The sequence below is a fragment of the Acipenser ruthenus genome, chromosome 5 (assembly GCF_902713425.1).
Source record: "Acipenser ruthenus chromosome 5, fAciRut3.2 maternal haplotype, whole genome shotgun sequence".
In the NCBI taxonomy this organism is placed as follows: domain Eukaryota; kingdom Metazoa; phylum Chordata; class Actinopteri; order Acipenseriformes; family Acipenseridae; genus Acipenser; species Acipenser ruthenus.
This window is the reverse complement of record NC_081193.1, coordinates 64,625,303-64,769,481: the sequence shown is the minus strand read 5'-3', so window position 1 is coordinate 64,769,481 and position 144,179 is coordinate 64,625,303. Positions and strand designations below refer to the sequence as shown.

Sequence of the window (144,179 nt, the reverse complement as noted above, 5' to 3'; positions counted from 1 at the left end):
AAAATGCAGAAAATCAGACAGGGGGCAAATACTTTTTCACGGCACTGTATACTAATGTTAAGATACGGTAAATAATATTAATGATATTAAACTGTTAATGAATACTTGTTTCAGTTTTTTGTTAGACTTTATCATTTTATATAATTCACACTCAGAATTCCAGTCTACTTCAAACATAACATATGAACTTTTTCTAAAATGACCATGCCCGAGTAGTCCTATTGAAAAATGCTGTAATGCCCGACTATAAGTGGGTTCCAACAGATCGGCGGTGAGAATAACCAGGCAGAAATAAATACATAAATAAATAATAATAACAAAAAAAATTCCTCTTTGATACAATGCCACTTTGCCCCCCCCCCCTCCACCCCCATTAGTTTTTATTTTGTGTTACAGTAGATATTTTTAACAAAATACCATATACAGTAAATATTTTAAACACCCATATTTGTAATATTTTGTAAAAAGGAGATTCTGACACATCTTTCTCATCCACGGCAATAACAAAATGATGATCTGTATTAGAAATTAACACCAAAATTTCTATATTAAAACCTGAGTAAAACCTATTTTCCTGATGTGATTTCACACAAATCAGTACCAAATAAATCATATAAGTCCCATAATTATCATCCTAATGAATTAATTATATTTTAATCAATTTTCTGAATGATAAATTACTTTTTAGTGATTTAGTAAGGCTTTTAGTACACTATATTCAAAAGAATACTGTTTTTATAACAGTTAACAAAGGTGGTTCTACCAAGTATTGACTCAGGGGTGTGAATACTTATCTAACCAAGACATTTCAGTTTTTTATACGATATATATATATATATATATCTATCTATATATATTGTATAGCACGGTGTGCATACTAATGAGCTACTTCACACTGAATAAATCACTACGCACCACTGCATTCTAAATTCCATGGCAAGCTGCCATTTTATTACCACAGCCAAAGCTGTCAATTAATCGCAGTTAACTTCTGCGATTAACTCAAAAACCTAATAACGCGATATTTTTTTTAATGCGTGTTAATCATAGTCCTCTGTTGTGATCCTATTAACTTCCCGTACTTCATTTGTTCCTTTGTTCTGCAGCAATACCGATGAAAAGCACCAGATGTGCAGGATTTTTGAATGGGTTTATTAAAAAAAGGTTATTTAAAAAAAAAAAAAACTTCCCAATGGTCCTTTTGACAAAAAAGACAGGTACCTATACTGACATGTTGAATTTCACACGAAAGTAAAGCGAATGTGTTTATGTATTAGTTACATTTGTCTATTGGATTTTGTCATAATTATTTTGTTTACCTATATAGTGCTTAAGTGCATATCTTTTTTTTTTAAAGCATGATATTGTACTGTTGAGGAGTATGTTTGCAAGAAGAAGTCTCAGTAATTCGTGTGTTAATAAACCATGTTTCTGTAATCCGTGCGGCCTGTTGAGTGGATATATGCGCACTTTATTACAGTAGGCTTCTTTTAAAACATAGTGTATTGTACTGTACCGGTACTAGATCAGAATACGCAGCAGTGATCTTCGTGGAGTTCGTCAACTCATGGACACTGCCACTGCTTTGGAAACCAGTAACAAGTAATCAGAAAACAGACTTAACCCTAGCCTGGCAGTCTGAGTGAGAAAGCGGTTACAAATTAAAAACTCAACGCAAGATCAGTGACTTTTTTCAAACAAGCTCCCTCCGCCTTTGAACAACGGATATACTATACAGGTAGTTATGTAATGTAACTTTTTTGGCTGTAGGCACAGGGATATTTTGTTAGGCATACTAAATTGTGTTTTTCACTTATTCTGGCACACTTCGGTCCGTATCAGCACAAATTATCGGATGTCTGCTGTGTTTTCATGAGATACAAGCAAAATCCAGTTGGCATGTATAAAGTGAATTGGGAAAAAAAAGTTTTTTGACAATGCAGACATTTGTGATCAAAAGTATATTGAGCATTGTATACCTTGTATTCTGTATCGCTATTGAAACAAATATATTTAAAGTGGTAAAAAAAACATCCAAGCTAAGCAAAAATCTTTCTATGCATCCTAATGTAATAAAGAGCAACATGGAAAAGAGCTGGGATGGCCTTTCTTGGGAGGTTTTTACTTCATAATGAACTCTTTCTAAACAAAACGTTTATTTAAAGGGGGATTTGTCATTTTCCAAAACATCTCTTTAATTAAAGTTGTATTGTTGTTTAAAAATGCGATTAAAAGTGTGATTAATCTAGATTAATTTTTTTAATTGCACGATTAATCAAGATTAATTGTTTTAATCGTTTGACACCCATAATATATATATAAGTTTAAATAAATGAAAAAATTGTATTTCAGTAATTGCAGTTAGAACCACTCAGAATCATGGCAAAAATCATATAAGATAAGGGGATAGTTAAGAAAAATAAAATTGAATTGGGGATGAAACCAGGAGTCTATGAAGTGGTGGGCTCAAGATCTTTACTCTGTTCATTCATGCTCTCTAAATATTGTTTTATTAATTCTGATTTATGCATTTTGGTTATGTCTAATTTATGTAAGATTGTTTTTTTTTGTTCTGCTTTGAATTACTAATGTAAATATATAATGTTTTACACAAATAGCATTTTGGTTAGCATCAGAGTATATCATCAAAGACAAAAAAGGGATGATGGTCTGTGACAGGAAGGACCCTGTTGCTGGTTCTTGCACGGACGTGTGCAGCAGTCTGTGTCTGACTCATTATTATTCAGTGACGACCCACGCACGTAACACTTCCCCCAGTTACATGTTCACAAAGAGAGACAGCTGTGGCCCGAGTAGCTGATGACAGACAGAGGGAAAGTTTAGAGTGGCTTGTCAAGTCTGAAATATTAATGACTGAATAGATTAAGCTCCCGAGAGACACCTTACAGCTCCTTACATGCCCTAGTAAAGTGGTCAGGCAGTGTAAGTCAAGTAGAAAAATGTTTCGTTTAGCTGTTAACATACGAATGTGTTTCATAAATTAGAATCTCAAGACATGCTGCATAGAGGACTTCTTGCATCCAAGGGTGGCATTTCTAATATGTACATGATACAGTGCACCAGTGCAGTACTAACCTCTAGATTCATACTGTGTGCATTCTTTGCTTTTAAGAATAGGATGTGAAATTCAGTATTTCTCTTTAAAGAAGGAAAAAAAGCTTTTTAGTTTATAAAAAACAACATTTGAGTTATTTGGCATTATTATTTTGTTCACCAATTTCATTTTCTTTTGTTCACTCATTTCTATTAAAGAGATGTGATTAAAAATTCAAATACACGTTATACACAATAATATGTGTGCCTTTCATATTGGAATATGAAGCCTACTTTAGGCAGATAAGTGCAACCTTTTGTAAAACTAACAGATTTTAATTATGCTTAAAAGAGTTGGCTCAAATTAAGTGGATTTTTCTAAAAGGTTACAATTACTCTAAGTAAAAAAAAAAAAAAATTGTTGTATGCATATGGTACACATCTACCTTTAATTTATTCATAATTTGATTATCTGCTTAATGTGGTTTTTATTACTATCATTAATGTAGGTTTAGATGTAAAACTAAATAATAAAGAACTGAAAGATGATAAATGATAAATAGAGTATACTCTATATTGCCACGAATGAGACCTTCGGGAGCTCGCCGGTAATTTGGTCATGCATATGAATGAAATAAACACAGCACTTATTTGCTTTTATAAATACAATTGATGAAAAGTATGGTTAACCCTAATACACCTGAATTAGAAGAATTGCACACCTGAATCAGGCGCAGAACTCTTAGGGCCCTATTTAGCAAATATGTGCGCAGGCGCTATCACCAGGGCAAAAATAACTAAGTTTGCGAAGTGCTGCGTTAGCGCACAAAAACATGATTTAGAAGTCGGGTCTCATGCGTGGGCTAATGCACATCAAGTAGCGAATCATGCGCCCAGCCAGTCAAAGCATACGAAATAGTACTTACGAAATAAAAAAGTACTTTATAAGCAAAATTAAGTTACATAAATATTTTTTTTTCTGTTTCACTGGGGGAGCGAAAAATTTTGAATCAGGAGTTTTCCTTAAGTTAGGCATGTATAGCTCACCTTTGAACCATGAGCCCTGCCACTGCCTTTATTATAAATGCTTTCCTGTTAAAAAATATACGGACAGTACGCATTTGCGTCTTATACAACAATAACTAAGTCTGCATTTTTTTATTGGTCCGCATGCGTATGTGAACCCCTGTCTAAAAGCCTTTGTCTGACCTGCCTGGTACTTACAGCATCTGCAACCTCCAACACTGGTGCTTCAGATTCAGCATCTGCTTCCTTCAAACCCTGGAATCGTTCCTCTGTACGTTCAACGTCCATTACGGAGAGCTATGTAAAACACAACCAGCCAGGATGATATTGCTAACCTACTGAGGAGTGTACTGTAGTGTTCCACCAAACATCAGAATCACATTTTGAGGATTTAAAATGTTCGCTCAATTACAGTACGAGCACATTTAAAGGTACGTTGATACCTTTGGCAGGGGTCGTGGGGTTGAGCAGCGGTCTCAGTAGCCACCGCTTCAGTGGATACCCGTTGTCCCCTATCAACCAGCCTCTCAGACTGTTATACCGCTGAAACGCAGCTGCCACCTGTGAATTAGCAAGGATAATCAAGTCATGAGCTGAGCAATGATATTTTGCATACACATTTGTGATGTAGTTGTTTGCATCACAGATCACACACTACTTGCACGTTGACAGAATAGGTCCCCTTATGATTTAGGTAGAAGTACCTATTCTGTGTTGGTGCGTGAACTTTAGTGCTAGTGTGCTCTCCGCACGTCTTCTTCCAGGTCAGCCTGAAGCAGTTGGCACATGTCAGTGACTGTTTGTATGTAGAGGCGAAATTGCTGCACACATTGTGTGTCAGACAGGCTCAGAAAAAACAGATGACTTTTAAATATTTGGGGACGTCTCTTCCTCCACTCTTTGTCTGGCAATGTAGAAATTATTATTTATTTATTTATTTATTTATTTAATGTATTTATTTATTAGCAGAAGTCCTTATCCAGGGCGACTTACAGTTGTTACAAAATCACAGTACAAAGTATCACATTATAAAATATCGCATTAATCCAGTGCACACTCCATAGTTCTTTTATTTCTCTTTTTTTCTCTCTACCTTTTTCTTTACCTGCTTCTCTGGTAGTTTCACCGGTATTTATAGTCAACCATGTAATTTGTGCAGTTTAGACCTGGTTTTCACATGTCCACTGAAACGCAAATGCTAACGCTGTTGATGGTTTGCTAAATCGCTACACTTATATTTAAATGAGGACACTCCCCAAGTTCAGCCCATATCAAGCTTTGATGCTAACTTGCCAAGTGGGCACAAAAACACGTCTTGCTAAATCACATATGTGGGCAAAGTCTGTTTGCTCACACGTGTACCCGATCCTGGTGTGTTAACTGTTCGCAAAAGTGTTTTGCGATTGCCTTAGGGGTTTGCGAACGCTGCTGAATAGGGCTGTAACAGGGCAAGGAGCCCTGTACATGGATTTGTTTATTTATTTTTAGAACGGGGTCTTCCTCTCCGCCTCTGTGCAGTTTATTATTTTGTATTTGTTTTGTTGTATTGTTATGATTTATTTTATGTATTTATATGACAGCGAAGTTCCGCTGGTTTTGTTATAGTTTTGTTTTTATTTTAAAACGTGTTCTGGCAGAGGCGAGATTGGTGCTCGTCCTCTGCCAGGAATAATTAAAAACCTTGTGCAGATTATGGCCGAGGGGTAATGAGATAATTGATAGTTAACCCCTCGGCCTCAGTAAATAAAAGCCTGCAGCTCTCTACACTCAGGGTGGGAGTACGGAGGAGGAACGTAGGAGAACGAGCGCAGAACAAGAGCAACCAAAACAAAACTAAACTAAACTTACCGCATAGGGTCCGTGAAGGCGATTGCCCAGCTGGACCGGGTTATTTTGTGTTTGTGATTTGTTTTATTTAAAATATTTTTTTTTGCTCTGTGAGCAAGTGTTTTCTATTTGAATATTTATTTTATTTTTGTATTTAAATAAACGACGCATGCCGCGTCTTTTTGAACTGCAGTACCTTGTGTGTTTTGCTTCCTGACTCTGACCTGACGTCACCACAACGCCATCCCTGTCACAAGGGCCCTTAGTCTTAACACTTCTTGTTTAAAGATATATATTGCTCACCACAGATATACATTTCAAATTAAAGCTGTCAGTATTCTAAAAAAAAAGTAGATTTCATTCCAGCAAGGTCTTTTACTTTGTTCATCTTCAGCAGGGTTAATAAAATAATAAAATACCTAGTTGGAAGTGCAATGGACCAGAAGAGCCAAGGTTACCTACTTCTGTTGTAGACCAAAAAGGAGAAAAGCACTGGCTCTATCATGCTACACTGGAAGAGAGTACTGTTGAGAGTTTAGAAAAATTAATTGGACATAAACGAAAACTGTACCAAAGCTAATAAAATGGATTTCAACCGAAGACTTTCTTAAAACACAATAGAACAGGCGTGTATGACGGCCATTCCTCATAAGGTTTTAGAGGTTATCAATTAAACAATGAACAGATTATTACTTGCATAAAGGTTTTCAATTAAGTAATTAAGGACATAGTTGTAACAGATATGTGGGCTACACTGGCCCTCACTGTGCACCACTGCGATAGAACAGTTAATGTGATCAATATCAACCTCTGAGTTTCTTAGGAAGAGGGTCAGTGTTTTCTAACAAACGTCTTCATCATTAGGGCCTTAAAAGTAAGGCATTAATTTAGACTGAATCAGTGACTTGTAAATACAAATACCTGTAGTCTCTGCACTATGCTAATGTAAATGTACCTATTTTACTGTTTCATAAACTAGAGGCACAAACAACCAAAACAGGTACATTCTTTTGTAATTAATTTATTTTGCCAAATATTATTTATTAAAGGCCCTGACAAATTCAAGAACTCATTCCAGCTCAAGTGCAGCAAATTCTGAGGAGGTGTTTCCACCTTTTATGGATGATACATGAACCACATGGAATGCAGACAAAGTTCCAGGGTTGAGTGCATGCAAAAGATGACCTTTAATCTAACTGTTGTGTGGAGTAGTGGTTAGGGCTCTGGACTCTTGACCGGAGGGTTGTGGGTTCAATCCCCAGTGGGGGACACTGCTGTTGTACCCTTGAGCAAGGTACTTTACCTAGATTGCTCCAGTAAAAACCCAACTGTATAAATGGGTAATTGTATGTAAAAATAATGTATAATGTGATATCTTGTAACAATTGTAAGTCGCCCTGGATAAAATGAGAAAACTGCTAAATTGGATGTTATTTTTTGGTGGGGAAAAATGCATTTTAAAAAGATTATCATTCTTATTCTGTTTGATTTGTTCAGAATGGAAAAACAAGAATATGCATAAACTTACAGCAGTACAGAAGGGTCACTGCTCTGTTGACTAAGGTATGAAACACAACTAAAAGGCCACAGAAGGCAGAAAACAGTGCCTTGTATATGCTGTTCATTCCATGGTTCCTAAAAATAAGCAGTCAAAATATTAGTCACTTTTGTTTGAAGGAAAAGGCTGTAATGGGATATAAGGGATATTTAACACCCTACTTCTAGTCTTTCTGCATTCATAGAACATGAATTGCAGAATATAATTTTGCCTACAAATGACGGCCAGAAATGGAATATTTACTGTAATAAGGAAGTTGTTCCACCTTTACTGGAACGACCATTGGGCATCTTTGTAGAAATAAACTATTGAAGTGCATTAAATCCTATGTAAGCCCACCTGTGAAATATTGCTCATTTTTTCCTACTTTGCATCCCTTTTAATGTGAGCGCCATTGTTAAACAATGCCGGTCCTCAATATGTTGTTTAGTATTATGGGATGTGATACCTATAGCATTATGAGATGTCATACATGTTCAATTATGATATTGCTTAAAGATGGTACTGACATAAAAAATGTACATTTTATTTCAAGTTTAAATATACCACATGGTAGGTAAAACAACTTGCATAGTAAATATTTTATTTCTAGCTGTGGCAGAGCAGGGCTCTGCCCTTGTAAATATTGGCAGGGATGGGGTTAAATTCTCCTCCCTGCCCAGGTTTATTGTGTCAGATGGGAATCATTTAACAATCAATTAGCACCCAGCCACCTGACATAAAAGGAGGCCTCAGCGCCTTAGTAGAGAGGTAGCTGAGGAAATAAGGGTGTTTTTGGAAATTTTGCAATCCAGTGAAGGCAAAGCTCAGCCTAGAAGCCTTATTTTTGTAAGTTTTTACTTTGTGTTTATTGTTTGTGTTTGAGAACCTTTTGTTTGGCCCTCGTGCCTGTTTATTTTGTGTCTTTTATTTATTAAAAGTCTTTTGTTTGAACTGCAGTCTGTCTCTGGGCCTCATCCCTTGTGCCATCCTGTCACACTGCCACTTATAAACCTGTGTCCTTTGAAGAGGGACCAATTATCATGGTGTATGAAGATATGCAATACAGTGTACTGGAGTAAAATGGTCAAATCTGGCCCCATACTGGTTGAAGGGTGTATACAGTATGGTATTAGGTCTGCCATGAAAAAAAAAATTAAACTACTACACCAAGTAGTTGATTTGATCAAAGCAGAAAAATGCACCCTAAGCTGCATCTATCTAAATGGACAAGCCCGTGAAGAATACCCTTTGATTGGAGAGAACAGAAATCAGTTTACTATAATTGAATTTGCAGTGCGACCTATTCACTTGCTATCATTTAAAATATTCATTACTTCATTTGAAGTAACACACAGGGTTTTTTTTATTTCTCCAGCCTGGTGCTGCATAAGGGTTTTCACGTGGGAATTTTATCTCTGGGGATCAGAGGCTACAGCTGTTGAGAAACACAGCATAATTGCAGATGGAGATATTTTGCTTTGGCTGGGGCCTATTATCAAAGGTTTATTCTTTTACTCCAGTCTCCATTTTACTGTTATTTTGTAAAGCAGAAATGTCCATGTCAGTGCTACAAATGTAGAAGTAAACAACGTAAAGAGAGCTCAGATTAAACTAGGTTGGCATTTTTGTTTTATTTTAAAGAAAAGAGTAAATAGAATAAAATGCTGGAATTTAATGCTTTGAGAATAAGGCCCTGTTTTCAGTTGGTTGTGATTGCTGGTTCCAGTAGCAAAATCAGGTCAAACCACCAATGCAACATGAATTATTGCTTGTTATGTATGACCTAAACCTTTGTTTACTTAGGGAATACAGCTGGTACTATAGTAATTTCAACTTGCAATACATTTATGCATATTGTGCCAGTTGATTATTTATATATATATATATATATATATATATATATATATAATGATTATATATATATATATATAGAGAGAGAGAGAGAGAGAGAATATGCCACGGAAGAGGATGGCTGAATAACCAACAAGCCCAGAAAGGATCGAGTGCCTCATGAGTGATTTCCATTACATGAGAGTAGATGTTAAAACTTCATGCTGATTTGAACTCAGCTCTCACCAAGATAAGCACCAACTAAGACGTAGCTTTACAGTAAACTAATGCGATCCATTTGTGTCTCCATCCATTTGCGTTTCCTTCCATATGATGATGTAGATATCCTTCTGCCTGGTGTTGATGGCTGAAGTGTAATGCTGGCTCCAGGGATCAGCTTATTTGGACTCCCTAGCGCATCAGCACACACAACGGCTGCGATGCTGGCTCCGGGGATCAACCACAGTGGATTGAGCTAAGTAGGGTACATCTCTGGGGTCTTCAAGTGAGCACCTTCCATCCTCTGTGTTTCGTCGTCTAGCCCACGACACCTCAAGAGGGCTCGACAGTGATTCTGGCGGCCCAACATCACCCCAAACAGTGAAAGATGTTTAAACTTCAATTAATCATCTGAATTGGGAGAATTACTTTTTTTGGATCAAGCTCTGAATCTGCTTAGCAATGCAGCATCAGTTCTCCCAGTCTACTGTTATCATTTTGTAATGAATGCAAGATAAGATCCAGTAAAGAAAGAAATATGGGGGTTGTGAATATTACAGCATATCCCCATGGGTTGGGACTTCTTTTCAAAAAGGCATGAAAGCCACTAGAATTTTGAAAAAAAAAAAAAGTTAGCCATATTTAAATTTATATTCATAAACCTGATTAACCACATTTGATATAGAATTTTGGAGAAAAAAAAATGGTAGCCATATTTAAATTCGCAATAAAGATTTTGATCTTTTGGGAAATCAAACTGTCACAGACGGTTCTGCCACGTCCCATTTGTGCTAAGTCATTAGATCCTTTTGCATGGAAGGCCTCGGTTGCAAGGATGTGCGGTTCTTTGATGGACCCAGATTCAGTTAAAATGTGTTTGCCCACTGACGATGGGAATGAGAATGTATATTGGGAGCCCAGCTAACAAGATTTAAGTTGTTGCAGGTATTATTCTTTTAAAGGCTGTCACTGCTACTGGAAGCAGGTCTCTCTTTGGGAAACAAACTGAACATTTGTGAAACTGCAGCAAATATTGTAATGACTGTAATGTGTTTTAAAGAATATAAAACCAGTAGAAAATATTATTAGCAGATCTGTGTAAGGCCTGTGTGACGAAGGTCAGGCCGACCTGTTGAAAATTCCAAACCACCCTTATCAGTCAAAAGCATCTTTTTTAATTAGACTCAGAGCCTCAAAACATTCTGATCCAGCGAGAGCTGAATGGCAAACACTATGGAACTGAGTTAATATGCCAAAAGCAATCTAAGTAGGTTTGATTATAGTATGAAAAAGTATTTAAGTAAATAAGAAATTTAATATAATAATTTTAAATATACAGTGAACTGATTTAAGGAAAATAAGTTTGTAACCTTGTTCTTACTTGCTTGTAGTAAAAGCAGTGTTGGAGATGTCTCATTGGTTTTGGCTGATGAAGCGAGGATTTTTTCTGATGGTCAGCAATTTAAAAGCCAAGATCCTCTCTATAATGAGCGATCTCGTTAATATTAACAAACAAAATACCTTTCGGATTACAGAAGGTAGGAGTTTATATTAAAATAAACATTTTTCTATACCAAAAATTAATTAGAAACTGGCAAGAAGAAATGGGAATGAAAAGCATAGTACTGTTTACTGCGTTAAGTTAAAATTTGGTCTAAAATAATGAGTATTAGAAAATGCTTATGGTAATGTCTCATATTAAATCAACACTAAGATTGGCAAAAAGCAGAGGTTGTCTTAAAACTTGCTTCAACTGGATTTTGTATGAACAGAGAAAAGGTCAGACTTAGTTCAGTCACTATAAAACTATTACATTCTAATATGTTAACAGTGGCTTGAATTTAGATGAAAATAACTGGACCCTCCATTGAAAGCTTAAATGACTTCATAACAGATCAATGGATTAAAATAAAATTATTGAAGTATCTGAATTAGAAATATATGTTATAGAGTCATTTAAAGTTAAACTGTTGAAAGAACATAAGCTTATTATAACAGAAGCATGGCTTTGACAATATTGTAAACATATTGTTAAGACACATTTGAGATAATGTTAATTTAATCAATTTAAGAAGTAGTTAAGTTTCTGTTTCCAGCTAACCAAAAAGTATTTTAGACATTACAATATCAATTAAACCAAAGAATATAAATATTTAGTTTATATAAAGGTTGCAAATAAAAACAGAGGAACCATTAGGTTTGAATATTATTATTATTATTATTTATTTCTTAGCAGACGCCCTTATCCAGGGCGACTTACAATCGCAAGCAAATACATTTCAATAAAGTGTAAATTGTATTTAATAACTTTAGTACACAAAAGACATATTGGAAGAAAAATAGTCTCGCCTTTTGCCTGCTTGCAGCAGAACGGTGCTAGACCTGGAAAGTTCTTTTTGGCAGTCAAAGCAAAATTTACTTGTCTTCAGCAGTTTTGAATCCAAGGCCTTTCTATAATGAGCAAAATTAACTCTCTTCATTATATCATTGAAATTAAGTGGCAAGTAAACAGGGTATCTGAAACCTGCTTATCCAGGCAAATTTTTAGAAACAGAGAAAGAGGTCAGACTTAGTTCAGACACTATAAAACTATTACATTCTAATAAGTTAACAGTGGCCTGAATTTAGATGAAAAAAACTGGACATCCACTGAAAGCTTAAATGACTTGATAACATAGGCCCAGGGCAAAACTCTCTACAATTCCTATTAAATATCCTGTTAACACACATCTGTATGTGAAAGTAAACTAATCTGAAAATGTGACATGATATGCTACTCAGAGGGGATATATTGTAGACCCAGGTTAATATAATCACACAAAAAGGGATCCTGTGAACTTTAGTTCATTTAACTTATTAGAGAAAGGAGGGGTTGAAAATGAGAACCATGAGATCATGTTCCAATATTTTGGAAAGGCGTTATATCCAATTAATTTTGAATGTTTTTTATATAACTCCAATTAGTTTTAAAAAGAGCTGACCGGATCCTTCTAGAATATATAATTAATTCAAAGATAAGATTGATGATCAGATTTAACCCTTTGCGGTCCTATGTCGGACCTGGTCCGACATTGCAGTTATTCCTATCCTGTCCATTGTCGGACCCTGTCCGACATCGTCAAAAAAACGCAAAAAACAGGTTTCTAGTCATTATTTCTCCGGAAAAATCCGAGAAAACCATTCAATGGCCGAGTGGGAGCGACAGGAGCCGAGACAAGCCGATAAAAAAAAAAATTAAAAATTTTAAAAAAGGCGTATCTCATGAATAGTCATACTTGCTCCTGGCATCAGGCAGTCATAAGGAAACATGCTGGCTGATACTGCATCACCGCACAGAGACTATCACGGACATTTGCAGAGCTTTTTTGAGATGTTATAGTAATAAAATAATGACTTGGATCGCATTATTGAGGAGTTTGGTGATAAAACGAGTGATCAGGAGATTGATCGGTATGTACGACTATTATTATTATTATTATTATTATTATTATTATTATTATTATTATTATTATTATTATTATTATTAATATTATTATTATTATTATTATTATTATTATTTATTTCTTAGCATATGTGAAAGAGATAGCGAACGAAAGGGAGGGGTGGGGCGGGGCTGGAGATGCCTAGTGAGTGCTTTGTTGATATGCAGGGCCTTTTAAACCCGTTTGACTGTGGAAAAAAAATACTTTTAAACAGCGCGTCTAAAATTAACTGTGCGTGTGAAAATAAATTGGACCTGACGTGCACTTAATAAATGGACTGCAAAGGGTTAATTGGTACCCTGATGTATTCAATGGAGGGAAAATCCTATATAAGCCCAGAGCAAGACCCCATTCACCACCATTGAACTTAATCTTGCAAGCTGATGTGGTCCATGCTCTGAGGGTCTCTGAATAACTGATTGCTGTTTGGTCGTATTTAGAAGTGCCTTTTGAAGACAGTTCTTATTTTTCAATATATCCTACACTACACTTCCATATACTGGAAGGTAAGCATATATTTGAATTTATATCGCATTTATGTTTGATGCATTGCTATAAGGTATAGAAATTATGTTTTAATCTTAAGAGCGTGATATATTGTATGTTGTAGGATTTAGCGGTGGGCACTTTTTGCATTTTATAGCCTGATGCTGTTAAACCTGTAAAAGCACTTGATCGCCCAGATTGCTTATTACTTGGGATTTACGGTGGTCTGCACAACCAACCAACCCAATTTTTAAAGAATTTAATAAACCAAAAGGAGTACTAATACTGCTCTGATACGTTAAAACTTCAAATGAAATGAGTCTGTGTGATTTTCTTGATTATTAAAATGTTGTCTGGACATATAGCATGCCCAGTGCACAAACAAAACCACTTACAATAGTTTGAAACATCTCTGTCCTCCTTAAACGTCTCCCCTGAGTATAAGAGTGGGCTCAGAGCATATATATATAAATAAAAAGAGTATGTGTGAATCTTGACAAAACTCTAGATGAGATTTTGGATGAATCTGAATTGGACATCAACACTAATTCAAGTGATGAAAAAAGTAATCACTGCTACTAGGCATCTTGAACTTACTGAAGCACAGCTTCTGGACATAGAAAAAGGAACAAAAAATACACAAAAGACCATTGCCTGGGCATCAGGTGTTCTATTTGACTGGCTTAAACAAAATCATTAAATATTGTTTTCCAAGTAATTCCTCTACCTGATCTAAATAATTTACTATGGGAGTTTTATGCCACTGTCCGTAGCTCAGAACGGGAGCTATCTCAATCTATGTAACCTTATCCGTTTTTAAACAGTCCAGTAATAAACCGCAAAGTGAATTTGATAAGTGACTGAGTATTTCAAAATACAAACAACATCTTTATTGCCACTGTGAAGTGGTACCGCAAATCTGGCATGGGTACCTCCTGTCACTACCCCCGGATCACCAAGGACAATTGAAAAAAATTAAAAACCTCCCCGGACTGTCACCTGACACTGTCGCAGATCTTATCAGAAATGTTTGGTTTGATGTGCAGCTAAATATGGCCAGATGTGGCAAAGAATGTCTGCGTGATTTAAAAGCAGATTCGTTTGTGCTTTGCCATGATGAAAACTGCCAGGAATATTTCACTTCAAAATTTAATGAACAAACCAAGAATCACAAGAATTATAATGAATCAAGTGAAGAAAAACTTAGAGGTTTCATTTACTCCATCCCTGGAAATCCTCTCTGCCCCATGCTAAGTTTGAACAAATACATTAGTAAAATCCCTGAAGCTGGTGCCCCCAGTTTTTATTTATATCCTAGATGTCAAGAACAGACTCACCTAGATTCTGAAGCAGTGTGGTATTCAAGGGAGTCAATGGGAATAAATTAGGTAAATTAAGTCTCTCCAGGTACGGCGCGCTGGCAAAATGCACAATATTCTATTTTTCCTGTAGGTGGGCATGTGGGATGTGGAGATCACGTGACGTGGGTGGGTTGGGAAGAGTGCAAGTGTGACGAGATAATGAGATGGCGTCGAATGAGCTAAGACAGAAGTCCCAGTGGCGGCTTCGTTGGATAGGCAAGAGAGGCACTGCCGCCTTGAAAATGTAAGCAAAAAATATACTGAGTGATCACATACATTTACTTTTATTTGCATAAATATTACTTATTTTGCACGCAAGATTCTCCATGAATGCGGTTGAGAGCAATATCAGTTGATGGAAAATCTGGCTTGTCTGTGCTGTACTGCTTCCCAGACAGTCGCTGGAGGAGCGGAGGTCAAGGGAGATTTTGCCTACTGTGATTAGCCAATCATATTCCTCCTACTTTCACCTCTTTTTACCGTGTCACACAAGTTAAAAAACACAGCAAAAAGGAGGCAAGAGGCAGGTCTCCTTCTGCTGTCTGCCAGTCATTGTTCGCACTCTGCCTGAACTCCAGCGTGCGTTGATTTGTTTTTCTATACCATGATTACCGAGTTCACACGGATGAAGGTGATATGGGTGCATTTTTTTATTCACTGTTTGTCCATCGGTGAGTCACTATGTTCATTTGAACTAACTAATGAACACTGACATCTCAAGTTCTGAAAACTGCCATGCATGAGATCATCCGAGTAGGCTATTAAATAAGTGACGTCATATTTAATATAAACCACCCTACTAAACAATGATTGCTAGGAAACGTGATTGTCAGTAAATGAAACACAAATATTCAAAAATATCATCCAGAACAAGGCACTGTAACTTTTCATCACTGCCTTCCTATTAATTTACCAAACCAAAGAAGTAACAGTAGCTATTATCTATCGTATCGGTCAAGAGAAATGTAGTACACACACACCAATATGGGCCGAGCAACCCCCCAAGGCCCGCCTCTCAACCACTCAGAGAAAGGGAAAGCCAACACATGTTCCTCCCAGCCTCTCCGTGTCATTGCCATGATTGACAGGCGGATCTTACGAGGCTGCTGCCCTCTTCCTGCAGAGCCATGCATGCACCACACAGTCAGCACAGATCTCCCCTGTTACAGTGTGCCATTATCGACTTGCTCTGTGCCATTTATTGAAATGTTCAATACAAAAGAACCCAGAGTTGCCTTAACAACCACTGCACATTTTTCTTGTGTCCTTTTATTTTCATTTTCGTAGCAGACCCTGCACCTTTTTTGTGGTCTCTGCTTCCCTTGTGTTGGAGGGATAGTCGCAAATGCATGTACTGGGCTACTTTGCGCAGGCATTGTGATGGATCTGGCAGCCACAGACGCCTGCTTTATTACCTTGTACCCAGTACTGTGTTTTGATAGTATTTCATCACAGCACTGCCATTTCAAGCCAAACACCTTCCTGTTTGCAGCTGGCTTACCTGTAAAGTAGCTGCATGCTCTTTTGTTTGTACAGTCACAAAGGTAAGTGATTAGCTTTTCGGGAACAGAAGCCAAAAAGCACTCCAAAGGAGAACGCAAACTCTCAAGTTCCATGGCGTTTTAAATAACCTTAGCATAACAGAGGCAGAAGTATTAAAGGGACAAGGAGCTCTTAAAATAAACAAATCCCCTGGGCCGGATGAGATCCTCCCAATAGTACTCAAAGAAATGAAAGAAGTTATTTACAAACCGCTAACCAAGATCATGCAGCATGACACGGGTTGTACCGACAGACTGGAGAATTGCAAATGTAATACCGATACACAAAAAGGGAGACAAAACTGAATCAGGTAACTACAGACCAATAAGCCTGACTTCTATTATAGGTAAACTTATGGAAACTATAATAAGATCCAAAATGGAAAATTACCTATATGGTAACAGTATCCTGGGAGACAGTCAGCATGGTTTTAGGAAAGGGAGATCATGTCTTACTAAACTGCATGATCGACAATTGATAATTGCAAAGCATATGACATGGTTTATTTATATTTCCAGAAAGCTTTTGACAAGATTAATCCTCAAACTGAACGCAGTAAGGATTCAAGGAAATGCATGCATATGGATTAGGAAGTGGTTAACATGTAGAAAACAGAAAGTACTGATTAGAGGAGAAACCTCAAAATGGAGCGAGGTAACCAGTGGTGTACCACAGAGATCAGTATTAGGTCCTCTGCTATTCCTAATCTACATTAATGATTTAGATTCTGATATAGTAAGCAAACTCGTTAAATTTGCAGACGACACAAAAATAGGAGGAGTGGCAAACACTGTTGCAGCAGCAAAGGTCATTCAGAATGATCTAGACAGCATTCAGAACTGGGCAGACACATGGCAAATGACATTTAATAGAGAAAAGTGTAAAGTACTGCACGCAGGCAATAAAAATGTGCATTACAAATATCATATGGGAGATACTGAAATTGAAGAAGGGATCTATGAAAAAGACCTAGGAGTTTATGTTGAAATGTCTTCATCCAGACAATGGGGAAGCTATAAAAAAGGCCAACAAGATGCTCGGATATATTGTGGAAGTGTTGAATTTAAATCAAGGGAAGTAATGTTAAAACTTTACAATGCATTAGTAAGACCTCACCTAGAATATTGTGTTCAGTTCTGGTCACCTCGTTACAAAAAGGATATTGCTGCTCCAGAAAGAGTGCAAAGAGGAGCAACCAGAATTATCCCGGGTTTCAAAGGCATGTCGTATGCAGACAGGCTAAAAGAATTTAATCTACTCAGTCTTGAACAAAGAAGACTATGCGGCGATCTGATTCAAGCATTCAAAATTCTAAAAGATATTGACAATGTCGACCCAGGGGACTTTTTCGACCTGAAAAAAGAAATAAGGACCAGGGGTCACAAATGGAGATTAGATAAAGGGACATTCAGAACAGAAAATAGGAGGCACTTTTTTACATCGAGAATTGTGAGGGTCTGGAACCAACTCCCCAGTAATGTTGTTGAAGCTGACACCCTGGGATCTTTCAAGAAGCTGCTTGATGAGATTCTGGGATCAATAAGCTACTAACAACAAAACGAGCAAGATGGGCCGAATGGCCTCCTCTCGTTTGTAAACTTTTTTATGTTTTTATGACAGCTCCGGAACTCTGTTAGCTGTCTAGTAAAGTACAAGACAAGACGAGACAATTACAAACAAACAAAACACAACACTCGATTTTGTTTCTGGTTCGGTTATTACAGTTCTTCTCAGTTCTACTCACAATAAACCAATGCGAAGGAACAGATTGCAATTTGGTAAATGAGTGCAACCGCCTCTCCAATCTGCGGCTGCCACGTCGTTTCCCCTCCTGGTCAGTGCGTTATTGCAACTGAGTCTTTCCCCCTTCCTAGCAGGCCGACTTCCCTTGAACCCTGGGAAAGAACTGTCAGGCCAGCCCATCCAGGGAACTTTGTTCTCTCTGCTTAGCACCCTCACAGGTCGGGAGGGAGATTTACAACCAAGAATCATTGTATTTCTGTCACAAGGATATATTTTAGTTTTAACAGAAATCAAACCAATATTCAGAGGTAATATTTTTTGTTAAGAAAAACAACTGCATCACACTCAACTACCGTTCTCTCTCCTCTTCTTGTCACGCCCCATAGCAACCAATACACACTCCTGATTCGCTGGTACAGTACTCCCCTGACCTCCCAACTCCCACCTAATAGGCTCTTGTTAACTGTCAGTAAATGTACTGTATTCAAGCCCGCAAATCACACAAGAGTATAGTGCTGCAGATCAGAGCCTCTCATGGTGCCGTTTCTAAAATGCCTTAAATCATTTAATAAAATATTGCAGCGTTTGTAAAGCATAGTATTATTAATAAAGGTCACCCTCGTATAATCGCCACCCTCGTTTAAGGGCTGCAGTCATTTTGATCAATTTAAAATAAACGCTGCGACACCAAATTGAAGTAATACGGTATATATATATATATATATTGTAAACGATTCACCCACTCTCGGGTTCGTTGCCCCTTTAAGAATCGTGACCCAACACACAGAAATGGATTTTTCTTGCGCGGTTGCGCTATTTTAATAAACTCCAAACAAAAATACAAAAACAAACACCTAGCTCTTTATGAGCACTAACTACACAAACAGGAACTCCCTGACTAACACGGGACAGCTAAGCTGTTTCCCCGTCTTTTCAAAAACCCCGGTTTAACACAGCACTTACGTTAATTCAATGGCTACTTGGAGACAGCACACCTCTCTGCCTCCTTCCACTCAGCAGCCCCGAGCAGACTGCTTGTTCTCCTTTTAAACTCCCGCACCTGGGCTTAATTTCTAATAACGCCCAGGTGCGGAAGACAATTAACAATAAAACAATTAAACAATTAACAAAACAATAAAGCAACACAAACCAACAAAGGAACCTTCTCTCGCAGGGAGGTTTTAACCCCCTCCCTGCTGTTTCTCATAACCCGCTATTTTACATATCCCCCCCCTTGTCTTTCCAAGACACCGGCCATGAGACGGCCACCTCCTCCCCTAAAACATAACCACCCACCCTCAAGTCCACAAATGTCCCTTCTTGCCCTCTTCCACGGGCAGGCTTGAGGGTGGATCGGTCCACGTCCCAGCTCAGCCAGGTAAGGACCGCGCACCGGCGACAAGGGGACCCAACGGTTCAACAGGGGCGACCGGAGCGTAGACCGTGGCACTGGAGGATGCAGCAGTGGGCAGAGATCTTCCCCTGGGGACCGGCGCAGTGATGTCCGATCACCCAGGGGAAGCGAAGCAGCGAACAGGGGGAGCGACAGCGACGTCTGGCAGCAGCCCAGCGACGTCTGGGTGCTCGGGAAGAGCGGAGTAGGGAACCAGGGGAAAAGCTGTGGCCAGTGCTGCACACTCCTGGGCTCAAGGTCCAGCGCAGGAAGGTCCGGGCAGACCGGCCGGGTGTCCTGGAGCAAAGGGTGAGGGACTGGACGCAGCGGTGCTGGACTGGACCGTAGGGGCGGTGGTCGGGGCTGTGGTGGAGGTACGCTCGTCACCTCCTCCCTAGGCTCCGGAAGCGGCAGCTCCTCCCCTCTGGGCTCTGGCAGCGGCAGCTCCTCCCCTCTGGGCTCTGGCAGCGGCAGCTCCTCCCCTCTGGGCTCCGGCAGCGGCAGCTCCTCCCCTCTGGGCTCCGGCAGCGGCAGCTCCTCCCCTCTGGGCTCTGGCAGCGGCAGCTCCTCCCCTCTGGGCTCCGGCAGCGGCAGCTCCTCCCCTCTGGGCTCCGGCAGCGGCAGCTCCTCCCCTCTGGGCTCCGGCAGCGGCAGCTCCTCCCCTCTGGACTCCGGCAGCGGCAGCTCCTCCCCTCTGGGCTCTGGCAGCGGCAGCTCCTCCCCTCTGGGCTCTGGCAGCGGCAGCTCCCACTTTTGTAGCAGCCGCTCCAGTTCCGTTGGCTCCCGCTCTTGTATTCTCAACGGGGCCCCGCCCAGCTCCTGTATCTGCCTCTCCATCTTCTTAACCTGCTCCACCTGAGCAGCGGTGTTTTTATTGAACATCTCAATTAACTCTTTAAAATCCATTTGGGTCTCCAGGGGCGCCCACAATCGCTGCCACCAAATGTAAACGATTCACCCACTCTCGGGTTCGTTGCCCCTTTAAGAATCGTGACCCAACACACAGAAATGGATTTTTCTTGCGCGGTTGCGCTATTTTAATAAACTCCAAACAAAAATACAAAAACAAACACCTAGCTCTTTATGAGCACTAACTACACAAACAGGAACTCCCTGACTAACACGGGACAGCTAAGCTGTTTCCCCGTCTTTTCAAAAACCCCGGTTTAACACAGCACTTACGTTAATTCAATGGCTACTTGGAGACAGCACACCTCTCTGCCTCCTTCCACTCAGCAGCCCCGAGCAGACTGCTTGTTCTCCTTTTAAACTCCCGCACCTGGGCTTAATTTCTAATAACGCCCAGGTGCGGAAGACAATTGACAATAAAACAATTAAACAATTAACAAAACAATAAAGCAACACAAACCAACAAAGGAACCTTCTCTCGCAGGGAGGTTTTAACCCCCTCCCTGCTGTTTCTCATAACCCGCTATTTTACAATATATATATATATATATATATATATTGTATATCCACCCCTCATTATATCGCCCCTCACTATACTTCGGATTATACTTGTTTTTTTTTTAGCCAACGAGGTGTTCACTTGTGGCAGCAATACAAAGCAAAAGTCACAAGGCAGTGACGTCAGCTCCCTAGCAACAAGCCTCCTATGTTGAGAATGGATTCTTTCAATGCAGCAGCTTTGAGGATTTGAGAAAGGAGAGGAAGATTCATGAAATTAATTGGAGACTGAAGTTGACGAGCAGCAATTACCCTCCGCTGTACGGTGAAAAATGAGAAAAAGCGGGTTGCGTAGAGGATTTATACTGGACCCTGACGCCCCCGATAAAACGAGGGACTGGTTGTACAGTATTTGTTAGCCTGTTTGTTTTTCTATGGGTCTCTCGGTATATCGCGGCACCCGATATATAGCCGATTTATATTGGACTCCAACACCTGCGATATATCAAGTGAGTGGTGTATATATATAAAAGAAGAATATTGTAGGTTGTACTTAAAATAAAAACATGTATTGTAAAAGACTGCTTTGGTGGTTCTAGGTGGGCGAGATTATAACTTAATTATTTTCACAATCCTGCCTTTCAAATGCTGTCAGGGTATTTAATACATGTATTTAGCAAAAGTCATAAACGGGCAACCACATAATTTTCAGACACATAGAGTAATTTCAATTTGAAAACCTCAAACCGTCAAAATAACTGCCGTGGCAGTTCTAGTGTTAAACAAACTAGTTAACTAAAAGGAAAAATATCTCTCCAAAAAGCAGTGAAAGTGAAAAAATAATGTAGAGCAGTGTCTTTAATAATAACAAATCTATAAAGTCCCTACTCTTACTAGATAATGGAGAGTCTGTGTTGCGGTTTACAATTTATTTTGTTTTCTTTCACTAACTGTATCAGCGAGTGTTGCGGGCCTGCTCACAGCAGTTACTCACAAACCAGTCCCCACTGGAGTTGAGGCTGTCGGCTTCAATCAGGCCAGGGATCCTACCCGGACAGGAAAAGGGATTTCCGTGCAGTACAGTAGAATTGACGACTGGCCCATTCACAGGTAGGTGATTATTAAGTTTACAAACTGTAACTTGATTTCTAAATATTTCTTCCGTCTTGATAGCCTCTTTGTCCTCCTCATTTGCGGGCAGCAAAGGGTCAGAGGTCTGTTTCACAACTTTCCCTTTCAGACTCCCTAAAGCCCACGTTGTTTCCCTGTGTCTCGATCAAACTCCTCCCCTAACTGTTTCAGCCATTGTCTCATAGTCAGGTTTTAACACTCCCACTAACTTCTGTACAATATTAGAAATGTACATTCTAGAAAGTTGAGAGGAAAATGAGAGGAGGTCCCATAGTTAAGATTGACATTCCTAAATCGCTGTGGCCGGTGTGGATCAGAGCACATACAGCATTCTATGCAGCAATGCTGATAAAGCAGAATTCCTAGCCATGGTCCAAGCAGGTGGGCTACATGTGCATGCTAACAGCTGAAGTTAACCTGTAAGAATGTATTGCACTAAAATGAATTTGTGATTTACATAAACGTATCTACCAAATATAAATTCATGGATTTTCTTGGTATAAATCAGTATTTTCACATGCTTTAGCATGATAAAAAAAAAAAAATATATATATATATATATATATATATAGCTTTTGTAAACCTGAATTTTGTAGTAAAAATCTGCATAACTAATAACGAAAAACATTGCATATGAGACGTGTGTGTGTGAAAAAGGTCTCTCAGAGGACAGCAAGATCTTTCTTAGGGAACGTGGTTGATTAGACCTGCCTATGTATATAGCAAGCTGAATGAACATATGTTAAGAAAATGAAGTTACAATAAATATTTTAAGAGACCTTTTAAATATAAAAATTGATTTAAATACTGCATGAATGACATAGTCAAATAAAGTACTGACAGGTTTTAGCACTAAAAGATTACCTCAGCAAATGTCACACTTCACTTTGTAACACCTGAAAGCACTTCTGAGGTTTGCTAAAAGAGTGGGTAAAGGCTTTTGAAGTGACTGCCGCGGAAATTGAAATAAATGCCACTTATTTAAAGTGTAGCAGGTCCGGTAAAGTCAAAGTATTCAGTATACTTCCATGGTGATACTTTACATTATTTAAACAGTGACTTCACAACTGCCACATTTTCACTTTATATAGGTATCATTGATGATTTTGTCCATATATATGCTAGTTTAAGCAACTTTTGGAAAACTAGGGTGGACACTGTCCCATATGGTCCATAGCAGAACAATGCTGAGCACATCAATTGTTAACTCTACCTACCAAACTACAATTTCCCTTTATTGCTGTTTAGTGATTTCGTTGAAAAAACAGGAAGCTCAAAGGGTTTTTTTTTGCTTGATTTTTTTCACAATTTTTTAAAGCTCAAAACTAATAAAACACATTTGAACCAGAATATTGGAAGTATTCTTTCAGGCCTTCTCAATCTGAACTTTTACTAGCTTTCTCTCAGACACACTAGCTGGCGTCAATAAGATTTAGGAATCCTCTTAATTGTGTTGCAAAAAGGCAATGTGAGCTGTTGTAAAAAAAAATGTTTGCATATTTTACAATGTACTGGCCCACTAATGCCTGTTTTATCATACTCACACTGCTTTCTGGCTAAATATCTCTGAATACAGAATAACATAGTCTTCCACTTAGAACACATTGGGTGAATTTCTACAGGCTACATTTAGGAGGGTTTTTGCTGCTTCTTATTTGTAGCTTCAAAGGTCTAATCCCCACTGGAGCTATCAGCACCATTAAGAGAAAATAAACCTCTTTTGTTGCTGGAACTAGACATTATTAAACCAACAATGTTTTAGTTTTTAGGTTTAGGTTATATTGAGCATTCACTCTCTTTAAAAATCGAATCTATCTATACTAGATTGTAATCATTTCTGTCTAAAGATAATATTGTTGTGCATTTGCTTTGGGAGAACTACATCCACACGACAACAGAGTAATTGAAATGATGAACCAATGTTTATTATCAGACAGGATGGCAAAAATCACAGTACCTTACAGCATGCAGTAACGTGTTGCTCTAGCTCTGGCGCAGAACAGGTGTGTGTCCATGTTCGAACCATAAGCCTACAAGCAATCAACTAACATAAGCATTCTCTATTATACTATCATACTCTTTCCGGTCAATAACTAAACCTGCGATTGGATAACAGTCACGAAAGGCCGGTACCGATTCCAACACAATAACAACCCCGTCAGGTAACAAACCCTATGTAACAATATAACACCGATAAATAAAAAGGTAATCTTTTGCTTTTCTTCTGAGAGAACTGCACGAAAGAATAGATGCATGCACTGTTCAAAGTCAGAAAGTCTCTCGGCAACAAAATCTCATCTTTTCAAAGGGATATATTGCCCCATGCTGCCCCCTGCTGAGCATTTTTTTATTTCTGTTCCTGAAGGCCAGCATGCACTGGTAACTTTTGTTTGTTGAACTCATGTTGATAAACATTGTGCAACACAACTTGGCCAACACAAACATGTTGCCAGTTCTTTGAAGTAAAGAATCGCATGCAATGCAAGTCCAAAATGGGCCATATACCTATGCCCCTCCTTGCTTTTAATTTTTTTTGTGATAATTTTCAGTGATATGAGTCTGTGTCGACATACCAAGCAAAACTATAAATGTCCAAAATAAACATGACAACACTTTACTTCAGACGTTTACCGGTAAATCTCAAGAATAACCAAGTGCCTTGTAAGTCTTCAGGAGTCTAGTTGTGCCAGAAGTGTTACTGCCTGTATTTGTGGCATTTTGTGTCATAACCAAAGTATGATTTTCTGTTGAAAAAAAAAAAAGGTCCTAAATTATTAAATTTGCATTTAACAGAATGTCATTTTTCATTAGACGATTATGTATTTGGAGTACAATATCCTTCAACATCATTCTAAATAATTTTATACATAAATTTACCAGAATGTTGGTTGTTCTACATAAGTGGATCACAGTATTGTTCAGTACCATGTTGAACTAGTATAATTTGCTCAATTGTGCATTACCAAGGCCATAGCCAGCTATGAGGTACCCAAGGCACAGGCCTCAGTTAATCATTATTTATTTAGGCTCTTTTACACGGTGCTTAGCCGCAGTGCAAGGGCAAGTGCCTCTGTGATTTATTTTACTGTAAGGTCATGAGTGACTATTTTGTTAATTAAAAATGTGCATGCATAAATACATAAATTGTTCAAAATGAATGATTATGACCATTTACATGCAGGAATAAATACATTCTTCTATGACAAGCAGATATAAACAGGTGAACAACATTTATATCAGTTACATTTTTTTTCATTGTTAATGCTAATAATGGAATGAAGAACTACTATTTTATATATAAATATTTATTTTGAGAAAATAATCAAGGTGGTGTCCATTATTGCTTATAAAGATCCTGAGAATAAACGTTTATTATTGCATTGCAATTTTACTGTTTGCTTATAAATTGTTAGCGTTATGTAGTTTATTTAGCGGTATTTATTCTGTTGTTCTTGCTCTTTGTAAAATGCTGCTTTGGTAATATAATATTTTGTGTATATGTTTACTGTTTATGTAGATAAATTGATATGCACACAACAGATAGAAAGGCAAAGTCTGGTGAAACAATGTCTTGTAGCGTGCCCAAACATCAATATTTTTCAGCAACACTTTCAAGAAGTATTGCAAGGTCCCTCAGGTCATAGAATAAAAAAATTTAACTTTATTTATTTGAAAACACTAAGCGGAATACATAATAATAAAAAAAAATATTTAACAGTTTTATTTTTTATATAAAAAATATACTAAAAAGTGTTGAAGAAAAAACTAAAGCAGTTTTTTTTAAAAAATGTTTTCTGAAGCACTTAATGTTCTCCAATGTTATGAAAAAAGGACACCAATTCCAAGACGCTACTGTAAAAAATAGATTGTTAGTGAATTTATATAGGAAGAGCCAAAAAAAGTCCTGGGGGAGCATCCCACTGAAAATGCTTGGTCCTTAAAACAGAAGGATCTCTGTGACAAGGAACATGACAGTAAGGAAGCTGCATTGATTAACATGTCCATCAAGACAGTCTTCCAGGTGTTCCTTTATTGGTAATGATATCACAACTCTGTTCACAAACCGGTCACGTGCAATATATTGTGACAAACAACAGATGGCCCAACTCACAGTCACTTTCAACACTGGATGTGTCACACCTGTTCTATCTGGGTCATGGCTTTGTCTTTACCATCATTTTTTGACACAAACTACAAGTACACAGTCCCATGTAAAACAACACTGATTTATAATGGAAGCCAAATTTGGAATCAGACAAACCATCATCAATCATCACAAACATTTTATAAATGTTAAAAAGTAAAATGAGAAATATGAACATCTGGACTTCCTACCTTACATTGCTTGGTATAAGTTGTTCAGCACCCAGTGGCAAATTCAAAGCTCTTTCTGCATGTTTTTTAAGGGGGGCTTTCTCCTAAAACAACAAAAAGACATGTAAATAAGATTAAGGCTCCACAAAAGGAAACCAAATTAGAATGCAAAGGAGTGGAATAATATAACCAGATAAGTGGTCCTACCCACTATTAAGGCCATTCTGGATTTTTTTGGCAAGTGAGTGTATACTTAGAATAGTTTACCCCTGGCAGCATAAAAGACCTTGCAGCTGCATCGCACATAAAGATACAGCAATAGACTTTGGTCTTTAATCCTAGAGGATAAATACAATAGGTTACATAAAGTACTGCTATTCACACTGACCTATTCTCAGTTCAAAATGCATGAATTATAGATTATAGATTGTTACAGCAGTACGCTGTGGTCTCACGCTCACCCCTCTGTTCATGTCCACGTCCATGAACATAAGAACATAAGAAGAACGTAAGAAAGTTTACAAACGAGAGGAGGCCATTCAGCCCATCTTGCTCGTTTGCTTGTTAGTAGCGTATTGATCCCAGAATCTCATCAAGCAGCTTCTTGAAGGATCCCAGGGTGTCAGCTTCATAAAACATTACTGGGGAGTTGGTTCCAGACCCTCACAATTCTCTGTGTAAAAAAGTGCCTCCTATTTTCTGTTCTGAATGCCCCTTTATCTAATCTCCATTTGTGACCCCTGGTCCTTGTTTCTTTTTTCAGGTCAAAAAAGTCCCCTGGGTCGACATTGTCTATACCTTTTAGGATTTTGAATGTTTGAATCAGATCGCCACGTAGTCTTCTTTGTTCAAGACTGAATAGATTCAGTTCTTTTAGCCTGTCTGCATACGACGTGCCTTTTAAACCCTTTAAAAATGAAAATAAATGACTTGTTATCAGTGTTTTAGTTACTTGTCTCTGTTTTTTTCATAGTTTTGTTGTGAACAGTGAACGCGAGCAATTTAAAGAACCAGAGCTACATTTCACAAATAATGAAATATCCTATTGTGGCAAAGTGGTTTGCAGTGCGCAGGTGTAGAGGTGATGCAGTGTTCAGTAATAACAATCCAACAACAATACAATGGTGAAAAACGAAGCGCTATTATTTGCTTAAATAACAATACTGGCTATACACAGTGATGTGTAAAGCCAGTCAAAACCATGGGGTTCAGTCCCGAAATAATAATAACACACACTATACACAGACACAGTCATGAATCCCAACATTGAGTGCTCAATGTGTAGGTGGTGAATTATACAGCAAAAGTGAAACAGTAGTGCAGTGTAGTCCAGGGGTGATGCTGGCTGGCTTAACGACAGCTCCCACATTGTCTTCTGTAATAATAATACTGTAATTGTACAGTACGTTGCTGCTGTCCAATGACTCACACATGGCCAAAGATCTGACTCACTCTGTTTCCAAAGACAAAGAAGGTATCTAGTCTACTTCATAACTGTTACTGAGCTTGTTCATGTACATGTTTCAGTATGAATGCAGACATACACCTATACAAGCTGCTATATTGTAATTTTACATTGTCATTGGAAGGTGAAGAGGCAATTTTAAAACAGTTCCCACCCCCCAGTACTTGGTGGAAATCTATTCTGTATAACTCCCTGTTCACTGCTTTGGTCAATATAATTTTCTCATTTTGCGCATTTTATGTTTTATGTGCTGTGCTATTGTTTGTATGTAGTATTGGTGCCAGGGGTATGGTTTGGTTTATGTATCATGAGGAGGAAAGCTGCCCAGAGGTCGACTCGGACAAAGATGAGGAGGGGGATGAGCCCGAAGTCCAAAAAGGGAAGAAGGCCCGCTGTCTCCACTGCCACCGCTTATGGCCAGAATACCCCACACCCCTGCCAACTAGCCGGCAAGTACGCCACTGGGAAGCCTACCTCCACCTTCTCGAGGACTCGAGTTGGTTCCCTGCCTGCGGGGAGAGTGGGCACTTCCTGACCAACTGTCCCCTCCCAGGAATGGAGGATGAACCACTGCCAGCAGGCCATTTGGATGCCTACCTCTGCCTTCTAGAGGTCTCGAGTTGGTGCCCTGCCTGTGGGGAGTGTGGGCACTTCATGGTCAACTTCCCCGTCCAGGAGGTCAGTATTGCCACTGCCTCCATCACCAGAGGGAGAGGAGTTGCAACTACTTCTACCTCCACCACCAGAAGAGCTGGAGCTACCTCCACCACCAGAGGAAGCGGAGCTGCAGCTGCTTCTACTTGCAACGCTTAGGGCTGCCACGCCTAGGGGTGCTGAGCCTGCATGCCTAGGGCTGTGGAGCCTGCAACGCCTAGGGCTGCCGAGTCTGCATGCCTAGAGCTGTGGAGCCTGCAACGCCTAGGGCGGCCAAGCCTACAATGCCCGGGGATGCCTGTTCATCACCACCTGGGGAGGCCTATTCGCCATCACTCGGGGATGCCTGCACATCGCCTCCCAGAGGGTTGCCTGCACATCACCACCCAGGGATGCCTGCTTGTCATCACCTGAGGCTTTGTTGTGTCCAGCAACAGCTGTTGCGCTGCAGGTGATGAGACCACCTCCACCAGCAGTAGTTTCACTGCCGCAGTACACAGTGCCGCTGCCACTGCTGGAGCGTCCTGCGCTGAGGGCAGTATTACCGCTGCCAGCATCACCATCACCAAGTCACTTAACCTCCTTGTGCACCGTCTTTCGGGTGAAACGTAGTTGTAAGTGACTTTGCTGCTGATGCATAGTTCACATACCCTAGTCTCTGTAAGTCGCCTTGGATAAAGGCGTCTGCTAAATAAACAAATAATAATAATAATAATAATAATAATAATAATAATAATAATAATAATTTGTGCCAATTTTGAGATAGTTTCTACTACTGTCAAGGTCAAATAATGAACAGTGAAGACATTATTGTTTCCAGTTACTGTTATGTTGCCTGTCTGGCCTAAGTTGCATAGCATGATCCCCAACTTACAGAAATATTAGTTATCATAAAGTGATTGTACCTTACAAAATCATTTAAAAAATGTTCCACATTATGCACATGCCTACACTAATCAGATCTAATCAGATTTGTAGTTTTGAAAATAATGCTTTTGCGAACATGTATTTTCATTTTAAATCTTGATATCTGGTACAACGCTAGATTGTTGGTCTTGCTTCTGATAGTCTTGCATTTTCATGGTAATTTCACCAGGAGAGTGAAATTGTCCCTACCCCTTCAGGACCTTCTTCCTGTTAGTACCAAACCAGCTTTGTTCTGAGGTACATGACCTAGGAAGTACATGTGTACTTCCTGGAAGACAAGGCAAGCAAACTGAGGACTTTTTTTTTTTTTTTTTAACTTTGTGTAATACCAGGTACCATGTTTTAAAATCAACATATGTTTGCATTGTCGTTTTTTTTTTTCTTTTTGAGACCTATATAGTAAATAAAGTGCATGATAGGTAGGATTTATGAACATATTTTGTTAGCTACAACCTATTATTACTGCTTATAATCACTTTCTATCATTTTCTGTTTCACTCGTCACATCATTGTGACGTTTTACCGTGTGGCCTCAATAAATCTTTCAGATTCATGACTAATTTACAAGGAAATAGCTGTTACACCATTAAACTAAAACTTGTGTGCAGGTTAGCCATGCAGAACAGAGGAATCGGTTTTTAAAAGGTAACTCCTCCCCTTGTTGTTTTACACAGATTACTGGTCACGTGTTTATGTGTTGCCCAATCACTCACTACTATTCCCCTTTGCTTGGGGTCAGACAGGTTGGAGTCTGGGAGTGATGGCGGCGCTGTATGGGTTGTTTTGAGTTGGGGGGATACAGTATTTTCCGGGGCAATTGGATAATACACGTATAGAGGTTTTTGATTTGGACCCGTTCAGGTTGAAAGGATGAAGCCCCAGAAGAATAAATGGCCTCGGAAAAAATGTGAAAGGAATGTATGAACTTTGCAGTTGTCAAACACAATTATTACAAGGGTAGGAGACGAAGGGGTGAGGGCTATTGTTTTTGTAACTAGATTGGGACTGGAATTAAGGCGTTGTTCTATTAATGTTACTACTCGATTAATTTTGTAGCAGCAGAATTGGAAATTACGCTTAATAACAAAGAGACATAAATCTGAAGCGGCTTTTTTCCTCTAAGAAAATAAACACAGCCTTGTCTCGCGTCAGCACCTGAACTATAGTCTTCTCGAATTCCTGCTTATATGCTTTGTTTCGTGTTTGATTATTATTATTATTATTATTATTATTATTATTATTATTATTATTATAGTCGTAGTATTAATCAAACGTAGGTCGTTTCATCTCACGTGTTTGTTAGGCAGAATTGTTATTTTTTGTTTTCCAAGAATGTGAAATCGACATGCACCACAGAAAAAGTAAGAATGTATATTGTTTATAACTAATTACGGTGACTGCCATGATCACTTGATTGTATTTTGTAATCACATTACCTCTGTGTCATCGTTTTCATATACCAGCCTGAATGGATGTAATTTTGCAAAGAACAAGGACTGAGTGTAAATTGCTAAGTTTTGTTTGCCTTCTGATTAACTGTGATATGGTAATTTGAGGCTGGTAGCGCTATTTTGCATCCACAACTCGGCCCCCTATGGTGAGGCTACAGCCCAGAGATGGCTCACTCGCAAGCCGGTTTCCAAAACGGTGAAAGACGGCTGAGCAGCAATAATAAGGACAGTGCTTGGAATGGGTCCCCCACCTACAGCCCACTGGCTCACTCTGCTTCTGCCTGCTCGAATCCGCTGTGGACTGCGGTATTTGATTACGAAGCCAGCGGGGAAGATGAACTTAGTCTGCGGCGGGGAGATGTGGTCGAGGTGCTTTCAAAGGACGCTGCCATCTCCGGTGATGAAGGCTGGTGGACTGGCAAAATCAACTATCGGGTCGGGATATTCCCCTCTAATTATGTTACCTACAAACCCGCCATATACCACAGACTGCAGCCCTCTAGTAGTGTTGTGGGAGTGGACAATGGTGGCCGGAGCTCTCCGGTAGAGATCAGTTTTAGCGAGCTGACTCTGGAAGAGATCATTGGGGTCGGAGGGTTTGGCAAAGTGTACAGGGGAACCTGGATAGAGCAGGAGGTAGCCGTAAAGGCAGCGCGCTATGACCCCGACGAGGACATCACTGCCACAGCAGCGAGTGTAAAGCAGGAGGCGAAGCTCTTTTCTATGCTGCAACATCCCAATATCATTAAACTCGAAGGGGTTTGCCTTCAGGAACCTAATTTGTGCCTTGTAATGGAATATGCCCAAGGAGGGACCTTGAATCGGGCTTTGGCTGGGCGCAGGATACCACCCCACATCCTGGTTAACTGGGCTGTACAGATAGCCAGGGGCATGCACTACCTACATGAAGAATCAGTTGTGCCCATCATTCACCGGGACCTCAAATCCAGCAATAGTGAGTATTATTGTGATCTATCGCTCCCCAGGTGCCCTTTCTTCCTTTTTTATGATCATTATTGATCTAGATTCAGATGTAATTTTAATGATGCACCTATTCTTCCTTTTCAGTTCAAAATCAATTATATTTACAATGGTTCTGGCCCTATAGCTGAGATTTCCCCAATCCAGAAAGCCTTTTGAATATGTTACCTTTTGTATACTATACTAATACTGTAAAGAAGGGGTACCAATTAAAGTGTCTTTGCACTTGACTTTCGGTAAAAAGAAAATCGGAGACAGTTGACAAGCCACATTGCGATCCATATGAACAAAACAGAAAATGGAGTGTAAAAACATTAAAATTACTTAAAGCTATTTATTCTTAGTTATGTTGGATTTGCTTTGCAGGTTTCAAACACAATATTACAGCAAGGGTTGTGCTTGCTAAGATGCTCTAGAAAAGCAGTAGCAGTGTCAATGTGAGTATCCCCACACTGCCTGATGACTCTTAAAGGGGTAAGGGAGCAGTTCATCCTCATTAACGTCCATTTTTGACACCCAGCTAGATTCTATGTGGGATACAAAACAAGTTTGCTGTGTTGTGGAGATCATTCTAAATGTTTACATTTTTTTTGGACAACTCTAGCAAGCCCCTTCCACAAACACAAAGTCTAATATAAATGTAACTGCTTTTCTATTTTTTACTACTCAGAAAAATGATAAAGGGAACAGCTATGGCCAAAAGTTTTGCATCACCCATATAATTACCTAATTTTGCTTCATAAAGTCGAATGAAATCTGCTGAATAATGTTACGTTAACATATTGAATTACATACCGCTTTGTAGTTTTCCATATACTTAACGAAAAACGGATACATTGAAAAATGTAATATTTAGAAATTGAACATTAAATGATGTCCTGCTATTATGTGCTTCCAGTAGACTCTTGCAAGTTTCACTGCAGTAGACGCAGAATATGAATTGGTTATCAATACTATAATAGTAATATTATCAATGTTACATATTGAATGACTATAGGATTTATAGAGAGTTTAAACTTTTGTTCAGATGTCCCGTTTTTCGTACCCCAGAGGTGGTGACCCTAGTGTTGTGAGCAGGTGTTGTAGACAAACAAAGAAAGTGGAATTAGTCAGAGGCTTTTCAAGTTTGCTTTTGAGAACAAAGGCAGGCAGATCTGTGCTCTCGAGTAGAAGTATTGATGGCGGTAAAGAAATGTTGACCGAGTCCACATTTCTCTTTGATCTCGGGTAAGGGGTTGCTACGTTTTTACCACAATCGGGGTAAGAAGGGCACACTATAATAAAGTAAAGCAATAAACATGATTAATATGTTGCAGATGAAAGAGCCTTTGTAATTAATATATGTTGCTTCGAGCAAGATACCTGGCACTGATCAGCTCAACTCCCCCAAAGCTTCTTTACCTTTTCAGTGTGCAAAGCTGAATACAGGGCCCTCCGATTTGAAACATCATAATATCGGTATGCAGTTCACTTTGTTCAGCTGTGGAGATTGATATTATCAACACTATTTTGCTACCTACTGTCACAAAATAGAATCTGATCATTTCTATTATAACAAACTATTACACCTGCCATAACTGTCAGTAGGGAAACATGGACAGCAAGGATGGCATTGCATTCATGTTTGCAATGGTGTTTAAAAAAACAAACAAACAAAAAAAAACATCTGGAAGGATATATGACTACATTCCTCAGTACAGCAAAAGCCATTTTCTACAGTTGTACATATTCTAGTCATCAGCTTTTAGTGTTCCATACACTGTTGACATCAGTAATTTGTGCAATTACTGGTTCTTGCCTAACGGCTGCATGTAGTCTCTCCCTTTTTTGTCAGTTTTGCTGTCTTGTCCATCATGTTTGAAACTCCTTTTATATATTGTTTATGACAGGGACAGCCCATCCATACAGACCTATCCTATGTGGTTACAGATTTTAAACATCATTCCTTACTATGATATAGTAGGTTGAACTGTATAGTAAAGTCTATCCCTCTTAAGTGTATAACCTATTTTTCACAAATATTTATCCACTTAAACAGAGAATACACTGAAGCGGGTTGGTCTGAATTTTTATTATAAAATATTAATGCACCATAACAGAATTAATTATGCTGTAGTCTTAAGTATTTACTGTTTATTTGAGGCTTCACTTAATTTATGTATTTTACTTAAATACACATAACCATCAGTTTATATTTAAATGTGCAGATGTACAGTAAATGGTAAACAATGCACATTCACAAAATACCCCTTTTTACCTTAAAGAATTACATGGAAATAATTGTTGCTTTAATACTGTATGTGCATTGCAGACAATTTCATACAGGCCTATATATTCATTCTGAAAACTATATTCATTTGTAGTCCTGTCACACAGCTACATGTAAGTTTAGCCTACTTTCACAATTGAATAGAAATGTACACTTAAACAGGCCGGATATACACTTAAGTGGGTTAGACTGTACTATATGGTTAAAGTAGCAGATATGTTTCAGTACATTACTGACTGTTATTATTCACACTCTTATTCACTAACAAAACATTGCAGTCAAGAAATGTTACAAAGCATTATATAGCTGACCAATTACAGTTACTATATATTTTTGCCTGCAGTTCATTTGCATAGTATTCTGCGACAGTAGCCCCCTTTAACCTTAAAGGTCCAGTTTCATAGTTTAAACTTCTTCATTGTGTTGTACATGCATTCCTTTTCAATTATCTTTTTTATTTTTACCGTACCCAGAAAATGTGCTGTGTTTTGCCATTTTCTCGTTTTTCCAGTTTGGAGAGACCCGTCTCATTGTTGGATTACCTGAGCAAACCCTTTGTGCATTTTCCATTTATATCCCAGAAATTAAATTCCAGCCATCAAAGAGCAACTTGGAAAAGCACTGACTTGTTTTCAAAAGACAGAAATCCAGATTTTCCCACTAACCACTATTTCTAAAATGACTTGTAACGATATAATAAAATCATGTTTGTATTAAATATTTGCAAATTATTTATTAAGAGGTGCAATTTCAAGACCCGTGGTCCTGGTGGATGAGAGAAGAAATATAGGCAAAATAAAATATAAAAAGATATAATGTGTCTAGTGTACACATACGCTAGTCAAAACAATACACTGTTTATAAAATACACATTTAATGAGTGAAATGCTGTTCTGTTTTATTTCTTGCTGTCAATATACATAAAGATAAAAAAAAAGAAAAGTTTTAAGAAAACTGATAGGCCATTGAGTTGATTCATCCCAGATGTACTTGATGTCAAGCAGACCGTATCTAAGCAACCTCAGCAGCCAGTGTCTGTAACTTTGCTCGGGGGAACACTCAAGTAAGAATAATAGCTGCATCTGTTGACTTATTGTGGCACACCTGCTACTACCTGATCGGAAAGAATGAATTCTGGGACTGCAGCCAACAATGTTAACATACCACCAAACTCTGGGATAGCAGTTAATAATTACACATACTACCTAAACAACTACCACATTAACACTACTGTATTAAACCAAAGAAAAAAAAAGAATTTTAACAGTAATAATTACAGTACAGGTAGGAACCAATACGAACATGGTAATTTTTGCCCCTAGATATATTGTAAGCAGCATTTGTTCAAATATCTGAACATTTGTCCCAGTATATCGGAGAGGGGGGGGGGGGGGGGGAGATAAAACCAAACAGATACCAAAAGTTATGATGAGACTTACTTGATTCTGATAGCCCTCCGTGGGATAACTGCGGCTTCATACTTGGTCTGGGTGTTCAGATGTCTGTGGTTAGGGCTGTGTTAGAAGGGCGGTTGTATCCTACCACTTTGAGTCTTAGTGAGAATATGTGGAAGGTGCTTTGCTTCTGTGAGCAGGTCGGTTTATTTTTATTAAGGTAGCTTCATTTCTGTGCATGTATTTAAATTAGTTTTGTTTGTTTGATTACATTGTTGCTGCATTCTTTCAAAATATTGATTGAATTCAAATGTAAGCGTCTTATCATAGTCACATGTATTATAGTAATGGGCTATAATAAACTAGCATATTAAACAAGAACTTTGCATACATATGTTTTTTGCAGACATAAATATTTATGACATTTTAAATCAGAAGTGTTTCCTCATCATAAACTATTTTAAAATGCCAAACATATCAGTCGCTTTGATACCAACATGTTGAATAAATAAAGTTCAAGAACTATCATAAGCTGTACTGTAGTTCAACTTGGATGTGATTTGCACTTGATTTTCCACTTCCACCCAGCCACGGCAACAATTGGGGCAACATGAAAATGATAAATAAAGTTGAACCTCTCTTAATACATTATTCATATATGTGGTGCAATTACACAGTATTTAGTTTATTTGTCAAAAAAACAAACGTGTGTAATAATGGAATGTCCCGATTGTAACAGACTTGCATCCCGAGATTAAACCTTTAGGCAAACTGTTATGACAAATAACTCCACATGTTGTGTTTAAAATAGTTAATAGTGATCTACTTTTTCACTGCACTATGTACAGTACGTTCCATTAAGGGCCGGGTGTTCAATATCTTATCTTAAACTAGGAGGCTGTGTGGTCCAGTGGTTAAAGAAAAGGGCTTGTAACCAGGAGGTCTCCGGTTCAAATCCCACCTCAGCCACTGACTCATTGTGTGACCCTGAGCAAGCCACTTAATAATTATTATTATTATTATTATTATTATTTATTTCTTAGCAGACGCCCTTATCCAGGGCGACTTACAATCGTAAGCAAATACATTTCAAGTGTTACAATACAATAAGAGCAAGAAATACAATAACTTTTGTTCAAGCAAAGTACAAGTGTGACAAACCAAAATTCAATAATACAGCAGATAATAGTGATAGTTACATCAGGATATGATTAAATAGTGATAGTAACATCAGGATGTGATTAAATACAAAGTACTACAGGTTAAACACTTGGCAGATTACAGTATTCTGAAGTACAGGATTAAATGCAGTAAAATAGGGGGCAGATAAGAGCAAAATAAAGCACATTTACATGAAGGGTGATAGTGTCCCAGGATACAAACAGAGGAGTTCTACAGGTGCTGTTTGAAGAGGTGAGTCTTAAGGAGGCGCCGGAATGTGGTCAGGGACTGGGCAGTCCTGACATCTGTAGGAAGGTCATTCCACCACTGCGGAGCAAGGGTGGAGAAGGAGCGGGCTCTGGAGGCATGGGAGCCTTAACCTCCTTGTGCTCTGTCTTTCGGGAGAGACTTAATTGTAAGTGACTGCAGCTGATGCATAGTTCACACACCCTAGTCTGTAAGTCGCCTTGGATAAAGGTGTCTGCTAAATAAACAAATAATAATAATAATAATAATAATAATAAAACTAGGACTGTTGCATCTGGAAACACTTGGAAGAGCCAGCCTCCCAGTGTTTTGCTTTAAAGAGAGCATACTCAATGGTTCTAAATGAGTAATGCAAACATAATCAAGACCTAAACACTGTGGGATGAGTCAAGAGTTGATTATTTGAGTTATCCATGAAAAACCATAATGTTTTTTTCGAATTAACCATTGTCTCATTATGGTAGATTTAATAAAGTAATTTATTTTTATTTTATAGATTAAACATTGCCGTTGCTGTGGGACACTGAATTCAAAACTTTGCAAAACCGATATTGTGGTGTCCCTGCTAAAAACTGGCCATTGAAATATGAAAAGTAAATAGGCTTTGGAACACCCACATGCCAGTGCTCCAGATAATTTTTTTCCGGTCAGCAGGAGTAATTTTAAATTTCCCACGAACTGTAGCCCTAAAGTTTTATAAAGACATTACCATAATTGTTAACTTTCTATCTACTGTGCTCGAGCTGCAGTGTCCCTTCACCTCGGTAACACTGATAGCCACTGAGGGTACAGTGTTCTCTCCTGTTTATTAATTTGTTTTATGTATATTATCTCAGCTATAACTCCGGTAAAATATAGTAGCCTACTGTAGACTTGCAATCACTATATACTGCCGGCGCCATTCTAGTAAAGTATAAAGCAAATTCCCCGCTCTGATTGATTTATCTGTCATGTCTTGCAAGCAACTAATGCATGATTTAAAAAAAAAAATGGAATGTCATGAATTCTAAGGCATGAGTGAATCACGTACAAAGTAACCAAAGATGATCTATATAGAAGATCTTTGAAGTAACTGCTTAAAAAAAAAAAAAAAATCTTTAGAAGCCGCCGGTAGTCCCGCGGGCTTTGGAACATTACAGTTCGGTAGTCCACCCCTGCATCAATTACACACAGAGTTGCAGAGCTAAAAGTAAGTAACTGTCTTAATATATGTTGATACATAAGAAATTATTAATTTTCTTAGGTAGACAGAAAAGGAATAATTAAATAATACTACAGTACTAATTAATATAAGGTAATGTGGTGCCCCTTACCTTTTTTCAAATTTATTACAGGTGAGGAACTAAGACAATAAGGTACTCAACACCTGTTTTATTGTTGATATTTGTATTTTATTTTTTTTACCTCTGTGACATACTTCCAGTGGTACGCTGCAGAAAACTAATCCCATCACCACTTTAAAGTAATAATAAAAATCATTGATATTTGGATCTCATTGGAATATATTAAAATTAATTTTCCTTTTTTGATTGGGCCGTTTGGCAAGCTGTTTTTTCATATAATTTGTCACTTATTGTATCCCAACTCAAGTTCTGAAAACGAATGTCCAGCCCATTTGTTCTCTGAAGACGTAATAGGCTATTGACTTTGTCTGTTGCAACACCTTCCTTGGCTGCCCAGTATACAGTGCAAAACAAAACCAGTTTGTCTGCAGCGGCAGGTTCAGATTCTAGGATATCCTGGTCACAAATAGGATTGTTGGGCTGAGCTTCTCTGCGAAGGTGTTTCTTTTCGGCTGCAACGTGTTCCTTACTGACGTTGTGTGTCGTCAGTGTTGACAGCTGTATGTTTACTGAAAACAGAGAGGCATACAATTAAAGTTTTATATTACAATAGCAATGGTACCCAAAATGTATAATGATTGTTTAAGGAATTAAATGTTAGAACTTATGCCACAATTAACAACATTAGAGCATAAATGTGTAAAACAGGTTTGCAGATACATATAATTTGTATTATTATTATTATTATTATTAAGGAAATGTATACTGTACTCTAAATGTCTATTTAAACATTAACATTCTTCTCAGCCACAAACACTGTGTTTCCGTAGTATTCTGCTGCATTCTCAAATACAATGCTGTTAAAATAATAATAACAAATAAACTAAGGTCTCTTCAAATTTAAAACATTTCTGTGGAATAATAACATTTTTATTTCACTGTTAACCCTGTGCGCTGTATATAGCGTCATACTTCCACACACTGTTATCTTTAGCAAGTTGAACATCATACACAAGGGTGGGAGCAGAGCAAAGTAGCCAAGACTGAAAATGTATGGTGCCCAGTAAGCAAAGCAAACATTTTTAGCAGTTTGTATTTTAATAGTAGTTGCATGTAGCCTATACACTACAAATACAAAGCAAATGTGCATATACAACCTACAGAAACAAACACACTGTGCACAATAATTGCACAAACTGTTTCATTTTACAAAACAAAGTGCAAACAGAAGACCTAATGTAAGTTATTCTTATTCCCTTGTATTACATGTTTTGTAAGTAACCTTTTTGCTGATGACAGTTGATATTAGAGGAAAATAATGTGTTAGTCAACTCCGTCAGTATAGCAGTCAACACAACTATCTTGGATACAATATTAACAATTTCTTTGTGACATTTTTCACAAATTATTTATCATTTACACAATTATCACCCTTATAGTCTCATTTCATGCAGTATTTAATAGGGAACTGTGGCAAAGTGGCTGATTGTGTACAGGTGCAGGAGTGATGCAGTGTGCAATGAACGAACAGAGAATTGTAATCCAGTTGGAAACGGGTTTTAATGATTATAATCCCGGTCTGGTGACCAGGCAATAACTCCAGGCAATACACAACAATGTGTAATGCACTGGAATTAAATAAACAGGTTACAGTCCCAAATAATAAATACATGTATCTTTCCCACAATGTACAAAACACGGTCACCAGTCCTGGGTGCGTGCTGTAGTGCTCGTGGTGGGTGATACAGTTTATTTCGTGACAGTGATGAAGTGCTGGTCCAGCTTTGTGCTGGCCCAAGGCGACAGCTCCGGAATCGTGTTAGCTGTCTGGTGATTCACAAACAAGACAATTACTAACAGACAGAACAAACAAAAAACACTCACGGTACTGTTACAGTCTTTTTGGGTCTCTCACCGTTCTTCTAGGTTTAAAAACCACAAACCAAGCTAAGGAACAGATTGCGATTCTCTGCTCCCTTTTATGCTTTCACATGTAACCCCTTGGTAAACGAGTGCAACCGCCTCTCCAATCTGTGGTGGAGTCTTGCCTTCATCCAGACTGGCCGACTTCCCGACCCGGGGAAAGAACTGTCAGACCAGCCCGTCCAAAGAACTCTGTTCTTGCTGCTTAGCTCCCTCGCAGGTCAGGAGGGAGATTTACAACCAAAACTCACTGTATTTCTGTCACAGTAACCAAAGACGTTCCTGAAATATGATAGTTTAACTTAAGTCAAGACATTGAGTGGAGCAGTTTTGTAGAAAAACAAGTAGCCTTAGAAGGATCAAAAGCACATTTGTGTAGTTTTGATGACTCCTGTTCATACTGGCATCATTGCTGGAGAAAATAGTGACATTTACCATATTTGCAATAGTATTTTAAATTAAAAAAGGGAAATGGGACTTCCCCTTTTTAATACAAGCAGGCAACATGCATTGCCTTCAAGCATGCAATCTATTTAATAGAATGAGAACAAATGTACAAAAGCATGGCATTATCTTTGTTCTAAAAGAGGTGATACTGGGTTTAAAAATAGCAGATACTACCTTAGAAACAAAAGTTAATTGCCTTTACCTATTGTATTCTTTAAATATCTCAACACACATCTGTTAAAAAAAGAAAAAAATATAAGAAAACAAACGTGACTACATTTTGCATTATTTGTGTATGTCCTAATCTTTTAATACCTAACCTAAAGGAATGTGACTAATGAGGGGGCAAAAGCTTAACATAAGTGAACACAAAGGAGAGTGGTCAAGCACCGGTTGCTAGGTGACGGAAACCACACGAATGCCCCCACTTTCTGAAAGGCTTATTTTCATTATATTTAATCTCCTGGGCGCCTGCTGATAAACTTGGCCAATTCCTCCTGGTTAGTGACAGGAAATGGAAGCACTGTATGGAATGCCAACCTGTGTTGCTAGTTGGAGTGAAACTTGGGCCATTGCCAGGCCTTGTAAGAACTTCATTTTTGGTTTCGGCCTGGTCGTTTTAAAGTTATGGAATTTGAGGTATGTCCCCCCCGAGAGCATTCATATTGAAAGTAGAGGACAATGGGGCTGATAATTTAAGCAAAAATACAATAGCTGAAACAGCTATTGTATAGTCTTTGTTTACATCATGTATGCACAACTAGTATTGTACTTCTACTGTGTCTTAGTTTCGGGCCTCTATGAATTCTGTGCAATGCTGTTTGCACTATTTACACACTTCAAAATGAAATAATCCATGGATAAATCTCCATCAGAATCTATACACCTGTGTTCTCTCTCAATTCAAACATTGTGTTTCAACTTCCCTGTGCACGCAGAGATGGGGTAAATAAACATTTAGACAACATTATGGCCTTGAGTTTTTGGAGTTCAGTTGAGTTAATTCCTCTGATTTACACCAAAGAATGTTTAATTAAAAGTCAACGCTGTCTTGCACTGAGAGACGCACCCCACTCCCCTCCAACATTTGCCTTTTACTTTCATCAGCTATTTCTACCAATCTATTTAAAGATACACTCTATTTTCTGATATTAATTTGGATGTCTCCTTAATCCAATATTCAGCCCTGGTGCCTCTCTCACACTTTTCCTGAAATGAAAGATGCATATCTAATTAAATAAGCTGAGAAACTGAAAGAGAAAGATAATAATGAGATAAACCTCTCAGGAAAAATGGATCAATTACCATACTTTGTTTTAATTATATATACAGACGTGCTCAAATTTGTTGGTACCCCTCCACCAAAAACGAAGAATGCACAATTTTCTCTGAAATAACTTGAAACTGACAAAAGTAACTGGCATCCACCATTGTTTATTCCATATTTAATAGAAATCAGACTTTGCTTTTGATTTTTTATTCAACATAATATTGTAAATAATAAAACAAATGAAAATGGCATGGACAAAAATGATGGGACCCCTAACCTAATATTTTGTTGCACAACCTTTAGAGGCTATCACTGCAATCAAACGTTTTCTGTAGCTCTCAATGAGACTTCTGCACCTGTTAACAGGTAGTTTGGCCCACTCTTCCTGAGCAAACTGCTCCAGCTGTCTCAGGTTTGATGGGTGCCTTCTCCAGACTGCAAGTTTCAGCTCTTTCCATAGATGTTCGATAGGATTCAGATCAGGACTCATAGAAGGCCACTTCAGAATAGTCCAATGTTTTGTTCTTATCCATTCTTGGGTGCTTTTAGCTGTGTGTTTTGGGTCATTATCCTGTTGGAGGACCCATGACCTGCGACTGAGACAGAGCTTTCTGACACTGGGCAGTACGTTTCGCTCCAGAATGCCTTGATAGTCTTGAGATTTCATTGTGCCCTGCACAGATTCAAGGCACCCTGTGCCAGGCGCAGCAAAGCAGCCCCAAAACATAACCGAGCCTCCTCCATGTTTCACTGTAGGTATGGTGTTCTTTTCTTTGAAAGCTTCATTTTTTCGTCTGTGAACATAGAGCTGATGTGACTTGCCAAAAAGCTCCAGTTTTGACTCATCTGTCCAAAGGACATTCTCCCAGAAGGATTGTGGCTTGTCAATATGCATTTTAGAATATTCCAGTCTGGCTTTTTATGTTTTTCTTTCAAAAGTGGAGTCCTCCTGGGTCGTCTTCCATGGAGCCCACTTTCGCTCAAAAAGCGACGGATGGTGCGATCAGAAACTGACGTACCTTCACCTTGGAGTTCAGCTTGTATCTCTTTGGCAGTTGTCCTTGGTTCTTTTTCTACCATTTGCACTATCCTTCTGTTCAATCTGGGGTCGATTTTCCTCTTGCGGTCGCGCCCAGGGAGGTTGGCTACAGTTCCATGGACCTTAACATTTGCAACTGTTGTCACAGGAACATCAAGCTGCTTGGAGATGGCCTTGTAGCCTTTACCTTTACCATGCTTGTCTATTATTTTCTTTCTGATCTCCTCAGACAACTCTCTCCTTTGCTTTCTCTGGTCCATGTTCAGTGTGGTGCACACGATAGCAAACAGCACAGTGACTACTTTTCTCCATTTAAATAGGCTGAATGACTGATTACAAGATTGGAGACATGTGTGATACTAATTAAAGAAACTAATTAGTTTTAAATATCACTATAATCCAATTATTTATTATCTTTTCTAAGGGGTACCAACAAATGTGTCCAGGCCATTTTAGAATATCTTTGTAGAATAAGCAATAATTCATCTCTTTTCACAGCTTCTTTGCTTTATTCTATGACATACCAAAGGCATGCAAGTATACATGATAAAATAGCTTTTAATTTCATCACTTTTCAGGAGGAATGAAGCATTATTTCAATGAGCTGTAAGGGTACCAACAAATTTGAGCACGTCTGTGTGTATATATATATATATATATATAGTGCCCTGCAAAAGTATTCAGACCCCTGACCAATTCTCTCATATTATTGAATTACAAATGGTACATTGAAATTTCGTTCTGTTTGATATTTTATTTTAAAACACTGAAACTCAAAATCAATTATTGTAAGGTGACATTGGTTTTATGTTGGGAAATATTTTTAAGAAAAATGAAAAAACTGAAATATCTTGCTTGCATAAGTATTCGACCCCTGTGCTGTGGAAGCTCCCAGTTTACACAGATGAAAGAAATTGCCCTAACGAGGACACAATTACCTTACCATTGGCCTCCACCTGTGAACCATTAAATATGCTGTCACATTTTCTGGATAAAAACCCCACTGTTGAAGGATCATTGGTCCTGATCTGAAAGCACATCTGGAGTTTGCCAGAAAGCATGAGAGTGACCCAGCTGCGATGTGGGAAAAGGTTTTGTGGTCAGATGAGACCAAGATAGAGCTTTTTGGCCAAAACTCAAAGCGCTATGTGTGGCGCAAACCTACCACTGCCAATGCCTCAAGACACACCATCCCTACAGTGAAGTATGGTGGTGGCAGCATCATGCTGTGTGGATGCTTCTCATCAGCAGGGACTGGGCATCTTGTTAAAATTGAAGGAAGAATGGATGGAGCAAAATACAGGGAAATACTGCAAGAGAACCTGCTTCAGTCCGCTAAAAAACTGAAGCTTGGGAGGAAATTCACCTTTCAGCAGGACAATGATCCCAAGCACAAGACCAAAGCAACATTGGAGGCCCAGTCAAAGTCCTGTTCTCAATCCCATTGAGAATCTGTGGCACTATTTGAAAATTGTGGTCCGCAAGCGTCGTCCAACCAACCTGAACAACCTGGAGCAAATCTGCCAAGAAGAATGGGCCAAAATCACTCCGACCCTGTGTGCAAAGCTGGTACATACTTACCCCAAAAGACTTAAAGCTGTTATTGCAGCGAAAGGTGGCTCTACCAAATATTAATGTGTTGGGGGTTGAATACTTATGCAAGCCAGATATTTCAGTTTTTTACTTTTCTTAAAAATATTTCCCAACATAAAACCAATGTCACCTTACAATAACTGATTTTGAGTTTCAGTGTTTTAAAATAAAATATCAAAGAGAACGAAATTTCAATGTACCATGTGTAATTCAGTAATATGAGAGAATTGGTCAGGGGTCTGAATACTTTTGCAAGGCACTGTATGTATGTGTGTATGTATGTATTGTGTGGTTGTAATACTGTATCTCCATATTCCAGAATGACCTTGCAAATGAGATCTTAATCTCTGGGGAAACTTTTCCTGGTTAAATATTTTCAAAAGCTTTAAGTAAATATGAATGTAGCTCAGGTACCGGTAGGTACAGTTCTGTAGAACACAGAGGGCCTCAATAGGTTACAATCTTTTTAGCATTTAAAAAAAAAAAAAAAAAAAAAGTTGCCCATTTCGGTAGGGTTCACATACAGTATTTGCCCCTTTCTCAGGACAGCTTGCTTATTTGTAGTGGATGTATTTGTTGGTGTCTGATGGCATGGTAACTACTGTTGTTCCATAGCCCTTGATTCCATCGACAAGTCCGACTATGGCTTTCTAACATACTGTAACCTTTTAACCCTTTGACGCCTAGGTGGAATGACCATATTTGGGCTTGAATATGACCATTTTTTGTTTAGCGCTTGTAGTTTGGCAACCTTACATCAGAAATTAAAACCCAATATATCTTTATCTGTTTCCAATGATATCATGTATTTTATTGTGAAATGTATATGTTTTTTATATAAACTGCACCGCCCAAAAAATAATTGAAAAATGTATAATAAATAATAATTTTAAAAATGGCCAATTTTAACCAGTTTCCAAGTTCTATATAAAAAAATATGGCAGATGAAAGTAAACAGTCCAGATTAGGATGTGCAGGCAACCCAAGCGACACAATAGTGACCAGCTAAAGTTATAAAGTGCTGCTTCAGACTTGTGAGGAGTCAGAATCAGGGGGATACAGATACAGGTACATCACTCTAGAATGTATCACGCTTTCCTGATCCTGAACTTGCAGGGGAAATGTTACAATATGTACAGTGCATATAGAAAGTCTACACCCCCTTTCAAAATTTTCACCTTTTGTTGTCTTATAGCCTGGAATTAAAATGCATTTAAATTGTTTTTTGTTTTTTCATTTATCTACACATCCTACCCCACAACTTCCAAGTGAAAAAAATATTCTAGAAATTTGTAGAAAATTAATTAAAAATAAAAACTGAAATAGCTTGGTTGGATAAGTGTCCACCCCCCTTGTAATAGCAATCCTAAATTAGCTCAGGTGTAACCAATCACCTTCAAAATCACACACCAAGTTAAGTGGCCTCCACCTGTGTTAAATTGTAGTGATTCACATGATTTCAGGATACATTCAACAGTTCCTGTAGGTTCCTCTGCTGGGTAGTGCATTTCAAAGCAAAGACTCAACCATGAGCACCAAGAGGCTTTCAAAAGAACTCCGGGACAAAGTTGTTTGAAAGGCACAGATCGGGATGGGTATAAAAAATATCAAAGGCCTTGAGTATCCCTTGGAGCACGGTCAAGACGATTATTAAGAAGTGGAAGGTGTATGGCACCACCAAGACCCTGCCTAGATCAGGCTGTCCCTCCAAACTGGATGACCGAGCAAGAAGGAGACTGATCAGAGAGGCTACCAAGAGGCCAATGGCAACTTTGCAAGCGCTACAGGCTTTTATGGCCAAGACTGGTCAAAGTGTGCATGTGACAACAATATCCCAAGCACTCCACAAATCTGGCTTGTATGGTAGGGTGGCAAGAAGGAAAAACACTCAGGAGATTCTGTAGCCATGTTGCAAAAAGTTTTGTGGTCTGACAAAACTAAAATGGAACTTTTTGGCCTAAATGCAAAGCGTTATGTTTGGCACAAACCCAATACAGCGCATCACCCAAAGAACACCATCTCTACCGTGAAGCATGGTGGTGGCAGCATCGTGTTATGGGGATGTTTCTCATCGGCAGGGACTGGGGCACTTGTCAGGATAGAAGGGAAAATGAATGGAGCAAAGTACAGAGAAGTCCTTGAGGAAAACCTGCTACCCTCTGCAAGAAAGCTGAAACTGGGACGGAAGTTCACCTTTCAGCATGACAACAACCCAAAACACACAGCCAAAGCTACACTGGAGTAGCTAAGAAACAAAAAGGTAAATGTCCTTGAGTGGCCCAGTCAGAGCCCTGACCAAAATCCAATGGAAAATTTGTGGCATGACTTGAAGATTGCTGTCCATCAACGCTCCCCAAGGAACTTGACAGAGCTTGAACAGTTTTGTAAAGAAGAATGGTCAAATATTGCCAAATCTAGGTGTGCAATGTTGGTATAGACCTATCCCAACAGACTCACAGCTGTAATTGCTGCCAAAGGTGCTTCCACCAAGTATTATCTCAGGGAGGTGGAGACTTATCCAATTATGATCTTTCAGTTTTGTATTTAATATATAATTTTTTTCTCAAAAAAACTTTTTTCCCCTTAACAGTGTTGAGTATGGTGTGTAGATAAGTGGAAAAAAATCATAATTTAAATGCATGAAACTCTTGAGACTCTGACGCAACAAAATGTGAAACAAGTTCAAGGGGTTGTAGACTTTCTGTAGGCACTGTATAGTCATCAACATTCTGTTTTTGTTTTATGTTGTGATCCTAATTTCTGTTATGTGGAATTGTGGCAAAGTGGTGAGTGATTACAGGTGTTTGCAGTGCAGAATGGATACAAAACAGACAGACAATGATTTCCAGGTGCAAGGGTGTTTATTGATTTATTAGACAATGTCCAGAGCCTTAGGACGAACACCTGTAAATAATAAATGATGGAAGTGATACAACGGCGTGTATCACTTCGTTTGTAATCCTCAGGTTTGACCCGAGACCATAAAACAAAGTCCAGGTTCTTTCTTCACCCACACATAACACAGAACACAAACCCAGTGTTCATTTTAGTGCGTGAAACTAGTGCTCGTGGTGAAAAGACGTTCGTTGTGAAGCAGAACTTGTCCGGGTTTGTTGCTGGCCTGCAGTTGCAGCTCTGGATAGTGTTAGTAGTCTTTTGAAACAAACAAAAACAAACAGTTTACTTCAGACAACAAACAAAACACAACACTCATGTTTCAATCCCAGGTTCTCCTTTCAGGTTGTTCTAACATGTCATTTTAGGCTAGCTTGAAGATTTCTATGCTGTTTTTATTTTATATTGGTAACTATTATTTAACAAGGGCATATTTATGATAATTTATGTCACATAATTTTAAGATGTACTTTAAAAGCATCGCAACTTTTATACATTTTATACTATGTACTTTTTAGAAAAATTGATTTAACAGTACAGTATCTTTAACCCTTAGCGGTCCATTTATTCAGCGCGTCTCAGGCGCGTCAGGTCCAATTTATTTTCACACGCGCAGTTTATTTTAGACGCGCTGTTTAAAAGTATTTTTTTCACAGTGAAACAGGTTTAAAAGACACTGCATATCAACAGGACACTCACTACTGCATCTCCAGCCCCGCCCCACCCCTTGTTCACTGTATTTTTCACATACATCTTAATTTAGTACATACCGATAAATCATCTCTTGATCACTCGTTTTATCACCAAACGACTAGAGACCTGTTTTTTACGTCTTTTTGATGATGTCGGACAGGGTCTGACATTGGACCGGAAAGGGAAAATTGCAATTTCGGACCAGGTCCGACATAGGACCGCAAAGGGTTAATGTACTTGGACTTTTCACTACTGGAAACCCATCCTGTCAGCAGCATTTCAATAATGGAGGCTGATGTGGGTGAGACAAGGACTTCACTTGATTATCTACTGACATAGCAGCTTAATTATTATTAACGGTTAACCTTCAGGTCTAGGGAAAATCAAAAGCCTCTTTTGTTAAACCACTGTTTGGAGTGCAGTATTTGTGTGTGCACTTATGGCAGGGAACTAATGTACCAGAGTATAGATCAAAGAACCCAGCTGGAGTAAATAAAGCTTAAAGATTTGTTATGCACAGTGTGAATAAGTAACCTGATGTGGATATTGGTTTATTAGGTACTCGGGCACCAAATCAGTGCAATTAGGCTTCATTTTGTTGGTACAGTATTATCAGCATGCTAAGTCTTGTATAGTGATAAAGTTGTACTTCAACATTTTGTAAGTGATACAGTAACTAGTTTTCTTCTCTTCAGTAACTTCCTTGGTGTGTGTATAACCTTTAAAGGAATAAACAATTACAGAACACAAAGTACTGTAGCAACACATTCAACTACGGTGCAATAACAACAAAAAGAAAGGAACATTAATATGACTCGGTGTCCAGTAACAGGATACCAAAGTGTTACATTAGGGTCTAATTTTCAGTACCTTTACTGTGAAAAATAATGACAGAACGAGTGTTATTTGGACCATCAGGGTCTCTTATGTGTTCCAGTAAGTGATGGGTGTCATTGATTTAAAAAAAGAAAAACACATATAACCTAATACAGTGGTTCTCAAACTGGGGCGATGAATGTATCCTGAGGGGGACCCACGAGAAGGTTCTGGATTTTAAAAAAAAGATGTAGTACTGTGCACATCTTAACCTGACTTGAAGCAAATCTTACTGCTGACACCTTCTGGCATGTCAAAGTTTCTAGATGACGCTGTGCATCTAAATGGTGCCTTTTCTTTAACTCTAGAACCGCCATGGCAGTCATTTTGATGGTTTGAGGTTTTCAAATTGAAATTAGTCGTTATGCGGTTGTCCGTTTATGACTTTTCCTAAATACATGTATTAAATACCCTGACGGCGTTTGCAAGGCAGGATCACAAAAATAAGGAAGTTATAATCCTGCCCACCTAGAACCGCCACAGCAGTCAACATTTATAACCTACAATATTCTATTTTTTTTTTTTTTATAAATATACAAGCCTGTTGTTATCTCGACTGGACCTCTGGCAGCCATCAACTCCTTCATTTTGTACAATGAATGCACCGGGGAAAATATCAGTAGGAGAGATTTCATCTTGAAGCTAGCCAAGGTGCTTCGGCAGAAACATTTTGATCAGAAAACTGCAAAGCAGCAGGCTGCTGCAGCTCAACCAGAGGTGTGTTCAACTAGGAGAACGTTTGTGAACAGTTTTAAACTTTTTTCTGTTGGTGGTCTGTTCGCCTCAAACGTTTGCTAAATGAGGTGAACACTCTGAAGAGGTAGTTTGCGTAAAATAATAATGGCGACAGGCTGGGAGAACATTTCTTTGACTCTGGGGGATGGACAAGTTTTCTCAATTTTTATATGATTTATATAAAAAAAAAATTAAGCCGAAAGTGTTACTTCGGGTTTTTAATATTATAATGTGACTTATTTTTAAAATATTGGTATTTTTCGATACAATTAATAAAATATGTATGCATTTATTATGATGATGATGATGATGATAAGGGTCTGTTTACTTCGAAAGAAAAAAAAATATGAATTCCAGTTTTAAAATAGCTAATCTGGCTGTTTTGCTTTTGGATTTTAGGATGTGTTGCATGTTTGAAATGTTCGTGGAATGGTCAGTAAACAGTTTAACTTGACTTGTTCAAAGCTAACACAGTTCGTTATGAAAGTTCACCTAGTTGAACGCATCTCTGGATTCCGTGCTGCACCGAGTGACACATGCAAGAGAAAACATGTTACTTTTTGTTTAAAATTTAAAAAAAAAAAAAAATGTTTTTACAGTTTTGTATGTACATATACCTGTTTACACACTAGTTTCTTTTGAAATGTTTATTTTATTATAGTTTTTCATTTTTTGAAGTAGTGCTTTTATGCGGTAAGTTAGAAAATAAACTTTGTATGTTTAATTGTTCATTTAAATACAGCGTTTCGGCTGTGCAGATGTTTGATATGTCATGCTTGAATAAATTTGAGTTGTATCCGATAGTTTGACTTTCATTTTAATATTGATGTTTTTTTAAAATGTAACTGTCCGCAGTATGAATAGGCAGTTTTATGTATGAGTATAACCACGGCAGTTCTAGTGCTAAGCTTGCATATTATTGGACAAAGTTAGCTGCCATAATGGTAATAATCTTCAATCAGATGGACTTTAAAGAGGCAAATGCAGCTGTAGCATCCTTTGTGTCACTAAATAAAGTGGAAAAACATTATACTGTATAAAGCTGCTTGCAATTCAAATATGTTTTAAAGCCAGATTTAAGCATTAGCTTTATAAAAAACATTAGCTACATAAAATATTACTCACCATTATGAACCCATTTCATTAAATTCATAACAAATCATTTTTGTATTTTTAAATTCCAATGGGTGTAAAAACACAACATTTCAAACTTTATAATGTTTTCGCATTTCCAACTTTATGTTTTCATATTTTCGTTTTTACTTATTTTAATTAAACAAAAAATAAAAATAATATCAATGTAAATTCTATGAAAAAACGCCTCAAACGTTAAATACCTCAAACATTTAATTTTTTAAATCTAAAAACATGCTATCTACAAATCGCTCAGAGGACTTGGGTGATAAACGGTAAAATGAAAAGATGTTAAAGCATAACTACCATTTCCTATTTTGAAAGTGATTTTATTAAGAAAATACAATTTTAACAAACATATACAATGTATTGAAGTACTCTATAAAAACAGACTGTTCTTCATATTAATTAATGTCAATAGATAGTTTCAGAGAATGTAATTTATAGGATGGGAAAGGAGATGAGAATCATAAAACAAAACCCCATCGTGATGAATTTGATGTCAATAGACATAAGCCATTTTGAAGGAGTAAAGACAAAACATTTAAGAAACACAGACCAGAACATTATAAGGAGCAGAGCCACGTTAGGTAGTCAGGCTGGCACCACTTCAACTGATTCTGCAACGTGATTCATTTGTTCTTTAGGGATACTGTGTGTGACTATTCCTAAGTGATTCACCCTGCATATTTGAAAACATCACTTTCTATGTAAGAACCTGGTGCCACAGTTGTTGCAGAAGCTACATTCACAGATACGACTGACGCTTGTTAACAGTGCTGCAGGATTTAAAGAATGCATTGCCAAAGGTAGGCCCGCGACACAGTCCCGGGTGGGCCGCGGTAGCAATGCCATTCTATATTTTTTTCTATTAATAGCGAAAAGCAGGCGCCAGCAGCAGCTGTAACTGTAGAAAAATAAAGTGTAGCAAGGGAGTCTTGCCGGACTGTCAATCAAAGCAGAAATTCACAAATCCGAGCTAACAGATTGCCTACCTGTAGGCGGGATGTAAAGTGAGATCTCTTACAATAGGGCAGTATTAAGGTCATGTGATCGCTCTGCTGGCAGATGTAAAAGTGTGTTCAGTATTAATACAATTACAATATGTTGAATCCGCTACTAAAGAATAAGTTTGCAAAGTATAAAGAACAAAAAAGGCAGCTACAAGAGTTTGTACCATGGACTCAGTTTTGAGGTGCTGGAATGGGTTTTTTTCTTTTGTGGAAATGTTTTCATACTAACTTTTGTACTTGATAACATTCATTTAAAAATTCAACTGATGCCTATGATGAGTACGTTTTTGTGACTAATTAGCTATTAACATTTAAAATAGAGTACTTTGATATATGTTTAGTAACTAAATAAAGTTATTAATCAGACTCATAAATCTTGTTACATACCAGTAATTGATTTATTAAAATGTTTGGATATACTGCTATTTTATCAATTACTGGCTCGTTGACAGTCGTCTTAAAATAACGCTAGAATATGTTTTGTTGAATCATAATAATAATAATAATAATAATAATAATAATAATACACGTTTTTTGACTGATTCAAATTTCGCTGCAGATAGATTTATTTTCATAACTTTTATTTTGGTTAAGTGGTGCAGCTGCTTTCCTTTTTTGGGGGGGTGGGGTGGAGGTGGATGTTGCAAGCCAACTGAATGTAATTTTGCAAGTTGTATTTGGTAGCACAGAGTAGTGGCGCAAAAAAGTAACTTCTGCAAGGCTCTCGTTCCCTTCTGTATTGTGCGCATTCGTCTTTTTTGTGCATGACAGTTCAGCGTGAGAGGTAATGGTTGGACATTTTAGTTAGACAGTGTTCAGAAATTAGGATTGAAGTTATGTTTTTGTGCACATTGTACTGGTTTTACGCACAGTGATTGCTGTTCAGGTATTTATGAATGGGAATAATAAGAGACATGCACTTCTTTCTTGTTTGATGACCAAGAAAAATAACTGCATTTCTAAAATGTTCAATTATACAAAGGTGTCTAATTTAAAGGTTTGATAAAAATGTCTGTTTAGTTTTTGCAATTTATTTTATTTACTAAAGTTATTTTTTTAATTTTCACTCAGTGCATATTCTATGTGATTTCCATATTTCACAATATTTATTCAAATGAATAAAGGACAGTTTAGATTAGGTTTGTTTATAATGTTACCGGTTTAAACATATAAAATGTTTTTAATTTGACATTTTCCCAAGGAGTGCTAATAGTTGGCCGCAGTGCCTAATCAGCTGAACAGGTGGGCCTCGGGTAAAAAAATGTTTGGGAACCCCTGCTATAGAGCAATGGTGCACAGCTCGGTCCTGGAGGGCCGGTGTCCCTGCATGTTTTTATTCCAACTGCACCCTAAAGTACTTTATTGGAGTAATTTAAGGTATGGTTAGAACAAAAACCAGGAGGGACACCGGCCCTCCATGACCTGATTTGTGCACCACTGCTATAGAGTATATTCAATTGGTAAGATTTGATGACCTCTGTACACAACCAGCCCTATTTTGATCTAAACAGTCATGTAAATAAAAAAAAGGTATTTTAGGTAACCAAGGAGGGTATCGTATTATTTCAGTGAATTACAGCTAGACAAGTCAGACCTAAATAAGTAAAACCAGTAAAACTCACCCCTGTAAATTAAAACTGATACTGTAGGGTTCTGGGCAACCAAATCAAAACAATATCCTATTGTTTCATTTTTGTATCTCAGAAATTACAAACTGCAAACCTACACATTTAATTGTTCATTCTGTGTTTTTTTTTTTGTTTGTTTGTTTTTTTAGTACTGTTAATTGAAAAAATCAAAAATGATGACATAGGCAAAAAGACATTGAAGATCACAGACTTTGGCTTGGCCAGAGAATGGCACAAAACGACCAAAATGAGTGCTGCTGGAACATACTCTTGGATGGCTCCAGAAGTGATCAAGTCTTCGCTGTTTTCTAAAGGCAGTGATGTCTGGAGGTAGGTTGACCACATTATCAAAATACTATTTCAGGCCAAAAACCTAAGAGGGGGAGAGGAGAGGAGATCAACATTTATTTTGAACCATAATCGTAAGTAATTTCCCAGTATAGTAATGTGTATTAGCTATACAAGTAACCAACTACTGTACTGTTTATTTTGCAGTCTTTAAGGTCCCTAAAGGTCTCACTCTAGTCTTTGCACTCTTGGTACTGTCGTGTTCATGCAGAGACTTGTAGCGCTGTCTTTTGCAGTGGTCTCTGATCTCTATTGACTTGGCTGGAAACTGATTTAATTGTCGGGGTTTGGTAGGTAACTGGTTATCCTCTCTGAAGATGGTTCTGTTTAAAAGTCAGTCAATAAATAAATAAATAAATAAATAAATAAATAAATAAATACATTGTAATACCCCTGCTTGTTTATTACTCTTTGTTGCTCAACTGTGGATCAAGTCTGTACTTACTGCAATCACTCCTTACCTGTACATGTGGGACATTCCAGCTCAAGTGGACCAAGGCTGGTTTCTCCGCCCTTTGTTACTTTGTCAATTTATTTATTTTTGTTGGAAACCCATGAAACAAGCTTTAAAATGATACTAACATCATTTGTCTAGGATATCCCCCACATGGAAGAAAATGATATCAAGACTCCTAAAATGGGCATTTTTATAAGATTCAAACATGCTCTGGCCATGTAGGGGCATAAGCTCTTCACACTGCACTTACCCTGGGACCCATTTCTCCATTACATGTGGTTTGCGTCCACTTTTTCCTTCTCTTACACCCTTTTTAAGCATTAGGCAAACAAATCACTGGCTCTTGTCTATGGTCTAGCCCTTAAAGCCCAACAAGTCCCATACAAGTGCCTATAGGGACATTCATTTTATGTAATATTTTCGCCATGCCCTAGTCTGACTGCATACAACAAGTAAGTCATGTTCTTTCTGGGTTTTTCGTTGCTGTAGTAGCTCTAGGGAACAGGGACATGTTGGAGTATTGGACACTCTATCAGGAGGTATTGGATGCTGAATTGCTTATTACTCTTTAAGACCAGTGACATACACTGGTGAATACATTTCAAGTCTAGGCGAGGAAGAAAGTTCCTGAACAGTCTGAAGTTTTAAGAATTAAAAAAAGTCTGTGAAATATATGTTTAAACTTCTGAACAACAGCAATTTACAAAATAAAAGGCCGAAAAGCATTTTTATTCACATTGTAAAACCAACACAAAACTATTATCATATCATTGTTTTGTTGGCACTTTCATAGTTTAGGCTTGTAAAAGGTCCAGCGTTCCTGAAAAAACAAAAAGTAAGAAAATAAGCATATATGCATGTGTGTTCTTTAAATCACATGATATCATTTTAGCTCCCCTTTTTATGATTTGAAAATCAAAAATGTAATTGATACCATTTGGAAGCCAATTTAAAAAAAAAAAAAAAAAGTGCTACTGTATTTTCATTGAAAAGAAAACACAAGTTCAAGAACATTATAGAATTTTAAATTCAAATTCAGAAGACACCTACAGATCAATTCTAACGTATTTGTCTTAAATATGTAAAACTCTTTTTGAAACTAAGATGCACTTCACCTTTAGGGTTGCACACAAATATCAAAGCATAGTATTCTAAAAGGTGACTTCTGAAAAGATGACAGAAAGCTGTTGCCTTGCTGAGGGGTGAGCTGATGGAAGTGCAGTCAATATTCAGAATCTGTCTTCACCAGATAATATAGTTTGTTATTTTCCACAATGAAACAATAAGCACAATAAAATACAAAAGCAAAACTTTGCACAATAGCTCTCCATCGAATTTAAAACCGACTCGCCCAACCATACAAAATCCAACCAAGCTTTGCTGCTTTTTCGTGCTTTTTAGATGTCTTGTCATTAGGACAAACCCTTTTGGCGCCACGCAAGTACTTAAAAAAGCAAACATTGAATCTCTGGATTTGAACTCAAGGTCCACTGCTTTGTTGCAAGCTTTGCTGATTGTCAGTTTTGCTATCAAAACTACCACTCGGTGTCTTTGAGACAAAGTAGACTTGACAGATTGCTATTGATATTCACATCGCTTCACATTGAAGGTTATACATTTCCATAAAATTGCTCAGTATTGTAATTGCATTAGCATTTATTATTGTTCAGATCGCAAAAGATAACCAAGATCTAAAAAGTATGTGTGCAGGCGTGTGGAATTTAAAAAAAAATTCTTGTCCAAAGGACAAAATGCTACTTGTTCTTTTAAAAATCTACTTGCCCCCTCACTGTTGCAAAAAACACACACATACACAAAGTAGAATATCATTTGTAGGATTTTGCTCTTATTTAACAGTGAACACAATCTATCAATTGGTGATTAATAAGCATTTTTTCTTAATGAAATTAGAGCGACAGCAGCCGCATTATCACTGGCACTAGGTTTACACTGCTCTTTTTCATGTTTTTTTCTTTATCCTGGCTTTTTTTTCCTCAACCCAAAGTTGAGGAAAAAACTGCCGTTATTTCCAAATTATTTATTTAAATATGATATATTATTATACAGCATACTATACACGCAGCTGCCTTAGTTTCAGGAATAACAACAAATTATGATGACCTATCTCTTAAATAATAAACCACTCAGCCTTATAAAGACACATGGGAATATGAACCATTTGCATTACTGGCAGTCTGTAGTTTTTTTAGGGCATGGTATAAAATGATTTGCTGGAGAGAGACACATTTTGTGGGGCTGTGTATCTTTGGGTTCCCTTTTAAGTACGAAATGTAACCATTACCGAATGGATGTTTACCTAAATACCTGAATCCTGAATATTGTATATCAAAACTGCTGTTTGAGCCTGTGACACAATCGTGACCCTGCCCCCAAGGGATCAAAAGAGTTGCAGTCACAGATCTCAGCGCCATTTTTCCTTTCAAGGAGAGGTCAGCGACAGCTCCATATGCTCTGCCCAGTTCAGGACCTTGCGTATTATGTTGACAGGACAAAAAGTTGGAGGCAGTCTGAACAATTTTTTGTCTGCAAGGTCAGGCCCTGTCTAAGCAGCGGCTGTCCAAGTGGATAGCAGACATGGTCAGGACTGCCTATGAGCTGTCAAAGCAGCTGGCCAACTTGTCCCCTCCAGAAAAGCTCACTGCCCATTCTGCCCATACTTGTTACTGGGGTTCCGAATGATAATGCACAGGGTAGTTCCCTTTCAAGTCGAAAATAACCATCAAGGTATGGGACATTGCCGTCAGGCAGTAGGGATTGGCTGAGCTTTATGTCAAAGCTGCCGATAGGCCTCCGCGCAAGCTGCCGTGTAAGCCCGCCCCCCTGGGAGCTTACTATACGCAACGCGTGGAGAGTCACTTCCTCTTTTGCCTTCAGCCTCAGTAGCGGTAGGACACTGATTGTACTCCATAAGCTTAGGCTTGAGAAGCTGGTTTACCCCCTTCTCTGAGTTTATTTCAGTGATTATTATTGTTATTATTATTATTATTTGTTAGGATATATATTGTTTACTTTATATACTCCTTCTCGCTTTGCTTTTGCATCGTGTTTCTCGTGGTCTCTCTGTCTTTCCTCTGTTCTTACTATTGTTATTGTGTTTGGGTTTTTTTGTATATTGTTGTGTGTATATATATTGTGTATATATATTTTTGTTCGGACGCGTGTTGCGTTGGCCTTGGCCCACGCGCATATCTGCATCCTCGGTCTAGCTTAGGCTAGACCGTGCGTGTGCGTGTAGTCTGCTCTGCAGTGTTCCTCCCCCACCTCGGCGCGTTCCCGCCACGTGGTAATTGTACTACACCCTCTTACTTGTATTATTGCTGCAGCGTCCAACAAAAAAAAAAAAAAAAAAAAAAAATTCCCTTTCACTATACAGAGGAAGACAACCACCAACGTGCAAAATCCCCAGCACCATCAGGTAAGTATTGCACAGCATCAGACACCGTACCAGCACTTAGCGTCTCCGCTTGGCGGGTCAGCTGACGCGTAGGCGTCTGTGCTAGCGTTCCACGCTCGGTACTCGCGCTTCGGCGCTCGCGCTCCGGCGCTTTTGGTGTCAGCGCTTGTGCGCTTGGTGCAGCGCTTCGGCGCTTTGTGCAGCGCTTCTGCGCGTGGTGCTTAGTGCTTCTGCACTTGGGGCTCAGTGCTCGACGCTTCGGCGCTTGGTGCTCGACGCTCGATACACGTTCCATCAGCGCTTGGTGTTCGGTGCTCGGTGCTCGACGCTTGGTGCTCGACGCTTCGGCGCTCAACGCACGCACCCTCGACGCACGCACCCTCGACGCTCAACGCACGCACCTCGGCGCTTGACACGGCGGCGCTCGACGCACGTACTTCAGGTGCTCGACGCTTGGTGCCCGACGCTTCAGCGTTCGACGCACGCACCTCGGCGTTTGACGCGGCGGTGCTCGACGCATGCACTTCGGTGCTCGACGTCAGTGCTAGACGCTTTGGCGTTCCACGCACGCACATCGGTGATCCTCGCTCGCTACTGCTCATCAGTGCTTGCGAAGGCTACACACCATGTCTGGGTTCCACCGCTGCGTGACCTGCCAGGCCAAGTTGCCTGCCAGCGACCCACATGAGGACTGCGTCGCATGCTTGGGGCCGGACCATGCCGCATCTGCCCTGGCAGATAGGGCATACTGCCAGCTATGTGCGGGGTTTCAGACGCGCACCCTTCGCCAGAGAGCTAGGAAGGCGGTTGGAGGTCGTTCCCCATCCTCAAGCTCGTCCCACACCGTCTCGGCCCCACCGTCATCTGTTGTGACGCCGCCGGTGACGTCTCAGCTCCCTCGGAGTCCATCCTCCCAGCTTACAGCTGGTCAGAGGTCTCCAGCCAGGCGTGCTTGGGAACGTTCCCGCAGTCCCCCCTCTCGCGGGGCGCGCCCCCGTCGGGAGTCTCGATCCAGATCTCGATCGCCTCGCCGGAGAAGGCACTCTCGCTCCCCTCAAAGGGGTAGGCGTTATCAGGACACATCTGGAGTGACTGAGCTCACCTCCAAGATGTCACAGTTCATTATTATTTATTTTATTATTATTTATTTCTTAGCAGACGTCTTTACTCAGGGCGACTTACAATTGTTACAAGATATCACATTACTTTTACATACAATTACCCATTTATACAGCTGGGTTTTTACTGGAGCAATTTTAGGTAAAGTACCTTGCTCAAGGGTACAGCAGCAGTGTCCCCACCTGGGATTGAACCCACGACCCTCCGGTCAAGAGTCCAGAGCCCTAACCACTACTCCACACTGCTGCCCATGGAGCTCATGATGGGACAGCAATCCCTCCTCATGACCCTAGCGAATGTGAATGAATGCACTTGCTTGCACGTTTTAATAAATACAAATATTTAACAAAAGACAAACAATGAACAAATAAAACGGCACAATGGCCAAACAAACAGACACTAACAAACAGTGGACAAAACAAACAAGTATCGTGCTGGTCCTCCAGCACACGTAGCAATTGTTTATATCTTTCGATTTTAATTATTTTCTCCTCTCTCCCGTACCTCCTCACTGTACACCCAAACCTGAGTGAGTGAAACACTTCCTCTTTTATGCAGCTGTACCGAGACTCGATTGCCAATCAATCATTCAATTGGAATCTCGGTACATCTGGACGTGAACTAATTGTGCTCCCCGTGCTTCCATTCTAATTCCCATTTTAATCTGCATGTGGAGTGATTGTACAATCCCATACCTAAATACAATTATACATTTTACATCACCTGTGCTACATAACCCACACTTCATAAACCAATACATACACACAACATACAGACGTGCTCAAATTTGTTGGTACCCTTAGAGCTCATTGAAATAATGCTTCATTCCTCCTGAAAAGTGATGAAATTAAAAGCTATTTTATCATGTATACTTGCATGCCTTTGGTATGTCATAGAATAAAGCAAAGAAGCTGTGAAGAGATGAATTATTGCTTATTCTACAAAGATATTCTAAAATGGCCTGGACACATTTGTTGGTACCCCTTAGAAAAGATAATAAATAATTGGATTATAGTGATATTTCAAACTAATTAGTTTCTTTAATTAGTATCACACGTCTCCAATCTTGTAATCAGTCATTCAGCCTATTTAAAAGGAGAAAAGTAGTCACTGTGCTGTTTGGTATCATTGTGTGCACCACACTGAACATGGACCAGAGAAAGCAAAGGAGAGAGTTGTCTGAGGAGATCAGAAAGAAAATAATAGACAAGCATGGTAAAGGTAAAGGCTACAAGACCATCTCCAAGCAGCTTAATGTTCCTGTGACAACAGTTGCAAATATTATTAAGAAGTAGCCAACCTCCCTGGGCGCGGCCGAAAGAGGAAAATCGACCCCAGATTGAACAGAAGGATAGTGCGAATGGTAGAAAAAGAACCAAGGATAACTGCCAAAGAGATACAAGCTGAACTCCAAGGTGAAGGTACGTCAGTTTCTGATCGCACCATCCGTCGCTTTTTGAGCGAAAGTGGGCTCCATGGAAGAAGACCCAGGAGGACTCCACTTTTGACAGAAAAACATAAAAAAGCCAGACTGGAATTTGCTAAAATGCATATTGACAAGCCACAATCCTTCTGGGAGAATGTCCTTTGGACAGATGAGTCAAAACTGGAGCTTTTTGGCAAGTCACATCAGCTCTATGTTCACAGACGAAAAAATGAAGCTTTCAAAGAAAAGAACACCATACCTACAGTGAAACATGGAGGAGGCTCGGTTATGTTTTGGGGCTGCTTTGCTGCGCCTGGCACAGGGTGCCTTGAATCTGTGCAGGGCACAATGAAATCTCAAGACTATGAAGGCATTCTGGAGCGAAACGTACTGCCCAGTGTAAGAAAGCTCTGTCTCAGTCGCAGGTCATGGGTCCTCCAACAGGATAATGACCCAAAACACACAGCTAAAAGCACCCAAGAATGGATAAGAACAAAACATTGGACTATTCTGAAGTGGCCTTCTATGGGTCCTGATCTGAATCCTATTGAACATCTATGGAAAGAGCTGAAACTTGCAGTCTGGAGAAGGCACCCATCAAACCTGAGACAGCTGGAGCAGTTTGCTCAGGAAGAGTGGGCCAAACTACCTGTTAATAGGTGCAGAAGTCTCATTGAGAGCTACAGAAAACGTTTGATTGCAGTGATAGCCTCTAAAGGTTGTGCAACAAAATATTAGGTTAGCGGTCCCATCATTTTTGTCCATGCCATTTTCATTTGTTTTCTTATTTACAATATTATGTTGAATAAAAAATCAAAAGCAAAGTCTGATTTCTATTAAATATGGAATAAACAATGGTGGATGTCAATTACTTTTGTCAGTTTCAAGTTATTTCAGAGAAAATTGTGCATTCTTCGTTTTTTGTGGAGGGGTACCAACAAATTTGAGCACGTCTGTATAACACACAAAACACACAGGGGTGGGGCACCCTGCCACAGACATGCATTGTTCACTTAAGCATTTCTTCAAAAACACTAACTGGTAAGCATGTTTTACTCAAGTGGGAGGAAAGATTAGTTGCATTTCCAGTGTCCAGTACAGTAATTTCTTTGCTGCATTTTTTTTTAAATGATAAAAACCTAAATTCTAAAGCCCGCCGCACACAGCCCGACTCAAGTCGTCCCAACTCATCTCATCTGAGTTTGCACAGATTCTGCGATCAGTTGTGCTCCGTTTTGGTTTGACGTCACAATTGAGTTTTTCCCAACTGGGTGTCGCACACTGCTAAGACTGAATTAGACTGACCACAACTAGATCATGGTGATTACTATGTATGCAAATTTAATTAATACTGCCCTGTACACATTTTTCTTATTAACTTAGCCCAACATAGCGACCCTCACATTATGCATGGCATCGTATGCTGATTAGATGGTGGAGACAGTGCCACGAGGCAACCAAAAAAAAGCGCTTGGCCTATTAATTAATTGACCATTTACACCGTGCAAACGTTTCAGGCAGTGTTTGACTTTTTGTATAGCTTGTCTACTACACTTTAGCCTGTGGTAAATAAAATCCAACCTATTGATTTTTTATTTGACTTTGGCGGTTTTTTCTCAGCGTGTGGATCTAGGGGATTGTGATTTGTGACCTATTGGAGATCGACGCACCGATTACTTATGTTTTAGCACAGTAAGAAAATATAGGGTGCCAGTAGATTGATAATAAAAAGGTAAATTCAAATGTGCACATATTTTGGTATTTTGGAATCCGGGACATTCAGAGTAATTCAAGACCAATGTATTTTTATCTGTGGAACTAAAGCTGTCAATATTCCTCCATCTTGTATGACAAGTCACATGACAAGCCACGTCACTTAAACCTGCTTCACCGTTGGTTGACACCCTTATGACTAATCGGTCTCAGTCAGTCTTGGTTGCCAATCGACGACACAGACTAGTCAGATCTGAACGAAACTGCAACTGAAAAAGATTCAACATGTTAAATCTATAAATCTGAAGACATCCTGAATGAAATCTTGGTTTTAAGGGCACTCTCACTGCTACGATTCATCCAGACTGTGTACGGACAGTTGAGATGAGATAAGTTGGGATGGCTTGAGTCGGGCTGTGTGCGGCAGACTTTACACTTCTGATTTTAAGCTTCTTGAATAGGTTTATCTTTGTTTTCGTCTGACACTTGTTCTTTCATGACCACTGCTTTGTAAAAATACATGTATAACTCATGATTTTGAACCATAAAAAGCAATACATTGTTTCAGTGTGATGTTTATTTCCACAGTCCTCAATATTAAATCTGAAATCCAGGGCCCTTGATTTCTAAAAGTCCAGCACACGCCCCAACCATAGCAAGTTGAGGGGTGAATCCTAGGATACCTGACTACATGACCTGTTGGCTGAGAACTAACACATCTTTAACTGAGCCTATTGGAATGTGGGTGTAAAATCACCAATTGGATATCTGTTTGATTTATTTTTCCCTTACTTATCTGTCCTTTCTAGTTATGGGGTGTTGCTATGGGAGCTACTGACAGGAGAGGTGCCTTATCGTGGAATTGATGGTCTTGCTGTTGCCTATGGAGTGGCAGTCAACAAATTAACCCTTCCCATTCCATCCACTTGCCCGGAACAGTTTGCCAAGCTTATGGAAGGTATGTCTGCAGTGAAAACCAAATGCAATGCTTGGTCACTAACCATAAATACATACAGGCCACCCTTTCCTTCTTTACAAGTTTAGAGAGAGATGTTTTATTACCAAGACACAATAGTGTTATTATTATTATTATTATTATTTCTTAACAGACGTCCTTATCCAGGGTGACTTTTGTTACAAGATACCACATTATTATTATTATTTGTTTATTTAGCAGACGCCTTTATTCAAGGCGACTTACAGAGACTAGGGTGTGTGAACTATGCATCAGCTGCAGAGTCACTTACAATTACGTCTCACCTGAAAGATGGAGCACAAGGAGGTTAAGTGACATGCTCAGGGTCACACAATGAGTCAGTGGTTGAGGTGGGATTTGAACCGGGGACCTCCTGGTTACAAGCCCTTTTCTTTAACCACTGGACCACACAGCCTCCTCCTATGTTTTACATACAATTACCCACTCATACAGTTGGGTTTTTACTGGAGCAATCTAGGTAAAGTACCTTGCTCAAGAGTACAGCAGCTGTGTCCCCCAGAGTCCAGAGCCCTAACCACTACTCCACACTGCTGCCCTGTTAAGTTAGGCTGTCATCTATGGAAGAGCCCTTGGGCCATGTGAGAAAATAATAAAAACTAAATTTCGACCTTGAAACTTGAAATTTCGACTTTGACATATTAGCAAAATGCATAGGTTTGCAAAAAAAAAAAACTAAAAAAAAAACTAAGTAGTGCCCATTTGCTCAAATAATATATACACCCCCCCCCCCTCCAAAAAAAAAGTAGAAAAGTGCAGTACTTGCATTATTTTCTTGGAGCAAAAAAGTATTGAATGCGGGTTTGTTTGAAGGTTTGCTTTTTAGCTGCCATTGCTATCAAAGACTGCATAAGCAAAAGTTGTCGGATTGGCTTCGGGTTTCTGTTCCATTATTATTATTATTATTTATTTCTTAGCAGACGCCCTTATCCAGGGCGACCTTACAATCGCAAGCAAATACAAATACATTCAAGTGTTACAATACAAGTCATACAATAAGAGCAAGAAATACAATAATTTTTTTTCAAGTGTGACAAACCACAATTCAATAATACAGCACATAATAGTGAAAGTTACATCAGGATATGATTAAATAGTGATAGTTACATCAGGATATGATTAAGTACAAAATACTACAGGTTAAACACTTGGCAGATTACAATATTCTGAAGTACAGGATTAAATGTAGTAAAATAGGGGGCAGATAAGAGCAAAATAAAGCATATTTAAATGAAGGGTGATAGTGTCCCAGGATACAACAGAGGAGTTCTACAGGTGCTGTTTGAAGAGGTGAGTCTTAAGGAGGCGCCGGAATGTGGTCAGGGACTGGGCAGTCCTGACATCTGTAGGAAGGTCGTTCCACCACTGCGGAGCAAGGGTGGAGAAGGAGCGGGCTCGGGAGGTAGGGGAGCGTAGCGGAGGTAGAGCCAGTCTTCTAGTGCAGGAGGAGCGGAGAGGTCGAGTGGGAGTGTAGGGAGAGATGAGGGTCTGGAGGTAGCTGGGTGCAGTCTGGTAAAGGCATCTGTAGGCGAGTACAAGAGTTTTGAACTGGATGCGAGCGGTGATCAGGAGCCAGTGGAGTGAGCGGAGTAGTGGAGTAGCGTGGGCGAAGCGAGGCAGAGAGAACACCAGGTGGGCAGCAGAGTTCTGGATGAGCTGGAGCGGACGGGTGGCGGACGCAGGGAGGCCAGCCAGGAGGGAGTTGCAGTAGTCTAGGCGGGAGAGGACCAGGAGCTGGGTAGCATAGTTGGTGAGGAAGGGTCGGATTCTTCGGATGTTGCTCAGGAAGAATCGGCAAGTGCGTGCCAGAGTGGAGATGTGCTGGGAATAAGAGAGGCAGGGGCCCAGGGTGACTCCAAGGTTCTTAGCGGAGGAAGAGGGAGAGAGTGTGGTAGATTCCAGAGGAACAGAGATAGAGAGATCAGAGGAGGGGAGGAGGAGGGAAAGAAAAGGAGGTCAGATTTAGAGAGGTTGAGTTTGAGGTGATGCGAGTGCATCCAGGAGGAAATAGCAGACAGACAGGTAGAGATACGGGAGGAGATAGTTGAGTCAGAGGTGGGGAAGGAGAGGAAAATCTGAGCATCATCAGCATAGAAATGGTATGAGAAACCATAGGATGCGATGAGGGGGCCCAGGGAGCGGGTGTAGAGAGAGAACAGGAGAGGACCCAAGACTGACTCTTGGGGGACTCCAGTTAAGAGAGGGTGAGGTGTGGAGGTTGCTCCACGCCAGGTTACCTGGTAAGTGCGGTTGGAGAGGTAGGAGGAGAACCAGGCCAGAGCAGTGCCAGAGATCCCCAGGTCAGCAAGAGATGATAGTAGAATAGAGTGATCAACAGTGTCAAAGGCAGCAGAGAGGTCGAGGAGAATTAGGACAGAGGAGAGGGAGGCAGCTCGGGCACACTTAAGTGAGTTGGTTCCAGCCAGTCCAATCCTCTCTGAAAGCACTCCATAGCTTCACTGTGGGTTTTTATTTTTTATCTTCCTTGTCAATTTCTGTTTTTTCCATTTACTGCATCCACAATCTCTTCATCATCTAAAAGATAATAGGCAGGATCTGCTTCATCGCGCTTCACCCACTCCTGAATTTTTTTCAATTGTAAGCACAACTCGCTTTTGCTTTCCTGTAGCCATTTTGCATTAGCACTGTACACGTGGGAGACGTTGCTGAAGAACTTGATCATGACAGATAAAGGTTAGGGCGGATATGTGACCGGTGGATACATGACGGATTACTGAATATATTCCTTTTCCCACATATATTATAGAATCATATCTGTTTGAAAAAGCAGCTAAAGTTTGGAGTAAACATGTTTTACACAGGATTGAGCAATAATTCATCTACTATTCTCTTTAGGCAATATACAGTTTTTAATTAAAGCTGTTTTATCAATAAAGAGCATCTTGCCACATTGATCATTTGTATACTGCATGGACAAGTGTCTCTTTGAAGTTTGGAGTAATGCAAATGACATATCTATTAAGTATCATTATAATGTCACCAAAGGCATCTATAGTGTGTCATTCTTATATTCCTTTATAAAATTACATTAGAGGGTGAGAACATAATATAAATAGAGAAACACACATACAAGGATATAAAAGTTGTATTGGTCCTCAAAATTTGCGATTTTGCCTGCACCTCAGAAAAAAGTAATTCGGTTTGAAATAAGTTAGTAATGATTATGTAAATCTTAAAAAAAAAAAAAAAAAAAAAAACAAAAACATGCTGAGTTTGAGAATTGTTTCTGGAACATTGTATAAACAAATCTAAATGTAAGGTCCAAGGCCAAAATTACTTCTTGCTGATTGGTTGTCTTAACCCTTTCAGGACCAAGCATTTTTCAGTGGGCTTCTCCCTCAGGACCAAGCATTATTTGGCTGTATTTGACAAATATATGTTTTACAGTAGCATCTTGGAACTGGTGTCCTTTTTGTCATAACACTCTGGGGAACATTATAAAGTACTTCAGAAACCATATAAACGTTTCGCTTTTTTTTTCCAACACAATATTTCGTTTTTTTATTATTATTATTTTTTTTTAAAGTATTTTTTATTATGTATTCTGCTTAGATACATGTATAAAAATGCATTATTCTATGACCCAAGGGACATTACAACACTTCCTGAAAGTTTTTTGTTGAAGAATATTGATGTTTGGGCAAACTACAAGACATTGTTTCACCTGAGTGATTGCAGTGACATACACGTTTATTCTCATGGTCTTTATAAACAACGATGGACACTACTCTCTATTTATTTTCTCAAAATACATATTTATGAATAAAATATTATTCATTCCAAGGCTCCCGAGTGGCGCATCCAGTAAAAGCACTCGCTAGAGTGCAGGATGCGCTCTATAGTCTGGACGTCGCCGGTTTGAGTCCAGGCTATTCCACAGCCGACCGTGGACGGGAGCTCCCAGGGGGCGGCGCTCAATTGGCCGAACGTCGTCCGGGGGGAGGGAGGGTTAGGTCGGCCAGGGTGTCCTCGGCTCACCGCGCACCAGCGACCCCTGTAGTCTGGCCGGGTGCCTGCGGGCTTGCCTGTAAGCTGCCCAGAGCTGCGTTGTCCTCCGACACTGTAGCTCTGAGGCGGCTGCACGGTGAGTCTGCAGAGTGTAAAAAAGCGGGCGGCTGACGGCACACGCTTCGGAGGACAGCGTGTGTTCATCTTCGCCCCTCCCGAGTCAGCGCAGGGGTGGTAGCGGTGAGCTGAGCATAAAAATAATTGGGCATTTCAAACTGGGGAGCAAACTAATTGGCAGTGACTAAATTTATTAAAAAAAAAAAAATATATATATATATATATATATTCATTCCATTATTACCAGTTATAAGGAAAAAAAAAAAAACCCTACCTGATACATTTAGTTCATGAAATAGTATTTGCTTGTATCCACTCGTTTCTTGGTATTTATAAATGTTGTAAAAACATATATATATATATTATAAAAACACATGAGACAGAATAAATGTTCAATATAACTGTTAAATACATCGGATTTACAGCGTTTTTCAATGTCTTTCTTACCTTTCTTACAAGTTTCTCTGAAGCAGGCTGTGATGTATTTTTCTCTCCGCGCTGCCAAAACTTTCTCTTCCCTTTAGACACTAAATGCCCCTAGCAGTGATGTCACACAAAAAAAAAAAAAAACACTATCAGGAAGTGAACATCAGTCCTTCCCCTATGCAATGATATGTGTTTCAACCCTGTATTGCAAAGTATGGTGACCCTGTAAGTCATCAAAACCAAGTGCTTTTTTTTATCATGTATACACGATCGCAGTCCTAGAAGCCCACTTCAGTATGATCGTGTTAACACGATCCCAGTCCTTAAAGGGTTAAGAGCTAGTGTTGATAACTGGAACCACTATGTCTAAAACATGGGAGCATGTTTTGACAAACAATGGATTTGTGAAGTTTCTTACATTTTATTCAAATATAAAGTTTAGTATCATGAATATTAAGAGTTGCAGTGAGTGTAAAGTTACTTGGGATTTAAAAGTAAGGACCCTTCATTAACAAAGGGGAGAGCGCTGATGTCAAGACAAATGGACCAGTGAAACTGGACTAGAATCGACTAAACTTTCTCTGCCTTTTGTGTTTCATCACCTGCCCCTTCTTAGAGCAACTGTGGATTTGTGTTCAAGCCGCTAGCCTGTGACCTTGAATACAGTAACAATCTCACAGACTCCTGCTGATGATTGCAATTGGAAGAAGCAAAGATACAGAGATGCACAATCTCATCACTCTTCCTGGCTCCACTGTTAAAGGACCCAATCCTAAACAACTGCTAAGGAACTGGTTTAATGCGTATAAACAGGTTCACATAACATTACCAGAGACTGGGGTACTCTACAACAGTAAACTAATTGATTGTTTGGTTTATTAACCCTTTGATTATTTTCTTTTGATGTAATTCTCTAAATTTTTTAACTGCATAACTGAATCACTTTTTTTTCATCAAGCTGTTCAGTATTCAATAAACTGCTTTACTTCACCAGAGTTGTTATATATTGTTATTGATACACCTTCGTCATGTATTTGAACTTACTAAATAGTGGCTTTCCCAGGTACTGTAATTTGAGACTACCATACCTAGTCAAACATAGAGAATGATAGTCTTAAATAATTGTACACCTTCATCTACACCTGAAATGGATATTAAGCTGGTAAGAAATTAAATATTAAGTAAATGTATAGTATCCCTTTAACATATTACATCCCATAAAGCCTGACTATCACATTTATATGTACTGGGTGATTTTTGATATGCTTCTGCTGCTGTTGAGCATTCCTAACTGAATCAGAAGATCGCTGTCCATGAAGAGGTGTTTTCAATGTTAAGTCACTGGTCTGTTGTGTTTCAGAATGCTGGGAGCAGGACCCCCACATCCGGCCATCTTTCACTGCCATTCTGGAGCAACTCACTGCCATCGAGGAAGAAGTCATGGCTACGATGCCCCAAGAATCATTCCACTCCATGCAGGATGACTGGAAGGTGGAGATAAAGGAAATGTTTGAGGAGCTCAGGACAAAGGAGAAGGTCAGTGGAAATCAACAAACTGACCAAAAAATTGCAGAATGGCCTTACAGTGGGTATGACCAGATAGCTCCTGGAACATTGTTTTGAGTGTGATTTAGGTCAATGTACCAAGTCTCTCTGGCACAATTCGTTATGACCCCCTTACAACCATAATTGTGCTTTCCAGTTGTGTTTTTTCTGTGTACATGTGCTTCCTGGAACACCTGTTGTGATGGAGAAGCTAGTGGAATATAGTGGAGATGTCCGTACTTCTGTATGTCACGCTTTTTAGTGTTTTACATCAATTGCATTAAAAGGACGTTCTTTAGAAAAAGTTTGTTCAGCCTGTCCCTCTATCTGGATGCACATACTCAGTCTGGCCACTTCATTAGGACCTGTCTACCCAATTGGATTTGCCTTCGCCCTGAGTTTGAGGATAACATTAGGTTGATCTTGTGGTGTGACATGTGATCCATCCACAGTGCCAGAATTTGTGTGTCAATGGTTTGAGGAGCAAGACCTAGACTTCAGACAATTTCCCTAGCCACAAAAATTACTGAATCTCAATCCAAGTGAGCAAGTTTGGGATGAACATGAGCGACGCATTCATCATCAAGATCCTCTGCACCAATTGCATGAAATATTAATGACTGCATGAATTCACATCCTTTTAAATTCCTTCTGGCACCTTGTGGAGTCTGTGCCATGTTGTATAAATACTGTGATCAGGGATAATGGTGGTCCAAACACTGATATTAGGTACAGGTCCTAATAAAGTGGTTAGGCAGTGCATGTCCACACTTACACATTTTTCATGATAACAATGGGTCCATTTTTATATTTACAGCAGTGGCTGGGGATATAATGACTGTTTGCATATTATGAATATTCTCCAAACCAATGGAGATGCCACTCCTTTGTTAAGCTTTTGCACTTTGTTCTGACTGCTTGCAGCACACTAACAGCAGCCAGCCATTGTCTACAATGTCAGAACAGACTTGACAGATTGCCATTGATGTTCAGACGGGGAATCCCCTGCAGGGCTGCAAGTCAACTCCTTTAGCTGTGCACAATAGGATTAGGCTCTGTTGTTGCTTAAGGTAAAAAACAAGGTTTAAATAGCAACACATGCAATGAACAGTACAGTAAACATTGTATTTGTAAACAGTAGAATACATACAAAACACATGATTGATTGTTAAACTTTCTGTAAACAATAACATGCACATTATTAACTATATCATGTCATTGTCTACTTGTGCACTTGCTTGTTTGTTGTTGGTGCTAGCACACAGAGGGATGTGAACACCTTGAAAGCATGCAGAGATGAACGCCAGGGTGTATTGCTCGGCTGCCGTATACTTCGGTGCAAAATCAAAGGATGGTTTCGGCTCCACGCCTTCATCATCCTCATCATCATCACAAAATAAAACCTTCTTTCAAAATACCCAAATCACGCATCAAACTCTTCTTTACTTCTGGTGTCTGTATCGATCCTATATGTTGACGTATTTCATTATGCCAATATAAAATCAAAATACTGCAGATAAACTGAACCAAAATTAAAGTAAGTATTATATATACACATTTAGATCACATTTAGAGGTTTGCAGCTGTATCTTCCATTATTCTCAATGCACTCGCAAGGGCTGTTTGAGCAAAATGCGACTGGACACACATGTCACTGGGCAATGCCCCCCCCCCCCCCCCCCAAACTGCCAAACAAACATTCCACAACTATACAGTATGCACACTGACAGACTAGGCTGAAAGAAGCCCCTTAAAATAGACAACAAAGATTGAAGTACACAGGTACTGCAAGTGCTCTGTCTTTTTGGAGCTCAAGTGGTTAATAAATGCCACTATTTATGTACCGGTAATTCAAATTGACACAAATAAGAGCTTTTTTGTTGTTGTGGAATATGAAGCATAATGTTGTTTAAAAAAAAAAAACAAAAAAAAACAACAAAAAAAAAACTATGTACAGAATGCATTTGCAAAAATACATCAGGGCGTAAGACCCTCTGCCCTCAATAACAGCAGAAGTGTGGAGTAGTGGTTAGGGCTCTGGACTCTTGACCAGAGGGTTGTGCGTTCAATCCCAGGTGGGGGATACTGCTGGTGTACCGTTGAGCAAGGTACTTTACCTAGATTGCTCCAGTAAAAACCCAACTGTATAAGTGGGTAATTGTATGTAAAAAATAATGGAATTGTATGTAAAAATAATGTGATATCTTGTAACAATTAAGACGCCCTGGATAAGGGCGTCTGCTAAGAAATAAAAATAATAATAATAATAACCAAGTGTGTGCTGTTGTGTTTGAAGGAGCTGCTCTCGCGGGAGGAGGAGCTCACCAGGGCGGCCCTTCAGCAGAAGTCTCACGAGGAGCTCCTTAAGCGGCGGGAGCAGCAGCTAGCGGAGAGGGAGATCGATGTTCTGGAGCGGGAGCTTAACATCCTTATCTTCCAGCTCAACAAGGACAAGCCCAACGTCAAGAAGAGGAAGGGCAAGTTCAAGCGCAGCCGCTTAAAGCTGAAGGATGGCAACCGGATCAGCTTACCTTCAGGTAAGGATTCCCATTACATGTTTTAATTCTCAACACTACAAATGTAAGAAAGAGAACTCAAAACTGCAGACCACTCTAATAGTGTAGGCAAGGTGAGTGCTCTAATAGTATAGAAAAGATGACTCCTATAGGGAAGTTTACTTTACTTACAATTGCAGACCACTCTAGTAGAATAGGAAAAATAAGTCCTCTAAAACAGCAGACCAGTAAACTAATCTATACTATGTCCTTTTTTTTGTGTGAATTTTTCAGTAACGGACAGGCTATAAAGTTACTTGTTGCTAAAATATACAGTGTATATTTTTAATTTACAACACTTTGTACCCAATTATTATTAATAAATTACATTTGGGGTTCTGGATTCACTATTATTGATTAGGAAAAAAACTGAAGTACTGTATGTATCCACCCTGTATGTATCCACCATGGCTGGTAGGTTTTCTTATCTTGGTGTCAATACAGGAACAGGACAAGTTTAAACGTCTGCTGGAATGGTAAATTACCCCCAAGTAACAGCAGATATCTAAATCAAATACCACATTTACTATCCTTTTATTTTTATATATATATATATATATATATATATATATATATATATATATATATATATATATATAATTTATTTATTTATTCAGGGTGCTCATCTTCAAATTGAAAAGGTTGTTGCAAGGGTACGATAATATATTCACAGACACTTGGAATAGTTGATGTGCAATTGTTTTGCGTTGCCATCCCTATAGGGAGCTAATCCAGAATTCACAGCACAGTAAAACAATGAATTGCTCACACAATAACTACGATATTTGACAGCTCATTAAATTTAATACAGTGTGAATACAAAGTGCTGCACACTTAATTTAAGTTCTTGTTGGCACTGTTTGACACTGTGCTAAAATGATGTTCCTCTTAAGTCTGCGAAAAATGTCACAACTTTGAGCCATGATTCTGAGAAGTTACTTGATGAGTAAGGTGAACTAACACTCTGAACAATAACAAGTCGATCCTGAGTGCACTCCTGTCCATTTATATGCAACTGAAGATGGCTTTGTATGCTCTTTACTGTAAGCTCTTCTTTTCAGGAGTGCAAAGCCTGGAAATACTACACTATACTTAGTTGGGTGTGCTTATAGTCCAAGTTCTTTTCACACTATCTTGCAAGACAAGAATTAAAAATGTGAAAAATTGCTGTTAAAAAGGCAGATTTCTACAAATATTTTGCATAGATGAAAAACAGAAAAATAGTATAAAAAAATGTGTCCTTTTAGTATGTTACTATGTTGTACTTGGAAACTGTATTTAAAAAGTTACAAGCACCATTTTAATAATTGCCTTTAACTCTCACTGCCCGTGACGACTAAAGTCGCCCACCCGCTGAGCATTCTATACTGCCTGCGGCGACTATAGTCGTCAGAAACACAATCTTTTTTTTTTCCATTTTCTGTCCAATCAAATGCTCGTTGCTAAGTAAAATGTTGCACATTCATAGAAATACACTTAAAAGTAATGACGTTTCATTTGTATTTTGTTTGGAGAGCATATATCGCAATGTCATGATCTGAAAGACGAAAGTTGTAGTAGGCGATTGAAAAATGGAAGGAGACAGAGATATAAGAGAGAATAGAGATTTGTTTTAACTGGGATAGCAACAATGATAATAATAATAATTTCCAAACGTTAAACATTAACATTTTTTGTTTATAAAAATGTTTATTCCTACACTGAAGTAGTTAATGCTAAAAAAATAATGTCAATATTAAATATTTCATATATTGTACAAACAATTGCCTAATGAGTAAACAGTACATTTTGGAAAAAAATCATTAATATGCATAAAATGTTATTTTACTGAGATATTTCTATAATAGTGTCGTGTGCACGGGGGTAGGGGTCAAAGCTGGTAGGTGACGCAACCAAAAATGAAGACGTGATCTGGTTTGACATGTAAATCATTAAAAAAGAATATACATTTCTTTGCAAATACTGAGAATTAGTTTAATATACTTTAATTGATTTTCAGTTTTAATAAAATCTTCAGTTAGTGTGTGAATGTGATTATTATTATTATTATTATTATTATTATTATTATTATTGGTCAACATTATTAAAACAAAGAAGTGTCATTTTACAGAAATACAAAACCAGTGTGTGGTCTCTCTGTCACTGACCAAAATTAGAGTGAAATAAAGAGATAGACATACCATCAATTTCCAGTAGTTCTGTTATTTCTTACCATATGGCATCTTTCTTTTTATTGTCTTTATAACCACTGACACTGGCATCATAAAGAACATTATATTTTTTGACTTTAATAATTCAATTCCCATTGATGTCCATTTTTCTTATTTCTGTGGTAATTTCTGCGTGAACGAGACAGTGACAGTCTGACAGCCTCTCCTTCGACTCTGTCCGAGTAATGACGTGTTGTGTATAGAAACGTAGAAGGCTTGTGCAGACAAACCACCAGTTTGAGACAACAAGGCAATTCTATCTTTGGAGTGAGGGGGGAGTTTGCGTAGCAGCTACAGGAATATAGAATGGTAATGTACACTTCTTCATGGTGACCCGCCCCCTGCACTCCCCCAAAATGAAATAATACGCTTGGACAGTTGTATTGGATTTACCGCTGTATCATGTATAAAGGGTTTTGCAGCCTCACAAACAATAACAAACTGAACATGCATAAATGTGAGAATCCACTGCACGGCCGTGAGACTCTCAAAATTGTGAAAAACCGTGTTTCACGGGTAAACCTTGAGACTTGACATCCATGCATGCAATCTTTTTGTAAAACCATATAGAGCACCTTGTAAAAAAAAAAAAACTATGAAAACAGATAATATACAGGGTGGTCTATTTGTTCTGCTTCTGAGAAAAAAAAAAAAAATTGTTGTATGCAGGATGCCGTCCAAGTGTTGTGAGGTGTACCTGTGATAATAAGGCATGGTTCCGTTTTTAAAGTTCACACTTCAGATGATACTTCAGTGCCTCCACTTGTCAAGTTTCTTTGGTCTGCTCCTTTTTTTCCACAACAGGAGCACAAAGTGGCCAAGTGTGTTAATACCCTTCCTGTATAATGTGAGAAATAGTGTATTAAAAGCTAGAATTAGTACTAATACTGTACCACACTCATGCTTTTTTGTTTGTTAACCAGATTTTCAGCACAAAATCACTGTTCAGGCTTCCCCCACGATGGACAAGAGAAGAAGTTTAAACAGCAATAGTTCTAGCCCGCCAAGCAGTCCCACACTCATTCCACGTCTCAGAGCGATACAGTGTAAGTGCCTGCTGATCTGCAATTTGCTCATCTGCACTAGTGAATGTTCACTTTATGTACGAATATCCTCTTTGTTAGATTTATATGTGTGTGCTTGCTACAAAATAAGACATGTTGGATTTTGTAGATGCTTGCTGGCTGTCGCGTTCCTATTTTTCAGAAAGCAGTAAAAGCTACGGGGAACTGTAAATGAAAGACATTCTTATGTAGCTTTCCCTTTGTAGCATGGGGTGACACAAAAAGTGGTGTTGTTGACTCCATAAGTTATTTACAGTGTGTATGGTTTAATAGTGCATATCCTGGGGTCTATTCAGTTGATCTAAATGGTGGCGGGATGTATTAGGATAGACCTATTATTACAACATCTTAGGCTTGCCATTTAATATCGACGGCTTATCAGCATAACAAACTTATGAAATGGCTTATGAAAACTGTTTAAAAATGTATTTCATCAACATCAGCAGTACTCCAGTGCAGTGGTTCTCAATTTTTTTTGTTCGCGGACCACACAATAAACAGTATAGCTTACTGAAAAATAAGCACATAAAAAAAAAAAATCATATAACCGTAGACTTACCTTTCTTTGTTTAATGCAATGGGTGGGCCTGTTCTGTGAGCAAAACGTATTTTAAGAACAGTTCTAGTTTACTTTTCATTAACACTAATTTACCTAGAGGAAAAAAATATATATTCTTTTAATTTTAAATTATTATTATTATTATTATTATTATTATTATTATTATTATTATTTATTATTATTATTTATTATTATTATTTATTTCTTAGACACCCTTATCCAGGGCGACTTACAATTGTTACAAGATATCACAATATTTTTACATACAATTACCCATTTATACAGTTTTTTTTTTTACTGGAGCAATCTAGGTAAAGTACCTTGCTCAAGGGTACAGTAGCAGTGTCCGCCACCTGGGATTGAACCCACAACCCTCCGGTCAAGAGTCCAGAGCCCTAACCACTGCTCCACACTGCTGCTAAATTGATAATTACAGCAGAAATTGATTTATGTGAATTCATAATCTGTGAAGTTACATCGATGAGGTACCAGCACAGTCGGAGCTACAAATCTCCAGATATAATCTTCATTTATAAAACGGAATGTTTGGTTGCTGCACGCTGATTGGCTGTTAAGGATGTTGTATCATGTAGTTAAATAGTTAAACCGCAATGGTAGCCTCTTAGTGACCAAGCATCAATACTGTATTTTTGTATTGGCTTCTCCAAGTCACTGGTAGTAATTGTGGATAGTGTCTTTGCCTCCTTTTCTATGTCTTTTCATTATCAACAAAAATGTGTAATTTGCATTTCTAAATGCTTGGTCACTAACAAGGCTAACATTGCGGGTTATGTCAGCTCTGTTTACGGAGCGATTGAGACCAGCACGGAGGCTTCATTCATTTTAATTAATTACTATAAATGGAAATGTTGAAAACTACAGTTTAATGTTTACAACAAATAGAACCTTGTTTGACTATTTTTCCTCCAAAGCGGAAAGGATATATATAGGGCTTCTAATTTTTGGTTTTAACCGATTTTAAAAACTGATAAAACACCCCCGAAAAAAAAAAAAATGAAATCGGTGCATATCCAATAAACACTGGAAATGGTTACGCGGTTCATTGACTTTACCCCTTTCCCTGCCCAAAAAATCAATTAAATATTAAAAATCAAGTAACCTACAAAAAAAAAAACTTTCAGTGCAGTTGGGCACTGACCTGTATCTTGATTCTGAATACTTTAAACCCACCCCAACTACTGAGTGGCAGTACATTCATACATTTCTATTGAAGGATTGTAACATGCATACAAGATTTAAAACGAGATTACAGTTACTAGAAGCGGAGGATTGTTCTTGCTCGCGAGATTTAAAGATAGATTACAGTTCCATCATAGGGAGTATTTACAAGCTCATGGAATTTAAAACTGAATTCAAAATTGTGGTGAAATGTACAAAAATGCCTAAACACACAGAAACCCTAGAAGAATATTGCCGTGATCATAAGGATTTCGTTGTTGAAGACAGCGAAGGAAAGAAGGTACAATTGAGGTGTGCAAGTACTGTCGAGTTCATACATATTGTGGCAGAAAAAAACGGCCACGAATTTTGGAAAGTAACCGACAACAATAATTTCATACAGTATATAAAAAGCAACCCCCCCCCCCCCTCCCCCCCCCAAAAAAAAGATTTACATAAAACTCGAAAATAGCTAAAAATATGCACCAAAAATGAAATTAATAAAAACCAAAAAACAGAAGCCCTAGATATATAATACAGTTGTTTGGTAATTATGTAACCTTTCCGCGGACCACCTGAAGGGAGCCGGCGGACCACAGATTGAGAACCACTGCTCTAGTGTATGGAATTGGTATTATATGGTATATGCATGCAAATTAAGAGAGTATTTATATGAGTGCTTTATGATTGTAAAGTCTACAGAGTTTTATTAATTCTTTTCTCAGTGAGTTCAAAAACTGACATCAGCAGTGTCAGTGGCCGGAGGAACAGTATGTATGTGTACCATCAAGATGTGGATATCACAAGTGAATGTGAACCTGCCAGGGTTAGAAAAAAAGGCAAGACTGAAATTATGAACTGGCTTAGAGTATTCTTTTTCTGTGGTTTCAAGTGGCTCAAAACCAATTACATGATTTTGGAAATTTCTCATACTGATTTATTTAAAAGAAAATGCTTTGGCAATCGAAGTTTTGTATTCTCTTAAATTCATTTGCTTTTTGGAGAAGGTTATGATACAATGCTGGAGTTGGATCCTTTGTTTTCTGAATCCTCAGCAATTAAATAAAGGATAAACATCTGTATCGGTTCCAATCAGCCTCTGCAGCATTAACAGCTTGCCTGAACCCTAATTGTGTTTGTGTTTATAGAGACGTGCCAAGTTTGCAAAGTTTTATTTGGCTTTTTGTCAATTAGGCCCTCTGATCAAAATGGGATTACCAATATATTATGATTAGGGCTTGTTTTTTTCGGTTTTTATTAATTGTATTTTTCGGTGCTTATTTTAAGCTATTTTTGAGTTTTATGTAAATCGTTTTGTTTTTTCGGGGCTTTCGTTTTTGATATACTGTAGAAATGTGTGTTTTTGTCAAAATATGTATAGTAACTCGACAGTACTTGCACACTTAAGTTGTACCTTCTTTCCTTTGTCTGCTACTACGAAATCCCTATGATTACAGGCACATTCTTCTGGGGTTTTTGTGTGACATTTTTTTACATTTTGACACAATTCTGTTTTAAATCTTCTGCATCTTAACTGTAATACCGTTTTAAATCCCGCTAACAAGCCTCCATTCCTGATTGTTATTTTGTTTTAAATCTCGCAAGCGGAGTCTCTAATAGAAATGTAGTAATGTGCTGTCACTCAGTAGTTGGGGCGGGTTTAAAGTATTCAGAACGAATCAATGATAGATACAAGTCAGCAATGCGGGACATTGCCCAGCAGCACTGGGAAATGTGTTTGTTATTATTTTTGTAGTAGGTTTTATTTTTTAATGGGAAAGGGGCAAAGTCAACGTGAATTGATTAACCATTTCCACAGTTTTTCCGGTGTTTTCCAGTGTTTATTGGCTATCCACCGATTTCATTTTTTTTATATTGGGGTGCTTTATCGGTTAAAACCAAAAATCAGAAGCCCTATATATAATTGTTCATTCCTACTTAGACTTCTGTTACAATTTTACTTTATTAATTATAACTTTATCAATCTACCTATCTATCTTAGGGCTTTACGGTGTGCACAATTTGGTCGCATATGCAATAATAAACAGTACAGTATTTAGAAAAATATGTCTTTTCCCAACATTATAATAAGTGAAGACAGAAAGCAACATAGCACAGTACCACTATTCAAATACTTAGTAAACTTAAATATATTAAAACTAGGGCTGTCAAGCGATTAAAAAAATTAATTGCGATTAATGTCACGATTCAAAAAATTAATCTTAGTTAATTTCGGTTTTAATCGCGTATTAAATTGTTACAATTACTACATCCATTGAATTTAAATTTGTTTTATTACTGATGCTATTGTTTTTATTATCCTTAACTGTAAATAAAAAATTTTAAAATGTATTTATTTATGTATTTATTTCACTAGGAAATTTACCCATTGAGACCACCGCCAAAATGAACTAGGGGCAGTAATTTAGAAATTACAAATACAACCAACACAATAAATCATCATATCCAAAAACTGCACACTAACAATTGTTAGGCTTTACATACTATGTGCAAAAAAAAAAAAAAAAAAGGAGCAATGCAGCCTAACTAATTTATGATCATGATCATACTTAGCTTGATATGGGCTTGCAGCGATCCTGCATTTCTGTCGAAACTGGTGGGTTTAATTTGTTGTTGTTATTGTCTGTAGCAAAAGAGCTGCTAGTGTATTTTGAGAGATGAAGGCATGTTCAGCACGCAGCAGACAAGATGTACTCGTGTTTGATACTGGAACTCACATTGACAGTAGACAAGTAAGCGTCTTTCTGTCCAGTGAGCCCGTCAAAAAAAAAAAATCACATTCATTTTTAGTGCTTTGCTTCATTAAGCAGTTCAGTGACTAACTTTCTATTTAAACAATAACTGCACTCAGACACTCAATGCAATGTTGCTGCGGCCGGGATTGAAGTACGGAGTGCTGAAAGGCTTAATACACAGCAATGTGATTAACGCACGTTAAAATAATTAATCTCTAAAAACATTTACGCGTGAATCGCAGAAGTTAACTGCGATTAATTGACAGCCCTAATAAAAACACATGAGTCATATTTACCTCGGTGAGTAGAATGAGCCTGCTTGTTAGCGCACAGTTTGTGGTATCTCGGCTTGATTTCAGAGAGTTTCAACCTCAGATCTGTCTCTACATTCAAGCGATTTCATTACTTGTTCTTGATGTAAATAAGCGAAGAAAACCCAGTTTCACGCAGATGTGTCGAGGCAAAGTGAACAAGTATTTCGACAGCTGTTTGTGACAATTCAGTGAACTCTTTTCAAATTGAGAGCCAGAACTGATCAACAGGCAGAACTTTGAAATGATCTCTCAAAACAGAGTCACCAGCAACAATCAAATTATCTTTTAGACTCACAGCAATCTTGGCCTTTGCTACAAAGTTCTCTGAAAACGGATCGAACCCAGGCAAAATTCTGCAATTCATTTCCCTCACTTTCGGGAAAATATACTCTAAATTGCATGCAAAGCTGAGACAAATGCTCCACTATCACATCTTTAACTTCCAGGAACGACATTCCAAAATCCAAAATGACAGAAAACATAAAACATAGTTACATCCAATGCAAACATTTTTTGGAAAAGCTCTGTACTTTTTCTTTTGCAATGAAAATGTTGCAGTTCTTACCTTGCAAAGAAAGGTTAAGTTAATTGAGCTTGTCAAATGTGTCAACCAAATAGCCCAGCAAAACTTGAAAGCACTGAGTAAGTGTTGGTGAAGTGTGGCATGAGTTTATCAAAAACATACAACACTCCTCCCTGAGTTCGCAGACTCTTGCCAAAACTTTACCCTGTGACAGCCATCGAACTTCTGTATGAAGCAAAAGTTGCTTGTGCAAACATCCCATCTCTTCACATACCACTGAGAAAAGTCTTGAGTTCAGTGGTCAGGCTTTTATGAAGTTAACTATTTTTACTGCAGTGGTTAATACATTTGACAGATCTTTTTGCCATCACTTTTGCAGCAAGCGCTTCCCTGTGAATGCAACAACGACGCCAAACACAGCGTGGTGCAATAGCCTTTATGCAAGCTGCAAGTCCACTTTTGCCCCATCCGTACAAATCCCAACACAACAATTCCACTTGATGGTTTTATCCGTCATGTACCCGTTGAAAATTTTAAACAGCTCCTCAGAAGTAGTTCTTGTTGGGGCAGAGCAGCAAAATAAAAAGTACTCTTTTAATCTCAGATGAGCTGATGTATGAAGCATAAACCATTATTTGGGCTGCATTGGCGCTGTCTGTACTCTCGTCGATTTGTAGCACGAAAAAGGGGCTTTGCCTCACTGCTTTAACAAGCTGCTCCTCAATGTCTTCTGCCATATCAGCAATTCTGCAACTAACCGTGTTGTCAGATAGTGGAATGAGACTTAACTGATCAGCAACTTTCCTTCCACATACGATTGATGGCATTTCAATTGCTGCTGGCAACACAAGATCTTCACCAATCACATGAGATTGTCCACTTGTTGCTATTTGGTAGGTGACAGCGTACAATGCTTCAAGTGCTTTGGCAGGTGTAGAGCTGCTTTCTTCAATTAACTTCTGCTGTCCTTTGGGTTGAAAGAGTATTCGTTTGAAAAAATCTTGGCTTATCTTTGAGGGCAGGATGTTTGGTCTCTAGATAGCGTTAGTTTTAGTTTGTTTGGTTTCATGCTATCACTGGCAAGAACATCCGCACATACAACATATTATTATTATTTGTTTATTTAACAGACACCTTTATCCAAGGCGACTTACAGTGACTAGGGTGTGTGAACTATGCATCAGCTGCAGAGTCACTTACAACTACGTCTCACCCGAAAGATGGAGCACAAGGAGGTTAAGTGACTTGCTCAGGGTCACACAATGAGTCAGTGGCTGAGGTAGGATTCGAACTGGGGACCTCCTGGTTATAAGCCCTTTTCTTTAACCACTGGACCACACAGCCTCATATTGTGGTCGCTGATGTTCGTCAGAACCAATACATGTAAATCCCAAGTCCAAGTTAGAGGGTTGGTATTTCCTGTTCTTTTTTTCCCCCACCTTCATCTGGTTCAATATCCTCAACCATTGTTTGCTGTCTAACGTTAACACAACCGATCGCTAGCAAGAACAAATAGCATGAGTCACGTTAAACGTCTCTATGTTCACACATTGTTTGGGCGCTAAGGGGCGATGTGCTTCACAAAAAAGTAAAAAGTAAAACTATTTAAAAAAGTAAAAACTTTGCAAACTTCACTTCTCAAGTTTAGTAAGTATGCATCTTGGCAGACTTTTTTCCCCTTATTTCTTAGTAGTCAGCTTCCAGTGGTAGGTAGATATGAGTTCTGTGATCTGGGCTTTTTGCTATTGCTTTTAAATTGTGGTGTATTGTAAATTTGGTATGGGTGTGAACTTGGAAGGATCAATTTAATCTCTTCAGAGGATTGCATTTGTTTTCACGTAATTTGTATTTTTTATGATTTTAACAGAGCTGTTTAATCTATCCCTTCCTTTTCTTTAAATAGTAACTTTGGATGAAAGCAACAGAACATGGGGAAGGAGCACAATTTACAAACCGGAAGAATTTGAAGATGTCCAAAAAGTTTTTAAAAAGAAGGGGCGTACATGGGGACCAAGTTCTGTTCAAACAAAGGATCGGGCCAATGGTGCGGAAAGGTATGGATAATCTGGTACATGGTCTTTCATCTGACTGTTAGGATTGTGGAACAATAATCATATTTCTGACAGTCATCTAAAGATAAAAAGTATCAGCACCGCTGCGACGGAGATGTTTTGTTCCTCTTTTTTGCAGGAGAACTGATTTGTCTGTAAAGAGATTCTGGTGGGGTAGGGTGTTAAGTTTTAATTTAATCAAGCTTAACTTGAATTCAGTCCCCTTTATCAGAGTTAAGTCATGATTAAAGACAATTGTTATCATAATGTTAATTTTTAGTTGATAATATCCAACTGTTCTGTCTACACCTGAATTTACAGGGTGTATATAAGGGAACAACCCACAGCTGGTTGATCATAAAATGGGTTGAAGCAACTATTCATTGGAGTCTAAAAGGCATGTGATAGTGGCTGTCTGACTAGATGGGGCATCCTTAGGAATAGCAAACATGTCCGTCTTTGTGCTGTTGAAAGCGACTCCTGACTAGAAACCAACAGCTGTAGAGGAGTCATGCAGCACTGTCCTACCAGATCAGTCCAAATGAGCATCTGTATTTAAATGTCATGAAGCTGAATGGATGTGTTATATATCTGTTAATTGTCAAGCGTTGGCTATTTTATTAATTTTAAGCTTTTAAACCAGTTATGTCTGTTTTATTTGCAGGATAAGGCCATTATCAGATGGCAGCAACCCCTGGTCCACCAGTTTGATGAAAAACCAGAAGTCTGTTCCTTTAGCTGCACTGTTTGTGGATCAGGGTATGACTATTTACTTAGGAATAAGTTGGTAGAAAATGTAGTTTCACCTGAGCAAATAAATGTGGTGTTGCTTCAGCTATGTTGGTGATTTCATCAATAAGTCAAGTAGTCTAACGTTTCAGTAGTGTCTTCCTCTGTGTAATTTAGACAGTACACATCGTCTCTGTGAACATCAGTAAACTCCCCAGATCAGTTGACAATCCAAGGTTGAGACAGTGTTGTCTGTGTTTTCCTTGGCCTCATGCCCAGTTTTCCACAAGAAGCATTGAACGTGCTATAAATGGCCTCTTTGGAAACAAACACGTACTATAAGCATAAAGAGCTACCTTGTATAAATATAATGAAAAATAACCCTTATCTTCATGCTGAAAATAGCTCCAAGAGATCATAAATGGTGCAATAACCTGCAATATTCCATTACTAGGATCAAATATGAATTTTCCTCTAGTTTTACCTAAATTTATGTTTTGAGTTTTTAAAGTTGTGGATTATCAGATGATTGGTTATTTTGCTCTGGTGTGTAAATGATTCAGTTATCTTTTACTAAGGATATTACAAGTATTTTCACTCTAAAAAAAAAAAAAAAAAGAAAGAAAAAAAGACATGGCCTAAAGTTTGGTAAACATAAAAAAGCTTAAATGAAACGTAACCAAACTTTTCTGGTTTGCAGGGGCATCTCCAGAAGAGATTTGTTCATCTGAAGGCATTGACAACAGCCGACCAAAGCAACTGAAGTTCTCTAATCAGGTGTATATCGATCTACCTCTTTGGAAAGATGAACAGGGGGAGGGCACGGGAGGCAGCGAAGGCTTGGAGGAAGCAACTCCCGCCAGCTCAGCAAGCAGCACACCTCAAGTCACTCCAACCAACAGTCTGAAACGAGTGACGCTGAGAAAGAAAACGGACAGTGTGCTGTACGGGTGCGCCATGCTCCTCGCTTCAGTTGGCTTGGGTTTCGATATCCGCGATGTGAACAATAGGCCCCAGTCCATGGAAGAGCCCGTGATGAAGGAGGAAAAGAAAAAGAGGGAGGGGATATTCCAGAGAGCCACCCGGTTCCATCGGAGCACAAGTCCTCCCAACAGAATGAGTTTGAAAAAAGATGACGGCAACATTCCTTCGCTGGGCCCTCCCTCCGGTTCAGATCATCTCCTTTCCATGTCTTCCATTTCCGAATGCAACTTCACAAAGTGTTTGATTCAGGATAATTCCGAAGAAGCAAGTACATACAGTTTCTATTTGAAGGAAGGGTCGTCAAATGAAAACGGCAGCAGCGAACACAAGCACAAGGAGTCTGGTTCACCCAAAGTATTGAACAACGGGGCCTTCAGTAGCATGTCAGAATGGGATTCCGACCTGCAGTCGCCTGACTCTGAGAACAACAGTGTTTTGCAACACAAGCAAACAATGTCGGTGGTAAATGCAGTTCAGAATTACAGTAAGTATTTTTGTTTAAACCTGCCTGACATCTTCAGTTTCTTTTTTTTTTGTTTTTCATTTCCTACCCTTATGACCTCAGAAACTAAAATAGAAAGATTCTTGTTTCTGAAACAGCTGTGTTCAGTAACACCAATGATAGGGTGGTTCAAATCTGGTTGCAAAATGCAACCATCAATTTGAATATGACCAGTAGATTTTACTGTAAACTCGCCACATTGGCAACTAAACTAAACTGCTTCTAAAGTGGCAGAACCTGCACTATCCCTTTTGATCACGCAGAGCCAATCCTTTTGAACTCGTGGAACCAACCCCCTTTTCTTGTTTCCATAGTAACGTGCACCAGCCAGTCAAGTTAGGGTAGAACAGCGGAAACGATCAATCCAAATTCATTCTGCTTTGTCTGCAGTTCGGAAGACGGTGTTTGCCAACTGTAATGAAACAAAAAAACTTGCAAATAGATATGTTTCCCAACTTCAGATAGTAGGTTGACAGAGAGGGACGAAGGGAGTGTTGAGGTGTCTGTGCAAACCATTCGAAATAATGGAACAGCTTTTAAAAATGTCTCCATGCTACTGGGAAGCTGTGCTGCTGGTCATTGAGAAGACTGTATTGTTTCAACATTATCACAGATTTCACCCATTGCCGTGTATTATATAATTCCCAGTGAACATTCCCATTTGTGAAAGAATAGTGTTAATAAAATATACATTTTTTTTATCACTTAAAACTAAAAACAGCAAACATTTGCCTGATTGACGCACTACCCTGTTACACTGCATTTAGGAACCTGGCAGTCGGTTCGGTTTGCTTTGGTAAGTGATTGAACACATTGCATAGGGCTGCACAATTTCTTTAAAATGTCTTCAGCCAACAATAATCCAGCTGCAGCAAAAATCAGAAATACTTCTGGTAAAGAGTGCTCTGTCCTGTACAAGAAGGGGGCATTTCATGTGTCTGTTGTTGTTTTTATTTTTATGTGTGTTTTATTTTGTTTGATAATTCACTGATGGCGAAAATAGAATTTCTAAAAGGTATTAGAAAACGAAAACTCTACAATTCAGCATTTACTGTTTTTCACGTAAGCATATAAATATTTAGGAACATTTGTTGCATAATAACTGTAGAAAAAATTATCAATTTTGAATGTGACAACACATTTGCAGTGTAAAATACACAGCCCAAATTTTCCCTGATTCATGACAACTCGCTGTGTGCAGCAGTATGACTAAACGGCTTAGATGGCATGAGAAATAAAAAATAATAATAATAAATAAAAAAAAAAACATACGTTTTGTTTTTATAGTTGGAGATAGTAGCTAGGTTTTGGGAGAAGGAGAGAGAGAGAGAGAAGCTAAGACTCGAGCCACGTCTGGGGGCGATTTTTTTAAAATAATAAGGTCAATTTTGCGAGAAATTTCAAGCAAACTGAGCTGAAGTAAAATCTACTATAAATTACATTGTTTTTGTTTTTTAGGAATCAGATTTTGTGTTGCTTACCGGCATTTTTTCAGTAAAAACAAAAGCAAATACAGTAACTGAAAAATAAAGAAATGTGTTAATTTCTCTGGAATTTTTATATAGTTATTTTCCCTGGCATTTGATACATATTGTTCCCTGGCATTTTACGTATATTCTTCACTCACTGGCATTTTATGCACACAGTAACTAGTTCCCTGACTATTAATACATATAGTTCCCTGGCATTTTATGTATATAATTCCTGTCAATTCATAGAATATACCCTGGAATTTTATGTAGTCAGTCGATTGTATTTAGTTCCCCTCCCACAATTAAAAGTTAATAATAAAACACCCATTACATGAAAACAAAGCATGCAAAAGCAATGTGTGTGCAGCATATACATGTGTCCTCATTGTCCCCCTTTGAAAATGTTGGTAACTAGAGCTGTAACGAAGGGTACAGTTTGACCTTCAAAGGTTCGGAACACCTTACCGAAGCAAGGTTCAAACCTTCAATGGTACTACTACTACTACTACAAGTGACCCACAGATTGGTTGTGCCTCCATTATACATCGAGTCGCTTGCACAGTTTGCATTGCTTTTTTTTTTTTTATTCGTCTGGATAGTTAACAAAAAAATCCCAAACAGCAGAGGGTTTTCGAGACATTTGTTTTAATACAGCTTACACTATAAAACGCTTTGCTGTCGAGATGGCAAATGAAGAAATTAATATTCTGCCTGGAGGGGGGACGGACGGGGACGGTGCTCAGTTTTCAGTATTAAAAATGAATAGTGTTAGTGTTTCATACTTATACTACCATATCACTTGTCTTACAATGTCTTGTACAAATCAAAAGATCGAATTTTGCACGTGAGTGGCATTTAATGTGTGATTTATAGTATTCACACATTGTCAAATGGTTTCTGTTAACAGAGAAAAAAGAACAACATATAGTGCCGACTCATGAAGCTTCCTGGCAAGCAAACAAACCTTTGAACACAGCCGCATTGGTAACCAGAAAAGTTCACTTTACCACCAGGTTTTGAAAGCTAGTGGCCAAATGACCACCACCCTACAAAGCGATTGGTCCTACCCTGACGAATGACCTTCCCTTTACATTGCTGTCAAGTGTCTTCATTGCATACTTTATCAAAATCTGTCACCTGCTACCTGCTAGTGTCAAGTTATATCACCAAGCTTCAGTGTACCACAGCTAGGCACGGCATCATATATATTAATAAGAAAGAGTTGTTCACTTTGGAGGATTAAGTTTAAATCAGGAGCAGAACAGGTAAGATGTTTGTTTTTTTTGTTCATAGGTATTTATTTGGGGGCACTGAAAAATTGTGATTTACAGGACTAAAGAAATTTGTAACCTTGTTTCCATGACCGACCACGGGTGTAAAGCAGTGTTTCCACTGCTGGCCACAACAGCCCTGGCCAGCCGCGGCTGTTTTTTTCTGGCCTGCTTTATCGTACCCGAAGCGGCCAGACTGCTGACACAGGAAGCAGCAGGGAGGCGTGTGCTTGTACAGGAAGCCGACAGGGGATCAGAAAAAACATTTAACCCTTTACATGGCTGTCGTCGAACAAAATTGTGGTGGCATGTTACACACATACAGCACAGGTTATGGCATTTGTTAACACTGCATTGTTGTTTTACATTTAGCAGCCTTCACATGTTTACTTTAGGTTTTAAATGTTAAAGTGAACAAACAAACTAAAAGGAAAATAAATAAAATAATGAACTTACCACACAGACTTTGCGGCGGTGAATGAAATCATCATCGCTATCTTCCGATGCAGAGCTATCAGATTCACTTTCAATCCATCTTCTTTTTGGTTCGGAAAATTTGGGCCACGTTGGGGGGGAAAAAACACAGAAACGCGCTTAACACCATCCCCGACACGCAGTGGAAACGAGGCATTAGACCAGTTGCTGACAGGGACATATGTTCCTATTATATTTTGTCCGTATGATATATTGTCCATATGTCACACTTTGAATGGACATTCCTTAGTAAAAATTATCTGGTGTATTAGAGTCTAGGACAAGTCAACTTTTCATAATGTTGCTACAGAGAATATGAAACGAGAAATTCAATACAAGTATACTTTATGAAACACATCTTCACATTTTATACACTACAAAGATACAACTGGCCTCAATGAAGTAACACAAAAAATGCACAATGATCTGTATCAATTTAAACATGGATTCAGATAACATTCTTCTATTTTTCTTTCTTTCTTTTTTTTTTTTTAATAGCTAACGGCACATCCAGCTCGCAAAGGGATCCAACAGTATACCCCCAGATTCCCAATCCTGAAGCAGTGTATCCAGCCTCTGTGCCGAGAAGAAACCACAAAAGAGATGTCACACCCGAAAGGCACCTCTCCGGAGACTATGCCTCTAGACCACGGCCTCTGTCCCTTAAAAGTAAAGCCCACCCCTGGCATCTTGTCCGAAAGAAGAGCTCATCCGCAGGACCTTTCTCGGGAGAGAAAACAGCACAAAATCTAAACTATTTGCTTGCTGCTGAAGCAAAGGCTGGCTGTCTCGCCGTACCTGCTGCCTGCTCTTTACTGGACATTGATATGGAAGGACAGAAAGGGGACTGTACAGTACCCCTTTGTAGAATTCAGAGCAAACCTGCCAGATCTACAGTATATGAACTGGAAAATGAGTCATTGTCTTAGCAATTTGTGTCTTAAACAAACATGTTTGTTCTAGCACATCAGTGTTTCTTAATGAAAGCTGCTCTACTACTAAACTGGAACCTTCATGTGTCACCAGGCAGCTGGTTGCCGTTTAATCCACTTGGGTTGATGCTGCTTTCAGTTCATACAGGTACTTCATAAAGGTTATTTATGTCTAAATTCTGATACGGCTAAGTTGTAGGTTGCTGGAGCTTTATTTGCTGAATGCTAGATTTTTATGATGTTTTTTTTTTTTCTTTTTAAATATCATATACCAATTTAAACTGGTCAATAATAAAGGCGACATGGATTCCTTATACAATGTGGTTTAATAGAGTGCTAACCAAGGTTTTAAAATCAATTTTAGCACACTTCTGTTGAAACTCTTTTGGTGCTTGCATTTTGTACTCCACTTTGGAATATGCAGATATTTCAAAAGCCAGGCTATTTAAGTTGCTGCTGCTTTCTGGTACATAATCACTTCATGTGCTGTAGTTCAGACTATGTGTCCAACAGCAAAGGTACCAGGATGTAGTAATTGCTGAATATCCTGTATTAATGTAAATTGACTAAAGAACAAAAAAAGGTTAATAGCACAATCAAAGGGACTAGAAACAATATTAATAAATCTAATCTGAGGTGATTATAATATATTTCAAAGCACTGGTTATCTACAATAATTCTGCATATAGAACTGTTCTTTCATTTATAGAATTATCCCAAATTGAATGTATTGGTGGACATTTTATTTGTTGTCATCCAATGGTTGCATTTCTGAATCAGATATAGGTTTAAAAATCCACTATTGCTGCTTTTGACTGTTGTTGGGGCACACTGTATCCCTGATACAGTGTTAAATATACAGGTATCCCTGGCATGTAGATTAGAAACCATGTCTATCATATTTTGGTGGTTGATTTATACATAAGGTGTTCACTACATAATACGTATGATATTATAACCAGCTGCTACACATGTATACTTGTGTTGAATGTATAACTTCTACAGCGCCTAAAAATAAGGTGAGAAATGACCTTCTGTTTTAAGATGAACATTCAAAATGTATTTCTGCAATGTTACATTTAAAAGGAAAGGGAAACTGGCCTTTGAACATAGAATTGCATGTGGAAATCATTTTATGTACTGCAGCTGATTTTAAGTCATTCCATGAATATGTAATGTGTTTTTTTATGTTGGAGTCATCTATTATATGAGAGTACTGGCAAGACCAATACTTTTTTGTTAATTTAGTTAAAAAAAAAAAAAAAAAAAAAGTGTGTACATATATGAAGAATGGGCGCCAGTATCGATAATTTAATATGCTATCGTTCAACATCGATAATCATTTTCATGTCACAATATTGATTAAAAAAAAAGAAAACACGTATGCAGAGACACTTTTTATTGCTAATACTGCTAAAAATACAAACAGAGTATAATCAAGTTTATTTTATATTAATATAAAATAAAACAAAACCCTATACATACCAATCGTTGTCAGTCTCATAGGCAAACACCACACACTAATGTTTTATTTAACCATTTTATTCCATTGATTGGAGTTTAGGTACCAAACGCTATTTGCATGTTGCATTAAGCACCATTGAACATCTGTTTTGCATTATTTTGAGATCTGCGCATGCATCAGCGGTTCATTACTTACGCTATTATTAATGTATTTTTAAAATGTGACCTTTCTGTTTTATAAATGAGATGCACTTTTAAAACATCAAAACACATTTCAAAATAATACAAAATTCAGCATGACACCGTACTTAATACTTTTCGAGGTGTTGTGAGTCAGCATTTACACGCAGAGCAGCTGAAGATCCGGATTGGCTTCAAAGTCTGTGTGCAGTGAAGTATATAAATATTTCGGTTTTGAGGTAGCTAATGATGGAATAGTAAAACAGTATAACAAGATCCTGTTTTTCTCCATGGATATTGTGAAGCAAAGCACCACTAAGTTAAACATACTGCTTTTCATATGTAAATATCTGTTAACGTCTATATGTATATATGTTTCATATTGCAATTGTGTTATTATATTTTTCTATGTTTTGGAAGACTTCGATATCATCTATCGAAAAACGTGGACGATATCGATACACAGTTTTCATATCGTTGCCCACCCCTAATATATAGATATAGATAGGTCTTTCTTTCTTTCTTTCTTTCTTTCTTTCTTTATATATGATAGATAGATAGATAAAGCACACTAAACTATTGGTAAATTATTCACTGATTTCCTATAGTAATCTGTTAAACATAATTTGTATTCTATTTTTTTACAATGTGCACATTTTATAAGATAGTACAGTATTTACTTTTTTTAAATGGAACAAATTGCTAGGTTTTATTAAATATGAAATGTGATGCCTCTGTATTTGATTGTTGTACAGTACAATAGCTACAGAATCATGATAAGGACTCAATCTCGAAGGTTACTTTTTTAACACTAATTATCAGTCATGGTGGTACTTTTAGAAGTAACAGAAATCACAACAAAACATGCTCCTGTAATTTTTGGGAGCGTTATAGTACAGTATGGGAGATTGAGCTGGATCTTGGAGGAGGTAAAGCACATCCTTTTCCCAATGATTTCTACTGCTCCACAATATACTTTTAATCTTTAGAGGGTATAGCATGAAGCAACTGAGATGATAATGGGTCTCAATATTCTAAGTTATATTTCATACAAATAGTAGATTAATTATGGTATGGAGTTACCAGTCAAGTCCATTAAAGGCTTTCTTATCTTGAGTTTTCCAAAGCGTAATTATTTTCCATAACTAACGATCTATCTTGTGAAAAGATAAAACATCATTTACTGTCGATGTATTGTCTTTGGTGTAACACTGGTTTAGGTTTAGTTTTGCAAAAAGAAAACTAGTCCTGGAAGTTTGTGAGTAAAAAACAACTTTGAAAAAAGTAAGTAAGTTATTTACTGTCAAATACTAACTACCAGATACATAGCCGATACACCAGCTTTGAATAAGAATCTCTAATCCACAAATCAGGGTGGCAATTACAGATTATATAGTAAAAGGGTCAAACGTCCTTAACTGGTGAAGTAGAAACCATTGGTGGACAGGAATGAGTAAAGTGTTTTGGAATTTCTACAGAGGCAGGTTTAGAAATGTTTGAATTACAAAAACTAAAATCTGTATTGTTTGATGAACAATCTCCATCCTTTCTGGACTGCCATGGATTCAGATTCAAACACCATTGTTTTAAAAGTAACTCTTTTTCACAACCAACCATAAATACAGCCTATTAAAGCATTTATGTGACACTACCATATCATGCAAGGACCAGGAATATTTGCAAGTTACACTCAGAACAAGTAGAAATGTACTGTACATGTATTACATCTTTTCATTCACCCACCCCTCCTTATATCGCTATACTGCGGATTTGGATATATCGTGGTTCTGGAGTTGGCTCCCCATTTTTACTGTCTAACTGCGCATGCTTTAGCTGCAATATACATAGGCAATTTCACTTAGAACTACTGTTCTATGGATTCTTTCTTGTGCATTTGAGAAAGGAGAGGAAGACTCATGAAATTAATTGGAGACTTAAGTTGATAAGAAGCAATTCCCCTCCGCAGTACGAATCAAAACTGCGGGTTGCGTAGAGGATTTATATTGGACCCTGACGCCCCCAATAAAACGAGGGAGTGGTTGTACAGTATTTGTTAGCCTGTTTGTTTTTCTATGGGTCTCTTGGTATATCGCGGCCCTCTGTATATAGCGGAGTTGTACTGGAGTGGGTGGTGTACTAGCTAATTGATGAGGATGGAATGATATTTAGATTTAAATGCTATATATTTAAGTGAGTTCTGGGTTCTAGAATGGTAAGGTAACTGTCCATACAAATCCTCAGGTTGTAGATCACTTTTTATATATATATTTAGGGGTCTACCTAAATCGCGATTTCGCGGAAATCGTGAAATTGAGGGGTCACAGCGAAATTCACCTCTTAGGGGCCAATGCATACCGAACAAGTACAGAGAGGGGGAAAAAAAAAGAAACCTTGTTTAAATGAACTACTGCACAACGCAAGCAACGCAAACTACACGTCTTCCTTCTGTAGATAGCCCTTTTTTTATTCCTTCGCAGTCCTGTGTGCGTTGCACTTAAGCAAAAAAACAAACAAACAAAAAACATCCACAAATAACATTTACAAAATAAATTCTCCAAAGCGGTTAACGTTCTTGTTTATTATTCAAATGACAAAGTTTTAATCGGCCTATCAGTGCGTCTTTACTGCTTTTATGTGACCTTTACTGTGCAGTAGGGGGAGGGACAAAGTTGGTGCTGCATTGTTTTGATTTAGGTTGCTAAAATCTAGTTTTCAGCATTGGAGGTAAAAATAGTAGAAATGGACGACAAAAAAAGCAAAGTATATTTCGGCTGATGATCGTTTCAAGATATTTCCCAAAGAAACTGTTCATGCAGACTGAGGTAATTGTTTTGCATATCTTAATGTGACTTTGGAGAAAATACGATCGATCGCTATTTCGCTTCAGAATCACACATTAAACAAAAGACTACTACAGAGGCTGCTGAACAGAACGTAATAAAAAAAAAAAGCTTTCAGAAACCAAACTGGAAAATCAGCCCAGACAAAAAGTATTCCTGTCTGCAAGTTAAATCAGTACTAAAATGATCCAGCACAGCCACCTCACTTCAACCTGCTGCTTACTTTTTCACAGTTGGAATTTTAGACCCGAATAGCCACGTTTTCTTTGTTTTGACTCGGTACTAACAAAATACATTATTGGATGGGACAAATATGACAACGAACGTGCTGCATACATTGCCTTTATTAAAGTATGCCAGATTGCCATTGTGTAACCGAGTTTTTGGGCTGTTTCTAATCGATTTCCACATCTGTATAACTTCGCAAAGCTTTTAACTTCCAACCAATTCAGTGGATGCAGAACGTGCAGTCTCAATGTATGGGCAACTTCTGAGGGATGCTGCATGCTTTCCTTTAACAAATGACTGCACTCTGTTTTAGTAAGGAAGCAAGTACCACTATTTTTAGGCTTTATAGTGTTCTGAAATACTCTCTATTTAGGTTTATTTAATGTTTAAACAGGTCCGCGAAAACCTAATTTTATTCTGCAACATACCCGCGAAAAATATGTAATTTACCGTGATTTAAGTAGACCTATATATATATATATATATATATATATATATATATATATACACACACAGTCACCTCCAGAATTATTGGCACCCTTGATAAAGATGAGCAAAAAAGGCTGTATAAAATAAACAACACAGGTAATGAGCTATATTTTATGCTCAAATATATGGGAAAACCATATTCTTTTATTCTAATACAATTGCTCAGAGAAAAAGTTTTTTTTAACAAGTAATAACATTTTTTTCTCAAAAAGATAGGTGTCAGAATTATTGGCACCCCTAAAGATTCTTCTAAATAAAATCAAACAAACTTAAATCTGCATTAACATTCTACTTCTTTAAGTTCATCTCAGTCTTAAGGAAATGTATTGTGGCCTTCCATGGCTTCCTGTTTCACTGGGGTATAAAAATGAGGTAACACGCATATGAAATCCATTTGTCATCCAACACCATGGGGAAAGGCAAAGAACTCACAAATGAAGAGACAAATGGTTGTTGACCTTTATAAATCAAGCAATGGGTACAAAACAATAGCTAAAAAACTAAATATACCACTTAACACTATTAGGGCAATAATTAAGAAGTTCAAAACCACTGGAACAGTGGTAAACTTGCCTGGTAGAGGACGCAAGTGTATCTTGCCCCCAAGCACAGTGAGGCATATGGTTCGGGAGGCAAAGGGAAATCCAAGGGCCACAGTTGGAGAATTACAGAACTTGGTTGCATCTTGGGGTCACCAAGTCTCCAAATCTACAAGTAGACACCACCTCCATGCCAATAGGCTATTTGGAAGGGTTGCCAGAAAAAAGCCTTTATTGAGAGCAACCAACAAACATAAGCGCCTGAAGTTTGCTAAACGGCATTGGCACTTCGATTGGAACCGAGTGCTATGGTCAGATGAGATGAAAATAGCTCTTTGGCCATGCACACCAGCGGTGGGTTTGGCATCGAAAGAAGGATGCGTGTGCAGAAAAGAACCTCATACCTACTGTGAAATATGGTGGTGGATCTTTGATGTTATGGGGCTGTTTTGCTTCCACTGGTCCTGGGGCCCTTGTTAAGATCAACGGCATCATGAACTCTACCCAGTACCAGGACATTTTAGCCAAAAACCTGGTTGCCTCTGCCAGGAGGCTGAAACTTGGCTGCAAGTGGATCTTCCAGCAAGACAATGACCCCAAGCACACATCAAAATCCACAAAGAAATGGTTAATTGACCACAAAATCAACATTTTGCAATGGCCATCTCAGTCTCCGGACTTGAACCCCATTGAAAACCTGTGGTTTCAATTAAAGAGGGCAGTCCATAAGCGCAGACCAAACGATATCAAGGATCTGGAAAGATTCTGTATGGAGAAATGGTCTAAGATCCCTCCCAATGTGTTCTCCAATCTCATTAAACATTATAGAAAAAGACTCAGTGCCGTTATCCTTGCAAGGGGAGGGTGCACAAAGTACTGAAAACAAGGGTGCCAATAATTGTGACACTTCATTTTTTTTGGAAATAAATTAATAATTTGAGAAATGTGTAATTTTGGTTGATTCCATTGAATCATTAATAAAGTCAAATATATTCCACATGTTGGAAAATTACAATGTAGCTCAGTACTGGTATTATTTATTATATATATATATATATATATATATATATATATATATATATATATATATATATATATATATTTCATGGACATACCAGCTTCCCTCTACCTATCTGAACTGTATTACCTCCGATGAATACCAGCTGCCTGTTATTAAAATATATCCAGTGCCTTGCAAAAGTATTCAGACCCCTGACCAATTCTCTCATATTACTGAATTACAAATGGTACATTGAAATTTCGTTCTGTTTGATATTAAAACACTGAAACTCAAAATCAATTATTGTAAGGTGACAATGGTTTTATGTTGGGAAATATTTTTAAGAAAAATAAAAAACTGAAATATCTGTATATAGATAGATAGATAAATAATCTGCTTGTCTAGCACAGCGATTTTCTCAGGTAGACCTTTATTATTATTTGTTTATTTAGCAGATGCCTTCATGAAAGGTGATTTACAGAGATTTACTAGGGTGTGTGAACTATGCATCAGCTGCAGAGTCACTTACAACAATGTCTCATCCAAAAGACCACAAGGAGGTTAAGTGACTTGCTCAGGGACGCACAGTGAGTGAGCTGGGATTTGAACCGGGGACCTCCTGATTACAAGCCCTTTTCTTTAACCTCCGGACCACATAGCCTCCTTTAAGACTAGAGAACTCCTTCATGCTTTGACAGTAAAACCTACCCTTCATAATCAAGGTAATTACTGTCTCCTCTACTCAATGAATCCTTTCACTTTGTCTATTGTCCGTGACCAGTTTCTGTCATTTTCTTGAATATGCCAAAACACTAATACTTGGTCTCGGGTCATGTATACTATAGGTTGTAAATGTAATGTATGTTAAATTCACTTGAATTCCTTTTTGTTTAATGTCTGTGGTATTTGTAGCCAGAAATCTTACCGCTGTATCTAATTTGTGTTCCAGAAAATGTTTTAAATTAGAATATTTATATATAAATAATTACTAGTAAAGAAATGTAAGCTTTTTTTGTTTGTTTTTGTTATACTGTACCAATCAAACGTCTGCTCACGTGACCTGCTGCTTTGTATATGTAGTAAGGAAGGTTGCTTGCTTTTTGAACCAAGAAAAGAAATGCCCACAATACCTGTGTAATGCCAAGCTGGCTTGGTCCTTCTTTTAAACTTTCTCTTGAACATGTATCATTACAATGAATACAAAATATACTAACCTTGAAAACAAGGAGACAGTGCTAAGAACAGTGAATGTTACAATACTGTAAATTTGAAAATGCACATTGCTTACAGTAGAATTCATGCTCTGGTATCTAATATTGTTGTTTTATTTTAATGGTTTGTAATGGTATCACTACAACCTGGTAACTGTTTGGTAACTGATTCACAAATTCTAACCAATAACTAATACCTCAGTCTTGCATCTGAATTGGGGAAAAAACGTACATGGCCAAGTCTCCCACTGAAGTGTTTGGTAACTGTTCTAGAATCTTGGATGTCATCCATTAAAAACTGTAATGGGTTTATTGAAGCTTGGGAGTTTTTGCACTTAATTAGCGAAACCTGGAAATTACATAAAGGCCAAGTTTGTTTTTCGCCAGACTTTTACTGTGTGTGTGTGTGTGTGTGTGTGTGTGTGTGTGTGTGTGTGTGTGTGTGTGTGTGTGTGTGTGTGTGTGTGTGTGTGTGTGTGTGTGTATGTATGTATACAGTGCCTATAGAAAGTCTACACACCCTTTCAAAATGTTCACCTTTTGTTGCCTTATAGCCTGTAATTAAAATGCATTAAAATAGTTTTTTTTTCATTTATCTACAAATCCTACCCCACAACTTCCAAGTTAAAAAAATATTCTAGAAATTTGTAGAACAATTAATTACAAATAAAAAATGAAATAACTTGGTTGGATAAGTGTCCACCCCCTTCTAATAGCAATCCTAAATTAGCTCAGGTTTAAACAATCGCCTTCAAAATCACACACCAAGTTAAGTGGCCTCCACCTGTGTTAAATTGTAGTGATTCACATGATTTCAGGATAAATTCAGCAGTTCCTGTAGGTTCCCTCTTCTGGGTAGTGCATTTCAAAGCAAAGACTCAACCATGAGCACCAAGGCGCTTTCAAAAGAACTCCGGGACAAAGTTGTTGAAAGGCACAGATCAGTGGATGGGTATAAAGAAATATCAAAGGCCTTGAATATCCCTTGGAGCACAGTCAAGACAATTATTAAGAAGTGGAAGGTGTATGGCACCACTAAGACCCTGCCTAGATCAGGCTGTCCCTCCAAACTGGATGACCGAGCAAGAAGGAGACTGATCAGAGGCTACCAAGAGGCCAATGGCAACTTTGCAAGAGCTACAGGCTTTTATGGCCAAGACTGGTCAAAGTGTGCATGTGACAACAATATCCCAAGCACTCCACAAATCTGGCCTGTATGATAGGGTGGCATGAAGGATGCCATTACTCAAGAAAGCCCACCTTGAATCCCGTTTGAAGTATGCAAAAAAACACTCAGGAGATTCTGTAGCCATGTGGCAAAACGTTTTGTGGCCTGACGAAACTAAAATGGAACTTTTTGGCCTAAATGCAAAGAGTTATGTTTGGCGCAAACCCAACACAGCGCATCACCCAAAGAACACCATCCCTACTGTGAAGCATGGTGGTGGCAGCATCATGTTATGGGGATGTTTCTCATTGGCAGGGACTGGGGCACTTGTCAGGATAGAAGGGAAAATGAATGGAGCAAAGTACAGAGAAGTCCTTGATGAAAACCTGCTGCCCTTTGCAAGAAAGCTGAAACTGGGACGGAAGTTCACCTTTCAGCATGACAACGACCCAAAGCACACAGCCAGAGCTACACTGGAGTGGCTAAGGAACAAAAAGGTAAATGTCCTTGAGTGGCCAGGTCAAAGCCCCGACCTAAATCCAATCGAAAATCTGTGGCATGACTTGAAGGTTGCTGTCCATCAACGCTCCCCAAGGAGCTTGAACAGTTTTGTAAAGCAGAATGGTCAAATATTGCCAAATCTAGGTGTGCAAAGTTGGTAGAGACCTATCCCAACAGACTCACAGCTGTAATTGCTGCCAAAGGTACTTCCACCAAGTATTAACTTATCCAATTAAGATCTTTCAGTTTTGTATTTTTAATATATAATTTTTTTCATAATAAAAACTTCCCCTTAACAGTTTGGTGTATGGTGTGTAGATAAGTGGGGAAAAAAATCCTCATTTAAATTCATGAAACTCTGAGGCACTGATGAGACAACAAAATGTGAAAAAAGTTTAAGGGGGTGTAGACTTTCTATAGGCACTGTATGTATGTATGTATATATATATATATATATATATATATATATATATATATATATATATATATATATATATATATATATAGGCAAGCACAGCTGAGGAAGACAGCCAGTCTAGAGAAAGAAAATAATATATAAAATAAATTGTTATGTATCCAAGGGAACGTGTATGAGTAAAAGGGGAACCTTGGCCACCCCAGTGTATAGTGCATAACAGCGTATGACGGAGACCCGAGCTGAGCTGCTTAGCGGCAGTGGGGGTACTGTGTAAGCAGCACCTTTATTTTGTAGTTTTATTACTGTGTTTTATTTACCCTTTTCTTTCGTCTTTTGTTATTTATTATTTCAGAGCACCTGTGAGTGCGCCATCATTTAACTGTTTACCAGTATTGGTATTTCTGTGGTCCTGTTTACCGTTGCCAGTATTCAGTCCACGGACAACAGCGCCCTCTGCGGGCTAAAAGAAAATATATAAAATAATAAAACTGGGCACCAGTGCGGTGTTTTCAATTAAACTTTCTGTCTCCCGTGTCTGTCAGTGAATTGCCCACCACCCTTCCACATGTGGTGTCATAGTGGGATTCACTGGCACTGCCCAACCAAAGCAGTGCAAGAGCAGAGGGAAGCAGAATGGACCAGCAGCAATTTGCCACTATGATGGACCTCCTGCACCAAACCCTAACGGAGGTAGTGCAGGGGGGTGGCCGACCGGCGGGACAGGACCCAGGATTACTAAGCCGACGAAAATTACGGCAGAGGATCAACCCAAAGCCTATCTTGAGATCTTCAAGGCTATGGCGATCTCTGCTGGGTGGGCCCAGGCACAGTGGGCTAGCTACCTACTGCCCCAGCTGACTGAGGAGGCGCAGGCTGCAGCGGGGACCCTTGGATCCGATGGCAATGATGGAGTACCCCACGCTGAAAGCTGCCATCTTTAACCACGTGGATGCGACTCCGGAGGGCTACCGCTACAAATTCCGGAAGGAGAGTTTATCTGCGGAGGAACACCCAAGGGCCACTGCGCACCGCTTGCAGGATTACGCCCGGGGATGGTTGAACCCGGGAGCAACCACCACTGCCAGGCTGGTGGAGATAGTCATAGTCGAGTGGTTCCTGCAGTGCTTGGCTCCGGGGCCGCGCTTGTGGGTGCAACTCCAGGCACCTGCCACCCTGGATCGGGCGGCAGAGCAGTACCAGGCAGCAGAACCAACGCCCGCTAAGCTGCCTGGAAACAGCGCTACTCCAACATCATCCCCTCTACTGGCCCCAGGGAGGGCAAAGGGACTGGGGGGGAGGGGTAGCCAGGTCTTTGGACGGAGTGTGGTGATGGGAACTCTTGGCCAGAGAAATTGGGCGGAGTTGGGTCACCCACGGGCTGCTGCGATATATGACCGGGGTCTCACATGGCCACCCTACTGTCGAGCCCCTTTGATGGCTCCTGTGTCTCAACCTCCTGCTGAAGCTTCCTGGTGAGAAAGTTCACTTATGTGTGGAATAAGCTGGGAGGAGCCACATCGACCGGGATTGCCCCACTATGGGATGTGACCTCATCCGACCAGGTAAGACTGTTCCATTCCAGTTCCATTCCATCAGTCACTGCAGCAGATGGGTTTTGTGATTCCTGTGTCAGTGGATGATACACAAACCCTGACTCGCTTAGATTCAGGATGTAATCAGTCCTTAATACAAGAGAGCTTAATCTCACCGTGGCATATGCAAATAATGGGACAGGTGCATATTAAATATATTCATGGGGATGTGCGCACTTATCCCAAAATATATGTGAATTTGAAAATTGGCCAGCAGGTGACGCAACTGCAATTGGGTTTGTGTCCTCGATTGCCAGTGCCTGAAGTTCTGGGATGGGACTGCAAGCAGTTTAAAGATTGGTTGGCTGCTGTGATGGCCCTGTCCTCCCTATTGGCTAAGAAAGAGGAAGTAATTGGAGAGATCTTTCGCACTCATGACCTGACTGGTATTGCCATAGATTTAGACCCCGCAAAACTAAACGGGAACGTCAGGCCGCTAAGAATGAGGGCTGGCAATGGAGGGAGTCCGAGAAATTTCAGGTGGGGGCGATTGGTGAAGAGTCTGGGGGGGAGGCCGCGGAGCCAGCACAGGGATCTGGCTCGATTGCCTCTGCTCAAGACCGACCTGATCCCGAGCTAGAAGCCATGAGAGCTGATTTTTTAGCTCATTCCCATGACTTCCAACTTGAGCAAGGGCGTGACTATGTGCTGGGCAGGCTCTTTGACCAAGCAGCTGTGGTTAATGGTCGGGTGGTCGCAACCAGACGCGCCGCCGTGTACCCTCACTTTGAAATGAATCGAGATCTCTTCTACCGTGTTGAGAAATTACCACAGGCTGGGGAAGTGCTCATTCCTCAGCCCTTTAAGGAGGATTTGCTGCAGATAGCTCAAGCTATTCCCCTGTCTGGTCATTTGGGAAGGGACAAGACCAAAGCTAGGCTCATGACACAGTTCTATTGGCTGGGGCTGGATGGTGACATCAGACATTTTTTGCGAACGCTGTGGGGTGTCAGAAGGCTAGCCTTAGAGCCGTCCCACGAGCTCCATTGGTGCCATTGCCTCTAGTGGAAGCTCCATTTGAGCATATTGGAATGGATATAGTTGGACCGCTAGAGTGGAATGCAGCAGGATACACACACCTATTGGTCATTCTGGATTATGCTACGTGTTATCCAGAGGCCATTCCCCTCCGCTCTGCATCCGCTAAATCGGTTGCCAACGAGCTAGTGAAGGTTTTCTCCCGAGTGGGGATCCCCAAAGAAATACTGACCGACCAAGGCACCAACTTTATGTCCCGGCTAGTCCGCGGAACATGTAAACTTTTGTGGAGTGTTTTAATAAGATCCTCAAAAACATTGCACAGATTTATTGAGTGACGTGCGCTACTGAGACCAACTGATTCCTCCCCTTCTCTTTGCTATCAGAGAGGTACCTCAGGCTTCTACAGGGTTTTCACCATTCAAGCTGTTGTATGGGCAGATCGCCGGAGTGTGCTTGATCTTGTCAGAGAGATGTGGGAGGAACAGCAGGATAATTCGACAAGTACTGTCTGGTATGTGTTGGACCTGCGCACGTTTCAGCCTGGGGATAAAGTGCTTCTGTTGTCACACAGCTCTGAGACTAAACTTCTGGAGAAGTGACAAGGACCTTATGAGGTTACACGCCGGGTTGGGACAGTGGATTGTGAGATCTGCCAGCCGGAGCGACGGAGAGAAAAGCACATTTATCATGTAAACCTCTTGAAGCCCTGGTTGCAACAGGAGGCTTTGTTAGTGGCGCAAGCAGATGACATCACAGACCTGTTCTTTCTGTGTTGGTGAAAAAGGAGTCGGTACAGATTGCAGATAATCTGACACCAACACAGAAATGTCAGGCTCGGGCGCTGGTGTCGGAGTTTCCTGATGTGTTTTCTCCCATCCCGTGGCAGACTCGAGTAGCCCACCATCACATTGAAGTTGAGCCGGGGGCGCCAGTTCGCTAGAGGCTGTACCGCATACCTGAGCTCAAAAGGCAGGTAATAAAGGCGGAGATTGACGAGATGCTCAGACTGGGTGTAATAGAGGAGTCCCAAAGTGACTGGAACAGTCCGATTGTTTTAGTGGATAAGCCGGACGGGTCAACTCGATTTAGCATTGACTTCAGGCTGTAGCAATTCCCATGCTACATAATGTGGGTGTAAGTCTCACCCACCTGTCCCTTTAATTAGGGTCAGTAGCCTGGCCAGGTCAAAACTTCATTTCCCATAGTTCCTTGCAACCACCCTCTATTCATCCTCTCTCCCCATTGGCTCATTCAGATTTCCACCCCTCCAATCTCAGAGCTCCTTAGTAGCCAGCACTTGTATTAAAGCTGGCTAATCAGGCCTGAGGGAGACTCCCTTTTTCAGAGGAATCCATTTAACTACAGCATTTTCTTTACTTAAATTTCAGTGAATCCATTAACATCCTTAGATAATTCCAGTGCATCCGTTTATTTTCTTTTGTTGCTGCACTTTGTCTAAACTCCTTTTTATTTTTTCTGTTACTTTGTTATTTTGTTACTTTGTATGGATTTCAATTACCCTGCTATTACTGGACTTGTTGGGCCTACTGTCATTCTCCCACCATTGCCACCGAGACTGTTAAATGTAATTGTTTCCCCACCTGTATCTATTTATTTATCCTTGGTCTTTATCTGTGTGTGTTGTGTTTGTGAGTGTGGGTTTATTGGAGACCCTCCGGACACCATTAATTTTCTACTTTGTGAATCTGTTTAGCCTTCTGTTTGTCCCTACATCTGTACCAGATTTATTCTTACCTGTTACCTGCAATTATTTGAATTCCTTACTTATCATTATTCATTTCATTCATTTGTTCATTTTTTCATTTGTTGACATTATTGTTCACAATAATAAACCGATTGTTCTTGAAATTGACACCTCTGACGTCCCTGCTTTTGCTGTCTGTCACTCTTGCTGACTTATTTAGCTATAGGAATAGGGCCAGTAGTATCTCCTTAGGGAGGACAGTGCAACTGCTTCTCAGTTGTGCAGAGTGATCGTTACAGAATTGGTGGCCCGTACGGGGACCCTTTGTGTCATTAAATTCAAATCTAAATTCATCAGTTTAAATTGTTGGGAACTTAATGTCAGAAATGGAAAATCAGACCTTGACTTCGCTAAACTTCTCTGAGATTGGAGATAGACCCCATGTGACTATCAGAGAACCTATCACAGAGAGAACCACCCGCATTAGTGACCTGTACATTACACAGGAAGGGGCAGATCTTTCTGGAGGCGATGATGATGAAGGGAACCTTACTGACAGTGTTGTGATAGGGCAATTGACTGAGTACTGTTCCCATCTCACTGACCGTGTTGAGCAACTGGAAACACAGCTGTCTGAGTTACAGGAGAGCAGCATTAATCGTGAACAGGTCCTGCGAGGTTACATCGAAGGACGCTTCGCAGATATGGAGAATCGAAGGCAAGAGGCCCTTGACGAAATGGATCTGGAAGTGGTGATGTGCCTGAAACGCCGCGATGTGCTGTGGGGAGAAGAGCTTAAGAAACTCTTCAAAAAGACCAGCACCCCTCGTCTACCACTTTCTTTGCCGTCTCTCTCCTCTAGAAAGCGGTCTGCACCACAACAATTCTCCTTTGATGGTGGGTCTGCTGATTACCATGGCTCCAGAACTGAAGGAAGTCTTTCCCAAGCAAAGCTGCCCATTAAAATCAACTTCCCAGAGTTTGGCGGGGAGGCCAGCAGCGATGCCAGTGACTTCCTGGACAAATGTGATGAATTCCTAGCGCTACGACCCATGACACCCTATGAGATCATGGCAACCATGTCCAGTGTGCTGAAAGGCTCAGCAAAGAGCTGGTGGGTCGCGGAGCGCAAGGGAATCCACTCCTGGGAACAGTTCAAGACTGTCTTCCGTCAAGCCTTTCTGCCGTCTGACTACCAGACCGAAGTGGAAGACCGACTCTGCTCCAGAGTCCAGCTGCCTGACGAGCGAATCCTTGACTTCGCCTATGACTACCGTGCCCTATGTCTGCGCTGGAAGCCAGACTTGGAGGAGACTGAGTTGGTTTGTCGCATTCTAAACAGCTGTAATCCCAAACTGGCAAGCTCCCTTAGGGGAATGGTGAAGACAGTGGCAGAACTGGTGCGCATCGGGACCCAGGTGGAGAGAGACAACGCTGCTCAGCGGGAATACTGGATCAAGGCAAAATCCAGCAAAGCCGTTCAGGACAATAGGAGCCATAAAGGAGCTATGAAGAAGCCGGCAGAGGTCAGCATGGTGAGAAGCCAGGAGAAGAAAAATATAGTTCCTGCTGCAAGCCTGACTCTACTGATCGTGGATGTGGGCGTTCGAGGGCTCCAAGGGCCTGCAGTCCTGGACACTGGGAGCACCTTCACTCTGATGAGAGAGAGTCTCTGGAGGAAGATCGCTCATCCAGGGGAAGAGCTGGAGTCTGCACAGGACCAGTATTTCATGCTGGCGGATGGACAGTCACACCAGGCCAAAGGTCAAGTTCTCCTCACTTACCTTCTCCACGGAGAGATCTGGTTTCTAGGCACATATATCCTACAGGATCATCACCTGACGTTTCCCCTTGTTCTAGGCTTGGATTTCCTGGAGAAAACTCATACCCAGATTGACATTGCCAATAGGCAGTATGGTGTCAAACATCAGAAGGATTTCTCCTACCATCCTTTTTTGCCACGGTATGAGGGGGAAGCTTCCTGGGATAGGTCCTTATCGAGTGTCAGCCTCTACTTCCATACATCTTGCCAGCCACCTACCACCTCTGATCCAAAGCCATGCCAACCGGCGAAGGTGACCATGACCATCACTTCAGCTGAACCATCTCCTGTCGAGCAACAACTCCAGAACCTCCAGCAAAAGTGGTCTTCAGTCTGCACTGATAAGTTGGGAATGACAACAGTCACCCGTCACTCCATCTCCACTGAGGACGAAGTCCCTGTTCGGGGTCGACTGTATAGAGCGTCTCCACTGAAGAAGGCTTTAATCAAGGAACACGTCCAAGACATGCTGCTGGACGGAGTTATAGAACCATCTAACTCCCCATGGTCCTCTCCAGTGGTGCTCACAGAGAAGAAAGATGGTGGTTACAGGTTCTGTGTGGACTATAGAAAGCTGAATGCAAAGACTGTCTTTGATGCATATCCCATGCCCCTCATTCATGACATCCTGGAGTCCCTGAGTGGTGCTGCGGTATTCAGTTCCCTTGATCTACGCTCGGGTTACTGGCAAGTGGCGATGGACTCAGGAAGTAGAGCGAAGACTGCGTTTACCACACCCTTTGGTTTTTATCAATTTAATGTAATGCCATTTGGGTTAAAAAATGCTGCAGCCACTTTTCAACGGCTGATGGAGAGAGTGTTAGGAGACCTCCGAGGGAAGATCTGTTTCGTCTACATAGATGACATCATTGTCTATTCACCAAACTCCGCACAGCATCTTCAAGACCTCGAAGCTGTCTTCCACAAACTTCATCTGGCCCGTCTTACTCTCAATCTCAAAAAATGCCACTTCTTTAAACACACTCTCCATTTCCTTGGTCATGTGGTTTCAGGTGAGGGTGTAGCTGCTGATCCCCACAAGCTCCAAGCCATCCAGGAATATCCCATTCCTACCAACTTGAAGGAGGTTCAACGGTTCCTAGGTTTGGCAGGGTGGTACCACAAATTCATCCCCAGGTTTGCGGATATTGCTGCCCCACTTAACAACTTGAAAAAGAAAGATGTCCCCTGGAAATGGACAGGAGAGTGCCAGAAGAGTTTCAAACTCCTCCAAGAAGCTTTGATCAGTCCTCCAGTCCTCGCTCACCCGGACATCAACAAGACGTTCAGAGTCTTTACTGATGCCAGCGATATAGGACTAGGAGCGGTTCTGACTCAGCTAGAAGGAGATGATGAGAAGGTAATAGCCTACGCCTCCAAATTACTGAACTCTGCCGAAAAAAACTACTCCACATCTGAAAAGGAGTGTCTCGCTGTCGTGTGGGCAGTAGAAAAATGGCGGCATTATCTGGAGGGGATGGAGTTTGAGGTTGTCACTGACCACGCTGCACTCTCCTGGGCATTCAATAACCCAAAAACCTCTTCCAGACTGACCCGCTGGACTCTTCGCCTACAACAATTCACTTTTACCGTTATTTACAGGAAAGGTAGTCTGAATCTTGTACCTGATGCACTCTCCAGAGCTCCACTTGTACCACCTTCAACTCCTTCTGCATCAGTGTGTGCTAGCAATGCCCCTGCGAGTAGCATGGATCTTCCCACCACCATGGACCAGATTGCGGCCGCTCAGTCCAAAGACCCAGCTATCTCTGACATCATCAATGACATTGCTTCCAATACTGCCAATGATAACCGCATCTCCTTCATCCAACAGCAGGGACTTGTGTATCGCCGGGTGCCCATTCCTAAACAAGGATTCCGATACCAGCTGGTTATTCCGGAACAGCTGACGGATTCCTTCCTCCACTACTACCATGACAACCCTTTGGGAGGTCACCTGGGCAGGATGAAGACCCTGTTGCGCATGCTGGAGGTTGCATGGTGGCCCTCCATCCGTAAAGATACATGGCACCACATAAAGGAGTGTCAAACCTGCCAGAAGTACAAACCGTCCAACACCAAACCTGCAGGTCAACTCCAGTCCACTACTGTGAAGGAGCCCGGAGAGATGCTGGGTCTGGACCTAATGGGACCTTTCCCCAGAAGTAAAAAAGGTAACACTTACATCCTGGTCATTGTTGATTACTTCACAAAGTGGGTTGAGCTGTTTCCATTGCGGGACAGTAAGACCACCAAGATTGTGAACATTTTGACGCAGGAAATATTCACTCGATGGGGAACACCGCAACACATTCTTTCAGACCGTGGACCTCAGTTCACGAGCCAGCTACTCGCAGAGGTGTGCAAGACCTGGGGAGTAGTACAAAAACTCACCACCAGCTACCACCCACAGACCAACCTGACAGAACGCGTGAACCGCACCTTAAAGACCATGGTTGCATCTTTCGTCGGGAAAAACCATCAGCTGTGGGATCAGTGGCTACCTGAGTTTCGTTTCGCCCTCAACACCGCCAAACATGAAACCACTGGCTTCTCTCCTGCAGTACTAGCGCTCGGAAGGACCATCAGAGGCCCATTGGACCGATTAATCGCTGTTGCTCCTGCTCCATCCACCGATCCCTACCAACTGCTAGATCGCCAGCAGCAGATTGCCGAAGAGGTGAAGGATCACGTTGCCAAAGCTCAAAAACGGCAAGCTCGGAATTACAATGCCCGGAGAGCACACTGTCAGTATGAAGAAGGTGAGTTAGTCTGGATAAGATCTCACCCCTTATCTGATGCCTCCGGAAAGTTTTCCGCAAAACTTGCCCCTAAATGGTTTGGGCCAGCTCTTGTAACCAAGAGACTTGGACCCAACAACTACAAAGTCAAGTGGGGGGAGCCAGATTATTTCAAAGAGGATACCGTCAATATTGTTAATTTAAAACGCTACTATGGCGTTCGTCCCTTGCACCTCCAGTGTGGGGGGGGGGGGGGAATATGTAGCAATTCCCATGCTACATAATGTGGGTGTAAGTCTCACCCACCTGTCCCTTTAATTAGGGTCAGTAGCCTGGCCAGGTCAAAACTTCATTTCCCATAGTTCCTTGCAACCACCCTCTATTCATCCTCTCTCCCCATTGGCTCATTCAGATTTCCACCCCTCCAATCTCAGAGCTCCTTAGTAGCCAGCACTTGTATTAAAGCTGGCTAATCAGGCCTGAGGGAGACTCCCTTTTTCAGAGGAATCCATTTAACTACAGCATTTTCTTTACTTAAATTTCAGTGAATCCATTAACATCCTTAGATAATTCCAGTGCATCCGTTTATTTTCTTTTGTTGCTGCACTTTGTCTAAACTCCTCTTTTTGTTTTCACTGTTACTTGTTTAAGTTTAGCTGTTTTTCTAGGTCTGTTTAGTGTTTGTTGTTTTATGTGTGACAGCCTCCATTTTTTCCTGATCCTCCTGATTTTTTCCAAACAACTGTTCACCATTCAACTCAACACTACTGGACAGTCTCAACAATTTCAACGTACTCAATGTTTTCAACCTTCTACAATCACCATCATTTCGGGACACTTTGCTGGACTGCCTTATTTGTGGGTGAGATCATTTCTTTTTTGTTTGGATTTTTTCTACTTTAATTTGATACTTTGTTTCCTGTATTTTTTCTGTTACTTTGTTATTTTGTTACTTTGTATGGATTTCAATTACCCTGCTATTACTGGACTTGTTGGGCCTACTGTCATTCTCCCACCATTGCCACCGAGACTGTTAAATGTAATTGTTTCCCCACCTGTATCTATTTATTTATCCTTGGTCTTTATCTGTGTGTGTTGTGTTTGTGAGTGTGGGTTTATTGGAGACCCTCCGGACACCATTAATTTTCTACTTTGTGAATCTGTTTAGCCTTCTGTTTGTCCCTACATCTGTACCAGATTTATTCTTACCTGTTACCTGCAATTATTTGAATTCCTTACTTATCATTATTCATTTCATTCATTTGTTCATTTTTTCATTTGTTGACATTATTGTTCACAATAATAAACCGATTGTTCTTGAAATTGACACCTCTGACGTCCCTGCTTTTGCTGTCTGTCACTCTTGCTGACTTATTTAGCTATAGGAATAGGGCCAGTAGTATCTCCTTAGGGAGGACAGTGCAACTGCTTCTCAGTTGTGCAGAGTGATCGTTACAAGGCGAGTTAATGAAAAATGGAAGTTTGACGCTTATCCAATGCCCCAGGTAGATGAGTTGCTGGAGCGTCTAGGCACGGCTCATTTTATGACAACACTGGATTTAACGAAAGGGTACTGGCAGATACCCCTGACCCCGGAATCCAGAGAGTGGACGGTTTTCGACTCTCTTTGGGTAGTACCAATATAGGACCATGCCCTTTGGGTTGCACAGAGCACCAGCCACTTTCCAGTGGATGATGGATCACATTTTGCGGCCCCATCAGCAGTACGCCACTGCTTACATAGATGACGTGGTTATCCACGGTGAGGATTGGCCGAGTCATCTGTATAAGGTAGCGGCAGTACTGCAATCCTTGCGGGAGGCTGGGCTCACTGCTAACCCAAAGAAATGTGCCATTGGGAAGAGTGAGTCGGAGTATTTGGGGTATCGAGTAGGGAGTGGCCAGATCAGACCACTGATTGCTAAGGTGAAAGCCTTGGCTGACTGGCCAGTCCCTACGACCAAAACCCAGGTCCGCTCTTTCTTGGGACTAACGGGCTATTATAGGAAGTTCATCCCGAGCTTCGCCACACTCGCTGCCTCAAATATGGTTCAGTGGACGGAGCCGTGCCAGAGAGCCTTTCTCGCTCTGAAGCGAAGGCTGTGTAGCAAGACAGTGCTATGCAGTCCTGATTTCAGTAGGAGGTTCACCCTGTAGACGGATGCGTCAGAGACAGGTCTCGGGGCAGTGTTGTCTCAGTAGGTGCAGGGAAGCGAGCACCCATTCCTGTATATCATGGGCAGTCGAGTCACTCCGGTACTACCTCCTGGGGCAACACTTCACCCTGGTTACAGATCATGCCCCCTTAGCATGGCTTCATCGGATGAAGGACAGCAACTCCAGAATCACGCGGTGGTACTTGGCCCTGCAGCCCTATGCCTTCATGGTAGTCCACCAAGCAGGGAAACTGCATCAAAACGCAGATTTTTTCTCTCAGGAAGGCATGAGGGTGTAGGATTTTCGAATGGACCGGTGGTGCCATTCTGAGGGGGAGGATATGTAACAAGGGAAGATCTGTGCTGACTGTCTGGCGCAAGCGTGGTTCTGCAGGAAGAGGGCAGCAGCCTCATAAGATCTGCTTGTCAGTCATGGTGATGACACAGAGAGGTAGGGAAGAGGGTGTGTTGGCTTTCCCTCTCTCCGACTTGCTGAGAGGCGGGCCTTCGGGGATTGCTCGGCCCATAAGTACTGCGCTTGGTTATGCATTCGGGTGGCCGTGATTGGGAATTCCCAGAGATGCTGGCTGAGAAGGCCAGTGTAAACATAGACCAGGCAGGAACGCCAGTGGTTGGAGCGAAAGACAAAATAGGCAAGCACAGCTGAGGAAGACAGCCAGCCTAGAGAAAGAAAATAATATATAAAATAAATTGTTACATATCCAAGGGAACATGTATGAGTAGAAGGGGCACCTTGGCCACCCCAGTGTATAGTGCATAACAGAGTAGGACGGAGACCCGAGTTGACCGGCTTAGCGGCAGTGGGGGCACTGCGTAAGCGGCACCTTTATTTTGTAGTTTTATTACTGTGTTTTATTTACCCTTTTCTTTCGTCTTTTGTTATTTATTATTTCAGAGCACCTGTGAGTGCGCCATCATTTAACTGTTTACCAGTAATGGTATTTCTGTGGTCCTGTTTACCGTTGCCGGTATTCAGTCCACAGACAACAGCGCCCTCTGCGGGCTAAAAGAAAATATATAAAATAATAAAACTGGGCACCAGTGCGGTGTTTTCAATTAAACTTTCTGTCTCCCGTGTGTGTCAGTGAATTGCCCACCACCCTTCCACAAGTACTAACTCACAATGCTTAATACTAAAATTGAAAGCAGCAGAAGTGATTGGACTGTCATAGTTTTCAGAGTATAACGTTCATCCATTTACATATTATTGAGGATGATGAAGAGGGGTGTCCAGAATGCATCGAAGCTTGTTATCTAGGATTTGTTTTTCAAATTTTGGCATGTTTCCCACACGTTTTGTGTGCTGTTTTATATTTGCTAATAATATCATATTATTTACAATTTGAATCGTAGTAGTAACACCAGAAAGATGTGGTTTACAGTATAGGTTTATTTCACATAAAACAAGATAAAACATATTTCATGGTATAGAATTTGTATACAGTGGTAAGTTATCTGTAAATAAAATTCATAATGTAACAAAACAATGTACAATTTGTGTAACATGTTAAATGTAAGAAACATATATATTGCATTGCAATGGCCAATAAATACTTAGAAGTAAATCATACTGCATTTCTACAGTAGAATTAACTTACTAAAAAATATTACTGAAAAGCACATTGCAGTACAAATAAAATAGCAACACGATTTGAAAACAAATGTTTGGAATTTTTCTTTTTTTACAAGTTGATGCAGTCTTAAAGTTAGAAAATGTTAGAAGCTATATAGTGAGTGTTATTTATAACAATTGGTGTGACACATTTCTTAAAAGTCAATCAGCTATATTTCACATTAAGTCAAACTGAATTTCCTTTCTTTAAAGTTTGATTATATCTGTAGACATGACTGATGACACTATTAAAAAAAAAAAAAAAACAGCATTCACAAGATTATGAAATAAGTGCTAGAAGCCGTTTAAACTGTGATAAATACCTGTATTAAAGGCTGATTGTTTAAATATTCCTAATTTATGACTAGGACTAAGCTGTGAGCAGTTCTTATTCAAACCTGTCCATGCCCGATTTATCAAATATACTGGATGACCCAGAAAAAAGGAAAGTGAAACACATGTGTTAATTGTTAGGCCATCTACTCAATACATGACACGTCAAAGCATTCTGCACTTGTGTCATTTTTGTGAAAAAGTGAGAAAGAACTGGTCAGTTCAACAAAGGAACCAGACCCAACCTTTATTCCTTAACACTACCTGCAAAATGAATAAAAAAAAATAAAAAATAAACAACCTCATGAGTCATTCATTTCCACCACGAAGGTATTGGTTAAAATCTGTCTAGCACCCATTACTATCACACCCTGCAAATGTATGTAGTCAGATGACCTCCCATTTGATCTACAAGACAAATGTAACCTGTAAGAGATTTGTGTGCAACTTGTCAGCAACAGATCTTGTTTGTAAGTTCTCATGCAGTCAGCTTGTACCTCAATGCAGTGGCTACACTGACTAAAACATTCATCAAGTCATCCAGGTGTAGAATGGCAATACTGGCAAAGAAACACCACTGGAAATAATAACGCAATTGAGTCATTATATAACAGAGGTGCCACATGGCCAAAAATCACAGAAAACTCCCACACTGGACATGACATGATCTATTTCCACTCGAACAATGCACCTGGAGCTACTCACCATGGGAGGTATGTGTGTGTCAAAAATTGTGTCCCCAACACAAGGCATTACAAATGTTCCAGATGATCCCTGTTTACTGTTTGGATAGCATCTGTGATGGAGTGTTTCCTTTTGTCCAAGATCTGTGCTCTTTCATGACTTCAGGTAAGTAAAGTCTACTGATATGTTGGTGGCCTTTCTACAGGTCCATGACGATAACCAATTGTCAACCACCAACCCAAAAACGGACTAAATAAAATTACAAATGAATACACATGGTGTGACTTTCGAAACATGATATGCTGTCAGACAAACAACTCTGCTAAATGTTTTCGTTGGCCAGGTGTAATAATAAGTTAATGGGGTTTGGAAATGGGTTTTATTGCTTAAAAGTTTTACAAATGTATTAACTGGTTCATCTAAAGAATGTTTCTGGTGATCCTGGAAACTAGTTTTACTCCTTGGCCGACACATAACAAACAAACATTCAGATAAATCTAATCCAATCCCTTTTATGGTCTCAGTCCAGTTGTGTATGTCTATACCCCTCAACCGTATCACCAGTGCTCATTTCTACTAAAATATGAGGCCTGTCATACCCATTAATGGACACAGGCCTTGGTGAGAAGCTGTTGTCTGATTTGTCCATTTTGTTGGTTAAAAGCTCTGTATTTTCCTTCACATCAGTCTGGTCACTGAGGCTGACTTCCAAGACAAGGCCACTGACATCTGGTTGGATGATGTTGTTATCTCTCTCAGTGTTTTTTAAGCCAATTTTAAAGCGGGGGGGCTCATGCTCAGGACCATTATTATTAATTTGTTCCGTCATCCCGTTCTCATCTTCCTCCAGCTGATTTGGTGTTTCGTCATGTTTTACAACAGAAAAGGTGCTGTCCTCTTTTTTTATGTTCATGTAGGGTTTTATTCCTGTCAGCATTGAGGCCTGTTTAAGAAAACAAAACATTCATATCAGTGCCATGACCTCTATTATGTTAGTACCAGTCACAAGATTAGTCATAGAGTTAGAATCTCTGTGTGAAACAAAACATATATTTGCGTATTTCGTTGCCGTCATGCTGTTTGAGGGTTGATTTTAAAACAAAATTTAAGAGCACAATCTCAAAATGTAATCAATGTTTTAAAATCAATTTTACTGCTTCTTATTAACACTAGCGTTCTGCTGCTTCCTGGTACCTAATCACCTCAGGTGGTGTAGTGCAAACTCCACTAGTTTAGCTGCAATCAGACCATGGGAGCCGCAAAATCTATAGAACTGTATTTAAAACAGATTACGATCAGAACAAATTATTTATCTGAACCTGATTTCTTCATGGGAAGAAAAAAAGGGTCTTCAGCACACTAAGGTCTCCACACACCAGACGCAATGCGACAAGCGAATGTGTCGTACGACACACCGCACTGCGACAAAAAAATAAATAATGTATTTTTGATGAAAGACGTTCACACTGCCTGCGATGCGATGGCCAACATTGAAGCGACACATAAGAAAAAAATTGAAATTGCGTCTATTTTTGCGATTTTGTTGCACGGCAGCTAGGGAACTGATCAATGAGGAACAGCTTCCCTTGCGTTCCTCCAGTAAACAATGGTGGAAAAAAAGATAATTCTTGCAGTATCAAAATACCCGGAGCTGTATAAAAAAGGACACAACAATTATAAAGAAGTGGCAATCAGGGAGAACATCTGGCAGTCCATTTCCAGGGAACTGGATATAGCTGGTGTGTACGATTCGTTTACCTACTAAAATAAGTATAAAATAAGTGTGTGTATGTTTACGTATATTATGCATAACTGAGTTATTATTTGTAATATTGACTCATACAGACAACAATAGCGCTGGTTAACGTTTGTTAATATATTTTTAAGGGGGGAATGGGGGTCAAAATTTGCCATGACATCGCCACTGGTGTGAAAGGTAGTGTCGCAGCGAAAATACAATTTTATCACTGGACAAATCGCATTGCGTCCGGTGTGTGGAGACCTTTACAGTGCTATTGACTTGAAGCACGCAAATTAACAATGTACCAGGGAACAGCCATTTTCTAAATCTATAGTATGGTACTTGACTACATAAACCAAATCAAAGTAAAATGTTTACCAAAATGAATACATTACCCTTTCCAAACTGTATTTCAACAGTAACCTTTGTTCTTTGAATTCTTACACGGCTTTGCACCAGCAGGTGCTATTCCTGTGTTGCTGCTATGTACAGTAGGCTAATGCTTCCCTTGAACTATCATATTTATTAACTTTGGATATATAGTTTTGACTCCCAAATCAATGTCAACTGCAGTTACAATATCTGGATGCCAGATGGCACTGTTCACCAAGTTATAATTCTATAAACAACTAGTGGTGCAGTCCACACTCCAATACAGTATATACTGTGGATCTCAAACCATTCCAACATTTGAAGACATTGAAAGACTTCTAATCAAAACTTTACTGGTAGACTGGTAAACCATTCAATTACTGAAACAATTTTTTTTTTTAGTTAAGTCCCACACAGTCTGTATTGGTAGTAGATGGATAACATATGTTGCCCATTTTTGAGAAGGGGACCAGTAAATATTCAAGAATATTCAGTAAACAAGCTGTCTGAATGGGATTATTGGGTAATACCTGTTCCACCCCCAGTAGCATCTCATTCTCAGACAATAGATAACATTCCGTATGCACTGCAGCTTTTTTTAAACCAGCCCCCTGTGGAGCCACTGTATAAATGCTTAGTGAATCCTTATAAAAACAGAGTATGCATTTCCCTCATATAATTCCAAGAAGAAATGAAATTGCACATGTGGATGTAGTTCTCAGGTCTCCTGTGCATGACTGACCTAGACGAAGATCTGTTTGGTGTTCTGTACTTACCAAAGAGCTTGGCAAAGGGATGTTCTTCTTTTGCATTATGTTATAGACTATCAGAATGAGACTGAGCAAAACAAGAACAATCACACAGACAATGACTGTAATGATGATAATGATCTTTTTACCTATAAAAAAAAAAAAAAGTTAATATGCGTTGCATTAGCAGAATCGGATAGCAAAAATTGACATGGAATATGAGAAATAACATTGATGCTGATTTACATGGTTAAAATAATTATAATAAATAATACAAATAGTTAAAATATATTGCCATTATTTTAACCTGGTTTAGAGCAACTGAATGTCATGGATACATTTAATATTTCTTACCAGTTATAACTTTTTTCATTGAAAAGATCTAGCATAGAATAACTGCTTCAACAACACCATGACCTGAATAGTTGCACTGTTCCAAACTGTACTTTGTTGGTAAGATCTAGGGAATGTCATTCTCACAATTAAGCTGTTTTCTGTATCTTTAAACATGGTTTTTTTCATACATGGTAGAAAAAGAATGTGCTTGTTGTTATTTAATTCATGAGGATAGCCGTAAACAACCCCATCGCCCTCTTCAGAGGACAATGGTTAGTAGGTCATCATCATTAGTGGAATAACTAACAGTGCACGATTCACAGTGTGCCCTGAATAAAAAATGAGAGAACACACATACTGCAATAGGATATTCAATAGGTAAATAATGTAGTGTTATGTTCAGGATAAGGGGAAATACGAGCCTGACAAAGAGGTTTGATGAATACACTGTAGTAAGAACAAATCTGATATAAAAAAGAGCATGATTTAGGGACCACAGCAACACGAGGAGTCCGTGGATTCTTTCATTACTGAACTGTATGTTATTATTTGTTTATTTAACAAACACCTTTATCCAAGGTGACTTACAGAGACTAGGGTGTGTGAACTATGCATCAGCTGCAGAGTCACTTACAATTACATCTCACCCAAAAGACAGAGCACAAGGAGGTTAAGTGACTTGCTCAGGGTCACACAATGAGTCAGTGGCTGAGGTGGGATTTGAACCGGGGACCTCCTGGTTACAAGCCCTTTTCTTTAACCACTGGACCACACAGCCTCCTCTTTGTGTTAGCCAAAAATTGTAATTACAGTCCTCTTCATGATGAGCTTGCACCGATAGGTTAGTAGTCGGCATTAATGACGTCAGCTTGTCAGAGAAATGGAGTCTGAAGCAGTTAAAAGACAGCAGACTAACCTGAGATGTGAATCTGCACAACAACCTAGCAATTTTGGTCTTGTTCATTGTAAACTAAAGAAAAACAAAATCACCAAACCAAAACTGCAACAGAGCAAGTTTAGCAAACCATGACAGTAGTATAGGTATGATGCAAAACCCTCTATGTGAAAATCAGAGATGTGGAAAAATGCTTCCGCACTCAAGATGACAATGTCCAGCAAAAGAGGTGACATGTCACAAATGTGATAAAAAGGGTCATTTCAAGCAAGTTCTACTACATATACCACTGCTTGGCTATCACAACTAAATTTAGTCTCAAGATTACATAGCATGGACAGCCAGAAGCTAAAAGAATGGTACCCAAAGCTGTTCAGTTGGTTTGGAACTGTGCAACAACTGCACAAAATAGAGCTCAGGCCAAATGACATACCATATTCCCTCAAGCCTCAAGAAGGGTACCCCTTCCACTAAAGTCTCAAGTGAAAGCAAAGATTCAATGCATGGAAAGCATAAAGCAGCAACCGCATGTTTTCCTACCGCAGTGACGCTAAGTCCTGTGGCAGAATTTGCAGCACAATTAAGGTTGCTGCAATGACAATTTGTTTAACTGAGCATTGTGTGTTTTCAACACTAGAGGGCGCTATATGGCTATAATTTCAACTCGAATTTCAAGGCATCCCGATAAATTACTTTTATTTTAAAGAAACACTTTGTGACAATTAATTTACACATGTGTTTCCTTATTAAACAAACTACAAATCTAATTATTTTCATCTGACATTTAATCATATAGAGAAGACCAAGTAAAAGCAATAACAGGCAATATATGAATCCAATTGCTTCCCATTCATCACTATTACATGAAGGCAGACAGTTTTTTTTTTCTTTTTTTACGTTAAACTGAAAATAGCCTCTAGTACGTCCTGAAATGATACTTTGCATTAGTTATATGTTACTTCACATTGTGATGTGACCTGGGAAAAAGCCAAAAAACAAATAACATACAATGAACAATGAAACTTGTGTTACAATAATAATAATAATAATAATAATAATAATAATAATAATAATAACTGACTGTCTAAAAAAACGTTTTTTTGTTTTTTTTTTGTAGCTCCTCGGGTTTTGTCTTCCAAAAGCATTTACTTGAAGGCCACAATGGCCCTGGCTGTTATTTTAATGAATCTTTCAATTTTCTTCTGCCACCTAGGAATAACAAAGTGTTGCTGAAATAAATTCATTACTTTCACCACCCCATTTGGCAGATACTACTTTAACAGACTGCTTTTTGGGATAGCATCAGCATCAGAACACTTCCAGAACTGAATGGTCACTTAGGTTACTGAGGGCCTAGAAGGTGCAGTTTGTCATGTGGAAGATATGCTGATCTGAGGGAACACACAGAAGGAACATGATGAGCGAGAAGCACAGTGCTGCAGAAGGATACTGGCATCACCCTAAATCTGAAAAAATGTGAACTTGGCAAATGAGAAGTAATCTTTCTGGTACACATTCTATTGTCTGAAAGAATGTGGCCTGACCCTGAGAACACAGCTGCCATTGAAGAGAATTAAGAAGTTTCCTTGTACTGGTAAACCAGTTTGGTAAATGTATTCCTCATCTAGCTGCGAACGATAACCCCGAGAGACTTGCTGTCTTAGAAGAACCAATGATACCATAGCATTATCAGAACCAAGCCTTTGCAACATTAAAGAGAGAGCTTCTTTACACCAGTGTCAATTTTGATCCCAACAAAGAATCAAAATGGTCAAAAAATGCTTCTTCTTATGGACTGGGGGCAGCTTTGTTCCAGAAAGATGGAAATAACTGGAAGCCTGTGGCCTCTGCTTCACGTTCCGCAACACCCATTGAACAACGCTGTACTCAAGTGGACAAGGAAGCATTAGGGCTGACATGGGCATGTGAACGATTCAGAGACTTTCACATGCAAATGGGTCACAAGCCTTGAAATAAGGTTGTTAGGCGTTAAAGACTTGAATGCCCTTCCACCAAGAATTCAGCGTTTTACAATGCGTCTCATGAGAAATCCATACTCATTCTGGCATGTACCAGACAAGTAACTGACCACAGATGACACATTGTCACATGCTTCAATTAACCGCAAGTTAACACAAACAGAGTCTGAGCTGATGGATGACACCAATATATACGTTGATTTTGTACTGGAAAATCTCCCAGGCAGTGAACATCGTCTTCACAAAATAAGAGCTCAGCTTCAAGAGGATACTGTGTGTTTTAAGGGTATGGCCGTTTGTGATGAAGGTTGACCTGACAAGTAGAAACTCAAAGTAGCCTTAAAACTACACTGGGCTGAGCAAGCACCTCATCATACAAGATACATCATACTCATCATTGAGAGGGACAATGCTAGTGATTCCATCAGTGATGAGAAATTACATCCGAAATAAAATTATTGATGGCCATAACGGAGGGCTTAAATGCAGAGAATGGGCAAAATATTCTGCATGGTAGCCTGGTCTTAGTCAGCAATTCAGTGAACTGGTCCGTCGGCTCCTCCCCTACAGAACCATTACTGCTATCAGAAATGCCAGATAAACTTCAGCAAAATTTATGAGCTGACTTATTTATGAAGAACATTGTGGTTGATTACTTTTCTCAATATGTGGATTACACCTACAAGATCACTTGATGTCATTGTACATTTTAAGTCTATAACTTGGTGTCCATGAGTCCTTTAGCACCAGATGCCAGTACTTGTGCAACCCCTGTGGATACAGTGGATAGCTGTGCTGTAGTTAAAGTTTATTATAAGTCTTGCATTAGTTACATTTTGTTTAAAACAAGAAGTAATAAACTATTTGGACATGTCACAGATCTGGTTCTCAACTCTGCACAGGCGGAGTTTTAGTAGGTATATGCATTGCTGCAGGAGTGTATGCTGAAATTTGATTTATCTTTTTACATTTTTTTTGCACTTGGTCTTATTTGAAATCATTCTCATCCATTTTTTGTACTTACTATGTGCTCTTACTGGACTTTATTCATATGAGCAAATATTTTCACTATAACTTAACTGCTCTAAGTCGAACTCGCTCTTAAATGAATTTACTGTATTCTTTATTTTGTTCATTTAAATTTGATTTTATTTGCTACTGATTTTATTGTACTTTATAACTGCTTTATCTGTAATATAATATTAATAGTAATGTGATATTCTGCAATGTGATATTTTATAACGTGATACTTTGTACTGCTAATAATAATAATAATAATAATAATAATAATAAAGCAACAACATATTTTGTATCTTTAATTTGATAGACAAAGAGAAAGCCTTTCAACATAGGGGCAAAATAATCCCCTAAGACTGTGGAGAAAATGGTTGTTTACCCTTACAAGAGGACCAGCGCCATTTTTCCTTCAAGCCTACTGCAATCATGGACGCAGCGACCTTGGAGGTTAATGGTTACACTTCTATTTCAGGGAACCAATGTATGATAATAACCGAACATTCCATTTCAAGTACGAAATGTAACCATTACCATATGGGTGAGTGTACCAAAGCTGTCGCAAGGGCAATATTGCATAACGACTGGAATGCTACAAGGCTAAGTCAAGAGGCTGCCTTGTGCGCTATCATACAGAACCCCAGTAACAGTAGCTTGGGCTAAACAATTGAGGGAGAAACTCACCTCCATGCCTGTGTTGTAAGGGTCGACTGGGAAGTCACCCTTAACACTAGTTCCAAAGCCAGGGTTATGAGGATCCACAGCATTCAGTCTGTAGAACCTATTAAAAGTATGGGAAGTAGCCCACACTGCTGCATTGCATGTCTTTGACAGATGCACCCTGGAACAAAGCCCACGAAGTTGCCATGCCCCTGGTGGAATGAGCAGTGAGCTTTTCTGGAGGGGGCAAGTTAGCCAGCTCATAGGCAGTCCTGACTGTGTCTGCTACCTACTTGGACAGCCGCTGCTTAGACAGGGCTTGACTATGGGACTTTGTCCCATAGCAGACAAAAAATAGTTCGGACTGCCTCCAACCTTTTGTCTTGTCAACATACATAAGAACATAAGAAAGTTTACAAACGAGAGGAGGCCATTCAGCCCATCTTGCTCGTTTGGTTGTTAGTAGCTTATTGATCCCAGAATCTCATCAAGCAGCTTCTTGAAGGATCCCAGGGTGTCGGCTTCAACAACACTACTGGGGAGTTGGTTCCAGACCCTCACAATTCTCTGTGTAAAATAGTGCCTCCTATTTTCTGTTCTGAATACCCCTTTATCTAATCTCCATTTGTGACCCCTGGTCCTTGTTTCTTTTTTCAGGTCAAAGAAGTCCCCTGGGTCGACATTGTCTATACCTTTTAGGATTCTGAATGTTTGAATCAGATCGCCGCGTAGTCTTCTTTGTTCAAGACTGAATAGATTCAGTTCTTTTAGCCTGTCTGCATACGACATGCCTTTTAAACCCGGGATAATTGTGGTCGCTCTTCTTTGCACTCTTTCTAGAGCAGCAATATCCTTTTTGTAACGAGGTGACCAGAACTGAACACAATATTCTAGGTGAGGTCTTACTAATGCATTGTAAAGTTTTAACATTACTTCCCTTGATTTAAATTCAACACTTCTCACAATATATCCGAGCATCTTGTTGGCCTTTTTTATAGCTTCCCCATTGTCTGGATGAAGACATTTCTGAGTCAACATAAACTCCTAGGTCTTTTTCATAGATCCCTTCTTCAATTTCAGTATCTCCCATATGATATTTATAATGCACGTTTTTATTGCCTGCGTGCAATACTTTACACTTTTCTCTATTAAATGTCATTTGCCATGTGTCTGCCCAGTTCTGAATGCTGTCTAGATCATTTTGAATGACCTTTGCTGCTGCAACAGTGTTTGCCACTCCTCCTATTTTTGTGTCGTCTGCAAATTTAACAAGTTTGCTTACTATACCAGAATCTAAATCATTAATGTAGATTAGGAATAGCAGAGGACCTAATACTGATCCCAAGGCCCACACTGGGCACAGCGTATTGAGCTGTCGCTCTCTGTCAGACTGGAAAGGAGGTGGATGGAAAGCCTCCAATTCCACAGACTGGTTGACACAGAATGCCGAGATAGCTTTCAGCAAAAAAGCAGGATTGGTACGGAGCGTAAACTTTGTCCTGGCCTCTGTAAAAATTCAGCAGGCTTTCGGAAAATAGAAAATGCCTGCATCTAACTCACCCGCTTTACGGAGGTGGTAGCAAGCAAGAAAGCCGCTTTAAATTATACAAATTTCAACTCAGCTAAACACAGGGGCTCAATGGAGGCTTCATGAGTGCATTAACCCTTTGCAGTCCATTTATTAAGTGCGTGTCAGGCGCGTCAGGTCCAATTTATTTTCACACGCGCAGTTAATTTTAGACGCGCTGTTTAAAATGTATTTTTTTCCACAGTCAAACAGGTTTAAATGGCCCTGCATATCAACAAAGCACTCACTAGGCTTCTCCAGCCCCGCCACACCCTTTCTTTCGCTATCGCTTTCATCTATGTAAGAAATAAATAATAATAAAAATAATAGTCGTACATACCGATCAATCATCTCCGGATCACTCGTTTTATCACCAAACTCCTCAATATTGCTATCAAAGTCATTATTTTATTACTATAACATCTGAAAAAAGCTCTGCAAATGTCCATGATAGTCTCTGTGTGCTAACGCACTCAGCCAGCTTGTTTACTATGACCGCCCCGTTATCTGATACCAGGGCCATATATGACTATTCATGTGATACACCTTTTTTTTTTTTTTTTCCGACTTGTTTCGGCTCCTGTCGCTCCCACTCGGCAATTGAATGGTTTTCTCGGCTTTTTCCGGAGAAAAAACGACTAGAAACCCATTTTTTGCGTTGCTATAATGATGTCGGACCCAGTCCGACAAAGGACATGAGAGGAATAATTGCAATGTCGGACCCAGTCCGACAATGGACCGCAAAGGGTTAAGCACCATGTTTAGCCTCCAGCAAGGATGTATGTCCTTCATAGATGGCCGAAGCCACCGAGCAAGCCCCTTTCAAAAATTGCCCTGCCAGGAAGTGAGACCGAGTCAGTCTTGACATGACATGAAATAACTGCCAGATAGACCTTTAATGTAGAGGGGGGTTTCCCCTCATCAAAAAGGTCCTGCAAAAATTGCAGTATAACTGCAGTGGGACAGGTCGTGGAGTCCAACCAACGAGGCAGACACCACGTCTGAAAAACCCTCCACTTGTACCCGTACTGGGAATGCGTATTCTGCAGGGTGTCAATGACCCTATTAGAAAGTCCCAGACGGCTCAAATGCAGCCATTCAGGGGCCATAAGGTCCCCCCGTGTCTGACTGAGCAGGTCACAGCATTTGGGCTACGTTGGTACGGTGGATGGTTCGGTGACTTTAGCACCAGGTGGGTATGGGTACGGTACCACGTCAGAAGCAGGTCTGTACCGGGACGGTACCGGGTCAGAACCTGGTTGGCACTGGGACAGTACCGGGTCAGTTTGGTGACTTTACCACCGGGTAGGTACAGGTATGGTCCGGGACGGCACCGCGACGTTGCCAGGCACCGTTCAGTACCAGTATCAGTATCAGTTTGGTGAATTTAAGACTGGGTCGGTACAGGTACCGTACCAGGTCGTTTCGGTACCGGTTCGGTGACTTTAGCACCGGTCAGTACGGGTCGGTACCAGGTGTGGTCTGGGACAGCACAAGCAACAGGCTGTAGTGCACAAAATACGTGCAATTATTTTAATATCATATATAATTTATGTAAAAACACAATAAATGTGAAATATATAGCAGATAGAAGTAACACGTACTTATCTGAACAAGGCTCTCCAATCAGGTCAGGTCAGTCTTGAAAGGAAAAATGGCGTCGAGATCTGTGAGCGCAGTCCTCTTTTACCCTCGGGGGTGGGACATGACTGCGCCAGAGGCTCGCTGAACAGCTTTGGTATATCTTATTCAGGTTTCGGGTCTTTAAGAGGTAAATACCCATACGGTAATGGTTACATTTTGTACTTGAAAGGGAACTTGCTTACCTGCTGAGAGACGCACGTTGCTGTTACCAAGTTAATGTAAAGCAATAAAAGTATTACTTACGTTTAATGCACACTCATTTGTGCAGTTATTTGCAAACTGCATCATCACAAAGAATAGATATTAGAAACATCATTGTGTATATTTTTAGAACATACCTAGAAAGTTTTGTTTGGGATGGTTTTCTGTGCAGATTTCATCTCTGCTGATTACTTGTATTCCAGACATCCTGCCACTAAATGATAGGCAATAATCTTCATCATTTGGCACCTTAAAATCCCTTTCACATTCTTTCGTCTCACAGGTAAAACGTATTGTGGATGACTGCAAAAGGTAATAAATGAATTTCAAGTCAATCAAAACTATAATAACAAATGATTATTACATTATTTGAAAAGGTAGACGGTTTAATGTATCTCTTTAATATGGGTTAGCTTTACAGTGCTTTTGCTCCTGTCTACTATACAGGTGGAATATAATGTTTTAGAATGAGAAATAAACATAAAGGGCAGTTTCTCAGATGCATGTGTGTGCTTGCAGGAGAGAGACAGGTGATCCACCTATGACGACCCCTTACGCCCCCACCAGCAGTAGAATTGTATTACTGTATTCTGACTGACAACACTTTTCATATCTTCTTAATGTTTTACCCCAAATCAGCTGTTAAATGCATTTCTCCACTTGCCAGCAGAGAAAATAAAACCGTAGCTCATCATAGTTTATTCTAATAAACTTACTGTTACACACTGCCAGCGCATGTTTAAAAATGCATTGTATACAACATTAATATAGCATTTTGATTTCAAGACCACATCACTGTAACATACTTTGCATAAAATATTTTCTAAACAAAGGAAGACAAAAATCAAGCACATCTTATCGATTTAATTTGCTAAACTTAAATAAATGATCAACAAAATAATTATATACAGTTCTGTACATATGAAATTTATCTATGTGGGAGGGCACACGTCTAGTAACTGGCTAAAACAGGCAAAAGTGGAGGGGAGGCATGCCTCTTGGCTATTTTTTTTAGACGGCTTTACTCAGCGTTCCTTGCAAGCCAGCTGAAGAAATGGAAGAACATGATTGCTAATAACGTGCTGATCATAACTACAGAGGGGACAGGAGCGCATGATTGATTGGAATATTTAGATTGGATGGCAACCACTGTAGGAGATCGTTGTGGACGATTGCTTAACCAGCTGGTGGGTGTGAAGATCCCAGACATACCATCTACTAGTCAGGGTCCAGACATTAACTAAAAAGTCACAGCACAACTTCAAGAAACCAAATGCATTTCCAGACTGGCTTACCTGATTCGGCTCATTTTTCTTCTTGTATTCAACCTCATACTCATAGTCAATGCTGGGTTCTCGTTTGAGGGAGTGGTTCTTTTTTTTGTACAAAAAGAAAGGATGTTTAAACAGTATCTTGAGTGTTCTTCCTGTAGCCGTCAGATTTACTTTGGGAAAATCTAACACGCCTGAAATACCAAATTGGTCATTATTAGTATAAAACAAGCATTTAGCAAAGTAGCACTGAGTATCAGTGGTGTAGATACATACAGTTTTTACTGTAGGAAACCAATCAGCAAACTTGAATCATAAAATGCATAAAGTGTACTAAATTAGAAGACAATATCAAAATGCACTTAGCTTCTCATCTAGAGAACAAAAAGACACTTATGAAAGTTAATTAAAATATGGTAGATAATTAAAATTGGAGGTGAAGGTCATTTAGGAGGTGGAAAGATAAAGAGGCCTGTATCTGAAATAGTGCAGTACCAATAATGTATTATACTATATCAGCAACCCCCACAAAGAAAATACAGTATATTGATGCTTGAATTGTTTTTTTTATTGTAGTTCTATATATGAAGTGTGTGGTTACTGTAAGAAACTTGCCACCAGAGCACTACCTCAAACCAAAAACCTTTTATTTGTGCACAATGCATTATGTTCTGTTTTAAAAACAGCTGAAGGTAAGAAATGACATTAAAATTAACTTTAACTTACACGTATCCTTTAAAAAAAACTTTGGGAGCTTAAGGGTGCTATTCTCCAATCCGGCAACCGCTTTTATGGTCAAAAAATAATGTTCTTCAGTATCATTGATGAAGGAGGAGACATTGCAATAATGATGTGGGGTATTCTCAACAATACTTTCAACGCCTGAGCTGTAAAATAGGATTTCAGAGATTTCAGAGTACTGTAAATGGGATGCTGTCTAGTTTATTCATCACAGTTTTATACTCTACTGAAGGAAAAAAAACAGAACTCCTTTTGAATTCATGTAGTAAAACAGAGCAGGAACATACCACTGCATTAAAAATTGCTTTACAAATGATAGAACCATCACATTCAACCTTATAGCAAGAGCTATAGCAACAGGATCAGATTAACAGTTATAGAAGTAGAAGTGGTATAAAGGTAAAGGTAAAGAGTGATGTTTGAATCCACTTACATATACCCTTTCACCGCCACAGTGAATGTTGGTTTTAGAGAGGTGTCGCTGTAGTTCCAATAAAGAAAAGTCTCAAAATTCTGACATGACAGTGACGGGTTGGTTGGTTGAGGAATAGAACCTACAAAAAAACCCCACAAACTTAATAAGCTCAATAACTAGATTTAGTTTTAAAACTAACAAGGAACACAGATGCGCAAACAAATGGCAAACATACACACATCTCACTAAACGTGTACAGGAATTGACATATTACACAGAGAAGCGCGTCCCAGAATAGTAAGAAACCAAAAAAAAAAGTATTTACTTGGATGTCCATTTTTCCCTATTAATCAGAAAAAAAGGCCTTAACTGACTTGTTTATAAGCAATAAACTGTTTGACCACAGTTCCCCTCTCATTTAAGTTCATTTACTATACATAGCCTGGAACAGCAGTCACATATATACTCACAGCTGAAATACAAAATTAGAGCAATCTGCATTATGAAAAAGTTACTCACATCAACTACATTTACTGTATGCATGTTTAGAAACTGTAATGTGACAATTGGATTAATGATACTGCATGAGTAAAACTGTAAGTGTACGTAGGAGTGCTTCCACTATATTGGTGATATGTAGCCCCAGAGAGGCTAAGCAACTTGAATATTGTAATGGAGTATATGTTCTGGACACTGACATGGAGGCTTTAGGACCATGGGGTTGAGGAACATATACTCCATCTTAGGTGAGGATGGTTATGTAGGGAGGCCATATTGGTGAGGGCCTCCTAACAGTTAACTAAATTGGTTAATTACATACTTGATTGTACTGTTGCAAATTATGGGGTAATTAACAACACCTGTAAGTGTGGGTGGGCCTTTAAAAACATGAGGGTTTGTCTTAGTTGAAGGTGTGTGGGAGAATTTATGGAGACTAGAGTGGAGAACAAATAAAGAAAGGTATTTCAGAGAAAGAGATTTATTTTTGATCAGGGCCAGCCTGTCCCCACTTAAATAAAGAAACATGGTTTGGGCAGGGCCTGAAAAGGGCTAGGTTTTGTTTTGTCATTAAATAAATAACACTACAGCACTTTTCTGCATCCTGTTGTTGGACCTTTTTTTTATTTCATACAAACACAAGAGTTTTAGGAAGTCAGCCACCAGGATTGATAAAGTACCAGGTTTCATCACAATATCAATATATGGACATATGGATATATGCTTGTGAGCAGTAAATACACTGCCTGGCCATTGGGTTGGGCCACTGTTTTACCATGACCACAGCCAGATTATGTGGTATAGAACTCATCAAGTAATAGTGAATAGTGGGATTTCAATACTGAAGATATCATCCCCCGCCACAGGTGTAAAGAGAAAATTAGAGCTAAATCACCATGACCTACATTCACTGCAGTATGCACACATACTGACAGGGGACAGGCGCCTCCATATACCCCCAGATCATGATACTATCAATAAAGGGATGCCTTGAGCAGATTTCAGCACAACTGGATGAGTAGTTCTCCAGATATACGTAAAACTGACATGCACGTATGGCCAGTATCCCCATTGCAAGGGTTATGAACACTGGTCTTGGCTGGTGCAACAGGGAAGGACCTTATAAAATACTGGTGAACCAGGGATAATCACGGAGTACATAAACTGGGGTAAGTGGATTATTCACACCTGTTACTGCAGTAAGGTGATAAAAAGTAAGAAAATGAGTCACATTTTTAGATACGTTATTTCAGTCTTTTATGAATTCCTGTTTTTCAAATGGCAGAAATTCGATTTTATTGTTATAAAATGCTTATGAGACCTTCAAACTTGTCATTAAGGCAAAAGTGTGTGTGTGTGTGTGTGTGTGTGTGTGTGCGTGCGGGGCGGGGGGGTGGGGGGGGGGTGGATGCTGACTTAGGCAGGGGTGAAATTACAGGCATTATTTTAACATCAGGTAGATAGATTAGTCTTACAATTCAAAGGTAGCGCCCAGCCCACTGTCACGATAAAGAAACACGCTGTTAACACTTTTAATGACTGGTGAAATACAATTCAAAGTTGCTAAAGTATGTCCACCATTTTGTCATTTCAAATATTGTCACAAAACAATCATTAAACTTTAAAGCTACAGTGTGCAGTGCAAAAGCACGTCATGAAAAACCACATCTGTAAGTGAAAAATGCTAGAATAAAAGTCAATACATTTAAAAAATATGCAAACACTTGAAATTTTCAGTCCACTAAAATAAATGGCTTTATATAATCTCTGTAAGTAATAAATTGGAGTGTCCAGTGTGAAAACACAACACAAAATAATAATTTAACGTAGCATCCAAAATACCACTAAATGTTCTATACAAAAAAATGAGTTACAAGCTCTTACAGTGTCTAAAAAATAAATAAAAAATAACCCCAAATATGGATTGTAGCATAAAAGGAAAGCATCAATCAGACTGGGGAGTCTGTATCATCTGATCCGAAACAGCCGAACTCCACGTCTTCGTCATCTGATCTATCATGGTTATTAAAAAACGAAAATTAATCGTGAAAATGTTCTTTTCAGCTAAAAGTTGGCGTGGGAGGGGAAATCGTTCAAACTGGGGCGTTGACTCGGCAGAATATTGAAAATCCTTAAATGTTATTATTTTATGCTGATTTTAATGTATGTAGACCGCAAGTAGTATCTTTTTAACTTTCTGAATATTTTCACAATTTTCTAGTGTTCTTTCCACATAAATTGAGACCTTGAATTTAAGAGCTATACATCACAAACAGTAATAGGGTACACATAATAGTATATTACTTAACTGTTGTTGGCTGTGGTCTTGTAGAGTATTTTTTTGGACCCCCTGTGTCTGCTGGTTTTCATTCCAACTGAGCTCTCAATTACTTAACTAGAACTGATAATTTGTTTAATTAGACCTTTTTAATTGTTTTCAACTCTTAAACATTTATACTTGCAATTAAAAACATCTAATTTAGCAAATTATCAATTCAATTAAGTCGAGTTAAGTACTTGAGAGCTCAGCTGGAATGAAAACCAGCAGACACAAGGGGTCCTCAGGACCGGTTTGGGAACCACTGCTCTAAGGCCCTGTCCACACTACATAACCGATCTCGAGAACCGTACTCGAAACCGCTCTAATTAATATAGTTCAAAGCGTCCACACTGAAGTACCGTTTCATGTTTAGTCAGGCTTAATGCGTCCATACACCATTAGAATAGTTCAGTTACAATTCCCAGCAGCGCAACGAACCGTGGAAATTAATACGATAGTATCCCACCATGCACTGTATTTTATTTTAAAATAATGTGTTATGCCTCATATTAACAGAGGTCCATATTGCTAAAAAGAAATATAACAAGTATTGTGGAAAAAGTAAATCCGAACACACACACACACACACACACACACAAGTAGGGCTCAAGTTTTCAGGTTTTATTTTTAATCAGGTGAAGTCCCTTTAAACAAATTGAGTTGATTCTGTTTTATAATTAAACTCAGAAAAAGCTGTTAATTACAAAACAATCTTTGTTTTTACCTTCATATCTTGCCTGAGCCTAATTCTGGTCCTCTTAATTTTATTTCAAACAGAGCTGACAAATTACGTGATTTGTTCATCCCCGATCCTACTTTTAACTCGCATTTCATTTTTGCAGTCGCCTAATTTAACGTTGTGTTTTTGTTATTTTCCCCACTAGTTTAACAGAGATGTCCTGAAGCATAAAAATGATTACCTAGTGCGGAGTGTACACTGATAGCAAGTCCTTCAGGCGTCTGCTCTGTGTATTTCACCAAACATACCACAAAGCATTTTGGGATATTGGAGTATACACAAAAAAATGTAGTTTGGTATTACAGCGTCCACACTTCTGATAAACTGCACTACCTGATGCGATCTAATTAGAACCGGACTCGAGACTACCTCCTGAGGTGGTCTCGAGTACGGTATTAAATGCTGTGTAGTGTGGACGCAAACCGTATTTAGCACTTTTAAGCCGGTTTAAATGCAACTAATACGGTTTAAAGGCATAGTGTGGACAGGGCCTAAATCACTGCAGGAAGAGGGATAAAAAAAAAAAACAACAACATAACAAGTGCTCTGGCTTTTCTGTGCCGTACCACATCATGGACCGGTATTGCTGTGTTTCCTGTTTGACAATGTGGGCAATAATCCTTACACTATCAGTGCACTACAGCGGCCACTTTGAAAAGAGCTTTGAAACAGACTTTAAAGTTATAAGTGTAAAAAGTTGTCAGGATGTTAACAATGAAAAGACAAATTACATGTACGCTATTTAAATGATTTTAATATGTGTGGACGTGTAACGCTATATTTTTCGGAACTCCGCTACTTATTCTGTAAGGTAAAAGTAAGAGCTCTGTTTCTATGCCTTATTCTCAGGTTATTCACTTGCACTTCCTGTGTCATTTCACCTCAGCAGTGTCTTCTGGGTCAAAGCATGTTACTGGCTAAAAGCATGTCAGTCAGTTGGGGAAGCTGCTTGTTGGCTAAAGAAGCCATTGACGAGAGAGATTTCTTGAACCAATTGTACTACAGTGCCTTGCGAAAGTATTCGGCCCCCTTGAACTTTGCAACCTTTTGCCACATTTCAGGCTTCAAACATAAAGATATGAAACTGTAATTTTTTGTGAAGAATCAACAACAAGTGGGACACAATCATGAAGTGGAACGAAATTTATTGGATATTTCAAACTTTTTTAACAAATAAAAAACTGAAAAATTGGGCGTGCAAAATTATTCAGCCCCCTTAAGTTAATACTTTGTAGCGCCACCTTTTGCTGCGATTACAGCTGTAAGTCGCTTGGGGTATGTCTCTATCAGTTTTGCACATCGAGAGACTGAAATTTTTGCCCATTCCTCCTTGCAAAATAGCTCGAGCTCAGTGAGGTTGGATGGAGAGCATTTGTGAACAGCAGTTTTCAGTTCTTTCCACAGATTCTCGATTGGATTCAGGTCTGGACTTTGACTTGGCCATTCTAACACCTGGATATGTTTATTTGTGAACCATTCCATTGTAGATTTTGCTTTATGTTTTGGATCATTGTCTTGTTGGAAGACAAATCTCCGTCCCAGTCTCAGGTCTTTTGCAGACTCCATCAGGTTTTCTTCCAGAATGGTCCTGTATTTGGCTCCATCCATCTTCCCATCAATTTTAACCATCTTCCCTGTCCCTGCTGAAGAAAAGCAGGCCCAAACCATGATGCTGCCACCACCATGTTTGACAGTGGGGATGGTGTGTTCAGGGTGATGAGCTGTGTTGCTTTTACGCCAAACATAACGTTTTGCATTGTTGCCAAAAAGTTCGATTTTGGTTTCATCTGACCAGAGCACCTTCTTCCACATGTTTGGTGTGTCTCCCAGGTGGCTTGTGGCAAACTGTAAACGACACTTTTTATGGATATCTTTAAGAAATGGCTTTCTTCTTGCCACTCTTCCATAAAGGCCAGATTTGTGCAGTATACGACTGATTGTTGTCCTATGGACAGAGTCTCCCACCTCAGCTGTAGATCTCTGCAGTTCATCCAGAGTGATCATGGGCCTCTTGGCTGCATCTCTGATCAGTCTTCTCCTTGTATGAGCTGAAAGTTTAGAGGGATGGCCAGGTCTTGGTAGATTTGCAGTGGTCTGATACTCCTTCCATTTCAATATTATCGCTTGCACAGTGCTCCTTGGGATGTTTAAAGCTTGGGAAATCTTTTTGTATCCAAATCCGGCTTTAAACTTCTCCACAACAGTATCTCGGACCTGCCTGGTGTGTTCCTTGTTCTTCATGATGCTCTCTGCGCTTTAAACGGACCTCTGAGACTATCACAGTGCAGGTGCATTTATACGGAGACTTGATTACACACAGGTGGATTCTATTTATCATCATTAGTCATTTAGGTCAACATTGGATCATTCAGAGATCCTCACTGAACTTCTGGAGAGAGTTTGCTGCACTGAAAGTAAAGGGGCTGAATAATTTTGCACGCCCAATTTTTCAGTTTTTTATTTGTTAAAAAAGTTTGAAATATCCAATAAATTTTGTTCCACTTCATGATTGTATCCCACTTCTTGTTGATTCTTCACAAAAAATTACAGTTTCATATCTTTATGTTTGAAGCCTGAAATGTGGCAAAAGGTTGCAAAGTTCAAGGGGGCCGAATACTTTCGCAAGGCACTGTATATCATACTGGATATCATATTTAACAAAAACTATTAAATTATAAAAATACAAGTTTACTATACATGTGTTTCTTTCAAACTGGACATTTGAGACACAACCTGTAAGACTAAAGGAATTTGTTTGTTAGCTACGTCCATTTTAAGTGTGTGTCTTTTATAATATTATTATTATTATTATTTATTTCTTAGCAGACGCCCTTATCCAGGGCGACTTACAATTGTTACAAGATATCACATTATTTTTACATACAATTACCCATTTATACAGTTGGGTTTTTACTGAAGCAATCTAGGTAAAGTACCTTGCTCAAGGGTACAACAGCAGTGTCCCCCACTGGGGATTGAACCCACGACCCTCCGGTCAAGAGTCCAGAGCCCTAACCACTACTCCACACTGCTGCCCTAATAATAGAAAATGTGATGGAAATCCATACCGGTATGAGGAAAGATTTACTGAAATTACTGTTTTAGCTCTATGTACTTTGAGCAAATTACAAACAACTTTAACAAATCACAAACATCTTTTAAGTAGTCACCCACAAATGCCTAGAATGTATTGTGTTTCTAAATAGTCCTAATAAAATTAGACTTCAAATGTGGTACTAACTGGATAATACATTAGAAAGAATTCTGTTCTGAAAAATGCCTTTGTTACATACCATATTTTGCACTTTGTGTATCTATAATAGGATGGGTAGAGTTTGGTTAAAGTGAAGAAATCAGAAATTGTGGTAGACATCCTTCTATGGTTTTGTTTTTTTCATCTGGGACTATCCTAATAGTCATAAGAGCATAAGCCCATTTTTTCAAGTAGTTTTGAAATTGCTAAGGCAGCAGTGTGTTTGTGGTATGTTTCTGGAAATTTAAATGAGAAGAACCGTAGCAAATACTGGAAAGTAACATTCAAAACTGTATTCTTAGATTAGTCCAGTAGATAAATGCATAAACAAGTCTTCCTTTTCAGTGTCTATAAAATCATGACATCATTTCTAATTATACAGTACAATTGTTGATGTTACAAAATCTCAGAATAAAAGCCTACTTGTTAGTATGTATGTAGTTTGCTATTTTAGTGCAACTAGCTCTTACTGCTGCACCACACAAGGGGATGCATATCAGTTGCTGTGCTGGTTTGCCTTTTTGGAACCCAGGTCAGGTGTCTTATTTAAAACTCACATCCTTCCTCTTGAACTGTGATTATTAGAACACTGTATATCGATTGCTTAATAACAGATGCATCAGCTGCATGTTGGTGGGTTTAAGTGTTACTTTACTCACTGTATTTGTTGGGGCTGCATTTACTCTCAGGAACACAGGAAGCACCATTCTAGTGTTAGCACATTATGCAAACCGCAAATGTCATCGCTCACCATTACGAAATTGTGGTGACATGCGAACACCAGAAAGGAAATGGTTTCAATCCAACTTGAAGGAGAACTTCACTATTCACACAAGCTAAAACAAGATTACTGTAAAGTAAGTATATTAAAAAAAAAAGTATTTCTTCGAATTTAAGATGCAGCCCAAATGTTCCACCCTCAATTTGAGGAAAAAATAAAATATCAAATAAAGATGTATTTTCAAAGATACAACCTCAATTACGCAAGAAAACAACATATGGAGGCAGCTTGCGGCCATCTGCTATCACACAGAGCGTTACAGTTATGCGCTGCTTCTCATTTCCAGTCGTGATTACTCACACCTGTTTTTCTCCCTTTTTGTGAACTGTGGTATTGCTCGGAAGGTTCAAAAATACAGGGGTCTGATCAGAACCTAGAACCTCCTGGTACGAAGCCCTTTTCTTTAACCACTGGACCACAATTTTGTTCCTGTGCTTTGTTTATTTGTTTAATAATAAAAGTGTGTGACAGCGCTAAACTGCAGTTTCCGTGTCTGCGTCTGATAATTCAAGGGCATAGGCCAGCCTTGACTGGGGCCTATACCACGTGGGTTACCAAATTTCATTTTCTGCTCGTGTTAATACAGCACCTCTGGCCTTCCAGACATTTGTATTCGATCAGATTGTTATCGATCTTCTTGCACTTCAGTTTAAAACAAGTGATATGTCAGCTTTTATTATTATAATTATTATTATTATTATTATTATTATTATTATTATTATTTTACAGACAGACATCATAGAGCACTCAAATGCTGACACATGTTCTTAAAGGAAGAGGCAGCATTTTTGGGGTTACAGGCGACAATGGCACATAACCACACATTTTCTTTTTCGCTTTTGCTACCATTTCAGTTGCAGTCTTGGAGCCCTGGCTTTTTATCACTCTATTATATTATAATTAGTCAAAATAAAAAGAGCTTTCAGTTTTAAAATCTTCTATGTTGGGAGATTGAGTGCAGGCCTGACACAACAAAGCATGGGTGAGAAAAACACTATCAACTTGATTAGTGGTTGTCAACAAACATTTATAAACATACATTTAAAACACGTTCTTGAAGCCAAGTGATTGATTGGTTATCTGAAACAAAGGGGGATCAAATCAACACTTTTGAGCATTACTGTATATAAACAAATCTTAAGCAGGTTGACAGGCATTTTAATTGATATTGGATTGTCTTTCTGACTCAAGTATAAAGATCAGTGTAAGCATTTTGAATTTGTGGTTTTGATTTCACACATTTGGAACCAGCAGCAAATTATTTTCACACTTGCTTTCAAATGTGTGACTTTAAACTTTCCAAACCGCAGTCACTTTCAAATATTGGTAAAGAATGTGTATAGAATGAATATATTGTTATATAGTGATTCTCTAAATATATGCAAATCTCTAAAGCTGGACATACGGACAACAGACACCTCTGTCTGTGGGGGAAAATTAAGCCACCTTTTTATTTTATGGCACCTTTTTATACACTATGGAACCTTTAGAAAAAAACTGTCCTTAAAAGATTTTATGAAAGCTTTTATGAATACCGGTGGGTAAGCCCAAAACACACACACACACATCTCAATTTCTACCTCTGAATACATCTAATTTATTTACATTTTAATTTACTTTATTTATAAAGCACCTTTCATACCACAGTATCTCAAAGCGCTTTTCATGTTGGTTGAAATAGAAAGAAGTACGCAATATCAAGAAGTAGTAAAAATGACAAAGTAACAATAAATAATACTAAAACAACAATATCAATAAATATATTCAATAAACAAATCAACATTAAACAATTGAAGAAAACAGGAAATTAATAAGAATGATAAAATACAAAGTTCGCAGAGGGTTATATGGGGCAGAATCAATCTTAGGTAATCTAGTGCCAAGCCATTTAGTGCTTTATGCCAATAGTAAGGCTTTAAAATTGTAAGATTGTAAATAAATACTTGTAGTAATATTTGAATATTTGTCCCAGCATAGGCCTACTTTTTAGGCCATTAACAATGAGTAAAGTTTAAAACACTTTTTCCATCTGCTATTGACCTATATTCTCATTAATAATACAAAAAAAACCATAATATACAGAATGGAAAGTACTGAACTTAACAACAGGACACTTCAACCAACATTGTTTCAACACTCCCCCCCCACCCCCTCCTCCCTCCTCCTCTCCACTTTCCTTCAGATTCAGAACAAGCAGAAATCATTCAAAAACACTGTACACAGGATTACAAAGTATTGTTTGTATTGAGACTGAGATCAGACCACTAGTTCGCTATTGCAGACACAGAACACACCCCTGCTTTAAAGACTTTAGCCAGCTTCCCAGTATCGTATGTAGTTTTACGATAACTTGAGTAACAAGATGACGCTTAACCAACACACATTCCACAAGCACACTCCCCTTCCTTACAGTAAACTGACAGTGAAACATAAGTCCTGTACCCGGAGTTAAATATGAACTTTGAACTATATTAAAATACATTACCAGTATGTTCCTAATGTAAAATACATTACCAGTATGTTCCTAATGTACCATGTACTGTACAGATTAGTGAACAAACTTTGGTGAATCTACAGCTTCATGGTGTTCTGTGTTTTATCTTATTTATTATGACACTGTATGGCAGTCGGCTTACTCTCTTTGGCCACAATCCAACAAGATTACCATATTTGTATATATGTACTGTGAGAAAATAGACATTATTTTCTGATAACTGTTAGTTTCTCCAAACCCAAAAAGAACAATTAAGATGTAGATATAAGCACTCTAAAAATAATCATGAGCTTGCTTTCTTCTTTTTTTTAAACAGTACAGTATTAATTTTTTATTCCATCTCGAAAAAAGTGGAGCAAACTTTGCACTCAAATGTCAAATGCTTAGAAAAATGCCAAATGCTTAGAAACTAGCCCACAGTATGAAAATGCCAGACAGAACGCTTAAAACAAATGTTCTTTCAAAAGACAGATAAGGAGCTCCCAGAAACACCCACATTAGTAATTGAAAAAAATAAGACACATTTTTTTTTAAATAAATGCCTGTGATAAATGTATACTACTGTAAGCCTTTAATATGAATATGCTCGGAACGTTTTTTCTTTTAAAATTCAGAAGAATATTTGGATATTCTTTCACTTGTAATGCTAACTGAAAATACGATTGTGAACAAAAATAAAGCCATTGGTTGTACTGAAAGCTTAATCTTGATTCTTGGGTCTTCTAAAGTCTGAGATCAGACCACTAGTTCGCGATTGCAGACACAGAACACACATCTGCCTTAAAGACTTCAGCCAGCTTCCCAGTATTGTATGTAGTTTTACGATAACTTGAGTAACAAGATGACGCTTAACCAACATACATTCCACAAGCACACTCCCCTTCCTTACAGTAAACTGACAGTGAAACATAAGTCCTGTACCCTGGAGTTAAATATGAACTTTGAACTATATTAAAATACATTACCAGTATGTTCCTAATGTACCGTGTACTGTACAGATTAGTGAACAAACTTTGGTGAATCTACAGCTTCATGGTGCTCTATGTTTTATCTTATTTATTATGACACTGTATGGCAGTCGGCTTACTCTCTTTGGCCACAGTACTCCATTCCAACAAGATTATCATAAAATAAAATCTGAGAATAAAAGGAGATGTCTGCCCTTCTGTCTTTATGTACAGATACAGATGCACTTGTAATGATTTTGCATCTCACCCCATTGAATTGAATGAAAAAGCAAGGACTGGACATGAACCACAATGAAGAATGTTTTGCCATTTAACTAAAGAGCAACCTAGGAGATTCTTTCCACCTTGCACATGTAAAAATGTATATTGCATGTGGTTAGGTTGTTTAAATAATTTGAATATACGATTTGTGTTTTAAAACAGGGATTTACATTTTTTTTGATCCCCTCGAACAGGCAGGCAGGACAGCCATGTCAGAACTGGCTGGACTGACTAGTCTCACCTGATTGGAAGGGTATTATTATTATTTAAAAACATATGCGACTGTGGTTAAGTCAAATAGCTTCACTAATTTGACATGATAAAACTTGTCTCTGACCTTCTATACCATAAGTTATGATAACTAAAATATATTAGTAAAGGAACCAGCAAAGTTGACCTCATTATACAGTTTGCTAAAATTCTGTACAGCCTAGGTAGGGGATTTATGTTACTATTCTTGTTTATTTTATTTTATTTTTATATAGGTATACATTATATTCTTGGCATTCGTGGTGACTTTTGACTAATAAGCAACATTTCTTCAAATACTTGTCCCAGCACTATAATAAAGTATTATTATTATTATTATTATTATTATTATTATTATTATTATTATTTATTTCTTAGCAGGCACCCTTATCCAGGACAACTTACAATTGTTACAAGATATCACATTATTTTTACATACAATTACATTATTTTTTTACACATTATTTTTTACATACAAACTGCACAGAATGATTGCTTGAGTGCTGATCAAGTGAATAAGGAACACTGAGATTATAACACCTTAGCACACAAAATCACACAAGGAAACTATATGGTTATTTGAAGATAAAGGGTTTTCACCTTGGTAGCAATGATATTCTTGTAAATAGGTTTTATTTAAATGTATTCGTTTCCTGGTTCAAATGTACAATAATCGTCACAAGAGCGATAAAATAAAGAGCGATGAAATAATTGTTAATACTTAATAAAGAGCAACTGAAGATCATTTGATGTTAGTTTTGTCCTATTCTAACACACAAATCTCAGCTTAGTGTTCTGTTGCTTTTCCAATACAGCCAGGTTGCCTTGCTAAGTTTCAAGTATAATGTGAATGAAAAGAGATGAAGACAAGCATCAAACTATTGTGTATGAAGGGCATATGGCCAACTGCCATTTGACATAATTCAAGTTTCTCACAAATTTAGACACATTTTTCAAACCAACTGTGGGTGAATTGTAGTGCTGGGACAAACATGTTTAATAAACACAGGCACTGTTTAAGCGAGGCATTTCAGAATGACATGCTTACTTTTTTTGTACCGTGAGATTCTGATTCGCCCTAAAGTAGCACAGATGGCTTTCCACAGAGATCACTATGCGTGTGTGTGCATAATCTGGTTTGTTTACTTTTTGCTGTCTAAAACTTTTAAATAGAGGCTGAGAGCTGCTGTGTTGATCCTGTGTTATTATTTATTAGATTAATATATTATATATATTAATTTCACATAACACACAAAGCACTTTTTCATTTGCCATTTTTTAAACTGTCGCGGTAAATTAGTGCAAGGTATTTTTGTCTATTCTAGCAAATACAAACATTTGACTTTTTTATCCGAATACATGTCAAAAAATATTTGTTCGAACATTCAGATATTTGTCCCAAAACTAGCAAATTGATGCTTTTTAAAAAAGTTTCCAACACTAAATATGATGGATTGCTCATGTCTTTCTCAGAAGGAGATTGTACAGCTATGGCCAAAAGTTTTGCATCACACAGAATTTTTTAATTGAGACATAATTTAAAAATAAATAAATAAAATATTTGAACATAATTTAGATATTTTATTTAACATTAAGTAATCAAAGAAACTACAAATTGATATCACAAAAGTCTAACAGAAGCCATAATAGCATAGTATTTCACATTTTTGTCAGTTTCGTTAAGTATATGGAAAACAAAGTGGTATGTAATTCAATATGTTAACGTAATTATTCAGCAGGTTTCATTCGACTTTATGAAGCAAAATTAGTTAATTCTATGGGGTGATGCAAAACTTCTGGCCACAGCCGTATACATACGCCATTCATCATCACTATGGCATATCCAATGACACACAGTGCTGTACAGCAGGATTGCTGTAACTACAGCAGAGATATCAGCGGTTCACATGAAACAGCAAGTCAGAGCCATATTTATATAAAATGATAGCAAACTAAGTGTAATTGCCCATCCCGTGACGAAAGCATCAGCTTCTGCTTTACTGTAGCATTGCACTGTGCCAGTAAGCACACAACCAATGACTAGGCAAAACATTTTTTTTTTTTTTTTTTTTTTTAAGTGTGATAGAATAACAGTAAAACCTATCAAATCCGGATTCACTTGGGACCCCACGATGTTACTGGATGTGACAGTGGCTATATTTTCATTTTATTTCATAAATCTATGTGCTTTAAACAAACAAATTTACTAGTCACATATGTTTTATTAATAGAGACCATTATCTGTACTGAGTGTCATAACAAAATAATTATCGTTGACCTGGAAGGGACGTCAAGAAGTTGTCACAGCTTAGCTTTCAACTGTTAACAAGCAAGTTAATTAAATTTCTGTAGCTGGTTCTGCTTCTTCAATTGTGAGTGTGGCAGGGCTGAGTCCTGCCAGTGTGAATACTGCATATGTGGTGGGGATTTATAAATAAAATGTGTTTTTGTTTGATTTATAAATGAAAATGTTTAATTTTGTCACACAAAGTATGTGCTAGATATGGCAGGACTGGGAGGTTAGCCCTCCCTCCCTGTCTAATGCAAGTTTAAATTGCCTGGAAAGCCAGAATTGTGTTCTTTCTTCGGTTCTGTTCTTTGTGTACTAGCGCGGAGACTCATGGCTGTGTGGATATCCAGGGAATGTGAACCAAGACCAAGGACCACCGTGTGTTAACCGGGATCCTGGTGTATAGCTGGGATTCATTTATGGGAATTTTAATCCCACCAAAATATAGTTTGTATAGGGAGAAGGTTCTGAGTGCGGGACCTCCCTTTTAATGAGAGCAGCGCACTGCCCGAGCTTGGCCACCTTTTGTTTTATAGCTGTTTTTTCTCACTATATTTCGGTTAGCATTTTTGTATTGTCATGTATATTGTGTTTGTGTATCCTTCTGCACTAGGGCTACCATTGCTGGTACCCTAGTGGCAGCCACCAACCACTGCAACTGCCTGTGCTTTAATAAAACCCTCTCTTGTTTCTCAGCAGAACACCCCTGTTACAGTGAGGAATAGTCATGCTTTCTCTAACTGTGCCATTACCTGGCTTTGCGCTTGTCTGGCCTGAACAGACTTCCTCCTTATGTGTAAAAACAATGTGATCATTTAATTCAGCAGTCCCACAGAGAGAGAAGGTGGAGTCATGGCTGTTTCCACATGAAAGACTCCTGGTTCTGACTGGTCCGTCACAAAGCGACTGAGCGAGTGGGGGAAGAAAAATAAAACCAATCCATTTCCAAATCCGCTTATTGAATCTTCCTATTTTTATCCATGGATTTTATTATTTTTCTCTAGTTTGCATTGCTCGCCACTCGTCCGCTGTGAACAGATTTTTAAATAGACTGCACAAACTGAAAAATGAATACAGGTACAGTATGTCACAAACCAAAATATGGGTTTGGCATGAATAACTTAAACATTTCAATGGCCTGCCAAAAACCCTGTCTAAAAAGAATGAAGCCTACATCCAGTGTGAAAACACTCAAACACAAATATGGCACAATTCTTATCACTTGCTACTGTAGAACTGGCAGTTCAAAAATCCATCTTCCAACTAATATTTGAATGGCAAGTCTCTTCAAGTCTACTGTATCTCAATTAGATGGGTCTCAGTTCAAGCTAATATTCCTCAGCTGCTAGCTTGATGTAAGCTTGATGTAAGCAAGGTAACGCTAAAAAAAAAAAAATTAAAAAGCTGTATGTGTCTATTGGTGTGCTGTAGAAATCAGATGCGTTTACAATTGTCTAAACACCACATGTTTCACAATTCTAGCAGGAGAATTTGAGTAAATTGTATGTGTTAATGTGGTTCAGATGTATGCAACTTTTAAATAAAGAAGCCTGATATCAAAATGGATACTGCATGTAGGAATATTTGCTCTTTTCTTCTGTACATATGGGTTGTTTAAGCAATTCATTACCTCATATCTTTAGACCTGATCTAAGCAGGTCTAAAGTATAGAACATGATATGCTGCTCAAAGTCTCATCTCTCTCAGTTTGTGAAATTGATGAAGTTAACAGTTAAGATCTTAATTCAAACACCCCAGGAGTGTGTAAATAACCTCTGCTACCATTTCTTGTGATCTCTGTTGAGTGCAAACAAAGTCATGATTCCTAAGCTTGGAAAATGTAATATCTATTCACCATGTGATACATTTATAAGTTATAGAATGATTGTAGGTATAGGCCAAAATGATACACTAAGAATAAGTGATGGTAAGTATTATAGTAACCATGTCATTCTGCAGGACATTTTAATAATGTTGCTTTCCTGGTTCAACCTTTTAAATAATGATATGTTCTAAGCTAAACATTTCAAACATATTCATTGTAATTTATTGAAGACTCAACTAAAATTACGTTAGTTGTATTATTCCAATCATAAAATTCACAATGATTAATGGTTTATATAAACTGGATTAATAAAAATATATTTTTTATTTTTTTATTTTTTTTTTTTTAATCAAAACTATTTATTATATTGCTCTATTAAACAGCTGGCATTTCAAAACGATTTTGCCATTTTAGACGATTTTTATTGGACTTTGAGCTATATTTAATAACGGCTGATTTAACATACAAACGTAAATGGGTAATTTTAGAGAATTGATTAATTACAGAAACTATAGCTTGGTTGTGAGAAACTGGAGCTGGAACCGTAATCGGTCAAGCTGAATTTGGCCAGTCTCAGCATAAGGGAAAAGACCAGTCTCCCAGGGAGAAGAATCCATACCACAATATCTGCACTACATAATCTAACCTCCTGTTCTATTCATGTACAATACTCAAACAAAGGCGTATAACAAACATTTTCTGGGGCATTTTATATACAGTACCTGCTGGGTGCCGAGTATATTTAGTAAGTAGAAAATATTTCTGCTCCTATTCCCGATTAGTGTGATCGTGCGAATATACTGCAGTCTGAACTGCACCCAAGCTGTTCTGAACATGGCATGTTTATTTCAGACGACAATGCGCAACCCATGGATACAGTCTGTATAAACAAATACTTCATTGAAAAAGAACCTGATGTTAACCTGTGAAACTGATTTAATTAAAATAATCGTAATACTACAGTTATTTAATTACAACGGTCTTTACTGTAAAAACAAATACAAAGAAAGCTGATGTTAATTTGTGATAATAATGTTATTAAAATAATCGTAACATTACAATTAATGAATTACACTGACGGGACGCTGAGATCATACAAAAAATAACCGGTAAATTACACGTTACAGCAGTACCGAGGCCACGTACATGCAACACTCTTAGTAGTTCTAGTTTTGTTTACTTACCCCCGGAAATACCTTGCCCCGGAGTTAAAGACAGTACCGCAAATACCCAAAACACAACTCCCTTCATTTTCATTTCTATTACACGCTGAATTCAGAAACTGCTTTTCTGTCGGGCAATGAAAAAAAACAGTTACCAACAACAAAGTCGAAAAACAAACGACCATGAAATAACGCCTGACAAAACAGTACGAGTGATCACTTCCTTTTACAGGACAAATGAACACCCTTGTGCTCTGCTTAGGCTGCTCAAATACGTAAGAGTGGGAGTTTTCCACAAAGAATAGCTTGGTGGCACGCCCTGGCCCTATGTCAGTTCTTTTAGTCCAGGTGCATCCCTCGAATACCCTGAATTCCTTAAATCCCCTGACAATAGGTCACCGCTGTTGCAGAGATGCACCAGCGTTCGCTTATGGGGCCTTTTCTCTGCAAGCCCTTGCAGGGTCTGTCTCTCATGCGAGCCATCCTGCAGCGACTGCAAGCAGCCTCTCTGTGCTGCCTGCCTCCTTGCTCTGTGCACGCAATAGCTGCAGGCTAATTTTTATTAAACTATTTGATGTTAAACTCTTAATACAACAGTTCATCCATCCACTAAAAAGAATTGTATAGCTTGCGCTCATTCTTTTGGATCAGGTAATCACACCCACTAGCTAACATGACTGAAAAATATGTTTGGGTAATCCATATCCTTGGATCAGATTACTTAAAGCAAGCCCACTTTCTAAATCTCAAAGCATGGTTTACATGACCAGATCTCTGATATTATTTACCATTGTTTACTAATCCACCTGACTCCACATGGTTTAGGCCAAGGTTGAGCCTTATTTATTGTAACACAGGAAGTTCATTTATAGTATTGTGAAAGAAAAATGGGCGTTACCCAAGTTGAAGGGAAGTCGGCAAAAACAAAATATTAAAAATAAGTGTAAATGTTGTTATGCAGGCAAGAGGTAAAGAATTGTGTTTTTTTTTAAAGCTCTGTTAATTAATCCTTTCAATAAAACTTTGTAAACCTTGAGAAATGTCAACAGCAATAAATATGTATGTAAAAAACTAAAACATTATTTGGCACCCTATTCATATAACATTTAAGGACTGGTTAAACAGTGCTAAAACATGAGAACAAACAAACAAATCATCTCTTTGGAAACTTGGTTGTAGTTGCCGTACAATGCACAGACTGGTATCATACACAAAGAATCCACGCTAGTTATTTATTGCTGTGCTTGGACCGTGGTACTACAGCATATCAACATTGGTCTGCTTTCATTGAGGGTCTGCTGGAGGTATACTCTTGAGGTTAATACATTTTTATTGCTGGTCAAGTCAACTGAACCAACTTTCTTGGTAAGTCAACTGTTCTGGTGGAAGACACTGAGAAAGACTTGTAGTTTCTTTTAGTATTACAATACTGTATATACTGCAATTTAGTGTTTTATTTATTTAGTTATTTATTTTATGGACAAACCAGTGTTTGCTCCAGAGATTACAGA

The 144,179-nt window shown here is 39.0% G+C and overlaps 2 protein-coding genes across 4 annotated transcripts; one reads left to right on the top strand and one right to left on the bottom strand.

Moving 5' to 3' along the window:
- The first annotated feature begins 30,089 nt into the window (after positions 1 to 30,089).
- On the top strand, positions 30,090 to 91,317 carry LOC117402997 (mitogen-activated protein kinase kinase kinase 21-like). 2 transcript variants are annotated; one of them, XM_034004794.3, is made up of 11 exons: positions 30,090 to 31,807; positions 53,603 to 53,783; positions 62,741 to 62,889; positions 68,798 to 68,973; positions 71,279 to 71,519; positions 74,671 to 74,793; positions 77,275 to 77,388; positions 82,046 to 82,196; positions 82,858 to 82,952; positions 83,623 to 84,390; positions 88,124 to 91,317. In XM_034004794.3, exons 1-11 carry the CDS (start codon positions 31,018 to 31,020, stop codon positions 88,552 to 88,554), a joined length of 3,219 nt encoding a protein of 1,072 aa, XP_033860685.3. In that variant the 5' UTR covers positions 30,090 to 31,017; the 3' UTR covers positions 88,555 to 91,317. The 2 variants fall into 2 exon arrangements, with proteins under 2 accessions (XP_033860685.3, XP_033860686.3); XM_034004795.3 differs by lacking the exon at positions 77,275 to 77,388 and having other exon boundaries at positions 30,092 to 31,807.
- A 19,666-nt stretch (positions 91,318 to 110,983) lies between these two features.
- LOC117402856 (interferon gamma receptor 1-like) lies at positions 110,984 to 143,501 on the bottom strand. 2 transcript variants are annotated; one of them, XM_059024378.1, is made up of 8 exons: positions 143,457 to 143,501; positions 142,690 to 142,795; positions 125,846 to 125,966; positions 125,398 to 125,558; positions 124,696 to 124,865; positions 123,538 to 123,703; positions 115,132 to 115,253; positions 110,984 to 113,185 (listed from the first exon to the last, which is right to left on the bottom strand). In XM_059024378.1, the coding sequence occupies exons 2-8, from the start codon at positions 142,760 to 142,762 to the stop codon at positions 112,763 to 112,765; spliced, it is 1,236 nt and encodes a 411-aa protein (XP_058880361.1). In that variant the 5' UTR covers positions 142,763 to 142,795; positions 143,457 to 143,501; the 3' UTR covers positions 110,984 to 112,762. The 2 variants fall into 2 exon arrangements, with proteins under 2 accessions (XP_058880361.1, XP_033860327.3); XM_034004436.3 differs by lacking the exon at positions 143,457 to 143,501 and having other exon boundaries at positions 142,690 to 143,168.
- Between the last annotated feature and the right edge of the window lie 678 nt (positions 143,502 to 144,179).

Coding starts and splice junctions, on each gene's coding strand:
- LOC117402997 (XM_034004794.3), top strand. CDS start 31,018: ATGGCTCACTCGCAAGCCGGTTTCCAAAACGGTGAAAGACGGCTGAGC. Junction 74,794..77,274: donor ACGTCTCAGAGCGATACAGT/GTAAGTGCCTGC, acceptor TTCTTTTCTCAG/TGAGTTCAAAAACTGACATC. Junction 84,391..88,123: donor AAATGCAGTTCAGAATTACA/GTAAGTATTTTT, acceptor TTTTTTTAATAG/CTAACGGCACATCCAGCTCG.
- LOC117402856 (XM_059024378.1), bottom strand. CDS start 142,762: ATGAAAATGAAGGGAGTTGTGTTTTGGGTATTTGCGGTACTGTCTTTA. Junction 124,866..125,397: donor GTTTTTTTTAAAGGATACGT/GTAAGTTAAAGT, acceptor TTGGTATTTCAG/GCGTGTTAGATTTTCCCAAA. Junction 113,186..115,131: donor TCCCTTTGCCAAGCTCTTTG/GTAAGTACAGAA, acceptor TTTCTTAAACAG/GCCTCAATGCTGACAGGAAT.